Source organism: Sorex fumeus, unplaced genomic scaffold, assembly GCF_029834395.1.
Source record: "Sorex fumeus unplaced genomic scaffold, SorFum_2.1 ptg000098l, whole genome shotgun sequence".
NCBI classification, from domain to species: domain Eukaryota; kingdom Metazoa; phylum Chordata; class Mammalia; order Eulipotyphla; family Soricidae; genus Sorex; species Sorex fumeus.
Window position 1 is genome coordinate 85,349,791 of NW_026606155.1, and position 144,179 is coordinate 85,493,969.

At 42.2% G+C, this 144,179-nt stretch overlaps 1 protein-coding gene across 2 annotated transcripts; it reads right to left on the reverse strand.

Annotated features, from left to right (window-relative positions):
• Window positions 1-1,170: 1,170 nt before the first annotated feature.
• INO80 (INO80 complex ATPase subunit) lies at window positions 1,171-114,542 on the reverse strand. 2 transcript variants are annotated; one of them, XM_056133677.1, is made up of 36 exons: window positions 113,799-114,542; window positions 92,910-93,095; window positions 92,509-92,678; window positions 92,342-92,409; window positions 89,164-89,331; window positions 88,094-88,214; window positions 86,118-86,332; window positions 81,375-81,428; window positions 80,411-80,614; window positions 74,921-75,116; window positions 73,867-73,934; window positions 72,778-72,987; window positions 72,260-72,340; window positions 71,345-71,440; window positions 66,331-66,390; window positions 65,504-65,646; window positions 63,404-63,488; window positions 62,105-62,222; window positions 60,745-60,830; window positions 57,922-58,089; window positions 57,230-57,363; window positions 55,481-55,548; window positions 53,709-53,802; window positions 52,003-52,174; window positions 47,062-47,202; window positions 38,837-39,062; window positions 34,415-34,542; window positions 25,238-25,332; window positions 15,842-15,914; window positions 9,891-10,049; window positions 8,621-8,723; window positions 7,246-7,334; window positions 5,987-6,139; window positions 5,598-5,757; window positions 4,001-4,216; window positions 1,171-2,484 (listed from the first exon to the last, which is right to left on the reverse strand). In XM_056133677.1, the coding sequence occupies exons 2-36, from the start codon at window positions 93,050-93,052 to the stop codon at window positions 2,267-2,269; spliced, it is 4,683 nt and encodes a 1,560-aa protein (XP_055989652.1). In that variant the 5' UTR covers window positions 93,053-93,095; window positions 113,799-114,542; the 3' UTR covers window positions 1,171-2,266. The 2 variants fall into 2 exon arrangements, with proteins under 2 accessions (XP_055989652.1, XP_055989650.1); XM_056133675.1 differs by having other exon boundaries at window positions 5,987-6,142.
• Between the last annotated feature and the right edge of the window lie 29,637 nt (window positions 114,543-144,179).

Consider the following 144,179-nt stretch of genomic DNA (forward strand, 5'->3'; position numbering starts at 1 on the left):
TGGGTTCTCAGAGAGGGGGCCACCTGATTATGGCAGGTCTCCAGCAGAAAAGTGACTGGGGGGCTGTGCTGAGCAGAAAGAACAGAAGGGGATGCATTCCAGGGGGCCTGCTCGCTAGATTTCAGCGGTGACGACAGCAGGAATAGGCCAGCAACTGCTCTGTACAAGTTCACGGTCAAATTTACCAGCAATAAAAACAAGCCTCAGTATCTGATTGTGCTCCTGAGGTCATGAAACGAAGGCTGCCCCTGGGGCTGGGAGCAGCAGCTGCCAGGTACCAGCATGTCACTCAGGCAGTGCACTGCTCAGGAACAGCATGAGCCCGGCTCCAAGCTGAGGCAACAGCGTCTCTGCTGGGAGCTGGAGAGACAGAACACATGCACACGGCCAGCCCAGGTTTGATCTCTGAACCACAGATGGTCCCCCAAGCCCTACCAGGAGTGATCCCTGAGTGCAGAGCCTGGAGTAAGCTCTGAGCACTGCTCGGTGTGGCCCCAAAACTAAACACAAGATGTCTTATGTTTGAGCTGAATCGCAGAAACACCATCAATTGCTGGTGCATGCAGGGAACTTGATCTTTTCACAGCCCACCAAAGAGTTGGAGTTCCCAAGCTGGAAGGTCTGGAAAAGTGCTTCGCTATTTTCTTTCGAGTTAGCAATGCAGTTACTAGCACTGATAACAGAGAACACAGAGACCCTCTCTTGGCACTTTCACAGCTCCCGTGTGCCAGGCTGTGCACTGGAACTGTGCCTGCAGGTTTCTGGAGTTGATGCACTCAGCTTCAGAATTGGGGACCATAAAGTTCCCATTAGTGAAGATAGTTTCTCTACTGCAACTGCCTGAAGGTGATCTCTCAGTTGTGGATTTTGGAGAGTGTCGTATGAACATACCATTACAGAATCAGGGTTGTGCCAAGTACGCACCTAAGCACTAGAATCCAGATGGCACTCCAGGCGCTTAGAATAACCTCCTTGTGACTGGGGGCACAGTCCTAAGTCCCTGAAGACACCTCTGAGGAAATACGCAGCGCACACCCAACCTATGATGCGTCGTCTCCTCTGATCTCAGGGATTGAGCTTGGACTGTCCTAACTTGATCCTGCCCATTCCAAGAGTTCTAATTACCACCCTCCAGGCAATGACAAAGATTACAGACAGTCTGAATTTACATAAAATTATCTCACTCCATTTTATTTAAGATTTTTTTTCTCCAGTTAGTAAAAGAAAGATGTGTCTCTCTTTATACATATGTACAAGTTCAGTTATAAAAATAGACAGCACATTCAAAGAGAAAAAAGGCTTGGCATTTTTCTGATTCCCTCTAAATAGTATCTGTACACAGGAGTCTGGGTTTGGGCAGGGAAATCTTAAATGATTTAAATTAAATGATTCCCCTGATGACCCATACTCAAAAAAAAAAAAAAGGGTTTAAAAAAATCAATCTATCTAAATTCAATTCCGCGATTTTCAGGTGTGCAAATTAGAGGCTGGCCCACCCCAAAGCACCTGCCCTATGGGGCGTCTGGCTGGGGTAGGCTGACCCTCCCATGCAGACTGCCCCCTGCCTCTGGGGGAGCAAGCTCAGGCTGGTGGTGCAGGGGAGTGGGGAGGGGCGCTGAGCTTGTCCTCTTCTCTGTCTTCTCACTCCTGCGGTCCCTTCTGTTCTCAGTGCAATACAGACAGTGCATACAGCCAAGCAGGGGCAGCTGGGTGGGGCGGGGGTGGGGCTGTGCATTCAGGATCAGGAAGGGCAAGGGCACTCCCAGTTGACCGAGGAGACTCCTGGGGCAGAAGGGGCACTGCTGCTACTGCTGCTGGTGGGAGCTGAAGGGAGGAAACGCTGGGAAGACACCAGGGTCCCGGGGTGGCGGCGCCTGACCTGTCACCCTCAGTCTCCTCCACCCCGACACTGCAGACCCCAGGATGCCAGCTCCCTAGGGCCCGCCTGCCCTGTCCAGGGGAGGGGCGCCCAGCCCTGGAAACGTCCATCTCCATCCCCGGCAGCAGGATCTTCACTGCATTTCTGGGCCTGGACCAGAGAGAGAGCCCTGTGCCCCAGCAGCTCCTCCCAGGATGAGGTGTTAAGACTTGGCTATAACGTCGTGTGACAGGCAGGGGCTGCTCTCCATGCAACCCCATTACACACTTCTTGAGAGCCTGGTGGTGCCTGTCCTCGTAGTGCTGCAGCGGTCACGCCAGCCGGAGAAAATCTGCAGGCCACGCCTCTAGCTCTGGTTTGGTTGAAGGAAACCGGAGGGCCCAGGGGTTACCGCCCTCCAGAGGGGTGGGTGCCTTTGCCCTGCTTCCGGGCTAGGGAGTCCGGGGCGAGGCTGCTGGTCAAGAGGAGGGTCTTGGGAGTCCCAGGAACATTATTTCCTTTGCTCAAGGGGGAACTCAAGGGGGAAGAGGCGCTTGACGGTCCAAAGTCAGCAAGGCCAGCGGGCCGAACAATGGATGTCTGCAGAGGACTGCTGGCGGAGATGCCTGTGGGGATGCAGAGACAGAGCAGGTGAGCAGCCTGCCCCCGAGGGGATGTGCGGGGAGCCCCTCCCAGACAGCATCCTCTGAGCACTGCTTGCTCGCCTGTCAACTGTCTACAGGAAAACGAGCCTTAGTATGTGGGGGCAGGAATCCAGCCCAGCCTGCACGAATTCTGGGGGCAGGAATCCAGCCCAGCCTGCACGAAAGCAAGGCAAGCACTCCACTTCCAAGCTGTATCCCTGGTAAGACAGATGCATTCTTAAGAGGAAAATGCTACCACCCCACTCTCTTCCTGTGCCCTTACCCATGCATCAGGACAGAGCACAGCACAAGCCACATACAGAGGTAAGGCTGCAACTCAGCAAGCACTACGGGGCCCTCGAACGTTCTTCCTTCGTTCCCGGCCCCCCACCTGTGATGAGCTGCCTCCTTGTTTTCAGGGGCCCACTGCCACTCCCCAGTCTAGCCAGAGGAAAGGCTTCTTACTACCTTGTCTACACGCACAAAGGCCACGTATTTGATGTGACCATCCGTTCCCTGGGTCAAGGCCCGGACCCTGAACCCCCACCTCTGCCAGCTCTTTCCTCCAGCTAGCTACTGACTTAGCCAGTAACTAAGCCATGAAGGGTAACATGCCTTGTGCTGTGACAAGTTGGTGGTTTCCTGTACACTGCTCCTACTTTCCTAGACAAAGAATTGTCTAGGTAGTGTTGGAGGGCGAGTATGGGAATCAGGGCGCCTGCCTTGCACGCACCCAGCACGCATGGTCCAGAGTTGGCAGTAGCCCTGAGTGCTGCCAGGCACAGTCCCCAAGCCGAAGAATTCTGGGTACTTGGTGGGTGGACACGTGTCTCGCTTCTCATCCAGAGGAACTGCACATCATCTCTGAACCAGACCTGCCCTTGCTTCCCATTTTCAATCCCCATTTACTGGCTTTTCTTGTGACATTCTCCCCCTTGTTGCATCCCTCTTCCCTGTGGTTCCCCTTCGTAGACAGTTACAATGAAACCCTCTTTCTTCTCCCTAATACAGTCTGGTGGGCGCCACTCACTGCTAATGGACTTCAGGAGGCAAGACAGACTCTGTTCCCTCAATAGTGTACATGCACCAGTGTCCATGTTAGTAGGCACATAGCAGGTGCTTAGACGATGTATTAAATGAGTGGTGGGTTGCGGACCTAGATAAATGCTAATGATGCCAGCCTGCATTATGAAAAAGTGGACTCCTAAAGGGGGGGTAAAGCACACCCACTTTTAAAAGCAGGACAAACTTGAACCATTTAAAGTTGCAGTCTGGATATTCAGCTCTTTCTACTGGCCCCTCCACTTCAAAAGAGGCACCAGACTGTGTCACCCGGCTACGGGAAGAGTCAAGGTGCAAGTATCAGGCAGAACCTGACACAGGTTCTGGGTAGAAGATGCCCGGCCAAGGGGAGCCTATACGTGCTCTACCCACAGAACCCTCCATGGTACCCCCGGGGACCTCTGACCAGAGGGGGACATATCTGGGGCCTTTGTACCTTTAGACACGTTATACCCGTATGCAGCATAGGCGGCTGCAGAGGCGGCCGCAGCCCCTGCTTTGGCTCCTGCCATGGCAGCAGCACTGCCCGCAGTGGACTTTCGGCTTCGGCCTTTGCCGGCTCCTTTGGCTGTGCTTCCAGAACCTTTGGGGCGGCCCCGGCTTCGAGCTGAGTGGCCACGTCCTGCAGCTGGCATTTCCTGAATGGAAATTCCTGTGGGAACAAATGGGTCAAGTGGGAAAAAAACTGTCAATCTTCATGCATAATCAGAGTCACCCAAAAGGGCAGGCTGCTTCTCAGGGGCTCCGGGCCGAGCCACCAAATCCCATGGTTATTGAGTGTGCTATTCTCAACAGCTCAATCAGCCACAGCCCTAGCTTCTGTGCATTCTGCAAGGTGATTCTTACCTCTGGATTTCTTTTGTTAGATTCCCTTTTCTTTTGTTGTTTGGAGTACACCCACTGATGCTCAGGGGACCATGTATTGCTGAGGATTAAACCTGGGGCCCCCACACATGCTCCAACCCTCAGAGCAACTTATCTCCCTCTTCTTTAAATAACATCTATTCAGGAAACAGCAGGGAACTGCTACCTAGGATGCATCATTGTGCTCCTGCCTTGGAGTCAACTGTTTCTTCTTTCATACAGGGTGCTTGTTTTACAAGCAGCTGACCTGGGTTTAATCCCCAGCAAGCCCCAGAGCACAACCAGGAGTAACCCCTGAGCACTGCTGGGTAACTACTGCCCTCAAAATACAAACACACACACACACACACACACACACACACACACACACACACGACAGCAGTAACAGAAGGCCTACACAACAAAATGAGAAAAGGTCCAGAAAAGTTAACTCCAAACCAGTTTAAAAAAAAAAATCAACAGGGCTGGAGCAATAGCACAGTGGGTAGGGCATTTGCTTTGCACACGGCTGACCTGGGTTCGATTCCCAGCATCCCATATCGTCCCCCGAGCACCGCCAGGAGTAATTCCTGAGTGTAGAGCCAGGAGGAACCCCTGTGCATCATTGCCGGGTGTGATCCAAAAAAAAAAAAAAAATCAAGGTGGAATATGGAACAGGGACAATTAGAAAACAAAGAAGTTTGTATGAAACTACTAGCCTGGGCCAGAGAGATAGTAGGTGGGTCGGGTGCTTGCCTTGCAAGCAGCCAGCCTGGGTTTGAATCTCCGATACAGTTTATCGTTCCTTGAGCAACACCAGGAGAGATCCCTGAGTGCAGAGCTGGAAATAATCCCTGAACTCTGCTGGACGTGAACCCAAGACAGAAAAACCCAAACAAATGACTAGCTTGCTTTCCCTAGATGTTTTCTTTCTCCCTTTCCCATGACAGGGCTAATGATAGGATGGGCCTAGGTATTCCCCCCTTTTCTCCAGTGTGCTTTGTAACCGAAGAACATGGCTGGAGAGAGCGCTAAATGGGCTGAGTGTATGTTCGACCTCCAGGAAGGAAGGGAGGAGGCAGGAAAATGCCACCCTTGACCCTGGAAGGCACTGGTTCCTCACCCCTGCCTCCCACCCAGCCAATGATTCTCTTGACCTGGGGCGTGGGGTGCTGTGTGAGATCACTCACCATTCACGGTGTCTGAGACGGACCCTGTGACTGAGGCAGGAGAGTTGGTGGCTCGAGACTGAGGTGCTGAGGAGGCTGGATCGTCCACGATGACCAGCATGTCACTGCTGCTCTCGTCTGGGGGGATAGAGCCCGTGTGCAGCTCGCTGCTGATGGAGATCTGGGGGAGGGAGGAGGCCATTACCACCACTGCTGGCGCCTGCCATGGGCCCTCTGCTGTGTGAGCCAAAGGCTGCGATATGCCCTTTTTTCTGCCACTGCTCTCCTCTCCTGATGCATTTGTTGCTGAGGGCCCAAGGCCCTATGCAGGTGCCACGGGAGGAAGCTGCTTGCTCAGGCTTTCCTGCCCCTCAGTAAAGCGGGAGCAGTGGCGCTGCCAGAAGCCTCACCTCACTGAACGGGCTGGGCATAGCCGAGTCCACGCTGATGAAGGAGTCATCCCCGTCAGCGGAGAGGTTGGAGTTATCAGCTGACGGGACAAACGGGATCACCAGGTTCACACCCTCCTTTCTCCTCTTCCCATCCAATTCGTCTTCCCTTTTCTTCTGGGGAGGCACAAGCCAGGACAAAGAATCAGGACAGGCCCAGGAGAAAAGCGAGACGGAGGAAAAAAAATAATTTTAAAACAAACTTCTGGGTTTCATTCTATACCCAGATTGGTAAAGGTTGGCCGTGCGCAAGGTAAATGCCTGATCTGGCAACTTACCTGTGTACTATTACCCTTGGCCCTGCAAGACAGTTTTTATTGCATGAAACTTAGAAAGATGCAAGGGGAGAGAAGGAAAGGAATACATGTTTAAGAGAAAATATGAGCTTGAAAGAGCAAGCAAGCAAGCAAAGAGACAGAGGGATAAACAAGCGAGATATGTGGTCAAGAGAACACGTGGACTAGAAGAACAGGAAGAACTTTTTTATAGCTCTCTGTGCTATTCTACCACAACATGGAGCTGGAAGATAGGCCAGTCACACTGAGCCAAACCAAACCTCAGGGAGGCTAGGTGCACGGATAGCTTCCGGCCATTCTGGCTGTCACTCAGGACAGCAGTTGATGCTCTGTCACCAAGTCCAAGCTGAACAAATGCAGTCCCACCAGAGGGATGCCAATGAAGATCAGGGACACTGCTGTTATACTTTGTGAAAATAAAAATGACATGGAGGAACAGAGGGAAGCCCTCTGTTATAACCCTCACAAAGCTGGCCTTGTAAGTTTAAGCAAGAAATGTTGGAAGGGGAAAGAAAATGCTGACTTTCTAACAGCAACTGGAGAAAAAGATGAAAAGACTGGTTGGTGGTATTCTGCTGCTAGTAGATGACAAAGAAAGGAAAAATGAGCAGAACTATGACTGGAGTAGATCGAATCACCTCTTGGCGATCTCTAAGACTATGAACTCTAACACTGCAAGGATCCCAACCAGTGCTTTCCATAATTATATAGGAGCACAGACAGGGTGGAGCTGTGTGGCGAAAGAGGAGGTCTACCCAGGCCACATTTCTCCCAAATGACCAGCAGCACAGACCAGAACTGTCTCTAATCACAGACTGGAGCTGGGTCCTAACCAGTGGATATGCTGTGCCCCCAAATGTTTTTTCTGTAAGCTTTATGGCTGCCCCTCTCCAGTTCCTGCCACCCCCCCCAAGCTTAAGATACCTTTTCTGCATACTTCTCCCGCTTGCGCTTGCGCTCTTTGACTCGGTTGGTTTCCTCCTGCTGCCGTTTCTCTTCCTGCCGCAGTCTTACTGTGAAGAAAATGAAAAGATGTGATAAAGTAATTGGCAGCTGGAATTCTCATTTTTTGAAACTGCGATATCTGCATCCGTGATCCGTATGACTGCTAGCTAAGGCCAGTAACAGTGGGTTTATAATTGAAGGTGGCACAAAATTTTCAGGTTTGGGACTGAAGCAATAGCACAACAGGCAGGGCGTTTGCCTTGCAATCAGCCAACCCGGGTTCGATTCCCAGCATCCCATATGGTCCCATGAGCACTGCCAGGAGTAATTCCTGAATGCAGAGCCCCTGTGCATTGCCGGGCATGACCCAAAAAGAAAAAAAAAAAATTCAGGTTCAAACCTGAATTTAGTTATCAGGGGCCTTTCCTTGCCTTCATTCTTTTTCTTTCCAGCCTTTCAATGTTATTGCATGACACAGAAAAGTATGATCAGAGAATTCCACGAGGTTCTGAGGAGATGGCAACTGCAAGTCTCTTAGGAATGGGTACAGAAATAAAGGCACTGGGGCTAGAGCGAGAGCACAGTGGGTAGGGTGTTTGCCTTGAAGGCGGCCCACTCGGGTTCGATCCCCAGCATCCCAAATGTTCCCCCGAGCACTGCCAGGAGTGATTCCTGAGTGCATGAGTCAGGAGTAACCCCTGTGCATCGCTGGGTGTGACCCAAAAAAAGCAAAAAAAAAAAAATTAAAAAAAAAAAAATCAAAAAGAAAGGCACTTCATCACATTTTGGACATTAAGCCAGGAACTCAGAAACAGATGGAAAAGGCACTGATATGTCATAACAGTACATGTTTCTGACTTCCTGAGTAAGCCCTAATCACTGCGAAGTGTGGCCCCCCCAAAATCAAAAGAAAAACAAAACCAAAACCACCTCTCTGAACAGACCAATACATTTTTTTCTGGAGGGTGAAGGGCACATCTGGAGGTGCTTAGGGATCTAAGCTCAGGGACCACATGATACTGAGGACTGAACCTGGGCCACTCACCTTTGGGCCCTTTGAGTCATTTTCCTGGCCCCCAGAGTAAACTTATTACTATGAAGGAGTCCACAGATACAGATATTTAGGGCACATTTATTTGAGGTCATATAACTTTAAAATGACCCTTTCTATTTGAATTTGCTTTCTATTCAGTAATAATTTTTATATGTGTTTCACTGTAAGAATATTTCCCTCCAAATACATCCTTTCGCTCTGTCTAGCCTTACACAGAGCCAAGGGCCCCTTCTATATTCAGATGTGTGGGATCAAAAATAATCATCTACAGGGAGGAGAAAAAATGTTTAAGGCACATACGTTTCTTCTCCAACTCTTCATCGTCTAGAAGAAGACTAACTACTTCTTTGGGTTTCAAGGTATCTGGTTTGAAGTTCCCACCAGAAATCACCATTCGCTGAATCTATACAAAAACAGATCAAAACCACCATCAGAAATCCATTTGCCATGATATAAAAAAAACCCAAACATCCTTCTCAACCCACACCTCGAAAGACAGCCCTAGATTCCTCTGAGAGGATGATGCTGATTGTTTACCCAACAGAATGAATAACAAGAACTTCTTTGCCTGGACCTAACGAACAGCAAGAACATAAAGAATTCCAAATACAAACAACCTTAATAATCATTACTTTGGAACCTAAGGGCTGGAGCGATAGCACAGCGGGTAGGGCGTTCGCCTTACAAGCGGCCAACATGGCCGACCCGAGTTCGATTCCTCCGCCCCTCTCGGAGAGCCCGGCAAGCTACCGAGAGTATCTGATATGCCAGACACAGTAACAACAAAGTCTCCAATGGAGACGTTACTGGGCCCGCTCGAGCAAATCGACGATCAACGGGAGGGCCTTTACCTTTACCTTTACCTTACTTTGGAACCTAGCAAATTTGGAATATAACTCACAGGCTGATCAAACTGAAAAATACTCAGGCGTGAGCACAAATGTTATTCCTTCCATCATGGGTGTGAAAGTAGAGGCTGGGGAGATGATTCAAAAGGCCAGAGTGCATGTCTGCCAGACATAGACTCTGGGTTTAAACCTAGTACTGCATGGCTGCCTGAGACTACTGGGTATAGCCCTGATGGTCCCCAGCACCAACGGGAGGACCCTCCCCATACACCAAAAAAAGGGAAACCAAACCAGGAAAGGAAGTGAAACTGAAGGGCCATGACTGCTACTGGTCTCTGTAACAGAAGTCAAATCTAGGCTAGGGGCTCCATTCTGGTAGAAAAGGAGTGAGGAGTGAGGAGGGTGGGGAGCAAGTTCCAAGTATTGGATCTATGCTGGGCATGCACAGGATCCCAGGTTTGATCTCTGGTACTGGGTGGTCTCCCTCACACTGAGGGAGCAGTCCCCAGACACACTGGGGAGGCCCAGAAGAGGAAAAATGAAAAAGGAGCGAGGTTTGGGTAGGGTCATGGAGACTTCTATTCTAGAGGAAGTAACTTTATTTTCTATTTAAGAGAAACTTTGCCCCTTTATAACCAGTGAAAAGCAAGGGTCTTTCGTCTTAGCCAGGCCATGCTTCTCATTTTCTCTACCTGGATGGTGAATCCCTGCCTTGTGCTCACCTCACTTTTCTCCTTGGCCCGCTGCAGGATGCGTTCTTCAATGGTGCCTTTGCAGATAAGCCGGTAGACAGTAACTTGTTTTGTCTGCCCCAAGCGATGGGCCCTGTCCATGGCTTGCTGGTCCACAGTGGGGTTCCAGTCACTGTCATAGAAAATCACCTGCACAGGATGAGACAGCAGCAGACTGAGGGCACAGGCTGAAGTGCGAATTTCTAGGTCAGGTGTGACCACTATTTGCAAGCTTGATGCTGGACTTCTATGATACTAAGTGAACAGGCATACTCATAAAATCTAGTCTTTTATTTATTTGCTCTGGGTTAAGAGACATGCTATGGGCTTTTCCAGGATGTTCAGAGTGAACGGGGGCTAGAATGATACTACAAATGGCAGGGTGCTTGTCTCACACAAGGTCAACCTGGGTTTGATCCCTAGCACCCCATATGATCCGAGCCTGCCAAGAGTGACTCTGAGCCAGGAGTAACACTTAAGCACTGCCAGGAGCAGCCTAAAAATGAAAGACACACACACACACACACACACACGCAATATTAATACTTAACACTTGGTTCTTAACAACTGTCAGTCAGTGTTCTGGGTACTCTGTAAATATTATTCACTGTATCACTGTCATCTGTTGTTCATCGATTTACCTGAGCGAGCACCAGTAACATCTCCATTTGTCCCAGCCCTGAAATTTTAGCAGCTTCTCCTTACTCATCTTTCCCAATGCTGCTGTATTGGAGGCTCTTTCAGGGTCAGGGGAACAAGACCTGTTATTGTTACTGTTTTTGGCATACCGAATATGCCATGGGTAGCTTGCCAGGTGCTGCCGAGGTAAATATTATTAGTGTATTAAAACCCCACAATCAGGGACTGGAGCAATAGCACAGCGGGTAGGGCGTTTGCCTTGCACGCAGCCGACCTAGGTTCGATTCCCAGCATCCCATATGGTCCCCCGAGCACCAACAGAAGTAATTCCTAGGTGCAAGAACCAGGAGTAACTCCTGTGCATCGCCGGGTGTGACCCAAATGAGGAAACTGAGGAGCAGAAAAATCAAAGAATTTATCCAGGATCATCCAACCTAAGTAAGTGGTGGGCTGTTTCACACTAGGCTTAGCTCAGTGAGACACAGCACTGGCTTTCTCCACAGTGCCAGGCAGGATTCCATCAACAGGGCTATTTCTTGTCCCTTGAATTCCAAGGAAGAAATGTTTTCAAGGGTTCCCTGAAAGCTACTTTTACTTTGCTAAACAGCATGCACAAGCAACAAGTCTCCCCTACCCCAAGTATCCTAAAGCTGGCTTACCCCTGGCTTACCCCAGCTCTGAGGCTACTATTATAGAACATGCTGGTTCTTAAATGTCTACCTCCATATTCAACTATGATGCCGATTCAGTCAACGCTGCTTCGGAAACAACCCTCGCCAGTTCACAGTTCACTGGCCCTCTCCTATGCGGGTTCTTACTCCCCAGGTCTGGTGTGCTAATGTTATCTCGTCTCCTTCAGTCTAACTGACCTTGACACCAGGGTAGCTTGCTCCTTCTCTGCCAAGAACACCCAAAAACACATCTAGTTCAAACCCAGAATGATTAGCTCTTGCTCTACTGAGCCCATTAACTTTTCTGCTTTCTCCTAACCAATATGCTCTTCTCTTTTGTCATGAAGTTCTCTGCAATGTTTCTCACTACTGTTCCATTTGTCGATGTCATGTTGTTTCTTCAACAAAGAATTTCTCAACTGTTCTCTACTGGTTTAAGATTCAGTCCAAGTCTTCTCTTTCTGTAATAAAGTCTCCTTTTCCTATCCCTATTCCTCATAAGTCCCTGAGAAACAGTAATGGCGGGACTGGGAGTACAGAGGGCTTGCCTGGTAAGTGGTAGAACCTGGTTCAACCCTAGCACTGCACACAGTCTCATGAATGATCTCTGAGAATCACTGGGCAAGGCCCCCAAACAAATATAAAACTAAAACAAAAATAACAAAAAGGGGCTGGAGCAATAGTATAGTGGGTACAATGATTGCCTTGCATGCCTGGGTTGATCCCCAGCAACCTATATGGTCCCCTGAGCATCACCAGGAATGATTCCCGAGTGCAGAGCCAGGAGTAACTCCTGAGCACCACTAGATGTGACTCAAAAGTAAAAATAAATAAACCCCCCAGAGCTCCCCCCACTAAAAACAAAAACAAAACAAAACAAAAAAACAAATAAAAAACAAAAAAACCACCCCGGTCCCCCAAACAAAACACAACCCAAACAAAAACAAAATAAAACCTAGAAATAGTAACGGCAAAACTTCTGTTGTGCACTCATCATGTGTCTGGCACTAGTATGCATGTTTCACTGTATTTTCATAAAATTCTGTTCCTTTTCATCTTTTAAATTAGGAAGGGACTGGCCTGAATTCAGTCCTAACTCTCCTTAAGCGCCATGCACTGCTGACAATACGGGAAACCAGCAGTCTACATTTCACATGTGGACTTTTGGGGTTTGTTTTTGGGCCATAGCTTGCAATACTCAAGGCTTACTCCTAGTTCAGAGTATGGGGCCCATTCATGGGAGTGCTGGGCGGTGGGCGGGGACCAAAGGATGCTGAGAACAGACCTAGACCTCCTGCACACAAAGCATGCACTCATTTTGTAGTAGTTGAAATAGCATATGCAAAGTTATAAAAAATATGGTTTTAAGGTTCAGGAAAAATAAAGAAGAGACAGAATTCATGAAGGGGAGCCTACCAGTTGGACTGAGGGAATGTTACTTGTCCAAAATGAAAATCTATGCAGAGAATGAGAGTTGAAGTCAAACCCAATAAGTAGGAGCTTCAGCTGAACCTGCGGCAGTGGTTCAGATGGAACTCACAATGGGGAATCCTACAAAATGAATCATTTCAAAGGTGTTTCCTGACATTTACATTTTTTCCTGGAAGTCTCAGCAGCAGCCAGGTCTGATTCAGCTGACACTCTTTTGAAAGAGTTCCTATAGAGTAAGATTAAAGACTGAGGACAACTGCTTGCAATCTAACTTCACTACCTGTTCCCACTCTCCAAATCTAGTGGTTAACAACAACAACAACAAAAGACCAAAAAACAAATTTAGTGGTTAACTATCATATCACTTAAGTGGATTAGAAGAGAAAGGAGATTTGGGAAGCAGAGTAGAGTCCATTAGAAAAGTATCCAGGGCAAAAGAGTATGAAGTATGTATTGCAATTAAGTTAAAGGTAATATAGAGCTATAAGTGAGATGTGAGGCAAATGAGATGTGGGACTATTATCTAACCTAACAGTCAAATGAATGCTGAACTGACAGGAATGCAGGTGGGGTACTGGGGCAGACAATGCTCCCCCACAATGGGACAGTGATGCGGCTTATACTTAGTAATCAGGTTTATGGATGGAGCTCAGTAAGACAATCTAGAGAAAAACAAATAACAATTAAAGGATTAGAAAAACCGACTTGACTAGGAAAGATTAAAGTCAGAAAGCGTGGCCCAGCAGTGACTAAGGGGAAATATATTAATAGTCAGCACCTTCACCAAGTGGTAAACAGCATGCAGGGCAGGCACGGGGGAGGGCAGGGGAGCGCTGAGATGGAGTGGACACGGGTGGCTATATAGGTCAATGAGAGGGAGCTTCAGGGGCTGCCGAGTGAAATGGAAAACAGGAAAATTTTGAGAGGAACAACCGGAAAGAATTGAACCAACACTTGGAGGGTGGGACTCTTTTCCCCAGAAGAATGGGTGGAAGTTCAGTCCCTTGGGAGGTTGAGAGCTGTCTCTTGCTGTCTCAGGGGACACAGAACTTCTCATATCGCTATCAAAGGACAAAAGCTCGTCATTCTCCCTCTACAAGCAAGCATTTGATACAGGTCTGACAGAAGGAAAACAAACAGTACCATTCCTAACGATCCTTCCCAGCCACAGAGCCACTACTCCAGGAAGAAGAGCAGAGAGGACGCAGACAGTGCAGGGCAGCTGTCGTCAATCATGTGGTCAAGTCTTGGCTCCCGGAGGGGCCAGAGTCCCATTATTTACAAATACATGTTTATGGATGCATTCTCAAACCTAAGACATTCTGTTTTTCCCTAACATTTGGGGTTGACTAACCTCTTACTTATTATCCATAAATGGCTCTAGGGATCTTCCAAAGCAAAATCAGTCTTAGGGTAAAGGAAAAATGCCAACAGCTAAGTCCGCTGCATCTCTACTCAGACACAGGCAGAGAATCATTCGAATCCATCCAAAGCATAGCTTAGGGATTCATCTCCACTGCGTTTTCCTCAGTATTCCAGGAAGTTCTAACTTACAAGTGATGCCTCAAAGCCCTTCTCAAAATCAAATGTATAATTTTTGGGAATTGAGAACTCAGAATATTCAGGGCCTCTTCCTAGCTCCCAGGATAAACATGGAATTCCTACTTTTATCCCTCTGTGAAGTTTAGGTGGCTACTTTGGAGTTTGTGGCTGGTAAGTGCTCCTTATCCAGCACACATAAGGTTAAATTATAAAACCCTGGATGTATGATGCAGACCCCCCACCCCCCTTAAATCTCTTTATTTTTTTTTTACCATTTAAATGAATAACTAGGGGAACCATTCCCTAAGAAACCACAGATTGGACCTAAACTGTAATCAAACGAATGTATACTGGATCTCCAGGGTGACCTCAGCTTGTCTCCTGGCCTGAATAGCAGCTCTTATACGAGGACACATTTAAAGCAACAGCTCCCACCTGAGTCCTGTCCATGGGCCACTAAGAATGTTTCTGCAACACTCCTTTCACAACTCTCTCTCTCTCTCTCTCTCATTCTGTTTCACCTACTGCTGACTGCAGTTAGACCAGTTGGTAAGGTGACATCAGAGCCTCAACTAGAAGAAAGTAAGAAAGCCAGCCAAATATGCATCTGGCAGAAAGAAAGCATTCCAGGCAGAGGAGGTAAGTACAAAGCCTTGAGTTGAGAACATGCTTGGCATTCAAGCTATAGCAAATCCCATTGATTTACCTTTTAACTAAAATTGTTTCTACCATTCTCCCTAAATTCTTCCCCCCAACCTGAGCCCATATGAAACATTCACCTTCTGGTCATGTGGAGCTTTTAAGAACAAACAGAAGTTTCTAAGAGAATGATCTATGCAGAGGGAACATTTATGCAACAATGTAATATACCATGGTGTGTTCAGGAAATATAAATTTTGGAAGAGGAAGTAGTCTTGACAAGTAGTCTGAGAAGGCAGATAAAGGTTACAAAATGAAAGACCTGGGCTGGAGTGATAGCATAGCAGAGTAGGGCACCTGCCGTGCACATGGCTAAACCGGGTTTAATCCCCGAAACCTCATATGTCCCCTTAAGCACTGCCAGGAGTGATCCCTGAGTGTAGAGTCAGAAGTAAGCCCTGAGCATTGTAGGTTTGGACCCCCCACCCCTCCCCAACCACTGTGGTGCAGGAATTAGAACCAAAGTCAAGTGCTTACTGAGGAACATACGTGACCTCTAAGCTAGTTTTTTTTCACTCAGACTGTTTATTCATGGATACTCTCCATTGAATTTTTTAATTTTGGTCTAAACCTGGCAACGCTAGGCAGGAGCTATACCCAACTCTGTATTTAGGGGGACTAGGAATTAAACTGGGGTAAGTCACATACAAGCCAAATGTGTTACCACCTTTATTATGTCTCTGGTCCCAACACTCCATTTTTAGACCAGCATCAGATATACAATAGACATTCAATAATATCTGTTGAATGACTGTATAAAAAATGTATTCCAAGAGGAGAGATAAAAATCCGAAAGAAAAAGCTAAAATGTTGCAGTTCTAGTTAAAGTGCATCTATTGTATTTTAACATATTAGGAGGCAAAGAAGTTTAGGGTGTAAGCAAAAAATAGTATCAACCAAACAATGTATTTATAAATAGAAAATATGCATAACTGGTATCCAGCTGTGCTCACTACTTACCGTATCTGCAGCGGTGAGGTTGATACCCAATCCTCCAGCTCGTGTGCTTAGCAGGAACACAAAGATGTCATTCCTGGAAAAGAGGAAGGAATAATGTTAAAAGAAAAAAATGAAAAAGGAACTACGGCATTGTAGAAAGAGACAATGTCTAGGGCTGGTAGAGTCTGCGGGTTTACCAGTCCTGCTAGATGTTTGGCAATATTTTGTGCAAGTGCGTGGTTGCTGAAATCAAACCACTGCAGCCATCCTCCGATTTGCAAATACATTTCTGCTGCTCACTGATACTGACAGGGAATGTGTTTTACAAAAATGTATGAAATGCAGGGGCTGGAGTGATCGTACAGTGGGTTGGACGTTTGCCTTGCACACAGCCGACCCTGGTTCGATTCTGGCATCCCATATGGTTCCCTGAGCAATGCCAGGAGTAACCCCTGAGCATCGGCCGGGTATTTCCCAAAAAGCCAAACAGAAACAAAAACCACCCCTGCCCCAAACATATGAAATGCAACAGAAATGTTATGGAAATAGAGACTATGCAACAGTTACATTTTCTCCAACATCCCCCTTTATTGAACTTGTGCTGTCCAGGGTTTACACTTGAGGTATATGAGGTATTACAAAGGTACCCAGGATTCAGACTTATATTTAAGGCAGGCACTCAAAGAAGTCTGTTATCAGACTTTAAGAGTCATATTTTTAGTACGCCAAACCAATCTTAGTTTATGTAAAGGGAATAAATCATAATTTGCTGGGGTTTTCCCTCGAGTCCCAAACCATGACTTACAATAACTGGAAACTAATAATTGTAATTCTGAAGCATTCACTTTAATAGGAGTTGAAGATAGACCCCAAAAATGACAATGTCAGGACTAAGATCTACATCATGATTTCTATGTACTAAACTTGGGATGAATCCATGAAGACAGTCTATACATAAAGAATTTTTTTGATGAATGCCAACAATCCATACATAGAAATGATCAGATATATTGGGATACAATGGGCAGTGTTTAGGGCTTATTCCTGGAGCTGGGTTCAGGGATCAGACACCCCCCCCAAATTTTATTATCATAAAGTTGTTGACAATAATTGATCACATTCAATCTTTCAACACCAATCTCATCACCTTTATACCTTCCCACCATTAGTATTTCTAAGTTTCCCACCAGCACTCAAGTCTACCCTAGGCAGATGCTAGATGATTTATTCTGAATTGCTAGTTATGAATAGTATAAGATGTCTATAAGGGTCAATCTCACAGTGATTCAACAACAACAACAACAACAAGAGTATGGTATATTGCGTGGCTGTGAAAGCAGCTCTGTGCTCCTTGGGATCATAAAAATTTAAATAATTGGGGCCCAGAGCCATCCCTGACTCAAACTGCTTGGTTCTGAGATTTGTGTGTGAGTCTCTGGATCATGGCTGTTCATGTGCTTAAACAGCAGCTGGACACAGTTCGTGGGTTTGACAGCCAGGAACCCAGAACGGCAAGAATCAGGGGTCAGTCTTGACAGAGCTTGGGGGACCATAATGGTGTTGGGGATCGAACATGATTGGTTGCATGGAAGACAAGTGTCCTGTCTGCTGTATTATCACCCCAGTCCCTTTTATTTACTTTATATTTTCTTGGGGGGAGGGGGCCTGGGGGTTACAGTTGGTGGTGCTTGGGGTCACTTCCAGAAGTGCTTGGGAGCCCATATGGTTCTGGAGATTGAACCTGGGGATCCTGAATGCAAAATGTTTAGCCCAGTAAGCTATTTCTAGTCCAATTCTTCTATTTTACTTTTTATTTTTGTGTCACACCTGGAGGTGCTCACTGATCACACAAGTTGGGAATCATATGGGGTGTCAGCTACTAAACCCAGATTGGCTGCGTGCAAAGCAAGGGCCACAACCACTATACTATCATCCGGCACAATTCTACTATTTTAATTTATTATTATTATTATTGGGCTGGAGCAATAGCACAGTGGGTAGGGCGCTTGCCTTGCACGCAGCTGACCTGAGCCGGGCCGACGCCGGTTTGATTCCTTTGCCCCTCTCGGAGAGCCTGGCAAGCTACCTGTGACATATTCGATATGCCAAAAACAGTAACAAGACTCACAACGGAGAGGTTACTGGGCCTGCTCGAGCAAATAGATGAACAATGGGAGGACAGTGCTATACAGTGCTATTATTATTATTTTTTCATCTCTAGGAGTGCACAGAAGATCAGACCCTTTGATGTGAGTCAGACAGTCTGATGCTTGGGCCCAGAGCTATGGTGTTGCTGATATAGGGGAGAGGGAACTAGGGTCAAAACAGTAGTGCTCAAGAGCAGGGGCAGCAAATATGGTGCTTCAGGCATTGAATCCAGTGTCTCAAGAATGCAAAGCATGCATTCCATCTATCTGACTCTCTCCCCAGCCCCTACATCCTAAACCAGAAAGTGCTATTGTTATTCATGCAGGCAATATTTATTAAATATCTTCTTGAAGTAAAGCCCATGCTAGATGACAAAAAAGCAGGTTTTGATTTAAGACTTATCTATGTACAGTCACAAAACAAGGAGTTTGAACCCAGTTCTTACAGGTAACATAAATGTATTTTAAGATTATCTTGCATTTTCTTAGTCTTGTCACCCACACTTATTTTTCAAAAACATTTCTAAGAAAAAGGAATTACATGGGCTGCAGAGATAGCTTAAAGAGCTGAATACAGGCTTGCATATACAGGGACTTGGTTTAATCCCTGCCACTGAGTAGTCCCCATAGCACCACCAGGAGTGATTCCCCAACAAGCACAAATATTCATGAGCTAAACTTTAAAGTCCTCTGAATCAAGCTAATTTCCTCACGCAGCCAACATGGCCGACCCGAGTTCGATTCCTCCGCCCCTCTCGGAGAGCCCAGCAAGCTACCGAGAGTATTCGATATGCCAGACACAGTAACAACAAAGTCTCCAATGGAGACGTTACTGGGCTCACTCGAGCAAATCGATGATCAACGGGAGGGCCTCTCTATATAAGACTACAGTGCTAAATCCTATTGGAAATTTACTTAGATAAGTGTTAAATTGCCAGTCATTCTTATTGATAATGGAAATAAATTTTTGGGTCTGGATATTGAAGAAATAAATAAAATAAAACAAAACTAGAATATATGATGTATCACAGGTCATGTGACTATTTACTGAAATTCAGATGTGGCACTAATTCCCAACATAAAATGAACATTATTCTGTGAGTTCCAGGAAAAATAAATGGAAAAAGATTGGTACGACGATGTTCTCACCCATGATGCTGTTTTTCCTTGGTAAGCGGGGGGGAACCCACGTGACTGCTAAATATTCTGTTTCCTGTACTATACAATAAGCATGCTCTGAATATAACTGAAGTGACTAACTGATGACATATGAACAGCAAACATGATTATCAGTGAAGGAGCTATTTTGAAATAAGCATCCTGGTTAGTCACTAACCTGGTTAATCACAAATCTATTATTTGCACTGCATTAAACACAACTTTTCTGAAGGTAAGAGAGCACACCTGTAGCCTTCTATAGGGCACAATCCCAAAGGTTCTGTATTCTTAATGTTACTGGGAAAACGAAAGTTAATTGGATTTGATGATATAAATGGAAAACTAAGAAGACAGCTTCCCCCTGAGAGACAGCTCACTCAGGCTTGGTCCAGAGGTTTCTTTCTGAGACTTGTGAGAGAGACCATAGTCTGAGCAAGAGGTGGGACATAGGAAAGGGATGGGGAGATGGAACAGGGAGTTAAGAGAGGATGCAGCCAGATATGTAACATGTAGCTTGGGTGGGAGAACAGTTGGGAAAAAAAAAATCTGGAAAGCCAGGGAGTTAAGTCCAAAGATGGGGCAATGACTTTTAAAGAGGAATTAATATAGAGAAAAAAAAGCACCATGGATTGGAGATAATATAAAGGGTAGGATGCTCGTCTTATACACTGCTGTCCTGGGTTTGATCCATAGCATCCCATATGGTCCCCTGTGCCTACCAGGAGCGATCCCTAAATGTAGAGGCAGGAGTATGCTCGGAGCACCAAGGGTGTAACCCAAAAACCAACCAACCAACAACAACAAAAACAAAACAAAACAAAACAAAATAAATACCAGAGGAAGGAATAATGGCAACACTTAAAATACAAGTGGACAGGGGCTGGAGCGATAGCTTAGAGGGTAGAGCATTTGCCATGCACACGGCTGATCTGGGTTCGATTCCCAGGATCCCGTATGGTCCCTTGCGCACTGGCCAGGAGTAATTCCTGAGTGCAGAGCCAGGACTAACCCCTGAGCATTGCTGGGTGTGACCCAAAAGGCAAAACAAACAAACAAACAAAAAAAAACCAAAAACAAGTGGACAACGGTAGAAAAAGTTTGTTTTAGATATTAACTATGTATTGAAAACTGCCTTTTGATGAAGCAGACGGTAAGCAGCAAGGTTCAGCTGTATTCAAGGTAAGTGAATTAATCGAACCCATTACCATTATGTCATACTATAATGGAAAAATCTGGATCATGGGAAAAGGGTTGTTAATTAGTTTTCTCCTGGGATCATACAGTTGTATTATTCATAAATAAACTCCTCAGGCTGGAGAGATAGTACAGTAGGTAGTACGCTTGCCTTGCATGTGGCTGATTGTGGTGATTCCCAGCACCTTGACTGATCCCAGAGTGCAGAGCAAGTAAAATCTGAATACTGCTGTGTGTGGCCTGAAACACACACACACACACACACACACACACACACCCTGTACCAACATATCACCACACACACATACACACATACACCGCACCAACATATCACCAAAATCAAACTTTTTTTGGTGGTGCCAGGTATTGAACCAAGAGCTTCACAATGCAATGCCAAGTGCTCTGCCACTGAGTTACATCCCCAGTCAGTTTCTCCTTATCAATCTAGAGTTAATAGTATGAATTTACTCTTTGGGGGGGTGGGGGGGAGCCCTGACTGAAAGGAGAATCCCAGAAGGCAACAACATGGTGGTTTGAGTGCCCTCTAGGGGGTGGATTAAGAATCTCAGGCTCTCCAACCAGGCCTCCTTGTGAGTCCAGGGTTCTGGACAGCCAATGAAGGGGGTCTATATTGTAATCGCAGAGCAGATATGCCTAGGCCTCATTCTTCCTTTTTAATGACCCATGGAGACCACTTTGCACTGAAATGAGTGAATGCTGCTCGGCATGCAGCCTACTCTTAAAATCTTGGGGGAACGACCAAGAGAAAGTGAAAGAAAAACCCACAAGGCACTTATCACCCATGTTTTCCAAAGGGTTCCTGATACTAGAAGGATAACAGAAAAGCTCGATCAGGTAAATGTCATGGGGCAGGAGAAAAGAAAGCAAAGGCCAAGGCACAGCAGAGCAGGACCTTGTGAATGGCTCCCAGGAGCACGCACTGGTCACATGTTCTGAATGCTGCCCAGTCAGGACATCCTGGCCAAACAGTCTTTAGTCTCAGTCAGACTCTTTCCTGGAAGGATCCCTCATAAATAAATCTTGTATGAAGGGAATGTAAATGGCTTTTTATAGGCGTTCTTGTTTACTCTGGCTGACCTTAGAGGCACAGGGCTTTCCAGATAAAACTACAATTTTTTCTTTTGATGTATTTTCATTAATAATAATGAAAATATTTGGCAAGGCATGTTTTTTGTTTTCAAAAACACCTGCATTCCTCCCCCTCCCCCCCACTGAGCTACCGAACCACTTAGATTTATAAGTTGAGAACTTTTTACCCATCAGGAATCTTCTTCCTTGATAAGTTTCTGATCAGTAAAGACATAGTTTAGATGTATACATAAAGAAAAGGAGATTATGGCTTAGCTATCATCTCAACTCTGAAGGAGATTTTAGTCTATTTTTCATTATGATCTTAATAGCATGTCTAAATATTAAATGTAGGCTGTTAAAGTGATTGATTTCAAAATGAATGTTGAAGTCTATTCAATGAACAAATACATTGTTCCCTAAGTAATTCTCATTTTGGTATAGACTGTTTTTGTTTTTTGATCAAACCCAGGTTGGCCTCTTACTCTAGCTCCTTGCTATGGTTAGGCTTCTTACGCCTGGCAGGGTCAATCTGTGGTGCTTATCCACTGTGAACTCTCTAGGACCAGCTGCATGCAAGGCCTCCCTACCTACTGTATTATCTCTCCAGCCCTAAGAGCTAAGTTTTTTTTTTTTTAAACTATTGCAACAATGAATTATATGCATCTACTCATTTCCCCCTCTACTGTTACTGTAAAATATACTGAGCTTCGGATTCCATAGTGCAGCTTTCTGGGATTAGGGTCAACTAGAACAGCTGTAGTGCTACAACTCAGAATTCCCAATCATTAGACAGCATCATGCTACAGTGCCTCTAGCTCAGGCTGGGATCTAAATTACCATTTCTTTCTTCTTCCACTGCTGAGTCAGGGTCTCACATATGCAAGCATTCTACTGCTAAGGCACATCCTTGGTCAGCAACAAAAAAGAGAGTTTTAAATGTTTTAGCCTTCCCCCCAGTAACTTCCCTTGCTTGAATCTATATTAAGAAAATTAAGTACTGAAAAAGCTTTATACATATACATTAAAAAAACACAATAGAAAAGTCACACCCCCACACACACATCCCATACTGGGAAGTACGAAAAATGATTACAAAGGCTTTTATTTTGGTTTTTGGGTCATATCCAGTAGTGCTCGGGGTTACGCCTGACACAGTGCTCACAGGACTATGCGGTTCTGGAGATCAAACTGGGGCCTTGTACATGCCAATCATGGGCAACAGGTCTTTGTTTTATATATTTCTTATTTCTGGTTTATTTTGGGCCATCCCACTAATGCTCAGGGATTACTCCTGGTGCTGTACTCACTCTTGGCAGTGCTTGGGAGACTGTATAGGATGCCAGGGATTGAACTGAGGCCGATGGAAGTTTTAAATCTTACCAACTGCTCTATGGCCCCGTGCACTAGCCCTTTGAGCTCTCTCTATAGCCTCTGGATTCTTGAAAGGGTATGTGAAAATACTCATGATACATGGTTAGAGAAATCAGAACAATTTTATCTACAATATGATATAAACATTTAAATACAATACACACTTTAAAAATGTACAGTGCTGTGTTGGAGAGATGGCTCAATGGGTAAAGTACATATTTTGCATGCAGGAAGCTGGATTCAAGTCCTGGCATGACATGGTCCCTGAACACTGAGTCATGAGTAGTCCCTGAGTACCATCAAGTATGGCCCAAAATAAAAAACAAAAAAAACAGGGCAACATGCCAACATATTAACTGCAATGGAAGTTTTTGTTGTTGTTGTTGTTGTTGTTGCTTGTTTGTTCCTCAGTCGTACCCAGTGGTGCTCTGGGGCTACTCCCAACTTGGGGTTGCTCCCTGGTGGTGCCTGGGGAACCATGTGGTCCTGTGGGGGTTGAACCCTGTCCTCCTTCACACAAAACATGCACAACAGCCCTTATGCCACTGCCCAGGCCCTATAGGTGATTTTTATATTTACTAAATATTTCTCAAAATTTTACTAATAGGAATTTTATTATATGCCCACTCAATTATTACTGGAAAAAGTTTCCCTATTAATGAGCTGCCAAATCTATAGTACCAAACATCAGTGGAAAATCAACAATAAGTATTTAAGGTGAAATACATCTCCCCTCTCCCCCCCCGGTTCTTGGGACTGTACTCAGTGGTGCTCAGGGCTTACTCCTTGTGGGGCTCAGAAGGACCATATGAGATGCCGGGGATCAAACTTGGGTCCATGGCATGCAAGGCAAGTGCTCTGTCTGCTATACCATCTCCGGCCATTTTACTTAACGTCTTTTCTTCTAACATAAAACTCATGACACCTCAGTATGTCCCACGGAAGAGGTGCTGGCAACACCGGAAAAAAGAATCTGCAGATTGCTTTTTGGGTCACACCTGGCGATGCACAGTTACTCCTGGCTGTGCTCAGGGGACCATACGGGATGCTGGGAATTGAACCTGGGTCAGCTGTGTGCAAGGCAAACACCCTACCTGCTGTGCTATCTCTCTAGCCCCCAGGAATCTACAGATTTTGTACAAAGATTCTTGTCTGCTGGAGCTCTCAAGATAGTACAATACATTTCATTTGATTTCAGAATCAAAGATGAAGAGCTAGTATACACTTTTTGGGGGAAGGGTGAGGGTAAGTAGCCACTACTATATATACACTATATATAATTTTATTTATTTTTTTAAGTGGGGGTCTCTCTAGTAGTTACTTGGTCACTCCCCAGCTATACTCGGCCCAGCAATGCCAGGTCTGAGGTTAAGGTTCTTGTCTCAGGCCTAACACTGCCAGTGGCTATCAGGATCACTTCTGCAGTGCTGAGTAGAAACCCTACAGTACAGGGATTGAACTTGGGGTCCTGTGAATGCAAAGCATGTATTCCAACACTATGACCTTCTCTCCAGTCCAGGAACCATTATTTTTATACATATCTAAAATAAACCAAGAATCTGCCAGTAGCTTCTCTAAGTGGGAAATTAGGTTACAATCATACAACCTCTCCTAGGTAATAAACTGAAGCAGGTCTAAAGCAGACCTTCCTGGAAGGTCACTCTAATTCTGATGCATCATTTCAGGTTAGGTGTGAATGGCTTAACGGTAAACCAAAACACCAGGACATGCCTCCTTGCCTGTATGTCACTGCAAAGGACTGAGAGCAAAAATTCTGGACCAGAGGACATTTTATATTTATCTATGGATTTGTTTTATGCTAATTTATTTAATACCTGAAGTAAACCATGCCATGCTTTAAAAATAAAAATTTTAACCAAAATAAAAATGCCTTTGTGCTTTCAGTTTTCTTCCCAATAATTAACACTACATATCAACATAATTAGAGACTAGAAAATTTTAAAACTGCTCCAACTTACAGAACATTATGATCTGTTCTACTGTTTAGTTCTCTGGAACTAAGGAAGAAACTGAAGGATGAAGGAGCTCAGCAGACCTATCGCTAGTGGAGTCTGGTTTTCTCCTTGGAGAGAGCAGTAACCGGACTCTGCTTATTATAGTGAGAACATGCACTTAGGATAATTATGGCTCTGTAAGCCATCAACATCCAGCAGGCAGCATTTGAAATTTCATAGGCTCATATCAGGTGGGAGAAGGACTCTACAGAGAGTTGCCAGCTAACTGACTACATAGGACTACAATTTGTCATGATGTCCTATGCTACTACAAATTGTACAGGGAAAGTTGAAAAAAAAAAAAAAGGAAGGTATTTCTCTTTAACATTTACAAAGTAGGAAAACAGAAACTAAAAGTTAACTCCAAGCCAACACCCAGAGATAGCCACTGATACAGCAAAGTCACAATGAGAATTCTTATAACTTCTTTTTTAAATTACCTGTTCTGAAAATCAGCAACCATGTCCCGCCTCTCCGAGATCTTGGATGACCCATCAAGCCTCATGTAGGTATGCTTTCTGTAAACCATATATTCCTGCCAATCAGAGTAAAAACATAGAATAAATCTGATGCAAGTCACTATACTCTAATTCTCACAAGCATCTATTCACCTACCTCATTCATACTGGTGTAAAGTCACATAAAAAATGAGGCGAAAACAATTTCAAAATTAGAGGAACCTTATTTTGCAAATTACATTTTTTCCCAGTTAAAGAAAATTGAGGGCAATCTGCAGATTAGAGTTTATAAAAACAAAACAAAAAAATGAAACCTCCAAAAAGGTGTCTCATAGCTATGGAAAATCCAGTTTTCCTCAGGCAACACTTGCCCTCATATTTCTCCCCTCAAAGTCCTTGCTGATCAAAGTCCCTGAATTTATAGCCTAAGCTTCCTTCTCCTATCAGAAAATGCGTCCCTGGAGGCCAAAGCACCAGCTTGAGACAGAAGACAAGACATCCTATGTCAACAACATAGGATGTTCTTGACATCATTCACAAGGAAGTGTAACTTTTAAGAATAGAGAAACAGGGACCAGGATGTGGCTCAGCAGTAGAGCACTTGTCTTGCATGTTTGAGGCCCCAGGTTCGATTCCCATCAAACAAAAGCAAATAATAAATAATTCAAGAGAGCCAGCAGAGAGGACTTAACTCCACACTTAAAAGTTACAATTCCAGGGCTCAAGAGCCAGTTCAATGGGTTGAACACACACTCAGCATGAAAAAGGCCTGGGTTTGAGCACTGGCATTGCATGATCCCGTGAACACTGCTGGAGCAAACACGGCCAGGAGCAACCCAAGGACCTAGCGCCAATGAGTGTGAACCACAAACAAAATGAGGGTAAAATAAAAAAGGCTACAATTTCTTTGTGCCCCAACTGGGATTATACTTAAAAAATATCCATTTGGCAGGCTTGGGGTATAGTTGGGAAAATGGGGACAATGCTGGAGGGATGGTCACACTGGTGGTAGGATTGGTGTTAGAACACTAAATGCATGTAACAAATGCATCATTAACAAAGATGTTTAAAAGGGGGGGCGGGGAGGAAGTCCATCTTTTGAAATACATAAATCTTAACACAAGTCCAGAGAGATGGCTCAAAGGGTTGGAGTGCAGGACAGAAACCACTAGATTTCTAGAGTCTTGCTACCACATGTCCTGAGCATCGCTGGGAGTAATACATTAGCACTATTGGTTATGTTCCCCATATACAAACGTTCCCTACTGAAAAAGTATATTTCTACACTTAGGAAATGGTATTAATTTTCTGTGGTCATACGTTCTTTTATTGAAAGATTCTCACAGCTAGTTCTCACCTCTAGTTGGATATTTCAGAACCAAGTTTGTTATGGCTGGTGTACTGCATGTGTCAGCTTATTCTTAGAGCAAATGAATGCCAAACCTCCTTTCTTTTCCTTTTGCTTTTTTATTGCTTTTTGGGTCACCCCCAGCAATATTCAGGGGCTACTCTTGGCTCTGCATTCAGGAATTACTCCTGGCGGTGCTCAGGGGACCATATGGGATGCTGGGGATCAAACCCGGATCAGTTGCACGCATGGCAAACACCTTCCCTGCTGTACTATCACTCTGGCTCCAAACCTCCTTTGAAGGGTTGGCAGAGGCCTTGAGCTAGAGTACTAATGAGGTGAAGCTGGCCTAGTTAAGTACATCAAGGCACACATCTTTACAGTATTTTATATACTTAACTGTTTCTGTCTTGGGGTGGTTCTTTAAAGGACTTGATAACCAAAGAGGGGCAAAAAATACACAATTGGAACGAGCTTCACAGTAAGAGGCACAGCTGGGCTAATAGCTGGAGAGTATTTTGGTTAATGAGGAATTCAGGAAAGAAGATGGAAAAGAAAAGTAGATAGAGTTAATGGTCTTTAGAGGCTCTCCATCCCCTACCAGCTAACTCAATCTTGGAACATTTGCCATCCAGGAAAAAAATGACTCGATTATATGGCAACATTCCTCAGATTTGGATCTGAACAGAAAGGAGGGCTCCTGCATAGGTATGCTTTTACTCTTTTTCTTTTTAAAGCAGAATCTCTAACCTCTATGAAAACGTTGATGAATCTTCTTAGGGATCTTGCTATTCATATAATTTAGATACCAAGGTCAGCATGCCACCAGAAATATTAATCCAGGAGACTATTTATTTTTCTTTTTTGGAGGGGGGTGATGCTCAGGGGTTACTCTTGGATCTGCATTCAGGAATTACTCCTGGTGGTGGTACTCAGAGGATCATGTGGGATGCTGGGGATGGAACCCAAGTTGGCCGTGTGCAAGGCAAATGCTCTATACTCACTGCATTATCTTGCTGTCCTCTAGAAGTGAGATCTTTATAAGCTTGATGCCTTCACACTACCATCCAAGGGAGTAATGGGATTTCAGAAGGCCCTGGTGAATTTCCATACTATTTCAGTAAACAGATTCCAAAAAAATCAAACTGACAGGAATGTCTACAACCTTACGCCATACAGAAACACTTAAAGGATACTGCATTAGCTTAATATATAATTCACTAACTTCTTTCATTAACAAATTCTAGTCTTACTGAAGTAATTCTAGATGTCTCCAAAATTCTGGGTTCTTCAGAAAAGAGCACTCAATCTAACATTTATCCGGGGGCTGGAGAGATTATGAGGGTTAAAGTACTTGATTTACAGTCGCCTGCCCCTGTGCCTGACTGTCCTCGCCGGGGCCCCTTGGAGGGGAGCGGGTTGAGCTTTCCTCCCCACTCTGACCAGGGTTCCGGCAGCCAAAGACCTCTAGGACCAGCCACCACCATGCTGAGACCACTCTCCGCACACATGAAGGTACTGGCAGAGGGACCAAGTCACACGGGTTCTGGGGCCGAGATCTCTAAGCCTACTTGGATTTGGGCCGAGCATCCTCTACCCAGATCCTCCAAATTCCAGTAGGCGGGGGTCACACCCACCAACTGGACCCCTGGCGCTGTGTAATCCCATCAACGGCCAAGACTCAGAGACTATAAAATCCAGCTCCCGGAACCGCGCGACATCCTATTATGACATCTTATTATCTCATTCCTACTTTGGACAAACTGGCAGGCTACCGAATGTAGCCTGCCCACACGGCAGAGTCTGGCAAACTCCCCGTGGCGTACCCAATATGCCAAATACCAGTAACAATGCTGGGTCTCATTCTCCTAAAGAGCCTTGAATATAATCTCAGGGCTAGGATGAAGGAGACGTTACTGGGGCCTGCTTGAGGCAATCGACGAATAACAGGATGATTTGTGATTTGTTACATGTAGCTGATCCTATTTAATCCATGATAAAGAATATGGAGCACTGTCAGGAGTAGTGAGCCAGATAAATCCTGTGCATCCCTAGGTGTGACTCTAGAACTCACTCCCCGTCCAAAAGAAACACTGGAGCCAGAGAGATACTTCAGGAATTAAGGTTCTTGTCCTGAGCGTGGTTGGTGCTAGTTTGATCCTCAGTACCATAAATGGTACTACCAGGAGTGATCCCTGAGCATAGAGCCAGGAGTCAGCCCTGAGAACCACTAGGTGTGGCCCCAAAACCAAATCAAACCAATAGAAACTACTGGGTAACTATTAGAAATTTTAAAAGTATGGCACTTTCATTCCTGTCATTCCTCAACTCTCTGTAGCTCCCTCTCCCATAGCCAAGAACACTGCTTTGTAGGACCTGTGTCATACTTAGCAATCCCATGGATGAAAGAGGGTTTAAAGGACAGAAAGACCACTAATGTAATCGTTTATTATAGCAGGCGCTCTAAAAACCAAGGTACTTTTCTCCCAAGTCCATTTTTGACATTTAGAAAAGGCTTAAAAAATGATCTATCAATTAAACTTTCTGAAACTCCATGAAATAAGAATTTCTTCTCTCTTTTTATTTATTTATTTGGCTTTTTGGGTCACACCTGGTGATGCTCAGGGGTTACTCCTGGCTTTGCACTATGGAATTACTCCTGGCAGTGCTCAAGGGATGATATGGTATATTGAGATCGAACCCAAGTCACCCGTGTGCTGGGTAAACACCATACCCCCCTTACTATGGCTCCTTATCCTTTTTTTGCTTTTTGGGTCACACTCAGCGATGCTCAGGGGTTACTCCTGGCTTTGCACTCAGGAATCACTCCTGGCGGTGCTCAGGGGACCATATGGGATGCTGGGAATCGAACCTGGGTCAGCCGCATGCAAGGCAAACGCCCTACCCACTGTGCTATTGCTCCAGCCCCTCCTAATCTTTTTTAGGAGAATCAAATGTAGACCTAATCCAAAAATTCTTAGAATTTATGATCCTTTGAGTAAATAAATTTGAACAGTATTCTCAAGTAGATTCTTGTGGCTCAGAACTATTAACTAAAGTAAACTCTAAAACTGCTTCAACTAATAACATTATGACTTTTAACATTTAGGAAGTCTTGAGACCTTTCACAATTCTAGTACTTAAAAAAAATTACCATATAAGTCAAGGGGTTACTGTCAAGATACATTCTTGGCATCTGAGTAATTTTTTTTTTTTGCTTTTTGGGTCAGACCCGCTGATGCTCAGGGCTTACTCCTGGCTCTGCACTCAGAAATTACTCCTGGCAATGCTTAGGGACCACATGGGGTGCTGGGGATCGAACCTGGGTCAGCTGCACGTGAAGCAAATGCCCTACACGCTGTACTATAGCTCTAGCCCCTGAGTAGTGATTTTCAATCAGGATTAAAAATACATGTGCCTAGACCCACCCCAGAGAGTCTAACACAGTAGGTCAGTCCTGGCCCCATTTATTTTTAAAGAGCTCCATAGACTATTGCAACAGATACCCTCTATCTCCAGGTGTCACTTAGAATCTTGCTATTTCAACATAGTGTTCAGAGCAGCACCAGTAACACCTAAAGATGCCAAAAATGCAGACCTGGTATAATTTTAATTTCTGAGACATGGCCCTTTCCAATCTGGGGGCATATCACCAGCAAAAACAGTGGGTCTTTTTTTAAGTGTCTATTAGAGCCTCTCTGTTGTCCAAACAAACTGCAACTTGTCAGAGAACCATGTCCTCCCACACTTCCCCTCCTGTAGCTGATACAGAACCATTGGGAGCAGGATCTTATTGCATGGCTTTTATAGGTGTACCCTCATTTCACCTACTATTCCCTCTTTTTTTTCCTAGACTGTATGCTCCAGTCACCCCCAAATGTCTTGCATGTTCCCTCTCTTTTTACATCTGGCTTTCTTAGTTGGGAATTCCTTTCCCTGAGGGTTGAAATTCGATTTAGGTTCCGTCAGATGTGACTGTCTATGTGAAGCCTGCTTCAAGTGGCCCAGTTAGAAATAAATGTGGATAGGTTAGTTTTTCTTCGTTATTCTCAGCTTTGTCTATGCTTAATTTTTGAGAAAAGTATCAAGGATATTCATGACTTCAAGGAAAAGGTTCATGCTTATCCTCCATTAGGCGTATTCCTTAAAGTGAAAAACAGTTACACATAGTACATCCTAGAACAATTACTTGCTCTCAGATGGCATGAAAAAGAAATGAACTAAATGAACACATTTTAGCAAATAAAATGTAGTTATAAGCTGATGATTTCCTTCTATCATTTTTTTTTCTTTTTTGGGTCATACCAGGCAATGAACAGGGGTTACTCCTGGCTCTGCACTCAGGCATTACCCCTGGTGGTGCTCAGGATGCTGGGATGCTGGGAATTGAACCCGGGTTGGCCGCGTGCAAGGCAAACGCCCTATCCGCTGTAGGTATCTGCTGTGCTATCGCTCCAGCCCTTTCTATCATTTCTAAGGCATAATGAATATACTAAGTAGGTGACACCATTTATTTGCTTCTCATTCCCTGAGGCAGTTTCAGAGTACTTAAGTTTCCCATGGTGTTCAGAAACACAACTCCCAAAGGTAACTTGGAGTTTGACGCCAAGCAAGCTCATAAATGATGGAAGACTCAGGAGACAAGTTGACTGAAAATTATACAACCCAATGTCTAAAAGGTCATCATTATGGATTATCTGGACTCAGTTCTGTATTCCATTACTTTCATAAATTAGGGCAGTTAAAGATTGTTCTAGGTTTCAGTGCTTAACAATATCACATACAAGCACCAGTGGACAGAACCTTTTAAGCACGTCAGCATTGCACAGGAAAGACTGAGGTTTCCCTCTTTAAACCAGATGACTGTTGCTTGATTCAACAGAAATCTGAAGAGATAAAATATATTATTTACAGTGAATTAAAAGCTCTCTCCAACAACCAGAATATTTGGGGGCTAGAGTGTGGGTGGGAAAAGTGGTACCAAACTAGGATAAAAATGGTGGTGGTTGGGTCAGGAGATAGTACAGGAATTATGGCACATTCCTGGCAAGCGCCGAACCTGGGTTCAATTCCCAGCACTACACAGTCCCCAAGTACCACTGGTTGCAGCTCTGGAGGACAACCCCCCAACACACACACACACACACACACACACACACACACACACTCTCTCCCCACCCCCTACTCAGATTCAACATCTTTGGGCATAGATCGAGGGCTCTCAGCACCATTGGGGTGGTCTGGGTACCCCTGGCACTGCAAGTATCATTGTACTGCATTTCTGGCCCCTTGCAATGAACTGCTGGCCTGCTGGCTAAGAATCTCAGGGAGGTCCCTCCCACCAAGAAAATGAATTTCAAGATATGAGATATATACAATAAATCTAAAGTTAGATTTTTTACCCCAAAAGAAGTCACTTCAGAAAATAATGAGTTAGGGTGAAGACGAGAGCTCAAGAGGATGACATGCAGGTTTTGCAGACAGGAGTGAGAGGATCAATCTCAAAACCGAGTGAGAAGTAACCCCAATCACTGCTGGGTATAGTGTGCACTTTGGCTATGCTCAAGGCTTAATTCTTCCTCTGTTATCTTGGTGTTGTGCTGGAGGGAGCATATGCAGGACTGGGGATCAAACCTGGGTCAGCCAGATACAAGGCAAAAATGCCGTAGCTGCTGTACTCTTTCTGGTCCAATACAAATTTTTAACAAATAAACTTCTATGTTTAGAGAGATAGTACAGCGGATAGGATGCATGCTTTACACGTGGCTGACCTGGTTTGCTTTCTGGTGACCCCATATGATCCCCTGAGTCTGTCAGAATTCATCCCTGAGTGCTGAGCCAGGAGCAAGCCCTGAGCATTGTTGGGTTTAACTCCCCCCCCCCCCCCCCAAAAAAAAAGAACTAGTTTAATATGCTCAGGGGTTTCTCCTCACAGGAATCACTCCTGGAGGTGATTGAGGGACCATCTGAAATGTTGGGGACCAAATCATCAGTTAACCACAGGCAAGGCAAGTACCCAACCCACTGTACTATCTCTCCAGCCCCAAAGCTACTCATACTGTTTTGGTTACTGCTATCACTTGGTTTGAAAAGGACTTGTAAGATAGAGGCAATCCTTTTATTTTCTATTGCACTTAGGGCCTTTAATATAATGGCTCAAGCACTACTTTCACAGTGACTTGCAGTAAGTAGCATTTTTATATCATTTATGACCTACTCATAATACAAACAAGCAAGTTTGGCCTGTTGACAGCATTTTTCACTAAATTAAGCACAAGAGTCAGTGATAAAGTTGACCTCTAATACAATTTGTTATGGTTTTCGTCTAGCAACTAAGTTACAAGATTATTAAAAGGAGTCTGTCACTGAATTCTGATAAAGTTTATATTGTAGCAAGTCATTCCAAGAACTTAAAAAAAAACCCCACAATCCTTTTATTCCCACTGTCCACTCTATCTATACTGATACAATTTTTATCCTCTTATTCCTAAATAGGGAAAACCATGGTCAGTTTACACTTATTTATTACAAACTATTCCATGGAGTAGCAAAACTAGAGTATGTTATCTTCAATATATAAAACCCATGGAAAAACATGAGACTATCTACACTGCTGGCTTTCTAACTTTCTTGTACTAAAAATGTAATTTAAAAAAATGTAGTTGAATAGGTATTTGTTCTCACTTTCACTCCCAAGTTCCTACATCATGATTGCCTCTCATTAAGAGTAATTAGGTATTACTTGGACAGTAAGAAAGCAGAGAGAACAACCATATAGAAATAACTAAAGAAACAAAAGCTGCCATACACTGGACTTGAAATGGTTGGTCTTATACACATACAGAAGTGTTAGGTTAAATCTGTAATTTCCTACAATATTGTAATCGATGATAAATTAAAAAAAAAGAAAAAAGACTACCTTGTACAATAAGATATAGATGAATCTTTCACCATAATCTAGCAGTTTGTCAAATTCGGTTGCATATTAGAATCATCTCAAATATTTAAACATTTTGATGCCTAGGTTTCATTTCAAGTTTAAGGGACCCGAGAGATAGTTCAATGGGCTAAGTGCAAACTTTGTGTGCAAGAGGCTGGAATTTGATCCCTCGTACCATGTGGTCTTCTGAACGACCCCCAAGCACCATAGGGTGTGCCCTGCCAAACACACACCAAAAAATCTCAAACTTATTAAATAAGAATCTCTGGGCACAGACCAGAAATCAGTATTTGTTATTTTTTTGGTGGCTCAGGAGATTGCAAGACCACTACATCAACTCAGATTGAGTAGCAAGCCGCTCTCCAGTTTCTTTTTACATAGCAGACTAGTCCTAAATCTTATTTTTCATACAGAATTTCAAAGGACTATAACAGAAATCTTAGGGGGACTAGAGTGAATGTTTTTCATGTGGGAGCCCTGGGTTTGGTCCTTGGTACCAGGATGTGGGAATGACCCCCTCTCCCCATCTCCCAGCACTGAGCTGGGAGTAGCACCTGGGCACCAGTGGATTTAGCTCACAACCAAAATGAATAAAAACACAAAGAGGGAAAAAAAAGATGAAATTCTTAGGTTCTAATATACTTAATAATCAGGAAATTTTTCCCCTAGAAAAAGAAGAGGTAAGTGGTGCTACATTTCACTGGTATTAGGAGACACAACTGCCAAGAGATCCTCCTGTAAAAAATGTTCTATAAAATCACAAAGACAAGCTGTGCGTTTTCCATTTAGCAGGGCTGACATTAGCTAGAAACATCTGATTTCTGCAAGTTCAGGGTCAAGGTGTCCTAGGTTCCCAATTTCCTTCTCCTACCTCCAGCAGGTCTATCATCCTGGTCATCTGGGAGTAGATGAGGACCCTGTGTCCTTGAGACTTGAGCCGAGTCAGCAAGACATCAAGAGCATACAGCTTTCCACTGTCAGTGATGAGGCTCTCTTTGCCTAGGGAGAAGAAAAGGGAGGGAGAGTGGGGGAAACGGTATTTAATTCAAGTAGCAAAAATCACTCATGGCAAAGCTGTACGCAGCCAGAATTACAACAACCAGGATGCTTGTCATCACAAGAGCAGGAAAGTACTCCGAAGAAGAATGCAAAGCACTAGGACACCATGATGCAACAGTGCTATGGGAAGAGATCTCATGAAAGAAGAGGTACCTTCCTTTTCGACAGACAGCACCCCATTAAGGCATTCGAGAGTTTCCTTGTTCTACTCCTTACTCAGGTGAGAGTGGTATACGCAGACACCGAAGAGTGATATCCATTTATAGCTCTTATAGTAACCAGAGAAATCTATTTTCACTTGGTTCATACTTTATTGATATCTGTTTATGCTAGCTTGTGATTAAGTAGTTTATCTCCTCAAAGCTTGAGAATGTATAAAACCTGGGCTGCTCTTGCCTGGCCCTGTAGACACTTAAAGGCATGGAAATGTAAATAAACAAATATACTCGTGTTGTTTTTGTTTTGAAAGACAAGTTCCTCTCCAGAATGATTTCAAGCTACAATAAAATAAAGACACTAGGGCTTATTCAGTTTTTCAGAGGATTAATTCAGAATTTCTGTGAAATGGAAGCTGCTTTCACTCACTAACTTGTGTTTTCTCCTTTTGCTTACCATTAAGGGGGATGGGGGAGGCCCCTCAGCTAGAGATCTTTAAAGAACACTTAACTCACAAATTTTCATTTTATCCATTCAGTATCATTCAACTCCCATCACATTTCAGGAAGTAGAGTTTCCTGTTTGCAGACCAGTCCATAAACATGTTCCGAACAATTGCTGCTACTTAGAGGGGAAGAGATGAGGCCTAAGGGGCTGGGAGACTAAGCATGAATATGGAACACAAAAAGGGAGAGGGAAAGGAATGGAGACAGTAGACAGACAACAACTGAGAATTAAAAACAACAGAAACAACGAAAAATACACGCTGTCTCTTTTGTTTCTGGGTTTGGACCCACAGCTTTTCCTCAGAACTGCAGAAGCTAGCTGCTGAGAGCAAGCCAAAAGTTCTCAACGGCCATTTCTCTGTTCTCACTGCTATTTGCCAAGTGCACAATTATTGTATAAACTGAACAAGAACGGATGTGCTGACGGCACCATAACAAATCATCAGCCACTCTGTTTTGCTACAAAGACACGGGTCGTGGATGTTTACTCCTCGGCACTGCAGCCTGCCTTTTCCCACCTTCGGAACTCTGCCAGGTCACTCTCTCCCTCCAGTACCCCCTCCCTGATACTGGGGCACACACCTTTGTTCAGTCTCTTTGTTTGGTCCTGTTTAGATTACTGAAATGCTCTTCTTTTTGTTGATCTCCCTACCAACACAATCAAATGACTGCAGCTGGGACAGAACTGACGGCTAAGCCTGCTCCCTGGCACCAGACAAGGAGTCCTGTATAGGTTCCAAGTCTGCTCAGGCAGCATTTTTCACAACAACTTCAAGGTTTTCTTCTTGTCACACTTACCCTTCTCCTTTAACTGAAAATTCTTAGAGATTCCCTCAATTTTGAGAGCTCCTAAACATTCCCCACAGAGCCACGATCAGCTTCGGACAATAAGTTTAATTCCTCATTAAAAGCACATGAGCAGTGGGGGTGGGGGATCTTTCTTTTTATCACTAACTGAGGGACAGCAGGCAAGCTAAGGCCATCAAATTTCTGCAGTATGCCTTTCTTCCCTCACCATTTGTAACTCCTTCAAATGCAAACATTTAAGCACATACAAATTTGCTTTCTGTCTAAATAAGGAGCTTCAATTCATCTTAAACTCATGATTCAATGGTCTTAGCACATTCCTGCTTTCCACATATACTTTCCTTTACCAGTCTTAATGAAGCAATTCTAGGATTAGGAAAGTCAGATGGAGAAGTGCACTGACTCAGAAGGCTGGAACTTGGAAACACCTGTGCAAAGTAAGTGTTACTCCTTATGTTTCTAGCTTGCTAGAAGTTCAGATACTCCTACAGAAAGGTAGGAATATAAGAACTGAGTTTCTTTGGGCTGCTGTGAAGAAAAAGACCTAAGAAGAAATATATTTCAGCAGCAGTCTTAAAACATTCAAAACAATAGCAATATTTTTGCTTTTCAGGAGAAGGTGCTCACTGGAGGAGGCCACCCAATACTCCCTGGCTGGAAAGTTGTTCATCCTTCTCTGCACATCACTAGCCTCTGGGCCCAATTTTTAAGTGCTACTGAAGTACAGGGTGAAGTGCATCACCCATTGCTTAGCTGGTAAGAAGAACACAATCACCTAGAACTGGCTGGCTGATCCCATCATGTCAAACCCATGTCCAGCCCCTTTTCTAAAACAGGAAGTAAGAAAATGTTGAATAGACCTACCCAACTTTCTTAAAGCCTGCAGAACACTAATCTTACAGTAAAATGTTATAGTATTTTTTCTTTTTTAAGGAAACACATTTTTACTGATCACAGACAAAATATTTATTTTATAAATAAAAAGAATGACAAAAACAAAAACACCATATTTCATGGTAGTAAAATTTATTATTATTCAATTTTTTTTTTTAGTTTTTGGGCAAGACCTACTGTGCTTAGGGATCACTAGTGGTAAGCATGGGGGAATCACAGGAGGTTTATGGGGTTCGAACTCAGGTTGGCTGCATGAAAGGCAAGCGCCCTACTGTTGTACTCTTTGGCTCTATAAAATTATAGTTTTTCATTTTCCCAAGGACAGGAGGGGATTTTTGTTTTATTTACTTTACTCTGGTTTTTTGGACCACACTTGGTGGTACTCAGGGGCTATTCCCAGCTTGGTGTTTGGGTGTGGGGGACCATGTCGGGCCAGGAGACTTTTGAAGGGGGTGTGTAATCTTCCTCTGATGACACAGATAGGATGCATTCAAGGTCTGAAATTCAGGGGCTTTTAGTCTTTCAAGGATGCAAAGGAACCAACCCTTTCCAGGGTAAGAGAAAAGATTTAAAAAAAAATGTCTAGAGGAAAGAGATATATAACACAGGTTGCAGTGATCCCCTCCCCCCCAGCTGCCTTGCCCCAGTCAGCCCCCAGAGCACAATGGGGTCAGTGAGGAGCTGGTTGGTTCTCACAGTAAACAGCCAGTGAGGCTGGTGCTTTTTATCGATGTGAAAAGAACTCAGACACTTCCTGCTATTTAAACAAGGTCCATTTTTCTTTCAAAGAACAGGAAAAGCCACAAGAGATTCCCACAGCGCCAGCAATAAGCCTGCTACTCCTGTACTGGGAATTTAGGAGCCAGAAAGGGAGAAAGAATAAGGTGGTGTCCTGCTTCGTTCAATACCTGTGGTCATCTCCTGCCCAGGATTCTGTGGTTTCCACATTTGCTGGATTTATTCCTCTATTCCCACTACTATTCAGGCCTGCTTTAGATTTAGGCTCTCCACCTTGTTTTCCACCAATGCATCTTTTTCTCATATACCCACGAGTTTTTTCTAGTTCAAGTATTCCCCAAATTGCTCTCAGGTGTTGACCCTTGAGAGAGTTAACATAAATGGAAAACTCAGGCATTTAACCCTGGAATCTCTCTTCAATGAGATAAACACAAGCAATGTATCAGATAATTTGGACAAATAAAACACACTGTAGCTTTGTCACCACTCAATTTGTTAGCAGGTGCAAGCAAAGAACACAAGCCTATGAACCCTGTGTTTAGTTTCCTTAAAAGTAGTCTCACTAAAGCAAAGATGAAAACCTTGTTTCCTTTCAACCCTCGACCTTGACCACAGGAGGTCTGGGAATCCGCTAGCACTCTGGCACAAAACACAATGTTTTTCTTCTGGTTATCATTCAGATCTCTAGTGCTTCGTGCAAGACACTGTTTATGAAGCTCAAATGAGGCTTTCTGGGAGTGACGACATTCTCATTCATTCCACTGGCAATGGCAAAGACACCGTACTCCCTCGACCTGGAGCCTTTCCTACGAAGTTTATTTCTTACCACCCCCCACGTCGTTTTAAGAGCAGCATTCCTTTCTTTCTCAGCTGTAAATTTGTATTTAAGCATCTATCTAAAAAACATATCTCTGAATCTGGATACAAGATACCAAAATCTTTTCAGTGTTCCTACCTGTAAGTTAGTAAAGGCAAAAGAGGAAATAGAAACAAACCCCAAGAACTTTGAAATTTAGATACATGACCCCTCTCCTCAACCCAGACACACTCCCCTCCGCCCGGCCCCATGGGGCACCTCCCTCATTCTCCTTGTCAAAGCTGGAAACATGCCAAGAATTATGCATACAACTCACCTGGAATCCTGATGAAAGACCACCCGTTCTCAGGCCTAATGCTCCACAGTCCTCCCGCTGGCTCTGGGAAGAACTGGGACTGTCGATTTAGCCAGTCCGCTGCCAGTTCTGGGGCCCCATTTAACAAACACTGCTTAGCTGCCAGGCTCCCTCCTTCTTTCAACACTCGTCGCTCATATTCTGCACTCCGGTCATTGCAGTAAGAGTCCAATGGCACCGCGGTGACCTGCAGCAAAAAATTGGCGTGAAGTGGTTCATTCACATTTTCCATACTTACTGTCTTTTAGGAACATCGACTTCGAAATCATATTAATATGGGTAATTCTGAGATCAGTGTCTGATCTCTACTGTTCTGACTGAGTTAGGGATCTTTTCTTTTCTTTTATAGTCATTTTACAAGTCATTAACTTGTAACATCCAAACACCGTTGGAGATACCAGGTCAGGAATACTATTTATCATGTGAGTTAAATTGATATACTTATGTTAAATTTTATTAAATTTAAGTATAATTATATACTCAATATATAACATACAAATACATTTAAATAAATTTGTGATCACCTATAATCACATAATTTAAATATTATATGCAATCACATATAAACTGCCACCTCCCTTTATTCCTAAATATTGCTTTTGCTTTATTAGTCATCTCTAAAGATAAAGCTATCTGAAAAGGAGTTGAAGCAAGTTAGTCGTCATTAAAAATTAACAACTATAGGCCTGGCGCATCTTATTGAACTCAGGGTATCAACTGCAAGGCATGTACTCTGCTACTGAGTCACACACCTGGCAATCTTTAATGTTTTGTATTGTTTTGTATTTTTTTTTTAAAGGGCCAGCCCACACCCAGAGTTTCTCAGGGAACCATATGGGATCAATCCCAGGCTGGCCACGTGCAAGGCAAGCGCTCTACTCATTGTACTATCTCTCTGGCCTCTATCTTAAATGTTTTTTGTGGCAAAACTCCCAAGGTTTTCAACGCTCCTTCTATTCTCCCCTGACCAGGCTGCTGACTAACAAATCCAACAGGAGATAAGAGACTCTTTCAGCTAGTGGAGGAGGGGGAAGGAAAGCAATTGCTAGAGCAGACTGAGAAGGCACAGCGATGCACAAATATTTATCACATCACAAGGTGCAATAACAGGCAAATGCTGCTTCTCAATGGAAAGTGGTGCTTGCCAATTTCAAACATAGCCTTTATCCTTCTTCTGGGTCTGTTCCCAAGCTAATCAGCAGCTATGTATTCAGATGTCTGTGAAATCATCTGATAAGGAGCCTGAGGCTACCTTTTGTTAAAATTTGATTATTTGCCAGTCCAGGTTGATAAAAATGCTAAATTCCCATTATAAACAGTAAATTGCTCTGAAAAACCTTGGCACTAGACCAAGAAATGGGGAGGAAGTGGATATAAGGAGAGAGGGTAGATAGATGAGATGAAAACATAAAATACTATTTCTTGAAAGTCAGACATTAAAAAAATTATACTTATTAATATTCTATTTTCACTCTTTTTCTTTCTTTTTTGGTTTTGGACCATAATTAGCTGTGCTCAGGAGGGGACCATAAGCAGTTCTGGGCCTCAAACCAATGTCAGCTGTGAGTAAGGCCAGCGACATACCTGCTGTACTGTCTCTGTAGTCACAAACTTCTTAATTTTTATGCCCATCAATCTTTAGGGCAATGGCTGTCAAGGACTGGCATACATATTCAAGAGTTCATCAAAAGTGCAACTTTTAATTCAGAATTTCTAAGGGAGGAATCAATAGATCTGTTTTATTTTTTTTGGGGGGGGGGGCACACCCAGTGGTGCTCAGAGATCACTGCAGGTGGGGCTTGTGGATCCATATGGGATGCCAGGGAATCCAGGTCGACAGTCGACTTCGTGTAAGGCCCTCCAGATCTGACTTTCTAACTAGCAGCCAATCATCTTAGGAAAGCCTTGAGGAACACTGCCTTGGAGAATAAGTTACTAATCAGCTGCAGGTGTTTCTGCTGGAGTGCACAGGATACCAAAACGAGAGAGAGAGAGAGAGAGAGAGCGAGCGAGAGAGAACGAGAGAGCGAGAGAGTGTGAGCATCATTTACTAATCACCACATCATACACTACTCTGGCAAGCAGATGAAGCTGAACGGAGTTTGCTAGGAAGTGGTGCCACCTATGGTTCAAATGTAAAACTACACAGGCTCACAGGTAAGCTGGGCTGGGGTTCCAAAGCCTGGACAGGCTCACAAAGAAACTGGTTTTTCCAGACCAAAGTAGGCAAGGATTTTGGTAATGCCCTATCATTTCCCCCATCCAAAGGGGTTGTTTTCATGTTATTCATTCTTTTAAGAGAAAGCAGAGCAGAAGCAAGCAGACAAAATAGAAATGGGAATTAAAAACTTGGGTCTTGCGTTTGAATACAGAAATGCAGGTAACGGGATGCAGGGAAGGAATGGAGGAAGCAGAACATTAAGTTAACACCAGGATAGTGCAGTCTTGGGCACTTATGTCAGACAGTAAATTTGCACAACAGGAGCATGAATATAGAAACTACTGAACTGTTGTAACAATGTTACCTTAATACAATAAAAAAGAAAATATTAGGTCTGGAAGGTGAACCAATAGGCTGAACTCATTCTTCGCATGTCCCCAGCCTCCACTCCCCTCCCTGCCCCAGGCTTGATCTTTGCATAAGGTCCTCTGAGTACTGCCTGAAATATCCCCTAAGCACTGGACTGGAAAGAGACAAGAAGAAGTACCAAGTGTGATCCCCAAACAAACATTAAAAAAATTGGGGGGTATTGGCCAGGATGTGCCTCAAGTGCCTTGCATGTGTAAGGCCCGGAAGTCTGATCCTGGAAACCATCTGCCTAACTTGAGCCCTTCCTCCCCACCAACCCAACCATTGGGAGTAGTTCCCATATTGGGGGAATGAGGGGGCAATGTCTCCTTAGAGTTTGTCCAAGCAGATAAAGGACCAGAGCTGGCTTTTTTCATGTATGTATGAGGCTTGAGTACCAGAACCTACAATTAACAGTGGCTATGTTTCAAAGAAAAAATGATGAAGGTTAATAGCAGGAAAGACAGGACAGTGAGTTAAGGTACTTGCTTGGCATGCAGCTGATCCAGGTTTTCCACAGCACACCCTGGAGCATGACCAGGAGTGATCGCTGAGTGTAAATCCAGGAGTAAGCCTTGAGTACTGCTGCATGACAACCCCCACCTCCACCAAAGAAACAAAAACACTAGGGAGAAACCAGGGAGATAACTTAAAATACAAAAGCACATGCTTTGCATGTGGAGGATTGGGTTTTGGAATTGCATCCACCCTGAGCACTACTAGGAATAGGTCAAAAAACCAAATAAACCCCAAAACTGTCATATGACTAAGGACATAGGTTTGAACAACAGACGAATGTTTCTATCTCATGTAGTATTCACTCTTGGATGAGTACTGCATACCTTGTCTTTTCAAGTGACAGACAATTGGCAATTTGTATCCAAAGAGAAGTGTGGTTTTTTTCCCCCTTTATATATATATTGTGGAAAGACAGAACTTATATGTAAGTTCTTATATAGAACTCACGGCTGCTTCTCCTGAAAGGGAGAATAAAATGAGACTCCCATAACCATGCCACTGGGTTCCGCACCACTTTCACTTGAGGCATCCCAGAGGAGGGTGGGTGAGAGCCCTCCCCGCCCCAAGGGACCCGACCCCGGCATCCGACCTCAACTATCCAACTGCCGCCATGCTCCAGGCCACTTTCCAGACCGCATGGCCATATCATAAGATACTTCCTACCTATTTTCCATAACATCAAGCCATGTTTGATGGGGTTCAGGCAGCAGGTAACAAATCATAGAGAGAAATATATATGGCTCTCGAAGAGCTCAGCAAGCAACTGAGAGTATCCCGCCCACACGGGCAGAGCCTGGAAAGTCCCCCGTGGCATATTCGATATGCCAACAGTAACTACTACAGGTCTCATTCCCCTGACCCTGAAAGAGCCTCCAATCATTGGGAAAACAAGTAAGGAGAGGCTGCTAAAATCTCAGGGCTGGGACGAATAGAGACGTTACTGGCACCCGCTTGAGTAAATCGATGAACAATGGGATGACAGTGATACAGTGATATATAAAAACTTGGGCCACGGGGCTGATGAGATAATACAAAGTTAGGGTGATTGCCTTGCACGTGGTTGACTCAGGTTTGATCCCTGGCATCATATATGGTCCCCTGAGCCCCACCAGGAGTGATCCCTGTGTGTGAAGCCAGGAGTAAGCCCTGAGCATTGCCAGATGTAGCCCCAAAACCAAACCCAGAAATCTTTTGGGCCAAAAACACAGGGAAATTTTTTTTTTTTTTTGCTTAGGACTCATCTCTAAGAACACCTACCCCTATTCTTTAACTTTTAGATCACACCCTGGGGTGCTTAAGAACTAATTACTACCAGAAAGGTATTCAGAGGTTATTCCTGAGTGAAAGGCATGCTTCCTGCAAGCAAAGCATGTGCACCGGTCCCTGAGCATTCTGGCCCTACACACTTTTTTAAGACAAAATCACTCCCACCCCGCCTTTTTTTTTTTCTCTTTTGGGTCACACCCAGCGATGCACAGAGGTTACTCCTGGCTCATGCACTCAGGAATTACATCTGGTGGTGCTGGGGGACCATATGGGATGCTGGGAATTGAACCCGGGCTGGCCGCGTGCAAGGCAAACGTCCTACCCACTATGCTATCGCTTCAGTCCCACAAAATCACTTTTCCAATTATGAAATTCAATTTTTCCTCTGCTGATATTCTTCCAAAGCTCAGGCACTGTAAACTGAGAAGTTTATAAGGCACAGTTCTTACTAAAATATTATTATTTTTACTCCTTTGATAAACTTCTTTGACAAGAACCCTGGGTTAAGATACATGGAAAGAAAATCATCGAATGTCATGTTGTGAGTCAAGCGGTACTAGAGGGGGCAAGTTTGTTTCTCCTTAATTCCAGCTTTCCAAGTCAGCTCTATCCTAAACAGCCTCTACCAATTCTAACCCTGAATGGCCTTCCTGATGGCTTCAAGAGGGGTGGGGTGGGGGTGGGGGGGATGAAGCATGACACACCAATCTTCCCTCCGAAAGATGAGGACGCACTCCCTTCGGCTAACCCCTGCTTCTTGCTTCATTAACTTTCTGAACTATGGTGTCTTCTGGGCTGCCTCCTCAAGCATTCAGCGCGTCCTTCCTGAGGACATGCATATTCCTGCTCTAGCTCTAAGAAGCGTGACCGCTCCAAGCACTTCATTTTTTTCTGAGATGAATTCCCAGGGTCTTAGTTTATTAACATGGCAGAATTATTTCCTAGCTAATGAGAAAACAGCTGCTATAATTCCTTCCTTAATGGCACAGTTCTTCCTGAACTGACCCTAAAGTTTTCATAGCATGTGCCAGGGAAATTAATTCGTCTTAACTCAAGGTCAGGGTTAAGATTTCAAAGGAAATCGGTTTCTTCCCACCACACAGGGTGTGATATCAAAGTTAGATAACTGAAGACTCTCTAAAATATTGCTTCCCTTGTACTTCAGGCCCGAAGTGAAAAGTAGAAACCTGTCTATGTATGTATAAAATGTTTAACAGACAGATTTAACATTCTTCTTTGGTCTTCATAACCATGGTGCAAATACTCCCGGAGACTCTTGGCCAGCTAGGCTGGTGGGTCACAGGAGGGCCCAAGGATACAGAGTCGTTCAGGGCCTGTAGTGCTGGGACTTGCTGGACACCCAAAGGAGCTTGGAGGCTTCTAGGATTCCTTCGGTGGTGCTAGAGGTCTCCAGCACTGCACCCTGCAATGCTCAATCCCTGGACTATGTGGTGCTGGGGATCAAACCAGGGTGGGCTGCACGCAAGGCACAAGTCTGAACAGCTGTATTATTTCTCTAGCCCCAAAATAATCTTATGCCCATAATATAGAGACCAAGACAATTCATTTTTTTTGGCTCTATAAAATACTGATAAGAGAAATAAAAATATTTTGGCATCCCTTCCTCAGAAATCTAGGTGGCTTCTTTTTTTTTTCTTCGTACTCTTGTATACACAGCAGATTAGGAAAGTGAGAAGAAAAGAAACAACTATGAAGTTTGAAGGTTGCTTTCTTCTTTTCTTGGTGATTATTATTTTATTTTTGTGGTGCCAGGGATTGATCTCATGCAACACACATGTGATGCAAATGCTCTATACTGTTGAGCTATATCCCTGGCCCTGAAGGCTGTTTTCTATGTGTTTGGTTTTGTTTTTTTTTTTGCTTTTTTTGGGGTCACACCCGGCAATGCACAGGCGTCACTCCTGGTTCTGCACTCAGGAGGCACTCCTGGCGGTGCTCAGGGGAACGTATGGGATGTGGGGAATCGAACCTGGGTCAGCCGCATGCAAGGCAAAGGCCCTACCCACTGTGCTATCTCTCCAGCTCCTCTATGTGTTTGGTTTTAAGATAATTTCTAAAAATAGTTCGTAGAACTTAATAATAATAGTAATAAAAACCCACATACCTTCTACATAGGTAATATAAATCAAAGTTAAGTTGAAAGTAGCAAGGGAATCATGTTTACTTAATATAGCACTAGCAGAAAGAAATCCAGACAGGTAGGAGTCAATGCAACTCAATACTACCACTTCACCTCCATCCATTCATCATCTTGAAACCTTTTGCCAGATTGAGACCTTTGTCTGCTTTATAAAATAAGGACATAAGCTAATATAAGTGCAGAAAAATATCACATAGGGAATGGAGAGGGGGCACAGGAGTTAAGGTGCCTTGCTTAGCACACGGGCAATCCTTCGATTCTTAGCACCACACAGTTCCTTCAGAGCACAGAGTCAAGAATATCAGAGCCTGGTGTGGCCTAATCCCCTTCCTCCCCACCCCCCAAGAAAAATAACAAGAATGATTCAAAAGGCCCCACCTTGTGTCTATACCTCTGTGGCAAAGCACTTGCCTTACATGTGTGAGGGTCAGGAATGCCCAAGCACTGCCCATCCCCTACCCCACAAAAGGGGAGGGAATTCCCCTTAAATACTGAGACTTAGCAGGATAACGGAGAAAACAAAAATCCAGAAGGGTGAAAAATGTTAGCCTCTTAGAATCTCCAGGCTCTTCTATTAGACTAAAAGGAAAAACAAGAAGCTGGGAAATAAAAATCATTCTTTGCACTAACCAGAGCCTGGCCATATTTCTACTTGTTTCTCTCTTCTCATATACTTTATGGTTGTAAGAGTTTTTGTCTGACTCTGAGCAGTAAGGACAGGAAAGGGAGCGGAAGATGTAAGCAAAGCAAACAACTACAGTGTGCCAAAAAGAGCCTTTGTAAAAGCAATGCTGCTGGCAACCACCAGAGAACCCTGTTTTCATAAACAGGGTATTAGGAAGGTTCCAACAGCTGCTCAAAGTTGAAACCACAATAGAAACCCCCAATCTGCAAATAAGACCATGACTGCTGAATGGCAAATATGGTGCAACAGCCTCTTTTCATAGGGAACACACTTGTGAACCATGGACAGGGGAGTTCAAGAAAGCAAGCGCTCACCAGACTAAGAAATGTCTTGATGTTGGAGTGTTATGTTTCCTTTCACTCCGTTAGTCACAGACTGTACTGTGGTGATAAGGCAAGATCAAATCTCCCTCCCAATCTGGTCTCCCCCCCTGAAAACCCCTCCCAAACCCCAATGCAGGTGACAAATGGCTCCCTCTTCTTTTCAAATATTTCCACATTCCTGAGGCTGCTGCGGGTGATAATCTACCTGACAGATGGCATGCTTCCAGGGTAGTCAGGGCCCAATTAGATGAGAAACACAGGAGAGACATAGCCAGGAAAACCAACAATTCTTATCCAAGACCCAACTGTTCTCAAACCAACACAATTCAATGTAAGGAATGCTACTATGGGTAGGACAAAACTATGGATACATTTCCTAAACACTGAGAGCTAAACATAGCTCTCCAGATTTAAATGGCTTGAAGTAGTCCTGTTTATGAAACAGATGCCCTTGAAAATTGGTTTATTTCTTTAAATACCAACGCCCACGCCCACCCCAACCCCAAGAGGCTTCCCAAGCAGTGTGTTGGGGATTCTCAGTGCTGCATCTAGCAATGCTCAGACCACCCAGTGCCTCCCCATATAAAGTCACGCACTCCAGCTTTTTGCACAATCTTTCAGGCCCAACTACCATTTATTTTTCTTCTCTCCTATGATACTTACTCGTGGGCTGGCCACACACAAAAAAGATGGCAGCTCAGTGAGCAGGCAGCAACGAAGCGAGGAGGTAGCTGATCTCCGCTGATGGATGACCTGGTCTGAATAGCCACTCACTGCTTTACAGTGGCTGCTGAAAACAAGAGACTACAAAACAAAAACAGGAATAAGTGCTATTGATAATCCAGTTTAAAGTAAGCCAAGTGGAAATTCCACATATTAAACATTGGACTTAAAGACCTTCTTCCCAGTAAATACTATTACTTCTTTTTCTTTTTGGTGGTACCGAGGGCTGACGCCTGGCTCTGCACTCAGAATAACTCCTGGTAGACTTGGGGATCATATGGAGTGCTGGGTATAGAATCTGGGTTGGTCAAAGGCAAGGCAAGCATTCTACCCACTGTACTATCTCTCCAGCCCAGAATACTACCATTTCTAACAAAAAACACTACTTAGAGCCAAATGTCTCTCTTAAGTGTCCTCAAATGACAAACTAAGTAGAAGTCTGCTTCTTTCTTCTTCTTAGAATATAAAGGTGAAAGATGAAACAATGACCATTTTTAATTATTTTCTCTTTAGCACTATCTTTGTGAATAAAAAAGGAATGTAATATTCATTGTAGAGTCCTTTTAACAAAGTATGTTTTAACACTTTTCTAGAAAAAGCCTGATAATTCTATTCTCTGGGTTAGTCATTTCTAAATTAGAATATATAAACTTTTCTTTATATATTCTAAGGTAAAGTGGCACACTCATTGGAAAAATCACTATATTAAATGACTTATAGAAAAACCCTAACTATATTCCCAACATACTTTGTCTTTTTTGTTTTGTTTCATTTTTGTTTTTGAGCCACATGCGGCTGTGCACCGGGCTTACTCTGGCTTGGCACTCAGGGATTATTCTTGGCAGACTCAGGGGACCATATAGGGTGCTAGAGATTTAACCTGAGTTAGCTATATATAAGGCAAGCACCCTACCCACTGTACCTACCCCTTCCCTATTCCCAACATATTTTTCAACCTATACTTTATTAGATTATTTTCTTTGACACTGATTTATTCCATTAAGTCCTCCTTAGTATTGTCTCCTAGATAACATAGCATTTACATAACAACACGAACTATTAGACAATGCTAGACACAGAAAAATTAAAGGCTTAACACAGAAGAACACAAAGGACATTTCAAATAATACCATGTAAGATGTTGGGGGTGGTTTGAAGTCCAGGAAGAGAGAGAAAAGGAGGATCTTTACTTCTTTAGTAAGTTTGGCTGGAAACAAATTAGGAAAAAAGTAACAGAATGGCACACTCTGGTGGATGTGACTTGGTTTTAATGGGGTCACAGGCTTTGCTATTCTGTTGTTCCATCTTCATGCGCCTGAATGTCTTGTTATCCTGCAGACACTGGCAGCTGTGTGCATCTTGCTGCCAGCACCAGAACATGCACATCGCAATGAAGTTAGGCTTTGGCAAAGAGTCTTTTGGCACCATGAAAGAGTCTCAAGAGAAAATAAGGAGTGGGCCAGGATTACAGGCGCCACAGCTATACATTTTTACCACAGGATAGCAAAGAAATACAGAGACGTTTTTCTTTTAGAGAGATTCAGCCCTTTACCACCGGGTCATACTTTGTACTTCGGGTCTTGTGAAAAATTAAAAGGAAATATTTATGTTAATATTATGTCTTTACTATTTAAAAATCAGTAAGTCAAAATTTTTGCTTTTGTTCTTAGCATATTAAACTTAGATATAGAGAAAAAGTCTCAAAGTATTTATAGGTCAACTGCTAGACTACATAGATTCTATTTCCACAGAGATTTTAAATGATCAAACAAAAAAGGGGAAAATAAAATAGAGAAACACCATGAACACAATGGCTTCCCAGAGTTTTCCACAGTGGGACTGGCAGCTCTCACCAACTCAGGAAATGATGATGGAAATAGATACCATAAGCTGCAAATTAACATGTAGTGGAAGAGTTTTGGGAAACTTCCTGTTTGGGGGATTCTTCATCAATAGCAAGTCAAAGTTCTCTGAGTATTTATTTAATAGATAATCATTTAAAATTTAAAATATACAAGTCTTTTTTTCAAATTACTTATATTATCACAGACTAGAGCAGCAAATCAATGGGAGGGGTTTGGTCATTATTTTTTTTTTTTGCTTTTTGGGTCACACCTAGCAATGCACAGGAGTTACTCCTGGCTTTGCACTCAGGAATCACACCTGGTGGTGCTCAGGGGACTATATGGGATGCTGGGAATCGAACCCGGGTCGGCCGCGTGCAAGGCAAACGCCCTACCTGCTGTGCTATCGCTGCAGCCCCAGGTTTGGTCATTTTTAAGATACAACAAGATATATTTCTGAAAATAAGGTAGCATATCTCGCTCTGTTTGAGACTTATCCTTCTTCCTTTCCCATAGACTTAGTGACCTGCAAGGTGTTGTGGCTCCTATATGTCCTGTGTCTTGAATCACTGTCTCTGGGGGAAGGCAGCTGCTATGCCAGGAGTAACATTTAAACAGTTCCCTGGAAAAGTTCATACAGCAAGAAAAGGAGGCCTCCATCCAACAGCCAGCAAACACTTGCCAGGCATGTAAGTGAATCAGCCTGGAAGCAGATACTGTGGCTTGAGTCAATCTGTCAGATAATTGCAATTCTAGCTGTTAGCTGGACTATGAGTTCATGACATTCTCTGAGCCAGAACCATCTACCTAAATTGTTTCTAAGTTCCTGAACAACAGAATTTAAAAGAGATGCTGTTTATGAAGGTGCTAGGCTGTAGGGTAATTACCTATTGTAGGTGTTGATAACCTACTATAATAAAGGCTAGCACAAAACTGAACTCTTACAATTGAGACTTCTAGACATTAACCTAACTCCACCAGTAAGACTCACTCTCAAGAAATGCTTCTTGCTACCAATTCAAATGCAAACAAAACAAGTAATGATCAAAAATAATCAAACCAGTTACCAGCTGTACCCACATTTCCCAGACTCTAAGGTAAATTTTAGACATCAGATTTGTACCAGTTCGAGGACAGACAAATGAACTATCAGAACAGAACAGTAAGAAAAAGAGCTAAGAGTGTATGGCCATTTGTTCAACATTAGGTAATGCTGTAGCTTCATTAAGGCTGTTCGAGCTCCAATAAATGGAACTGGGTAAATGCATAGGAATATCTGTATGTTAAAAACAGGAGGGTGGGTGAAATGACAGTACAGCAGATAGGGAGTTTGCCCGGCACGTGGCCAACCTGGGTTTGATCCTTAGGATCCCATATGATCCCTCTAGCACTGCCAGGGGTAATTCCTTAGTGAGAGCCAGGAGTAAGCCCTGAGCGTCGCCAGGTGTGACCCAAAAAGAAAAATAAAAGACAAACTCACAACAGAGGGGCTGGAGAGATAGGGCAGTGCTTGTTTGCCTTGTATGAGGCCAACCCAGGTTTGAACCCTGGCATCCCATATAGTTCCCTGAACACCACCAGGAATGATTCTGAGTGCACAGACAGGAATAACACCTAAGCTTCACAGGTGTGGCCCCAAAGGAAATAATAATTAAAAAAAGAGACAAGTCTTAACATATGTACAAACACTCTCCCAATTTTTTGGATACTAGAAAATAAAATATAAACAGAAAAACTTTCTGAGAAAAAAAGATCATCTCCAAAACTTTAATACAGGGAAAGACTTGAACAGAAAGGACACACAAATCAGCAAACTTAAAACACGCACACACATGCACACGTACATAGAGTGAAAAATCAAGTTATGAAGTCAAGATAACTGCAATACACAAACAACTAAAATCTCTAAGAAAAATACAATCAATCTAATAGAAAACTGAAGTCTTGAATCAGCTTTTCATAATGCTAAGGAGATCAGAAGTAATGCTGATACTTCACACCACAGAGACTGGCCCACATCCAAAAGAACAAAAGCAACGGGTGTTGGCACGGATGTGGTGAGAAAGGGACCCTCCCTCACTGCTGGTGGGAATGCCGACTGGTCCAGCCCATTTGGAAAACCGTATGGACAATTCTCAAAAAATTAGAAATTGAGCTCCCATTTGACCCAGCAATACCACTCCTGGGAACATACACTGGAGAGGTAAAAAGTATAGACGAAGTGACATCTGCACTTGTTTGTTCATTGCAGCACTGTTTACAATAGCTAGAATCTGAAAAAAACCTGAGTGCCCGAGAACAGATGACTGGTTAAACAAACTTTGGTACATATACACAATGGAGTACTACGTACGTAGCTGTTAGAAAGGATGAAGTCATGAAATTTACATACAAGTGGTACTACATGGAAAGTATCATGCTAAGTGAAATGAGTCAGAAAGAGAGGGACAGACACAGAAAGACTGTATTCATCTGGGGAACATAAAGTAACAAAATAGGAGACTAACACTCACAAATAGCTGAGATAAATACCAGGAAGTTTACTCCATGGCTTGGAAGCCAGCCGCATACTCTAGGGGTAAAGGCAGCTCAGATACAGAAGGAAGCATCAAATACAGGGTGTTGGGAGGATCCTCCCAGGATGGGAGAAGCATGCTGAAAGTAGACTATAGATCGAACATGATTGCCACTCAATTCCTCTTTTGGAAACCACAGCACCCAAAAGGAGAGAGAGAACAAGAAGGGAGTACCCTGACACAGAGGCAGGGTGGGATGGGGGGGTGGGAGGGATACTGGGATTGGTGGTGGTGGAGAATGGGCACTGGTGGAGGGATGGGTACTCGATCAATGTATAACTGAAACCCAAGCACAAAAATTTGTAAGTCTACAACTATACCTCATGGTGTTTCACTAAAAAAAAAAAAAAAAAGAAACTTTTAGATATCAGGATGCCTTCCATGACTATTATATTTAATAGTTTAAAGAAAAAGAAAAAGAGAGTACTACATGGATAACAGATGCTGAAATAATTGCTTACCTTTAACAAAGGGCAGCTACAAAGATTAGGAAAGGAGAGTGGAAAATTAACCCCAAGGAGGAAATCCTTGTTTCTGAGATATCTCTGGTGGGTATCTCCTTCTGGCTCTCCCCAGGAACGCAGCTGATGGAGCCTGTAGGAGGCTTTCAGAGACAGGAAAAGAGCTAACCATCTGAAACAAACCACAGCAGACATGCTTATTCAGTGCTCCGGGGAGGTTTATGGTTCATTCATAGCAGTGGGGAACCTTACCTCTCAGTTATTATATCTCTTTTATAAATCCTGAACATTTTTTAAAATGGTTTTTTATTTTGGGGAGGGGGTGTGGACAGGACAATACCCAGTGGTGCTCAAGGATTACTCCTGGCCTTGCACTGAGGGATCACTCTCGGAGGGCTTGGGAACCATATGGCCTAGAGATTAAAACTGGCTGGTCAAGTGCAAAGCAAGCACCCTACCCACTGCACTATTGCTCAGGCCCTAAAAATAATTTTTGTTTTTGGGCTGAGCTGGAGCAATAGCACAGCAGGTAGGGCATTTGCCTTGCATGCGGCCAACCTGGGTTCGACTCCTCCACCCCTCTCAGAGAGTCCAGCAAGCTACCAAGAGTATCTCGCCCGCACGGCAAAGCCTGGCAAGCTACCCGTGATGTATTTGATATGCCAAAAACAGTAACAAGAAGTCTCACAAGACGTAACTGGTGCCCACCTGAGCAAACCAATGAACAACAGGAGGACAGTGCTGCTCAGGGCTAACTTCCGATTTTGCACTCAGAGATCTCTTCTGGCAGGCTTGAGGGAGTGTATATGGTACCAGGGATTGAACCCAGGTCCGTCACATGCAAGGCAAAACACTCAACTCGCTGTACTGCGGCTTCAGACCAACCCTAAGTAAGTTATTTCTTTTTGAAAAAGTTGTTTCATACTTGTGTTCCGTATAGTCAAACTTTGTCATGTTTGACTTGCTGTGAAAAGTAAAATCTGGGGTACCAGAGTGATAGTACAACAGGTATGGTGTTTGCCTTGTAAGTGGCCAATGTGGGTTTGATCCCTAGCATCCCATATGGTCTGGTTCCATGTACCTCACCAGGAGTAATTCCTGAGTGCAGAGCCAGTAACCCCTGAGGACTGCAGGGTGCGCCCCCCACTCCCCCACCAATTAAATAAAATAAAGTAAAAAAAAAAAAAACCTCTAAAAAATTAAATTCCTATGTCAAGCTCTTCTATTAACAATCAATCTTATGCTATTCTATCATTAAAAAATCCTGTTAGAAAGACAGCTTTTCTGAATGAGATCATCATTACATAAAGTAACAAAATAAAATCATTCCAAAGAATAAGACCATAGAGCCAGTTTCCCAGAGCATTTACAGTAATATATCTACAATCACTACTCACTAGACAAACCATCAGTCTTTTCATCAGGACAAACGTTTGCCTTGTAGGAGCAAATAGAACAAAGCAAAATAATGAAAAATTGAGAAGACTTGAAGATCTCCTAGAAGCATCAAGAAGGAAATCCTAACAATTTTTGTTTATAGTGTAAAAACATCATTACCAAATGCTTTTAAAAATTATGATTTCCTTTAAATTTTTAACGGAAAGAAAAATGAGGCTAAGATGTAATGCAAATAGTTAATCTCTTAGTACTCAACTACTTCTATCTATTTATGCCCATCTCCTTGATTCAAACAGCAAATTTCTTACCTGGCCAAAAGTCCCTGAAGCATAAGGTTTGCCATTTCTGATGGAGAAACATCAATAAAGCGAAGAAAAGAGAAACAACTTTCTTCATTAACACCTGGGATAAAGGACAAAGTTAAAGCCAATTAATGAGCAAGGAGACAAAAATCTTAACAAAAAACTATTGAAATGCTGAATTTTCACTTAAGAACCAAAAATATATTCAATCAACTTAATAAAAGTTAGGATGTCTTGTTTTCCTTGGGTGGGGGGGCTCCCCAGCAGTGGTTGGGGGACCTGGCAATGGGAATACTTGGCCCAGCTTTGTGGGCTTTATGGTTCAGTGCTCAGGCCTAGTGGCACTAGGGGTGGAGGTGTGGTCATGTGGTATCTGGAAAGAACCCTAGGACATCTGCATATAAAACATGTGTGCTAGCACTCTGAGTTATCTCCCTGGCCCCACAGTCTTAATTCTGTATGAAGAAGAGGCAGATCTATGAGGTACTGCATATATATGAGCCAAAGTGGAGCAGACTAATCAATTACCCTTTTTTGGGGTGGAGACTCTATTCCCTATGATGTTCAGAAGCTATTCCTGGCTTGTGCTCTGGAGTGCCCTCTGGTGGTGCTCAAGGCACCATATGCAGTGCTGGGGCTTGAGGTGTAGAAGGTAAGCATCCTGACCCTGTATTAATTATCTCTTTGGTCCCAGCATTGCTCAGAGATCACTCCAAATAGTGTTCAGGAGAGATCACATGTAGGAAGAGAACCAAGGCTGACCGCAAGTTCCTTAGTCCCAGTACTAATTCTCCAGTCACTTTTCTTTTCTTTTTTTAAAAAAAAAAAAAATTCTTGACTAGATGCCTTCTCTTTCCATTCCAGGGAAGAGAATAAAAAAAAAAAAAAAACCCAAAGAAGCGAAAAATTCTGAATCTCTGACATAATATTTTAGATAATGCTTAAAGTTGAACAGCTTTTTCCTCCAGATTGAGAAAGGAACTCAGTCACAATAATGAGCCTTGTACTAGCTTAGTAAAGTTTTAAGTGTAAAAATATTTTTTTTGATTTTGCACCATGCCCAACAATACTCAGGGCTTACTCCTGGCTCGCTTGAGGGATTACGCCCAGCTAGGCTCATAGAACCATATGGAGTGCCGGGGACTGAACACAGGTCAATCACTTGCAAGGCTAGAACCCCACCCATGATACTATTGCTCTGGCCCAAAATATAAGAAATTTTTGAGAAAGAAATAAAATGTAAGTTCAGTTAAATAAATTCTTTTGCTTCTTTCCAGAATTCATAAATTCATAAATATAGGTAACTCTTTTAGGCCACACAGGGGTTACTCCTAGCTGTGCTATCAGAAATCACTCCTGGCAGTGCTTGGGGGACCATATGGGATGCTGGGGATCGAACACAGGTCAGCTGTGTGCAAGATAAGTGCCCTATTCACTGTACTATCTCTCTGGCCCCTAGATAACATAACTTTTTTTTTCATCTTGCAAACCTTATTTTTTATTTATTTTTATTTATTTTTTAATTTTTATTAGTGAAACACCATGAGGTACAGTTGTAGACTTACAAATTTTTGTGCTTGGGTTTCAATTATACAATGATCGAGTACCCATCCCTCCACCAGTGCCCATTCTCCACCACCACTAATCCCAGTATCCCTCCCACCCCCCATCCCCTAGATAACATAACTCTTAGAGACAAGACTTTTAATCACTTAAGAAAACAAAGAGCATCCTGGCAAATCCATGGTATACTGCCCTCTCAAAAATCAAACACATACCTTTTCTGTGAAACAGAGATTGCTGGATATAATCAGGTGCAAATGGAGAAAGAAGAACCCTTAACCACCTGTTAAATAAAATAAATAAAATTAATTCAAACCCAATTACAAATACTGTAAAAGAGTCTCCAAACTAAAGAGCATTTTTGTTTGTTTGGGTTTAAAAGTGTTTCTAGTGGTAAAGAGTTCATTATTGACAGGCAAAAGTTATGGCACACAAGGTAAAAAGAACTAGTACTTAATAAAGAGTAAGAAGATAATATACCTTTAAAGTAATTTCATTTTATTTTAGAGAATCACTGTCACTGCATCATAAACTATATGGCATTGACATAAAACACCACAGATGGTCTATTTCCTCCTGATCATCATTTAGGTAAGTATTAGCCTGGAGTTATCAAAAAAGAATTCTTAAAATAAAACCCAAGAAGGAGCTGGGAATATAGCTTTGCATGTATGTGATCCTGGGTTCCAGTCCCTGATGTGTATAGATGCACAGAAATATCTCATTTGTTTCATTAGAAAAAATAATGTTGATGACTAGTTTGGTAATACTATTTAAAATTTTTCTACACAGGAGTTTTCTAAACCCACAATTCTCAAATGTGGATGTGCAGTGAATTCTCTGAAGGCTTGCTGAAAAGTCCAGAAGTCTAGGCGGCCACCTCCGTCATAAGTGCAGAAAGGACCTCCACAACTTTCTGAACTGAAATGTCTCTAACATTCAGTGGCGAACACTGCACTACTACCAAGTATGCCATTACAAATGCTGGTAAGAAGGTAAATTCGATTAACTTGGAATTTAATCAGTTCTGCTACAAGTATTATTCCAAGTGTAAAATAGCCCATGATGAAGTAATTTCACTACTGAGGCAGAGATATCTGTTGTTCTCTTTAGATACAAGCATTTATTTGAGCACGGGCACATATCCCTCTTTCAGAAAAGCCTGGAATGTTTGGGGTTTCTAAGATCACCCAGTACACAAATTCCTACAGAGATCATTTGACAAATTATTGTCTACTCTACTTATTTAGCTTTTTGGGTCACACCCAGTGATGCTCAGGGGTTACTCCTGACTCTGTACTCAGGAATTACTATTAGTGGTGCTTGGGGAAGGATATGGGATGTCAGAGATCGAACCTGGGTCAGCCACGAGCAAGGCAAACGCCCTACCTGTTGTATTATCGCTCTGGCCCTGTCTACTCTGTTTAAATATCTCATTGCTAGAGAACTCAGAAATATTCTAGTCTATCAACAAAATCTTTGTTCTTGTTTTGGGATCGCACCTAACAGTACTTAGGACTTACTCCTAACTCTGCACTCAGGGATCATTCCTGATGGTGTTTGAGGGACCAGATCGGGTGATAGGTATAAAGGTGGAGTCTGCTGCATGCCAGACATGTGCACTACCTGCTGTATTATCACTCTGGCTCTTAAACCTTAAACTCTCTCTCTTTTTCTTTTTTTTTTTGGATCACACCCGGAGATGCACAGGGGTTACTCCTGGTTTTGCACTCAGGAATTAATCCTGGCGGTGCTCAGGAGACCATATGGGATGCTGGGAATCGAACCCGGGTCAGCTGCATGCAAGGCAAATGCCCTACCCGCTGTGCTACTGATCCAGCCCCATTAAACCTTAAACTCTTAAATCTACAAACTCTTAAACCTTAAAATCATACTAGACGGTAACTACAAATTCCCAAATAACAAAACTCACTGTCAGCACACAGACAATAATATATGCTCACCTGTCTCGTGAATGGTTGAAAACCCTGATCTGTCCATGACGGTAAATAAACTTTGAAATCTGATATGGCTTTAGGGAAATATGAAATGGAGACCAAGTTTCTTGCCTTTCAAATAACTCTGGGTGATTACACACCTATGAGGAAGAAAAGTAAGACAACATTATCATGTGTATACACGACTCTGAAATGATTGGGGAGGGACTGAAGTAATAGGATAGCTGGGAGAGTGCTTGCCTTGCAGCCTACCCAGGTTTAATCCCCAGCATCCCATATGGTCCCCTGAGCGCTACCAGGAGTGATTCCATGAGTGCAGAGCTGGAGGTACGCTCTGAGTGTCGCCAGATGTAGCCCAAAATCAAAAAGCAAAAAATTTAGTCCTTTATGAACATACTTACCTCTGTAAACAAACTTCCCCAAGTTTAAGTCTCTAATGACTCTTTGTGTTGCTGTTGTTTGTGGGTATACGTGGCAGTGCTCAGAGCATACTCCCGGCTCTGTGCAGAGGGGTCATTCCTGGTAGAGCTCAGGGGACCGGAGAGGGCTGAGGGTTGGTTGTATACACAGCAAGCACCTTGTCTGCTGTACTACTCCCCCAGTCCCTTTAATGGGCCTTTTGTGTGACATAACATTAAGTGCTTTTCTTCAAATGGACCAACTGGGACAGCTCCAAAGCAGCTAACCTAAGCTCTCACCTTCCTAAACTGCATGACCAGATTCATGAGGCTGCTGGTGGTGGTCTGTGCTTGCTGGGTAGAGCCCATAGAAGACTGCAATAAATCCTCAATGGAAATTTTATTCTTCAGTGCCTGATACAGCAGCTTCTGTCGGCTGGTCAGTTGGCAATACATCAGAATCTCAATCTAAAAATCAATAAGAACATTTTTTGGGGGAAAAGTTTGTGAGAAAATTCAGCGTCAACATAAAGTTGAGACACAGGCAAGTCATATTATGATGGAAAAAAAATATATGTATGTCTAGAAACTCAATTATTTCTTTATACCAGTGATGTGACCAATTATTCAAAAGGGCGTTTTCTCCTCGGCCCTCATATCACCTGTTACTCTTTCTACATGCTTTCCCTGGGCAAACTCTTTCACTTGATAGCACTAAGTACCAACTATGGTAGTGACTTCCAATACTATATTCCCAAACATCCCTAGCCTCATATTTTCAACTTAAAAGAGCGACACTACAGCAACTGCCTACGTGACATATGGACGTTGGGGGATTCTTCCCATGATTTACTAATAATAGCATCATCAGTCAATTAGTTGCCCAAAGAGTAACTTCAAAGAAGTTAATATTTTTCTTTCATATCTCATTCCGTGTTATATTATTTCCTAGGTCTCTCAACTCAATCTGAAAATTTACATCTAACCAACTTTTATTCTGCCATTTGATAGTCAAAATATCATTACCTGAGCCACCATTATTTGGAGTTTCCCTGCCTTCAGATTCTCCTGTTCTGAAATATCAATCTTACAAATTCTTCAACAGTGGTAATTTAACTCTTGGAAAGTCTTCAAAGTACATTAATACGTATAGTAAAAATCTCACACAGGGGACAGAGATAGAACAGGAGGTAAGGCACTTGCCTGGTATGTCGCCAAGCATGGTTCAAATCCCTGGCACCATATGTAATTCCCTGAGCATTGCCTAGGGTCACTCCTGAGCACAGAATCAGAACAGCCCCTGACCACCATCAGATGTAGCCCCCAAACAAAACCAACAAAAAATTCTCATAGACTATATTAACCCAATTATCCCTGTTTCTTCACTGTCATACTGTCCTTTATTCCACAGCAAACTAAGATCTAATCTAAATACTTGCCTGGCTAGGTATGTGGCTTATTGATAAAGTGCATGCCTTTACCTGGCTTTGGTTCCTGGTACCACATTAAAAAAAAAAGTTTGGCAAACACGCTGAATATTTGCTGGACTTTAGCTGATACCTAGCAATCCCCTCCCTACCATATTTTTCTAATAATAACCAACTCATCATTTCAAATCTATCTCCTATCATCTCTTGTATGCTTACTGTAACAGACTGACTCCCTCATCAATGTTTCCATTATATTTCACACAAATAACTGTTGTATATCTAATGACATAACATTACAGTTACTTATGTATTCATTTCCCTTACAAATCTAAACGGAACATGGATGGTACAACTTTATATACCAATGGCTGGGAGGCAAGGGCTCAATAAATAGGTTATTCAGAAATAGATAAGAAATATTAAAGAAATCTATACTACATATATATTAGGTTACTAGGTAGGAATCCCACTACTTCCTCTCATTATCTTTATTGACAACTAAATACCCGAAATGAGAATGCTGAAGTTTTTAAGGGTTCATTTTTAATAGAGTCAGGGACTGAACCCATATCATCACATATGCAAAGCATATGCTCTATCACTGAGGTACAATAAACTGTCCTGTTACTGCTTTTTTTAAGCCTATAAGGTCCTGTTTGGGGCTGTTATTAAAAAAGAATTATACAAGTTTTAATTTTAGCTGCTGTTACAGGGTGCACTGCACGTGATGCTCGCCAACAACCAGGGCAGGGTGCCCTGAATTGAACTCAGGGCCTCACCTATTGTAAGGTATGTGCTCTAGCCACCTGAGCCATGGAGCCACATCTGGACATAGACTCATTTTTCCTTCAATAAAGCACTTCCTATTAAGTGAGTATGTGTAACACTGCTCTTTATTTTAAATCAGTCCAGTTTAGTGGCTCAAGTGATAGTACAGTGGTTAGCATACTAGCCTTACGTGCAGCTGACCTGAGTTCAATTCTGGCATCCCATATGGTTCCCCGAGCACTGCCAGGAGGAATTTGTGAATACAGAACTAGGAGTAACCCCTGAGTATATGGTTGTGGCCCCCAAACAAAACAACAATAAATGGGTCTATGATCCTAAAATGGGCTAATGTCATTTTTGGGGGGAAGGTGGGATGATTTTATTTGGGGGCACATCTGGAAGCGCTCAGGGATCACTTCTGGCAATACTTAAAGGACTGTTGGCAGTGCAAGAGATCAACCCTGCATAAGGCAAACTCCTTAAATCCCTGTAGCATTTCTCTTGCATCTAAATGTCTTTTTTTAATTAGGAATGATATTTTAGGGGGGAAAAAATCCCAATTAAAATTACATTGAAAATACTTATAAATGAAAAAAACAGCAGAGATTTGCTTGACAATAATCCAGAAGGATAGGGCATAAGTTGATTAATATTAGAGCTGCAGTGTTCACAAGTGGTTCATTATATTTTTTTCTCCTTTTATAATATTTCAAATTCTCCATAATAAAACAAATAGGTAAAGACAAAAACATTTCCTGCATTGTTTAACTCATTTTAAATCTTCTTTAATCCAATCAAACTTAAAGGCCTTTTATTCAAACTAATACTGTACCAAACATTTATAAAGGAACTTTTTTTCACTCTGGAACCCTGAATTGATGACTCTTTAAGATTCTATGAACTCATGAAGTATTCTCTTCCTTACCTTGTCGGACAATTCATTCTCCACATCTTTCTTGATTCTCCTCAGCATAAAAGGCTTTAAAATCATGTGTAAACGAGAGAGCTGATCTGAAATACCAGGAGACCCCCATAAACAGTACTTTACATGGATTTAATACAAACCAAAGAAATAGCACAATAATCTAATAAAATTTTTAACACCTTTTGTCTAAAAGATTCTGACAGAAAAACACAATCCTTTCCCCCAAAGAGGAAATCAAAGAATCTGAATTCTCTGTAGCATCATCATAACATCAACTGGACATTAACAGAGTTCTCAAATAGGTCCAATGTGAGGAATTTAAAAATCCCAACATTGGGGCCAGAGCAACAGTACAGTGGGCAGGGCGTTTGCCCTGCACACGGCTGACCTGGGTTTGATCCCTGGCATCCCATATGGTCCCAAGGCACTGCCAAGTGTAATTCCTGAGAGCAGAGCCAGGAGTAATCCCTGAGCATCACTGGGTGTGATCCAAAAAGGCCCTCCATACACCAAAAACAAAAATCAGCATTCCTCAAAGTAAGAGGTTTTCAAAGTCTACCAGCAAATTAGCATCATGTAGTGTAGAAAATGATTTAACAACAACAAAAAAACCCTAAAAGATGTTTTGTTTCATAGGACCACACCTGACAGTACTCAGAGATCACTCCTGGTAATGCTTAGGGAGACGACATGTATGCTGATTATTGAATTAGGATCAACTTCATGGAACCCCTGTACTATCTATCTCTCTGGCTCACAGATCTCATAATGTATCTTATGTAATAAATATTGTGTAATTCTCCTAAAATATTCAACAGATAAAAAAAATTGGTAAACAAGTTTAAAAATGTTCACAGAACATAATTCTAAAGGAAAAAACAAAAATGATGCTTCTAATAAGAAGACACTACAAACCAAAATAAGTTCATGAACTCTGCCTCTTTTGTCTTTAATAATAAGACTATCATTACCACATGAATTAGTTTTCTAACTCATTATTTAAATTCAAATTCTAGTCATTTGTCATTGGTTTATGATACTATGTGATTTCAAAATTATGGAATGCTTCACAAATTTCTATTTTATTCTTGTGCAGGGACTAGTGCCAGGGTCAATCCTACACAAGGCAAACCCATAAATCCCTGTATTATAACTCCAATTTTAGTATTTGCTACCAAAGCAACCACATTTTTGACTTCTATATATAAACAAAGAACATGATTATCTGGCAAAAATAAAAACAATCTTTCTTCTTCATGACCCTCCCAGGTATGGCAAAAGAAAAATTCATGTGCAAGAAAAAAATATAATATGAATGATTATCAATATAGATAGAAAGAAAGTTCACAAAAGTACTCACTCTCATCAATGGCGGATTTGTTTTCTGCATGGCTCTCAATGTCCTTGGAAAACCATTCATTAAATTCCTCATGTGAATCAAATAATGTTGGCATAATGAAGTGTAGCAGAGCCCAGAGCTGGAAATAAAGAAAGAGTGAAATGATCAATAGAGCAATAAAATGACAGTATGCAGAGATACAAAGGTTCAAAGAGAGTGAAAGTTAGTGAATGTATGTTGTCTGTCAAGGTGCGTGTCAGTATGTGAAGCAGAATGTGTGCAAACACATGCCTTATCAACCTGTTTGTCAATTAATTTCAAACTAAAAGTTAGAAACTACAGATTAGATTATGCCGTGAGATATATATTTAGATATATTTCCAAACAAATTTATTTCACCACTGAAAACAATTCAAGGCAATATAACTTGTTTCTAATATTTTTATGTCAAGGGTGTGCAACTGACAGTGCATAGGGCCAAGTTAGGTTTGTTATCTTTAGAACAAATAATGAGTTGAACAGAGTCACATCTATTCATTTATGAGTTGATTATGTTTCTTTTCACATTACATTGCTAGAAAGTTGACACAGTGTCTATGGCATGAAGTAAAAACTACTACCTACTTCTATTATATTAAATATTTTATTATTATATATTATTTTCCTCTATTTTTAATATTTTTAGTGAAAGAAAAGATCTATAAGATTTTTAAAAATCAAATCAGTGAGATACACACTTATAAAGTTGTTCGTGATTGACTTTCAATAATATAACGTTTCAACACCTCTCTTCACCAGTGTACAGTGCCCACCACCAATGTCCCCAGTTTCCCTCCTGCCCCTACTCCCCCACCTCCTGCCTCTACTTTATATATTCAATTTTCTTTCCTAAAGAATTTTAGTTCCTCCCATCTCTTCCAAAGATAGATAGCATTTCTAATGCACTACTACAATAAATACAAATAAATACTTTTATATGTGACAGAGAATAAGAAAATAGGAATGATGCCCAACAATAAAAACCATCTGGGGCAAACTACAGCCAAATTCTTCTCACATGTGGGAACTAATATCTGAATACAACAGGAAGATTCCAGGTCGGCATGGGTAAAGTATTCACTTGTGGGCCAAGAGATAGTCCATGGGCTAGGCACTTGCAAATGCCCAAGTTTCATCCCAAGTACCACAAGGAATAAATCCCTAGGTATAGCTGGAAGTAGCCATGATCACTGCTGGATATGCCTCTCCCTTCTCAAATTCTCAGCTGTGCTAAAATCATTGTTTAAAGGTCATAAAAATAATGCTGTGCCTGTTGCCTACCTCTGCCATGGTGTTCTGAATAGGGGTCCCAGTTAGCAAAAGACGATTCCGACATTGGAACTGCAAGAGGATCTTCCAACGAACACTGTATAATAAAATTAATCACACACAGACAGACAGACAGACAGACAGACAGACACATACACAAATTAGCAGTAAATCTTTTCTGGAGGGCTGAACCCAGCAGTGCCCAGGACTTACGCCTGGCTCTGTACTCAGGGGTCAACCTTGGCAGGTCTTGGGGGACCACACTGGGTGCCAGGGATTGAACAGTGTCAACTCCATGTAAGGCAAGTGCCTTATCTTCTTTCCTGTCTCTTTGGTCCCTAAATCTTTACTTTAACCCAAGATACTTATTTGCAAAAAAATACTTTCCCCCAAAAATTGAGGCAGGAAAAAAGAGTACAGGCGCTCACCTTGTACGCAGCTGACCCCAGTTGCTTCCCAAGTACCAGTCTGGTTCCCCAAACAAGTGAGTGACCCTTGAGCACAAAGCCAGGAGTAGACCCTAAGCATTGCTAGGTGTGTGCCCCCCCAAAAGAAAAATCCAAAGATAATACTCATAATCAGTGTACTCTACCTTGTACACAACTGAAATATGTTAACAAAGCAGAGAACAGGAAATTCCAAAGGAAGTGAATCCTTTATACTGAAAAAACATGGTATTAAGGCTTAGAAAAAATAGTTTCAAATAAACAGAGTACGGTTCTTACTGGCTTGATAAGATCCACTATCTTTAGTCAGTTTTATTTAAAAACATTTAATTATAAACTACCTAGCTATAAAAGGATGCTTTAAAATCATTATGTGCGTCCAGTGTTAATTTTAAGGTACCAATGAAGAGGAAGGATCTGATAAGAAGAAAATGCAAAGTGAGTCTAATTTAAAATTCCAGGGCACAGGCATGTCCTATTTCAAGAGTGCAATATGGGATGAGAAAGACAGCTCACTGGACTGCAGCGCATGCCTCATAGCAGGGATACCCAGGTTCAGTCTTTGGGACTGCATGGCTCCCTCAGCACTGCCAGGAATGACTCCAGAGAACCAGGATGGGAGTGGCACACAAGCACTGTGGGATGTGCACCACTACCCTCACACAAAGAAGAGTATAATATGAAATAATGAGATATAATACAGGGGTGAAGGCATTTGATTTACATATGGTTGATCCCAATTTGAATTCCTGGCACCACAACGGTCCCCTGAACACTCAGAGGTCACTTCTGAGCACAGAACTAAGAGACCCCAAGACACACCGGGGGTGGCCTAGGGTTACCCACCCTCCCCACAGCCTAAAAAGCCATTCTGTCAGTGAACATGGGCTCCTACCAAAATCCAAGGTACCCATTTAAGAGCCAATAAAAAGAGTTTAGCACTGAGAAACTTTATAGCTAACCATTCATTACTATTTAGTTTGGGACCTGAAACATATTTGATTTTTTGTGGGGGTGGGATAGGCATTAGAAGGGGTTTGGGCAATTCCCAGCATTGGTCATGTTTCTGTGCTCAGGGTCACTCCTGGTGGTGCTTGGAAAATCATATGTGGCAACAGGGATGGTAACAGAATATTAAAAACAATTAAAAAAATAACTAGTGGGTGGGGGTCTAATAATTATCCAAAGATTAGGACTATCAGCATAAAACAGAAGAGATAACCCATACAAAGCAATGTTGTTGTTTTTTTTTATCTCAGGTGCTCAGGGATCACCACTCAAGGATCATGTGTGAATCAGTTAAGTGCAAGACAAAGGCCTTTCGAATGTACTATTACTCCAGCCCTATAACGCAATGTTCTACCTTCTTACTTAGACCTATGTAAAATAACTCTTAACAAAATAAAATAAAAAGGGCAGGGACCCCTTTCCCCATGGAAATCTTCCCCAAAGAACTTAAACTATCATAAATGCCGAATACAGAAGAATACTGGCTTTGTTTTTTTAAAAATGTCTACTAGTCAGATACTTACTTTATGCAGAAACTACATCATGCCATGTTCTTTCGAAACCCCTCTGATCCAAGCATGCATGTATATCTCATATGTTAATGCACACATATGTATTTACTCAGTCTGTGGAATTTAGTTCCTACTATACATGTTACCTGGAGCTACTCTTGAGTGCCTGAGCCTCATCCAATACCATGTACTGCCACTTGACCCGCTGGAAGTACTTTACATCTTGCACGACCAGCTGATAACTAGTGATGACCACGTGGAAGGGGGCATCCTGAGTGTAGAGGGTTTTCTGGAAATGTAAAAGAGAAAGGTAAAGAGAAATACACAGTAATTAATAGTAAAATAAGAGAAATAGGTTACATTTTTAAGGCTAAGCAGTTTGAGAAAAGACCTAAAGATGTGCTTCTCAAAGCAGAAGAAAATCACGTAAAGGTCTCAAAGTAGTTCCAAAAACACAGCCACAGTAAAAAACCAGTCTTCTGTAGGCAGGGGATGTGGCTCAGTGACAGAGGACTTGCATGTGTGAGGCCCTAGGCTCAATCCATGGCACCATCAAAAAACCAAAATAAAAAACATGAGTCTTTTTACGTTGTTTTTCAGCCACACCTGGTGATGCTAAAAGCTTACTCCTGGTTCTGCATTCAGGAAATAATTCCTGGCAGTGCTTGGGGACCATACGAAGTGCCAAGGATTGAACCCGAGATGGCTAGGTACAAGGCAAGTGACTTACTGCTGTACTATCTCTCCAGCCCCAATATTGAAAAAAAAAGAAACAATCCCTGATTTAAAAAACCTAGGTTATTGCTTGTAACCAAAAAAGCGCTGTAAAAGAAGCAAAATACATTTGCCTAGTGTCCAGAGATAGATAAAAGGCTTATATACACATTATTCAAATAATTCAGATCAGCTGGAGAAATAATGACTGTGTAAGTTTACATTCATGTTTATGTGTGTATGTAAAGCTGAAACTTACCTGACTCCAAAATCTTCTGATTACTTTCCTGTCATGAGGATTTCCCCAATATGGTAGCACCTGGGGAAAAGGATCAGATTATTTCCTACTGATAATTTAAAAAGCATCACCACAAATACAATACTTGATATTAACTTAAAAGAACCTAAGAGAACAGAGAGGAGTTTCTCGGGCACCAGGGCAAGAGCTCAAAGGACTAAGTGAATGCTTTGCATGCGGGAGTCCCAAGTTCAATCCCAAGCAAGCACCGTTTGTTCCTCTGGGCTACACTGGGAGCAAACTCCAAACACTGAGCTAGGAGTATTCTCTAAGCACCAAGAGGTCTTGTCCCCCAAACCGAAACTAATGAAACAACAACAAAAAGGAGTTCTATCATTGTTAAACTGGGTGCTAGACCAGTACTCCTATTGATCAAATTAAAATATATAAAAGGTGGTCTGGAAAGATAGTACGGCAGGCAGAACACTCGCCTTGCACATGGCCACCAAACCCAGGTTCAATCCCTGGTTCCATATGGTCCCCAAGCACCTCCAGGTGTGGCCAAAGAAAAAACAAAATAAAACATCTGTTTGATGGCGTCAGGGAGCTATTAAGGCAGTGAAGAAATATAAAGCTAAGATCCAGAAAAGAAAGTAAGCCAAAGGGTTTGGGGGGATAGTACGGTGGCTTTGAGTATCTGTATTGCAAGCATAAGGGTATAAATTCCATCTCCAGTGAAAGTGAATGCACGCAGTACTAACCTGGCAATTCTGCTGTTTGTGATCCTTGGTGCCGAAGGGATCTCTACTCACACCACACAGTCAGATGTGGGGAGTACCACAATGAAGTAAGTGCAATGCCTAGATTCTACTTAAAGATTCGCAAACATCACACAGAGGACACACAACCCTAGGTGAGCACATGTTTGAGAGCCAGAACCACCTGATGAACACTACAACCAGAATGTGCTCAAGTGCCACAAGGAACGAGTGCAATCTGTGCTGGAGAGATAGCTGAATCAGGAGTGCACACCTCACCAACGCAAGAACTTGGATCAACCCCAAGCACTGGTCCTGTACAATGCTGGGTGCCTGAATGCCCCAGCAACACAAGACCAAGTATTCTACTCAGTTAGACGAGTCACTGCTTAGGAAACCAGGGATGGGTGAGCAAGCTTTGAGAGATCCCATCTCCCACCCAAGAACGAAGAGTGCGATTTCCAGGAACTGTCACTACTAAATTGATTAAATAGTTCTTATATTTAAAAAAAAAAAAACAACTGTGTGTGTGGGGGGGAGGGGGTATGTTTGTTTTGGGGTCACACTGGGCAGTGCTCAGCTCAGGTATTACTCCTGGCTCTACACTCAAGTATCATTCCTGGAGGGGCTCAGGGAAACATACAGGATACTGGGGATTTGAACCCAGGTTGGCTCCTTTGCAAGACAAGTGCCCAATCCATTGTACTATCACTTTGGCCAAATTAAATTAAAAAATTTTTTTCAAGTTAAGGATATATGTTGTCTCTTGGGAGTCTATTAATAAATATATAATTTGCAAGCTAAGAGGGTTTGCTAAGACAAATACAATCAAATCATCCAAAAGGATACAAAAAAAAAAAGAAAAAAACAGAAAATCAAACAGGTAAAAGAACTAGAAATGAAGCAGAAAGTCTGCAGATTTAATCTCAAGAGTTACATTAAAAGCAAGCACAAACATAAAAAAAGCAAAAAAAAAAATCTCAAATTTAAGGATACAGAATGGTCAAAAGGAAGAAGCATGCAAAACTAAGACAGTCCTTTTAATATCAGAGAAAAACGGAGTTTAAAGTCCATTAAGTTTAAGTCTTATGAGAGGAAGTCACAAAGAAGAAAGGTTCAATGCAGCAAGAATAAAATGATAAACCTGTGTTACATTTCGATTTCTGGCTTTTGGGTCATATCTGGTGAGAGTTACTCCTGGCAATGTTTGGGGGACTGTATGGGATGCCTGGGACTGACCCTGAGTGGAATGCATGCAAAGCACGCTCTACCTGCTATACTATGGCTCCAGCCCCTGTACTACAGTATTTCACAGTTTAAAATGTCCTAAGTAAAAATGGACTGAGAAGAAAAGAGAAATGCACAAACTGATAATTGTGTTAAATTTTAACATAACTCTTTCAGTAATAAGAGGCACACACAAAAGTCAGTAAAGATATAAAAGAACTATAAGTTAACACATGTGAATTAATCAACATATATAAACTGGGGAGTAGTTGAGAAACAATTGTAAAACATCTGATGTTATCAAATACACAGGTGACATTTATAAAAACTGATCATAGGCTGGAACACAAATGCAAAATTAACAAAAAAATTTTAAAGTATTTAAGAAAAAGAAAACTACAAAAACAAATATTAGAGAATTGTCAATTTCTGAAAGAAAAAGTGCCTATATGAAAGAAAAAATGTAAATAACATTTCATAAGGAAGAAATCAGATAGATTATTTGAACTACAATGCTACCCAGACACCTACAACTGAAATAAACTTACAGGTATTAACATCAGAGAGCTAAATATCATTTAAAACATACCATAAACATAGTTGAGTCAATAGTTAACTATTCTGTAGGAAAGTGACTATATTTATGGCAACTTAAAAGAGTAATAAAATACAATGAATATGTCCTAGGGATATAAAACCTTTCTGTAAATGGCCAGTTAATACCTATTTTTCAGCTCTGTGGCTAAAGGATACTTCACAACTACTCATATCTATTGCCATAATGAGAATGCAGTTACAAATAAATCCCAAGAGTGTGATGTACTCTACTATGTACTCCATATTTTTCTCAACAATTAAAAAATGTGAAAATCAATCTTGACTTACAGACTGAAGACAAAGTAGGTAGCAGATTCCGCATTAAATGAGTCACACTACCAGATATATACTCCCCAAACTCTTCAAATAAAATATTACATATGAATGCTCGAAACAATACAATATAGAGACAGACTGTCCAATGGTAAAAAATAATCCAACTATTTAGCAGATGAATAGAAAAACGAATGTAGTACATCCAGAAAATGAGATAATTCAGTCATAAAACTAAAGTATGCTGATATATGCCACTATATGAATAACCCACTGAATATACCACACAGAGTCATAGAAGCTAGACTTAAAGGCCAAAGATTGTATGATTCTAGTTATATCACTGTAGACTGCAAATATACTGAGGTCTGCTGAATTATTTACTTTGTATTTTGCTGTGTTATTCTGGGAATTGGGGGAGGCACTGAGCAGTACTCAGAGCTTACTTCTGGCCCTGTGCTCAGGGATCACCACTGGGGATACTCAGAGAAGCCACAATTAAACCAGAGTCACCCACATGCAAGATTAAATGTTGGATTCTCTGTAATATCCCTTTTGCTTTGAACTTATTCACAATAAAATAGCATGTTTTAGGTGCTGAAGAGATGGTAAAGAGGATAAGGTGCTTGTCCAGCATGCATCAGTGGCTGCAACATTTATTAGAATCTTTGGCACCACATATGATCCCTGGTGCACCACTGGGTGTGCTCCCAGACACCCCAACCTGCCAATCAAACTAAATAAAATAGTACATTTTAAGGGCTGGGCAAATGGTTCCGTTGTAGACTATTTGCTTTGCATGTATGAGGCCCTGGGTTCAATACATACAAAATAACTAAAACAAAATAGTACATTATATGTTATAAGTATTTTTGTCAAAATTAAAAAACAGAAACAGGACAGGGCCGGATAGCTCAATGGGTTGAGTACTTGCCAGGGGCCTTGCAAGCAGTGATCCCTGGCAATGGCTACATCTCATGAGCACTGCCAGGAGTAATCCCAGAATAGAGCTGAGTAGCTTCCAGAATACTGCTGGATGCTACCCAAAACATGAAAAATAAATGGCAACTGAAACTGGCTGAAGGGCCATTATTTTTTAAACCATAAAGTTTTCAAAAAAAGAAAAAAAAAGTTCAACATAGAAATTCAAGTACTAGGTAGGGGAGATATATAGTAGCCAAGGCAAGGTTCAATCCTAGCACCACATATGGTCCCTCAGGGCAGTTAGGACTGATCCTTGACTCCAGAGCCAGGAGTAAGCGCTAAGCACAGCAAGGTGTGATCCCCAAATAAAAAGTGAGACAAGCTAAAAATTATATAAAATTAGGTGCCCGTGAGATAGTACGGGGTTAAGGTGCTTGCTTAATATGTAGCTGACTCCTTTTTAATCCCCAGTATTTCATATAGTCCCCAGATCCCCACCAGGAGTGAACCCTAAGTAGAGTCGAGAAAAGTCCCTGAGCCCCTCCAAGTGTGGCCCACTTACCAACCCAAATTTATACACCTCAAGATGCCACTAAGTCAAATATTCCAAACATGGCTCTTTTCCTTACAAAGCACAACCAGAATACCTGCCTATCCTAGCAACGCTAGGGGCAATCCCCAAGCACAGGGTAGAGATGAGCGCCATTGGGTGTGCCCCCCTGTCCCCAAGTAACTATTTTTACTCTATTTGGGGAGTGACAATAATGTTCTAAAATACAGAATATGTTCTCTGATGTGATGATTTAACCAAAGTTCTTATGTTAGACCACCAGTAAGCTCTACTACTACCATGCCAGTTTAAAAAGGAGATTAATGTGATAATCCAAAATCTCTTAAATTGAATTCTGGCTTTCTTACTTACAAAATATAAAGATATAATACACTCTCTTATTAATTCCATCAGCAGGCTGTTTATATTTTGTTTTCTGTATTTTGGGCTACACCCACTGGTGCTCAGGGAATCAAGCGGTGCTGAGGATCAAACTTGGAGTCCCCATATGTGAAACATGTGCTCTGGCCCTCTGATCCATCTCTCTGACCCTCCCCAGCAGTAACTTTAAGAGAGAATCTGTATAAAGTATTTTGGAAACAATTCAAGAAATTGAACACCATAGCGAGTCACTAAATAAAGCATGAAAGAGGAGTGAGAAAGTATTGTAAAGAGCAACATAATTTTTTGTTGGACTGATTTTTACCTTAAATTTTGGAACAAATCTAGTAAACTCCTGATGCCAATTGTTAAGTGTAGAAGCAGGTGAAATTATTAAGAAAGGTCCCCAAATATTCTCTCTCTGAAATGAAAATAAATTAATTTAAAAAAAGGTTAATTAGGAAAATTCAAGATACTTAAAATTGAATTAAAACTAAGAACAGGAAACACAGAATGAGAGAATGATGTCTATTTTCTGTACTCAATAACAATATCTTATAGCTATAACAATTTGTTTCCTGTAACAATAGAGGAAAAAAAGTTACTCTGAGGAAAAAATTCCAAGCTCAGCCTTGTACATTACTTAATTCATATCATTTACAAAGCACTTATGACATATTGACTTATCTGTGCTGTATCCCCAACACTAGATGACAGAACAATGTTATGATTAGTTCAGATTTGCTTTTTTCAAATGCTCTTAGACATATTATCCATGAGTTCTCGCAAATTCTGACATGGTAGATAGTATTTGCAATTTGTTGAAAGAAAATCACACTTAAAAAGTCAAAATTTTAAGTTAGCTAAACAAAGGTGAGGTGAAATGCCCATTTACACTGGTAATAAGCATACAGTTGAGATATGATTTGTATCTGATCTAACTTCTAAGGGATGTCTGTTTGCCACCAGGCTGGTGATTTTCAACAGAAGGAGAAAGGAGAAGGCAGGGGTTCAAACTGCACATGCTGAAAAATATCCCAGTCCTCTTCAAAACCAAAATGTTTTCACCAGACTGTTTTACTTTATAAACAACTTGAAGATAAGGAGCAGATCATTGTCTTGCTACATATGTTAGAGAGCCTAGCACTGTGCTTGGTATGTGGCTGATTATCAATAAACACTGACTTAAGGATCTAGAATCTCAACTCTAGAGAAAGATGAAGAGACTGCTAGTACTCACTTCTGCCAGGTGAGCCAGGAGAGCAATGCTCTGTACTGTTTTGCCAAGGCCCATTTCATCGGCGAGAATTCCATTAATACCCTGAGTGGGGGGAGGGAGGTACAACATGGTCAATATACCTCACAACCTGTAAGAATTACACTAATGCCCAAATGAGTAACAAAAATACCCAGCTTCAGAAATATTACCCACTGCTATAACTAATGATTTCTTTTGCCAAAATCAAAAATCAAGATATAAGAGATGAGCAAAACAAACTTTGCTCTTGAGTTAATCTAACCCAGTCACAAAAGCAAATAACCACATTTAGCAAGACCACCTAAGAAAACTATGTACAGGATACAAATATTCTCTCATAAGTCACCAAATCAGAAATTTAGATATCGATGACTCTTGTTAAAGATATAGATACAAAGGACAACATTTAAAAAATTACTATGTTCCCACTTCATAATATGATTGATAAACCAAGGATTTAAGGGAAAAAAGATCAGATATGACATTGCTTTTAAATTCACCTGTTCATAGAGATTTGCCAACCAATTCATGCCTTTCAGCTGATAACCTTTTAATTTGCCATTAAAAATCGTGGGTTGTGGAATATCCTCGCCAGCGCGAATAGATGGGTTGGCCAGGCTGTAACTCTCCCCAAACCCAGTGCCAGATTTATTTGCTGCCCGGAGAGCAGCTGCTCGACTTTCTTTTGCATCTTCATCAAAAGACCTTGTCTGAAAAATTAGAAATATTTAAAAAGCATGAGGAAAGAAATTAATAAATGCAAATATAATTCATAATGACAATGTTATCTTCTAGTAATTGAAACAAACTTCTGAGTTAGTTTGCTACAGTACACTGTACAAAGCATAAAACATTATGTATGTTAATTTCAATTTAAAATTACATTAAGAATACATTTCTGATTGCTATCCAACAGGCCACGTTATAGGATACTCACTTAAGGATTTTGTGAAAGATTTATTTGGTGGTTGGCTGGATGTATCCATATCTACCATTGACCTGGATGCTGTCAGTTGTATAACTACCTCTAGACTGCATATTAAAGAGCATATTTGCTGTATTCTCAATCTAACACAATCTTCTTTATGATTTTTTAAAACACCACCCTATCATGACGAGCAAGTTATTACTAATATGAAAGAGGGCATAAGCTGAGCAGCTTTCTTAAGCTGTGATCTAGCTCTTTTTTAGTAAGTGAAAGGTGTGGTCTTTTTCATTGAACAACCATTACAGATTCCACACTGTATTGCACATGACTACTCAAAGACAAAACAAAGAAAGGAAAATGTCCTAGTTTTAGTAAATAAGTTCAAAGTACAGACAGACAGGTGAATGATCACTTTCCAAGTATTCCTACTACTCGACAACAAATAGAAGCACAGACATCACCAAATGCACTCACATATATATTTATTCCCCAATGTCATGTTTTCTGTACAAAGACTCTAGGGAGTCAAACACTGATGATATGTGCTCTACTCACATCCCCAATTATCTGTAAATGCATCCAACTAAAAAACTGCCTAAATAAAAAGTTGGGATGCTTTCAGAGTCTATTCTAGTTTACCTCGTTCATTTTTAAGACTCACCCGAGCTTGATGAATATGGTAAGCATTTTCAGCATTCTTCAGAGCCTGGGTTTTGAAATGGTTGCTATCTGAAAGGAAAAATTTACAGATTATCACACTGCATTGATATTCTTCAAAGATGTAATTCACACTAAAACATGAGGTTCCCTGAATCCTGCAATAGCCTAGGCTCATGGACAGTAAGAAACAGGAAGGCACAAATTCTCTGAGAGAAAAAATAACTTAGAAACAATTAACGGAGGCAAAAGATTGCCATGGTCATAGGTCAAAGTAAGCTCACAAAAACTACAAAAGATTGAACTCAGTTTCTAAATCCTGAGTTTCTTATTTGGGGGCTGTGGCGGATCACATCCAGCAATGCTCAGAACTTATTCCTGACTATATGCTCAGGGAGCACTCCTAGCAGGGATCAGGGGACCATTTGGGGTACTGGGCATGAACCTGGGTTAGGCAAATGTCCTACACACTGTACTCACTCCAGCCCCAATCCTGGGTTTTTCACACGAAGAAATGCCAAACCCAGGAAAAGCAAAACAAAGAGGATTCATTTTTTTAAAAATAAATTTATGCTTAATGAAAATATTTCAAGAAGAAATACAAATACATATAACCTCCACAAAATTATGAAGCATTATGTCTTTGTATTTCAACATAAATTAACTACTCTATAAAATTCTTCTCAAACTTTACCCCAGCTTATTCCTCTGTTCTTCTAGAGAGGAAAAGAAGAAAAGTGCCTGCCATTAAGAAAGGCTTGGGTTGGGGATGGGGAGTGCGGGAGGGAAACTGAGGAATTGGTGGTGGGAAATGTACATTGTTGAAGGTACATATGTTGGAGCATTGTATGAATGAAAACAAATCATAAACAACTTTTTAACTGTGTATCTCACAGGGATTCAGTAAAACTAAATAAATGACTAGTCTCTTGTACACCACAAAGAATCTAGTTACATAAGAAATGATTTCCTCTGCTGAAACATGTTCACTGACTCCTGATTTAGTACCTTCTACTTCTACTAATAAAACTTCAAACATTCAAACTTTCAGGCCTTACCATAATCTTCCTGTGTGATGTTAACTACCACCCCTCCGCCAATGTCAATTTGTCTCTGAGTAGAACTGTCTTCCAATTTCCTTAAGATTTCTTCTTGGATTCCATCATGACCCATGTCTCGCTTGCGACTCATGAAATGAGCATACAACTCTGTCTGGGTGATTAAAAAGTTGAGTTTTCTCTGTTGCCTCTTGGCCTAAGGAGGAAAAAAAGAGTTGTTGAGTACAGAATTCACATGATTTGACATATAATTTGCACATAATTCCTTCATAAATTTCCTTATTTTAGAATGGTGAAAATGGCTAATAGAAAGTTTTTTTTTTTTTTTTTTTGCTTTTTTGGTCACACCGGCGATGCTCAGGGGTTACTCCTGGCTCTGCACTCAGGAATTACTCCTGGCGTTGCTCCGGGGGACTATATGGGATGCTGGGAATCGAACCCAGGTCGGCTGCATGCAAGGCAAACGCCCTACCCACTGTGCTATCGCTCCAGCCCCTGGAAAGTTATTTTTACTAGAACCAAGTCAATAGAACTAAAAGCAAAGTATTGCTTAATATACATTTATTGCTTACTGCTTTATGATAACCTATATTTTGCATTTTTACAATAAGAAATCTGCTGGTGCCGCCAGCAGGTCAATCTGTACCTACGAGGCGAGTGTATCAACAGTCTGATGGCACCTTCAGACTTTCAGATACCCCAAAATTTCTCTGTGCCTTTGGACAGACCCCAAAAACTTAGGGCAAAGTATACCAAGAAAGTAAACGGCCAAAAGTTAGGTATGTGGGAGACACACGCACAAACCACCTCCAGCTCAGCTATATAATTGGAGGCATGTCCTCTCTGGTTCCTGATCGAACTGCTTAACAGCCATGATCCCAGAGACTCAGAAACGAATATCGGAACCCAACAGCTTTTGGCAGAAATGCGTCTGGACCCCACAGTAGGTTACTGTCGCCAGGCCACCCCAAGGGGAGAAACGGCGATGTCCCTCCACCTGCTCCCCCTAGGCAGCTCAGTGGCCGCCATCCTCCAGAGGCCATTGGACAGTCAGGTTTGGGCCTGCAGTGACAAGACATGCAGGGCCTCACGGGATGGGGTGGAGCCAGCCCTTTCCTCACCATCCCAACAAGACTCTGAGTCACCACTCATGAATGGCCTCTCCGGCTCCTGATCAAGCTACTTAACAGCCATGATCCCAGAGACTCAGGAACAAATCTCGGAACCCAGCAGGTTTTGGCAGATATCCCTCCAGATTTAACTGTTAAAACTTCAGTATTTCAAAATCGCGTGGCTAGAGCGATAGCACAGCGGTAGGGCATTTGCCTTGCACGCAGCCAACATGGCCGACCCGAGTTCGATTCCTCCGCCCCTCTCGGAGAGCCCAGCAAGCTACCGAGAGTATCTTGCCCGCACGGCAGAGCCTGGCAAGCTCCCCGTGACGTATTCGATATGCCAGACACAGTAACAACAAAGTCTCCAATGGAGATGTTACTGGGCCCCCTCGAGCAAATCATTGAACAACGGGAGGGTCTTTACCTCGAGCATGTCCTCTCTGGTTCCTGATCGAACTGCTTAACAGCCATGATCCCAGAGACTCAGAAACAAATCTCGAAACCCAACAGCTTTTGGCAGAAATGCGTCTGGACCCCACAGTAGGTTACTGTCGCCAGGCCACCCCAAGGGGAGAAACGGCGATGTCCCTCCACCTGCTCCCCCTAGGCGGCTCAGTGGCCGCCATCCTCCAGAGGCTCGAGCATAACCAGTAATAGAAAACAAATTGTCTACTGTTGCCTTTTCAGCAGATCTGAGTGTTGGGGTAAAATCCCAAATAATAATGGTGGGCCTGCTGTCAAAATATTGAATGTAATCTAAGTAGAGAGAGAGTAATGTAGAAATCATCTGCCCCAGAGGTAGGGAGAGGGTGTGGGATGGGGTATACTGGGGTTTTAGGTGGTAGAGAATGGGCACTGGTGAAAGTACGGGTGTTTCATTGTATGACCGAGACTTAAACTGGAAAGCTTTGTAACTGCTCTCACGGTGATTCAATAAATAAAATTATAACAACAAAAAAAAAGAAAGTAAAAAAGAAATCTTGCCTCAATTAGGCTTCTGTTTAAAGTGTTAATTGCTTTACTGTATTATTTTACTTGAAGCAACACTGAGATACCAACCAAATTCAAATATTTTTATTTGGGCAGTAGATAATGTATTATATATATTATAATCACATTATAATAATAATAGTTATTATTTTGGTTTGGGGCTACAGTTAGCGGAGCTTGAGAGTCACTCCCAGTAGTGCTGAGGTGATCGTATATGTTCCCACAGACTGAGTGTGGTCCTCCTATCTACAAAGCAGTAATTCAACAGCCCATGGCAACTCTCCAAGGCCTAGGTTTATTGTTTAAAAAATATAAACATACAGGGGGTCTGAGAGATAGTACTGCGGGTAGGGAACTTTCTTCGCATATGGCTGAACTAGGTTGTATTCCTAGCATTCCAAAGGGCCCCATGAACCAACCAGGAGTGATTCATGAGTATAGAGCAATAATCCCTGAGCACCGCCATGCATGGCCCCAAAACAACAGCAAAAATTAAAAAAAAAAAATCACATATTTAAAAAAAGGTCTTAAAAAATACAGACGTATTTTTGAAACATTTAAACATATAGTACAATGGGCAGGGGATTTAACCTTGCATGTGGCCAACCCTGATTCAATACCTAGCACTCTGTATGGTCTCCCATTCCCTGAGCAGAGTTAGAAGTAAGCCCTGAGCACTGTCAGGTGTAGACACCCAAAAAAATTCTCACCAAAAAAAAAGGTCAAAATTTCAAAAAGTAAAAAATAAAAAGTCAAAACATATGCTACATGATAAATTATTTCAAAAGTTTATATACAACATATCAGCAACTAAGAGGTCATCCAAAAAAGATGCTCTCCCACCCTCAAATTCATATGTAATCACAGCTATAAAATATAAATATTAAGAATATATACCCCAACATCCACATTTTTAAAAATTGAAATGTTGCAAAAGCTAAATTCAAAGTGTCCCTGAAAAACCTGGTAAGGAAAATAACCACTGTGTCAATCAAATCATTCTTCAAGATAAATAATGAAATGAGTAGATAAATTCAGAAGACTGAATTAAATGACATATAGTACATAGTATTAATACTAAATTGGGGCAGGATAGATAGTATATAGATTAAGTTGCTTGCCTTGCATGTGGCCAACCTGAGTTGAACACCAACACATATGGTCTCTAGAGCACCACTAGGAGTAAATCCAGAGCATAGCCACATGTGGTTCAAACCCCGCTCCCCTCTCCCCAAAAAAAACAGGAGGAAAAGGAAGAGAAGGAGGAGGAGGTAGAAATGGCAACAGCTGCCAAATAAGGACAACAAAGTATGCAACAATGTTACTGTTTTATGCTTTTAGAGAAATAAGCTACAATTCTAAATACAAAATCTGAGAACATCTGGGAGAAAATTAAGATATATTTCATAATGATACAAATGTTCAATGTTTCAAGCTATCAAGTACTGTCAATAAAACCTTTCTAAACTAAAACATAAAAGATGAATATCTTAGCCTGGAGAGAACAGAAGCCTTCTTAAGGGATGCCCTGGTTCCAATCACTGGCACATGTCCCCTTCCCAGTCCCAGTCAGGTGTGGACCCCACAACAACAATAAAAAAAATCCATCACTCCTTTCAACTTAGAGAAGTTGAACAGTATATATTTAAATGACACTAAAAAAACTTAGTAGTAGAGAGGATGACTAGAATGGATGATGTCGTGGGGCTGATCCCACCAACCCACCCTATTCTCCACCCCAAATTGGTAGAAAATGATATAGAACATAACCATTGGTGATATATCTAGACTTCTCTTCTGTATATAAAAGTAGAAAGCTCCTATTTGGTATGATTTGGGGGTATGCAACTGCACCACATTTTTCTCATATAAATTCAAAGTTAACAGCAAACATAGTTTGTAATGTACTGAATCATAGCAAACAGGAACATTTTACTTTCAGATAGAGGGAAAACTTGTTCTCAGGAGAATGGCTCAGAAACATGAATCGTAAGCTCAAGTTGCTTGCTAAACTCCATGATCTATGACTAATTCATAAATGTCGCTAACCTTACTAGACATTCCTGAGATCAACAAATGTTTATTAACTCAATGATGTATTTTAACTTTGTACAAAGAAACAAGTTACCCAGGGGACATAAGAAATCTGGGGGACTAGAGTGATAGCACAGTGGGTAGGGCATTTGCCTTGCACGCAGCCCAGCCGGTTCAACTCCCAGCATCCCATATGGTCCCCCAGCACTGCCAGGAGTAATTCCTGAGTGCAGAGCCAGGAGTAACCCCTGTGCATTGCTGGGTGTGACCCAAAAAGAAAAAAAAAGACATCTGGATAAAACCCGTAATCACCTTCTAGAGAATGATAAAAGAGGAAAAATTAAAAGCTCAGAAGAGCTCAAAGAATCACTAGGACAGACCAGCTACCTACACCTGAAAGAATATATTCAATCTTTGATTTCCTTTCTTTGTCCCATTCAATTTGCCTTTTAATCACCCCAATCTATTTACCAATGGCAACAGGATTTTGTCTTCGGAATTTTTTTTTTTTTTGGCTTCCTACAATATTCACTGTTTGCATCAGCTGACCACAGGTTTAGCAAGAGTACCGCTGACTGCAAACTAAAACAACAAAGCAGGTGGAAATTAGGTCTCAGAAAACTGACTAGTTGTTCATTGTCCCTGTATGGTCATATAACTGTCACTAAATGCAGCTCTTTAAAAAAAAAAAAAAATCAAAACTGCTGCCAGTACCTGCAACCTAGCCAAGATTAGCTATAGGCTATTTTCTTTTTCTTTCTTTCATTATTCATTTTATTTTAGTTTTCCAGAAATATACAGAGTTAGAATAAGGATAAAAAGAACAAAAGAAATTTGCATAAAAGGAAAGGTTTATGAGCAGGGGAAAAAAAAACCTAATTGAAAAATAAAAACAGAACTGGGTTACTGAAATAAAATCATTTCCACAAAGTTAATAAAACATTTTTTTTGGTTGGACCATTTCATTGGTCAAACTTAGGGCAAAAATTTTTTTTGAACCATACTCGGTTTTGCTCAAGACTTACTACTGGAGAGTTTGGGCGAGCATATGTGGCGCCAGGGTCCACTACATGCAAAGCAAGCAAGCACCTTAACCACTGTTCCATCTAATGGGGTGTGGCCATATCTCCGGTGCTCGGGGCTACTCCTAGATCAAGTGCTTACTCCCAATGGTGTTCGGGAGATCAGAAGCTGAACCCAGGCCATCTTAAGGCAAAGCATGCACTCCAGTCCACTTACCTCTCCGGACTGGCCCTCGCTGGTTAGACTTTTAAATTACAAAGTAATACCCCCCATCACTTAGTGTAGTTGTAGCAATTAGGGTTTTCAAATATTTATGCTTTTACATTACCTCCCGCATTTCTTCATCCAACTTCCGCTGCTCCAATGCTTCTTTTTCTGCACGCTTTCGGTGTTCCTTTTCTACCTTTTCGTATTTCTTCCAATATAGGAGCATCTCCTTTGTAAGGCGGCGGGCACGAGGCAAAGTCTCCTTACAGTTCTTTTGGGCCTGCAAGGCAGCTCGACGTACCTCCTTCATGCACTGATGGGCAAGCTGTAGGAGACAACACCGTCATTATAAGAGGATGCCAAGAGCTGGGCCAATGCTCCACAGGCTCCTATGTTCAGGCACACAAGCCTCACGGGGCCTCCTTTCTTCCCCCACCCTAAGCTGACGAATATCTCTGCATATTACTGGGACCCAAAGAGCACGAGGTATTATTAGGGAAGAGAAATCTACAGATATATGAAAACCTGTATGTGCTTCCAGGAAATTACATGTTCCCAGATGTGCTGAGAAATTATTACACACACACATGATAATAAGTTAGAAATATGTACATGCTAGCACCATATGTTTAATATGGATTAAGCAAATTTACTCTTCACAAAATTTCTATGAAGTTGGTGTTATCAATCTCATTATATAGATGAGAAAACCAAGGTCATCTGACTGACTAACCCATGACAAACCATTATCACTGGCATGAGCTCATTCCACTCTCATAGCTTCCCAAAGTAGCCGAGCTACTTCTATTTTAGAAAGATATTAGCATCATTTCTTAATTGAAGGCACTGAGCAGGGCAAAATTCTGACTTCTACCCAAAGAATCAGTGTGATGTGTTTTATCCAAAAAAGCTAAAACACCAAAAGCATGAGGAAGAATAAATCTACTTATTTTTTCAAAAGAGAACGTTAAGAAACTCTCTTAAATACTCTGATTCACTACCATGCAAGAAGAATAGCAAGAATAAATTAAAAAAAAAACATTCTAGTGAAGCATAAAATGGAAAGTATAAAGTTATAATTTTACCTTTCGGCTATTGGTGAGAAACAGGTTACGAGCTGAAGCTTTCTGCTTGTTGGCCTAAAATATTCAAAAAGAGTATTTCATTAAGAATTCCTTAGAAATAATATTGTGTATTGATATGTCTCTTATTCAATTCTTCAAAAGTTAGAAGATAAAATTTCAAACCAAGTATATTCAAGATGTATTACTAACTTCCTTGTATGAAAGCGGGGCCAGGGAACAAGTCTCGGCCTCAATCGTATAAGGCATACTCTTCCATTTAACCACATTCCTGACCCTTAAATACATTATTACTTCTAAAAATACTTCTAAAATTCCAATCCACATACTGTTTAAGCTTCTCAAGCAGCATTAAGAACACAATGGCACTGGAAAGGTGGCCTAGACTGGTGTTGGAAACATATTCTCTGCCAAGGGTCATTTAAAATACCACTCATGAACCATATAATACAGATAGGCATGAGCAGCTGATAAAAAGCATTAAGTATCTGTTCCTGTCATGTACCACAAGATTTCATGGACCTGCGGGCCAGAGGTCCCCCACCTCTGGTCTAGAATGTGTGAGGCTACAAGTTTGATCCCTGGTACCATAAGACACCCTGACAACCACCACCCCACACTCCCACCTGCATGGCTGAGTCATAAAAATCAGTCCTTGATTCTTTTATTTTTAAATAGGTTGAGACAAGAATATGGTAGAGCAGTAAGAAAACACGTGACTAGCAAGTAAGGCCCAAGGTTTGATTCCTAACAACACACACACACACACACACACACACACAGTTTTTTTTTTAAAGGCTTTTAAAAAGGTTTTTGGTTGTCTTAAAGTCATCTGTAACTTTTGGAGATATTTTAATACATTGCAGTCATGGGCTAGAGTGATAGCACAGCGGGTAGGGCGTTTGTCTTGCACTTGGCCAACCCGAGTTCGATTCCTCCGTCCCTCTCAGAGAGCCTGGCAAGCTACCAAGAGTATCCCGCCCACACGGGAGAGCCTGGCAATCTCCCCGTGGTGTATTTGACATGCCCAAAACAGTTACAAGTCTCACGATAGAGACATTACTAGTGCCCGCTCGAGCAAATTGATGAACAATAGGAGGACAGTGCTACAGTGCAGTGCCATTGCAGTAACTGCATACTCAAACCCAAGCACCACCCTGACTAAAGCTGATCTACAAAGAGCCAAAGCAGAATGCCCATATTCAGGAACTGTTTGAGAAAAGGTAAATTGGCTTTGTGACTAATTAGAACCCTCCTCCAATTATTGCAAATCTGCTGCCAATATTATTCAATTTCTGCTATGACAGTCTCATCTTTAACAAAAAGTCTGAAACAGTCCGAAAATGTAAGATGACAACATCTAAAACTGCTCATCATTCCTTCCATTTCTACTCAAAACAAAAAAAAAACCCGCACAACCTCAACAGAGACTAGATTTTCCATGATGATTCGACCTGAGAGCAGATGAAAGAGCTAAGTGGCTCTCTGACCATAAAAAGGTTTAGTGTGTCCCCCACCCTGCCCCCCACGCAAAGGGGCTCAATCCTTGATTCTGAAGAAATATAACTTCAAAGTTACACAGAGGGCCTAAAAGTCATCTTTGTCATATTACCAACCCAAATTCCTTTAATTTTAGGCCCTCTATAAAAATTTTTGTCTGTTTAAAGAATCTCAAATATCCCTACTAAATTTATTACTACCAGATAGGTATCACCTGAAGCCTTAGCCCCAAAGCACCAAGCAGATTTTCCAGTTTTTCCATCAAGAATGCTCAGGAGGGGCTGCAGAGATAGTACAGAGGCATGGGGGGGGGGGGGGGTGGAGGTGGTTAAGGCTCATGGGGCTTCAGGCCTTCTGAGCACTGCTTGGAAACAAGCAATGCAATCCTGTCATCTTTACTTTTGTTTGGTACTGTGCTTTCTGTTATCACCAGCACCACAAACAGTATCTAGCGATACCCCACAACACCCCAGATATGCACCCAGACCACATACTGTAGTCATATTCCCAGCACCCCCGGTCCCTGTAAGCACATGTGAGCACAGCAATAAGTCATTGCAACATCAACAGAGATAAGAGGGTAATAGAAAAAAAAGAGAGCTCACATACAAATTTCCTTTCCAAAAATGCTTATTAATAGTAATCATACAGTAGAGAAACACCACCATACCAAGAATTCAAAGGTAGTATCACCAATATCAAGAACAAGAAACTGTAGGTCTCTTGATACAATACCAAGTAATACCCATTTCTTCCCTGGTGACTGTGACAAAATTACATAACCCAAACCTAATTGTAAGGAACTATCACACAAAGTCCAAAGTCAAAACCACCCTACCAACTAACTGGCTGTACTACTTTTGTTGTATTTTTTTTTTTTTTGGTGGCACTCAGTAAGAGTTGGACTCCTCTTTATGGTACTTGCACCCATCTCACGGTGGATAAGCAAACTGCATCACTAGGGATTACAACAGAGCTGTAAGGCCCCAACAGTAGTGCCAGCAGGGCTGTTTTCAGTGCATGTGGGATACCAAGTACCAGAAGCCATGATCCTATGATAGCAAGGCAGGAAATCAAGTTCCTGTGCTATTTCTCCAGTCCTAAGGCCAATATTATTAAACAAACAAATAAGAAGTCATCAAAACTAGGAACTGTTGCAGATTTAAGGAGATTAAGGAAATTTGGTAACTAAATATATGTAGCCCCAGACTGGATCTCAGATTAAATCATGAAAGGGGAGTGCAGGGGGGGAGAGAAATGGCTCATAACGGACATCGAATCAACTGAATAAAGTTGAATATGGCCTGCTGATCAGATAATAATTTTTCTTGGTGGGGAAAAGGTACATCCCATGCAGTGCTCAGGAGATCCCAGGGCCCCACCTATGATTCTTGGCCAACTGAGCCAGTGGTTCGCATGTGGGCCAGAGGATGCTCAGGTCACTGTGGTGTTAGGACCAGCTCAATTGTGCCGGGGGCCTCCAGGGCTGAAACCAGCAAGGCCAGAAATCAGACCCAGGTGAGGCAAATGCTACACATGAACATCCTAATCAATGTACCATTTATTCATGGCCCCCAGATAATAATCATTATGGCTTCTTTGCAATTACGAGAAAATGTCTTTTTTATTAAGAAATACTCATTAAGTTATTAGGAATCTGAAACTAACAAAATTTCAATCTAACCCTGGAGGAGAAAATCTAAAATGGATGGGGAAAAAATGTATGCATTTGTAAAACAAAAGCAAAGAAAACAACTGCCAACTATAAGCAAAGGATACATGGCTGTTCCTTGCATTATTCTTGCCATATATTTTTTAAAACATTGTTTTGAACTAATTTTAGACTTATAGAAAAGTTGCAAAAAATAGTGCAGAGTTCCCTTACGTCCCTCCCCCCGATTTCCCTAATTTTAGCCTCTTATATAACCATAGTACAATCATTAAAAAGGAAATTAAACTGGCAAAATATTAACTAGAGGTTTCATTTGAATGTTAAGAATTTCCCATCAGTATCCGGCTGCTTTTCTAGGATTCTATAGGATAACATTTAGTTGCTTTTCTCATTAATCTCTTAAGACGAAATAAGCAAGTGTAACATCTCAATCATTCTTGAAGCTTTCTGTAATATTTCCTCAATCTTTGTTACTTAACACATTTTGGCAAGAATACCACAAAATTATGTCAAAATTTAATAGTGCTATTTACTCTAAAAATTTGGTAAGATGCACTCATCAGTTTTTTTTTACTATAGTAATCTTTCCCTATGCGTTAATACATATAATGGGGTAGATGATTTGAGTCTATGTAAATTGTTTCTCTTCTATCTTTTACCCTTTAATTTTAGCATTCCTCATTAGGTTCAGTCAACAACAATTACTGAGAAGGCTGCATAATAATGCTTCTCACAGGGCCAGAGCAATAGCACAGCTGGTAAGACATTTATCTTGCAAGTGGCTGACCCAGCATCCTATATGGTACTCCAAGCACCACTGGAGCAACTGCTGAGTGCAGAGCCAGAAGTAACCCTTGAGCATCACTGGGTGTGACTCACTGTCACTGTCCTCCCGTTGTTCATCGATTTTCTCCAGCGGGCCCAATAACGTCTCCATCGTGAGACTTTGTTATTACTGTGTTTGGCATATCGAATACATCACGGGTAGCTTGCAAAGCCCAAAGAGGAAAAAAAAGAACCTTCCCACAACCCTTTTTTCCTTGTACACTCAATAAATAGAAATCTTATACAAGACCTCTGTCTACCCTACCTATTAATATACTCAACCATTTATTGACAACAGTGTAGACTCACAAATACTTCTTTTATGCTATGGGTTAAATTCATTACTATCATTTATTTTGTTCTTCAAATAATTGTAACTTTGACCATGAAAAGTGCCTTCACCTTGTCACCTTTGTTTTGACAAATTCCAACTATTGTCCACCCCCAATCCCGCCCATCTTTATTCAATAATGCTTAAACATGTTTCTCTGGCTCCTTCGCCATCTTTTCTAGTGACTGCTATATTCAAAAGTTTACATATTTGCTTAACAACTTTCCTCGTCCTTTTAAATTTCCCTTAGTTTCTATCCATTTGTCATCAAATCTCTATTGATATGCACAACACAATGTTCCTTCCTTAAAGAGACCTCCCAAGATTTTTGGCCTAGAACTATTTTCCTATCTGGAATATGTGAATACATCCAAGTCTCACAGAAAACAAAAAATCCTGCCATCGCCAACTCACTTACTTTTGGTAGTTCCTTTTTCACAATGCTGAGCCATACTTTCCTGCGACGAGCATTAAGCTGCTCAATGGATAAGTGCTTCTTCTTGGTGCCAGGAGGAGGTGCATCATGAGAAAACTTGGCAAAGACTTTGGTTTGGTGGTGATGGCGACGAGGGGACTCTTCTGAGGAAAGTTCTTCATCCCTTCGTCTTTTTTTCTTCACTTTTTTCAACTTGGCTGCAAAAGAAATAAACACTCAGCATACTGCAATTTCCTTCCAAAGCAGACTATTATAAAACAACATCATGATTATCAACAATATCATTGATGTTTTTTCCTTATCTTACAAAGCCCAGCAATGTGTATTTCTTCATCCGTTTGGGTACATGAATATTTCAAGAGGAAGATTTTTTTACTATATTAGAAGAGAACACTGGATAATTATTCTGCTTGCACTGAACATAAATACAGAATTAAATCATAAAACAATTTCTCTTGAGCCTAGCAATAGGAAAAGAGACTTATGAAGTTAAAATAAGCTCAAATAATGATTTTTAAGGGGAAACATCTCAGCCTGTGCAACATCACTGTCACTGTGTTATTCCCCGATTTGCTCGAGCAGGCCCAGTAACATTGTGAGACTTGTTACTTTGTTTGGCATATCTAATACATCACGGGGAGCTAGCCAGGCTTTGCTGTGCAGGCAAGATACTCTCGGTAGCTTGCCGGGCTCTCCGAAAAGGGCGGAGGAATCGAACTCAGGTCGGCCATGTTGGCTGTGTGCAAGGCAAACGCCCTACCCGCTGTGCTATCGCTCCAGTCCCCTTGTGCAACCTAAGAAGACTAAAGAGAAAGAGAAAGAAATGTGCATTAACTAATAGGACATTAAGACCTCTGAAGCAAATCCATATGTATGGAACAAAAACATAATTGGAGAGAAAAGACGTGGAGCAGAAGAAATAAACAAAAAAACATGCGAAGACTGGGAAGATGACTCAATATGTTGGAGCACAGGCTTTGCACTTTTAGTCCCAGGTTCAATTCCTGGCACATGATGTCCTGAGCACCATTGAAAATGACTCTGAACACTGATGGAGAAGCCTCTGAGCATCGCTAGGTAAGGGAAGAAGGGCAAAGAGTCTTTTTGAGTAGAGTTCAGACCTTGATAGAAATAAAATCTGCCTAGAACTGATAATTAAAACTTTCCCTTCCTAGTTCCTTCCTGATTTCCTGCAGCTGAGAGTTCCCTTTAAGAGAGGAAAGGACACTTCCTGGCAAACATGTAAACAAACACTACAGAAGATCATCAAGAGGTGATCTATTTAAATCACCACATTTAGCAACAATTACTACTCCCAAACACTTCAGGTTACTCTTTCCACTTCCCTGTGCAAAACCAACTTCTTCATCTCCCAGAACATTTCCAATACTTTCAAAGTATGTAAAAATGAACTAATTAAGTTTAAACCACTATTATCAAAGCTATAGAGCACTACAGCTTTTTCTTTTCTGCGTTTTTTTTTTGGGGGGGGGATGGGAGGGAGGGAGCCTCCTGTGGTGAAAGGGATCAAACCTAGTTTTCCTGCATGTGCTCCAGCCCTTTGAGTTATCTCCCTGGCAGAAAACCAGATCTTTTGTTTGTGTTGTTTTGCACCTGGCAATGCTCAGAGGTTATTCCTGGCTCTGCACTCAGGAATTGCTGGTCATTGCTTGGGGAACCATATGCGATGCTGGGATGAAACCCGGGTCAGCCGTGTACAAGGCAAGCACCCTACTAGATGTACTATCGCTCCAGTCCCCTAATCTGAGCTCTTATGTCCAATTCTAGAAAACATCACTCAAATAAGGAGCTAAGGTTAATAGGACTAGTATTTCTATTTAGAAAAGGGAAACTAGTGTTGTTTGGATAAACCAAATTCCCACTACATGGATTCAGGTCCAAATGCCCCAGAGTAGGCAACACACAATCCTGAAACTAGAAATGAGTAAATAGTGCACCTTTAAGTTTCTTCTCTTCCTTGAATTTCTTTTTTTTGGGTCCAAGGAGATGCCGTTGTTGTTCATAAAAAGGATCATATGTGGAGAGCAGGCCTGCACTGTAGTACTGGTATTGCTGCAACTGAAGCAGGGCAAACAGTGATGATTAGAAGGGTCCATCTGTGTTCTCTAGCACAACTTCAAATTTTCCTTGAAGCCAACGAAAACCATAGCTCAGAAATACAGTAATCTTCCCATGAAAGACCAATGCAGATTTAGTTAATAGAAAATTAAAATGAAAATTGAAAATTTCTTCATTTCAACACCAAAATGGGTTCATCAGCTATGCGAATAAAAGCTATTAGAAATAAAAATATAAAACACTTTATGCTTCTAAATCTCAGAGCTACCCACGCATGAGATTGGATCCACTGAAAAACCCACATATGCAGGACTTGTGACTGAAATCTCCAGGCTCATCCAATCTCCCTTTGTTCCTCCCATCTCCGTATGCTTCTGGCTTCCAGGTAGTCACATCCACAAACCGCCTCTGGGCGCCATTGAGGTGCATTAACAGCCATGATCGAGAGACTCATAAATGAATCTCAGAAGAGAGCAACACGCTGCAGAGATGCCGCTGGACCCCAAAATCACCATCTGACATATTAGTGATCCCTAATACAGGGGTTAATGACTCCACGAAGAGATACAATTTTCACATACTTTCCTCTAAGGAAACCTTTTTGAATCATTTTTAGTCAATTGTTCATAACAAGCAATACCATATGGTATTTAGCATAAATTATTTAGCATCTGCCTTTGGAGTAGGCTTAGGTTGTGGTGGGAAACTTCAAAATAATGGTGATGGGAAGGTGTAATGGTGGTGAGAATGGTGCTGAAATACTGAATGTAATCAATCACTGTAAACGACTCTATGAAAATAAAACTAAAAAAAAATTCAATACCATACACCTAAATGCACTGTAGCACTGACCTTCCGACACCTAAATATGAAGTTAAAATAATTAACCTAGAATGACTATAGATCAGAGTACTCAGCATGAAGGTCTGCATTTCCCTCAAACTCTCACCTCCTTGTCTTTGCTATACTTAGTCTGATGAAGTTTCTTGTACTTGTGCAGCCGTAGCATATTATGAAGATCTTCTCTACTGAGATTGAGTTCTTCCTCCTCTTCTTCTTCTTCACTATCTTCACTCTGAGAATCTGCCTCACTGGACTCATCACTTAGCAGAATATTCTGGAAAAAGGAGGAAACGTAAATGGGACTTCTACTATAAAGCAGATTCTCTTTCAATTAAAGCATCTTTTCCTAAAAGTAAAAAATACCTGAAGGACAGTCATTCCAATTTCCTATCTACTGTACCATTCTTCACCAATTCAATAAAACACAAAAGCAAAGAGTGCCATTACACTTAGTGGGTATGAATTAAGCAAATACTAAAACATAGAAATGCTATAAATGGCAACAAGACCAGATTTTACTACTTCCACATAAAGCCAAACACCAAGGCAAAAAAAAATTAAAACCAAAACCAAGTGGTATAAAGGAATATAAAAAAGCAAGCTATGATGGCAAGTAATGGAATCCATTTATTGATAATTGGATAAACAAAATACATTCATGGTATTATTTATACACTAAATAGTAATTAATATATATTAGAAGGAATGAACTATAGAGTGCTACAATATGAATAAGCCTTGAAAACATTATGCACTAATTGAAAGAAATCAGATGTTTTATTCTATTTCTAAGAGTCGCACGCAGGCTGGAGCAATAGTACAGTGAGTAGGGTGCTTGCCTTGCACATGGCCAAGCAGGGTTCAATCTCCAGCACCCCATATGGTCTCCAGAGCTCCACCAAGAGTGGTTCCTGAGCGCAGACCAAGGAGTAAGCCCTGAGCACTGCTGGTATAGCCCCAAAACAAAAACAAAAAAGCAAGTTGCATGCTATGTGATTCCATTTATATGAAATGTCCGGAAAAAAATCCATAAAGACAGAAAAAAGACTGGTGGTTGGAAAGGACTGAGGAAACAGAAATAGAAATAAAAAAAGATTGCTAATGCAGTGTTTCGTTCTGGAGTAATTAAAGGTAAAAGTTGTACAAACAATATGAATGTACTATATCAACAACTGTAAGGTACCATGGTAGAGAGATAGTACAGTTGGTAGGGTATTTGCCTTGCATGCAGCTAAACTGGGTTTCAATCCCTGGCAATCCACATGGTCCTCCCTGTGCACCACCAGGGGTGATTCCTGAGTTCAGAGCCAGGAATAACCCTGAGCACTGCTGAGCGTGGCCCCCAAAAAAGGGGGAAAAAAGGAAAAAAAACATGAAACGAAAGAAACACCAAAAAGTCTGTAAGGCACCAAAGTAGTACAGGGCTTTAGAAATTTGTTTTGCATACAGCTGACCCTGGTTCAATCTTCTGGTACCACATGTCCTGAGTATTGCCAAGAGTGACCCCCGAGCACAGAGCAAAGAGTAGCCTGCAAGCATCTCTGGGTGTGATATAAACTTCCCATTTCAAATAAATTTCAAATAAATTTAAAAACTTTAAAATAGCAGATCTGGGCCAGAGCGATAATAGAGTTGAGAAGAGCACTTATCTTACGCAGAGCTGACCCAGGTTTGATCTAGGTATGATTCCCCAAATCCCACCAGAAGTGATCCCTGAGTGCAGATCCAGGAATAAGCCCTAAGCACCACTGAGTATGGCCCAAAATAATGGGGAAAAACAAAAGTATCTCTTATTGGTATTTAATTATATCTCATTTTGCACTAGGTAGGGAGTTCAGGAATTGCATGCTACTGAGGATCAAACCCAGGGGCCTCACATTTTCAAGGCAAGTGCTCTACCACTTGAATCACATCCCCGGTCCCAATATTACATTTCTTAAAATTTTTTTTAAATTTTGGGGCCACGCCAAGTGATGCTAAGAGTCTGGTTCTGCACTCAGAAATCACTTCTGGAAGTACTCGGGGGATCATTTGGGGTCAAACCCAGATTAGCCAGTTTGGCAAGGCAAGCACCCTACCCACTGTACTATGTCTCGGGCCCTCTTTTTTTTTTTTTTAAATGTGACGGTCAAAAATTTTTTGCATTCTTTATAACTCCAATTCTCACCGATATGAAGAAAACCAAACTTTTTGTACACAATTCTTTTACAGGTGCCTAATAATGATAATAAAGAAAATGAAAGTTATCTGAACAAGAAAAATAAGAAACAGAGAAATAACTAGAATAAATGCCAGCCTTAACTGAATGTGTCAAATGACAGTAATCTTAGAAAACTCTAAATGAGATTATACCACTTCTTTAACATGGTGTACAAAGCCCTAAGTGACCAGGCCTCCTAAACTTATCTACCATCCCCTTACTCACTATGCTCTAGATGTTATCAGCTTTCTTTTTCATACAAACAAGATAATTCTTTTCTCAGAACATGTAATTGTCCCTTCTGATTAAAATTAGCTTATACCTTCACGTGATCTCACTTATCATTCAGAAATTGACTGAAATGCTGTACCTTTTAAAAAGCAATTAAATTTATTCTTGGGCTGGAGCGACAGCACAGAGGGTAGGGCGTTTGCCTTACTCGTGGCCTACCTGGCCAAACTGAGTTCGATTCCTCCGCCCCTCTCAGGGAGCCCAGCAAGCTACCGAGAGTATCTCGCCTGGCAAGCTACCCGTGACGTATTCGATATGCCAAACACAGTAACAACAAGTCTCACAATGGAGACTGGGCCCGCTCAAGCAAATCAACGAACAACGGGAGGACAGTGCTTTGTCTACAGACTTAATTCTAACTACCCTTTATTAGAATATAGGTTCCCCAGGGCAGGAACCCTGTCATTCTACAACAGTATTTGGCACGTAGAATATGCTCAGTCAGGATTTGTTGAGTGAACTCAGGGACTGATGAGAACTAGATTAATTACTCCACCAATCATGTGAGCGATCAAGGGCAAGCATCTTACTGATATATTTTTTAAAATCTAGACAAATTTCTACCAATGTTCAAGAAGGTGTCAGTAACTTTCCCTTGCATTTGCAATTTTAGTATGTTATTTAAATTATAAGAATTATAAGAATTCTCAGAGCCTGGCAAACTACCATGATGTATTCGAAATGCCAAAAACAGCAACAAGTCTCACAATGGAGGTGTTACTGATGGCTGCTTGAGCAAATGAACAACGGGAGGATAGTGATACCGTGATAAGAATTTTGCCTTATCTCTTACCTTTAGCCACTTTCTGCTTTTCTTCAACTTAGAGAAGTTATATAAATTCCCTTTGTCAGATTTCGATTCTGAGTAAAAAAGAAACAAACATAAAGAATAAAAAAATGAAAAGGATGACTGCCCCAAGAGAATCATTAGTATAAAGAGGGGTTTCACATCACACTGACCTGATTGTAGAACTCCATTCAGTGAGTATGTGTTTAACATTCCAGAATTGCCTGATCCAGAAGGTTCACCAAGCAATGAATTGGAAGGCTCTTCCTTAACTTGTATTAAGGGATCCCCAGACTGGGGCAATAATGGGTTACTGTCATCCAGTCCATCTTCACTTTCATCACTATAAATTGAAGAAAGGTGAATTCAGTTACAGTCTTGCCAGCAAAATAGATAATAGAATAGTAATTCTAAGTTATGGTTAAAAAAACATTACAGAAAGAGGCTGATAATCTGAATAAGTTGTTTTTTTGAAAGGAAAGAGAAAAAGAATATATCAAAAACTATAAAAGATATACAGAAATAATGGGAATCAAATATATACTCAAATACTTGGGAGGATGGAATGGGATACCTAGAAATATTCCTGTTGAAGATGGCTGATGTTTGTCGCAGGAAATGGTCCAACCGGAGGGCCCTCTCCAGGTACTGAAGATAGAGGGGCTTTGCCAGCTCAGTACAGCCGCCATCGTCCCCGGCACCCAACTCCGAGGCCATAGAACAAATCTGTCTTCATGCACAAGGGTCTCTGGATGCACAGCTGAAGAATGGAGATAAGTAGTGAAAGATGAAATACTATTCAATCTCCCTTTATTACGTCTGCTTGCTTTCAATGTGAGGAGAAATGAGAAATGAGACACAAGACAAAAAAGGAGGAAAAAAAGCAGTCTCTAGAATAATCATGATCAAGCTCTCATCAGACACTAATGCAAAGGCAGAAATAAAAAGGAGAACAAGATGAGATCAAAGTATAGAAAGGTGTTATATATTACAGTAAAAAAATTTGGAAACAGTATAGTTAAAATTATACTCACTTCCCATGCTACAATTATTCATAACTATGAATGAACAACTACCAAAACCTGAATCACAAGGTCCTGTTATACACTTCAGAGGAACCCTTGTTCTCATAGTACCACTTTCAAAACAGTTGGACTCGTTCTTTTCCTTCAGTTTTTATGGACACACCATGATACACAATACTATTACTGGTAAGGTTTCATGCATACAGTGCTCTAAAAACACACCCTCCCTCCACCAGTGTTGACTCCCCTCTACCAATGACCCACGAACCTCTCCATCCATTCCACACTACACAGCTGATTTCTATTTGACTTTGTATTTGGGGATGAAGGTACATATTCCCTTATACTTATTACAAGGGAATAGATATATTCTCAGGTTATTTACAGTCCCCTATAAAAATTCCAGAGTATAAGACTTAGAAAATGTTTTTAAAAACTGGAGCAAGACAGTATATTTCATATAAAAAACTTCTGCCTTGTCAAAACTTAAGAGGGTAAGCGAAAAATAAATACTGACATAGCGTAGAGCAATGATCGACTATCTGACATACAGATGAGTACTCAATAAATGGTAAATTATTTTTAGAAATTCACAATTAAACCTAGTAAGCTTTAAAGGAAACCATAACATCTTTATCTTGTGCTCCTTTCATTATAAAGTTTCAAAATAATTTTTTTCTCTTAATGTTAAAAAGCCTCCTCCCCACCCAAACTGGTCCTTATTGAAAACCTCAACAGAAATTTCCTTCATGTGGGGAATGGTAGGAGGGGAGAGGCTCTCCCAAGAAGTGCCAATATTCCAAGGGCTGAGGAATATTCCAAGCAGTACTCTGCCCAATGCTGCTCAGGTTCAAACAGTGCTGGGTATCAAATACAGGGTCTCCCTTGCCTGCCCCCTTTTGGTATCTTTTTATTAGTTTTTGAGTCACTGGTGGTGGTACTCAGGACTTATTCCTGGCTCTGCATTCAAGAATCACTTCTGGCAGTCTCAAGGAACCATATGGGGTTGAACCCAGGTTGGCCTCATGCAAGGCAAGAGCCCTACCTGCTGTACTATTGCTCTTTCCCTTTTTTGGTTTGGTTTCTTCCCCTCCACCACCACCCCCAACTGATGTGCTTATTCCTTTTGTTTGGGGGGGGGGGGGGTGGAAGGGAACACCCACCTGTGCTTAGGACTTACTCCTGGATCTGTACTCAGAAATCACTCCAGGCAGGGTTGCAGGACCATACGCATGCCAGAGATCAAACCCAGATCAGCTCAGTGCAAGGCAAATGCTCTACCCATTATGCTATTGTTGCAGAGCCTGGCAAGCTGATTCTTAATAAAGCTTCAATAATCTGGGCAGTGTGGTACTGATATTAAGATATCCACATAGCCCAATGGTATAAAACTGAAAATCTTTTATAAATAATTTTTTTTCAATTTATTTTTTTTACTGAGGTAACAATTTTACAATTAATTTTCAATGAAGTGTCAGGAAACGAAGGTCTTTTCAACAAGTTTTGCTGGGACGATTTAACATCCACACACAAAGAGATAAATTTAAACCTTTACCTCATACTGTTAACAAAAACTAGCTCACAATGGTTCAAAGACCTAAAAGTTAAATTCAAAACTATAAATTTCTCTAAGAAAGCAGAAGAAAAACTTTTATCACTTTTGGTTGGGGAAAAAGTTCTTGGGTATTATTCTTGGACTGTTACAAGGACCAAGGAGCATATAATTGCATATGAAAACTACAGTGAAAGTTACTCTATCAAAAAACAGTAACTGGGTTGAGGAGAGAGAGTTAAGAGAGTAGACATAGGGACTGGAGCAATAGCACAGCAAGTAGGGCATTTGCCTTGCACGCGGCCAACCTGGGTTTGATTCCCAGCATCCCATATGGTCCCCTGAGCACTGCCAGGGGTAATTCCTGAGTGCAGAGCCAGGAGGAAGCCCTGAGCATTGCCGGGTGTAACCCCCAAATAAAAAAGCAAAAAAAAAAAAAAGAGTAGACATAAAGGAGTTGGAAATGCATAAACCCACACAGTGATAATGGCCACACAATTTTGTAAATGTGCTGAAGATCACTGAGCCACCAGGCTGAGTATCACAGGAGTGGCCCCTGTTAGAAGAAACTGAAGATGGTGGCCATAGTGACCTAACCTGTGAATATTTTTTTTCCCCTTTCTGTTCCTGTCCAGCCCAATTACTGAAGAGTTACTTTTAAAAATAGTTCTTTTTCAACCGCCCGGTGTTACTTTGTAGTCACCCAGTCACTAATCCTTCAAGAGCACATCAATTTGCAGATTACTTTCACCCAAAGTTTTTGTTGGTTGGCTAGTTGCTGGGATCAAACACAGGATCTTCATCATGCACCATGCACAGGTTCTACCACTGAACTACTCAGCCTGCTAAGATTTTGTTATAAAACAACTAATCACATGCTCTGCTGTGGCTGATGGTGAAAATGGTCTTAAGGCTATAAAGTATGACTACAAAGTAACACCGGGCGGTTGAAAAAGAACTATTTTTAAAAGTAACTCTTCAGTAATTGGGCTGGACAGGAACAGAAAGGGGAAAAAAATATTCACAGGTTAGGTCACTATGGCCACCATCTTCAGTTTCTTCTAACAGGGGCCACTCCTGTGATACTCAGCCTGGTGGCTCAGTACTCAGGTCGGAGAGCTGAGGGCAGCCTGAGTCTCAGCAGGAGGTAGTAAGAAGTCATCAAGAATACAACTGGAAGAAGTTGAGGACCATGTGGAGATGGCAATTGAACGCAGGTCCTTGTACATGTCAAGCATGTGTTTCATCCCTTTAAAGCCACAGGCTTGGCCTTTCTTGTTTTGGGGTCACACAGAGGTGCTCATGGCTTACTCCTGGCTCTACACTCAGAAATCTCTCCTAACAGGGCACAGGGGTCATATATGAGACCAAACCATAAACCTAGGCAGCTGTGTGCAAGGCAAAAGCCTTACCTGACATATATACATATATGCTATCTCTCTGGACCCTTGACCATTTTTGATGCCCATCATCCTCTCATCAGACTCCAACCCCAACTTTGCAAATCTTGCAGTCCCGACAATCAAACTGTGACTGTAGCACTGTAGCACTGTCCTCTTGTTGTTCATCAATTTGCTTGAGCAGGCACCAGTAACATCTCCATTGTGAGACTTATTACTGTTTTTGGCATATCAAGTATGACATGGGTAGCTTGTCAGGTGTTGCCATGCAGATGGAATACTCTCGGTAGCTTGCCAGGCTCTCCGAGAGGGGCAGAAGAATCAAACCCAGGTTGGCTGCGCACAAGGCAAACATCCTACCCGCTATGCTATCGCTCCAGCCCCAAACTTTAACTACAGTCTGTATTTTACAGAAGCCCCAGGCTTCAATATCTTTTAATCACCTTTTTAAGGTTAGTATGTTGTCTATGTAACCCAGATACTTTGGTCAGTCTTTCAAAGATACTATTTCAATAACTTACATTTTCATATCGTATCTTTGTCTTTCTCTTCTTCCCAACGAGAAAACTACAGTTATGTTAACCTAATCAAGCAGCAATTATCCAAGTTCAGCAAAGCACTTGAAGTTTCTCAACAACTCCACTTATTTCTTATCAATTGTTTACACACTCTACAAAATACATTTCAAACATTTCCCCTCTTTCTCAAAATTCTGAACTCTTTCCCTCTATTCTCAGGAGAGCCTGAGGAACATTTCTACCTTTTTTCATTCTACTGTAACTCACTTTCCTCTTCTCTATGGTACCTAAGTCACACAAAAAAGTAGACTTTGTCAGTTCACATTTGTAATACTTCAAGGTGATTCTGCATACTGGTGCATAGATAATGTCATGTGTTATGAGGCATGCCCAACCATTCAGATATTTTAAGAATTATGTATCCAGGGACTGAAGCAATAGTACAGCGGGGTAGGGCATTTGCCTTGCACTCAGTCATCCTGAGGTCGATCTTCTGCATCTGATATGGTCCCTCGAGCACCAACAGCAGTTAATTCCTGAGTAGTCAGTAGTAACCGCTCAGGGCTGCTGAATGTGGCCCCAAAACAAACAAGCAAACCAAAGAAAGATAATACATATACAAAACATTCCAAACAATGGGCTGAAGCAATAGTATAGAGGGTAGGGTGCCTGCCTTGCATACAGCTGCCTGGCCACCAGGGTTCAATCCACCGCGACCCCTCCTTCCCCCCCCCCAACAGCATCTCATATAGTCCCCCCAATCCCCACCAGGAGTGATCCTATGCACAAAACCTGTAAGTGCCTTACTCCTGGAAGCCCTGAGCACCACTGGGTGTAGCCCAAAATCATAAACAAAAAGTTAAAAAATAAAAAAGGAAAATTTAACATGTTATTTAATATATTCTAATTTTTACAATTAAGACATCATGGGCTGGAGCGATAGCAAGGCGGTAGGGCGTTTGCCTTGCACGCAGCCAACATGGCCGACCCGAGTTCGATTCCTCCGCCCCTCTCGGAGAGTCCGACAAGCTACCGAGAGTATCTCGCCCGCACGGCAGAGCCTGGCAAGCTCCCCGTGACGTATTCGATATGCCAGACACAGTAACAACAAAGTCTCCAATGGAGACGTTACTGGGCCCGCTCGAGCAAATCGATGATCAACGGGAGAGCCTTTACTTACTTACTTTACTAAGACATCATATTTCTATTAAAGATTATTTAAAAGAAATATTACATAACGAAAGTTAGACATATAGCTTAGCTAAAGAATACTTGCCTTGCATGAATGAGGCCCTGAGTTTGATCCTCAGCAAAAGAGAGAGAGAGAGAGAGAGAGAGAGAGAAACACACACTAATGATATATTAAATGTTACCTATTCAATTCAGGGGGAAATGGGGGGGTATTATGAAACGTATTAATTAGCATAAAGGAAGAGTAGGGTTGGAAAGAGTTGTCAGAAATATTCTCTCTCTCTAATCACTGTTTATCAGAAAGGATGGATGTAAGGTAAACAGTATTGCTGACCAATTCCTGCTTCTGAACACCTTATATCCTTGAAAATACCTTCTTTACCTCCCTAATTGAAACCTTTTAATTCAGAAGAACAGAAATACCAAAATTCTGTCATTCTTCCTTACTCCTTAGAACCTGAGTTAAGGGGCTGTAGCAATAGCACAGCGGGTAGGGCTTTTGCCTTATATGTGGCCAACCCAGGTTGGATTCCCAGCATCCCATATGGTCCCCTGAGCACCGCCAGGGGTAATTCCTGAGCAAAGAGCCAGGAGTAACCCCTGTGCATCGCTGGGTGTGACCCAAAAGCAAAAAAAAAAAAAAAAAAAAGAACCTGAGTTAATACTGTCACGGGGCTAACTCTCTAGTCTCAACTTTACAAAATACCCATTCTGCATTGCAAGAAGTTTGCTGGATATCCCACCATGACTATTCCCCCAAAAAACTTAAACTTCTTATCTATCCCAATAACAGAATTTATTAATAGGAAAATCAGCAAATAGTCTTGGAATCTTTTTTATAGTTTCCGCTATTCTCTTCTATACTCTATTAGTTCCTACATTTAATTAATCCTATTTTTTACAAAACGTAAAAAATAGGGTACTCAGGGCTTACTCCTGGCTGGCTTTATATACAGGATTTACTCCTAGCTGGCTTGGGGATCATATTGGGTGCTGAGAAATTAAACCCAGGTCAGCCACATACAAGGCAAACACCCTACTTGCTGTATTCTTGCTCTGGCCATTAATTCTTTTGGATGATGTCCAGAATTTGTCCTTCCTCCCCATTACTAATGCTCTCATTTGGGTTCTTATCATTTTACACCTAGACCGCTTTCTAATTTATTTGTCTTTCCACCTCCAAATTCTTATTCTAATTCACCCTCACAATTAATGCCAGATCAGTAGTCTCAAAATCCAATAAAGTATATAAATTCCTCAGCCTGGAATTCAAAGATTTTTATCATCTAGCTTCAAGCTATCCTTCTCGTGTAATCTTTCACTATTTCCCAACATTCCAAATTAAGAATACCCAGAAAATGTCTCCTAATTTGTTAGGCCTACTCCTATCTTCAAGAGCTCTTTTAAAAAGTAAACTGATTACAGATTCATACTACCATTTCAAATGACCTAAGAACTATTAATCAATGTTTCAGATCAATTCACCACTATTTAGCCTATTCTATACTCTGAACTGACAACTACTTAATTCTGTTTATCCCCAAGTGGATTCTGAACATTATTCACTTCCTGTGAATAGATTCATATTCATAGTAATATGTCTGCTTTCAAATCATAATCACTTCTATCAGTCCACCCTACATGTGTTCATGTGTAATCCTGAACCAGTGACTATGCTCTGAAAATAATACTATTATCTCTGTGGATGCCATCTAACCCCTGTCCTATGTAAGATATTACCTTATAATATAGGTCTTACCAGGTTAATATATTACTATTATTATGGCATTATATAAAGGTCTTGTCAGGTTAAATAAAACCCCACAAAAACAAAACTAAGTATTCTATTCCAGAAATCACTTTTTTTTTCTAGTATAGGTATCTTCTTTCTACTCTGACTCCTAAGCAGTTGTTTATGGAACTGTATACATATATGCCTTTTCTCCCATACTTAACTATAAACAGTTTGGAGAAAGAGTCCCTATTTCATGGTGGGGTGAAGTACTCTGTACATAAATATCATAAACGCTAACATGTTTCTAACTACATTACCTAAGCAATCTTTTTAGAAGTTCCAGTTTCATGTAATCTGATTGGTTCTGATAATTCAAATGATCACATTACTTTGGCTTTTGAAGACATAGTCATTTTAAGTGTCAAGACCATGAAGTTCTATTTCTAATGTTACATTTTACTTCAAGATAATCTGTAATTAATGACTCCTGAAAGTTTAAATAAAACAGACCAAAATATATAAAAAAATCAGGTAACAAACAAGCAGAATGGGTGCAATTACTCATTAACCAATTGTGCTGGACAGGGGAATGCATGAATTATCACTTCTAGACAGGAAACTAAAAGACATCTGCACCAATTATCAACTCTTTCTGAAAAGATTTTCATCTTGCTCCAAAAAATAAAGGCACCTATTCGGAAAGAAAGTCACCTTGTATCTGGATAGAAATGAGAAGTACTATTGAAATGAGAGCCTAGTTTAATAAAAAAAATTTTGTTTGGTTTCATTTAAATAATATTTTTGCATTTGGTTTCATGTTGGAGGGGACCACACCACTCTGGTGCTTGGGGATCACTCCTAGCAATACTACGAAAGATCACATGGTGCCAGGGATTGAACGCAGGCTCCTATATGCAAAGCATGAGCTCTAGCCCTTTGAACCCTAGTTCCTAAACAATTTTATCTTTAAAAAGGGAGGTTGAAGGGTGGAGCAATAGTACAGCAGGTAGGGCGCCTGCTGTGCAAATGGCCAATCCATACGTGAGCACAGAATCAGGAGTAAAGCCTGAATACTGTCAAGTGTAGCCCAAAAACAAAATAACAAAACAATCTGGGGCCTGAGTGATAGTACCGCGGGTAAGGCTTGTGCCTTGCACATCAATCTTTGGCATCCCAAATAGTTCCTGAGAGCACCACTAAGAATGACTCCTAAGCACTGACAAATATGGCCCCAAAACAAAAGTACACAGAAAGAAAAATTTAAGTAAAATTACAAAAAATAAAAAGGAAAGCTGATGACTGATTAAGTGCATGATATATAATAACCACCACATAAAGTACTACAATTGCAATAAAAGGTAAAAGGTAAAGGCCCTCCCGTTGATCGTCGATTTGCTCGAGCGGGCCCAGTAACGTCTCCATTGGAGACTTTGTTGTTACTGTGTCTGGCATATCGAATACTCTCGGTAGCTTGCCGGGCTCTCCGAGAGGGGCGGAGAAATCGAACTCGGGTTGGCCATGTTGGCCGCTTGTAAGGCGAACGCCCTACCCGCTGTGCTATAGCTCCACACAATTGCAATAATGGCTAGTAAGTCTTTGTCCTTAGAGCTACAGATTTAGACTTACGATACACAACTACTTTCACCTCTAATTTTTCTTTACATAGGTGGCTGTCTAAAATTGGTTCCATACCAGTTATCTACAGAAGCATTTTTTCAAGGTCTGATTCTCTGATACTAGCTCAAGATATTAGCAGATGTCCAACATGTGTTTATTTAGATTTGGGGGGGGCTATACCTGATGGTGCTCATGATCTACTCCTGGCTGTGCATTCAGGGATCACTTCTGGTAGGACTTGGGGAACCATATGCAATTCTGGGGACTGAACCCAGGCTGGCTGTGTGCTAGACAAGCATCTTATCCATTACACTACACTTTCTGATCCCCGAAATGCCCAACATTTAACATTTAACATATAAAAGAAATTAAACCTAAGGGGTTTTTTTTCAGTTTTTAATTTGCTAATATGATATTGGTCTCTCTCCAAAAGGAATTCCAAAGTTATATTATCATTCTTTGGCCAAATAACTATCAAAATATCTCAGAGAAGATCAGAATGGAAGTTACTGATTTAGACAGTTATCTAAAAAAATTCATAGTTGTCTATAAATAATTTCAAAATTTACTAAAACTAGTACAGAAAAATGTTTAATAAATACATAGCCTTTTTTGTAGTGAAGTAAAAACAGATTTTATTTGGAGACTTTTAGGAAGGGGAGGGAGGAAGAGAAAGTGGAGAGCGAGAGTAATGATTTCAAGAGAAAACATGGGCTTCTCCAAAGATGGAGAAAACCCCTGTACACATCTTAAGAGGGGAGATGCAGGTTACATGTGTTCAGTCATGTGGGCACAAGCAGCACATGGGCTCAGGCAGCATATGCACCCAATATATAGCTTTTATTAAAGTGTACAAAGGACTAAATATAGTCTGTACCAAATTATGGATGAAGATTATACAAAAGGTTAAGCATTGGAGCCAGAGAAATAGGATAGCAAGCAAGAAGCTTGCCTTGCAAGCAGCAAACCCAGGTTAGATCCCTGACACCCCACAGAGCACAGCCAAGTGTAGGTTAAAACAACAATGAAAAAAGTCAAGCATTAAGTAACAAAGTTTCCCATCTTTGTGCTACTGTTACACATTCTGTAGCAAACCCATGATGACTAAATGTGATCTGGGGAAGTAGACCTACACTTTACAAGGATAATTTGCAGGGCTATGTGACAAACAGAACAAAAAAATAAAACAAAGTGAAATAAAGAAAATGGAATCTATACCATTTTAACAAATGGAAATTAGACCAATAAAAAAGTGAGATGTTGACCAAAGAGGTAATTGAAAGGCCACAGTTCTCATTTTGTACAGCAGTAGGGTAGTTTCCTTGCATGGAACCAGCCCCGGTTTGATCCCCATATTGTGCCCCAAGCCTTGGGCACCAGGAATGATCCCTGAACAGATTCAAAATACACCTACTGGTTGCAGCCCAAACCCCTCATCCCAATTCAGATTTAAGAACTAGACACACATCCTAGAGAATCTTGAATAAATGAAATAACTTTAGCTTATTTGAGGGCCACAGATATAGTTCAACAAGCTAAGCACATGCTTTGTACGCAGGAGGCCCACTTTTAATTTTAATTGCTGGTAATGTATGGGTTGCCTAGGCACTGTGGGAGCAACTCCAGAGTGCTTCCAGGTATAGTCCAAAATAAATAAATAAATAAATAAATAAATTGGCTTGCTTGGAAATTACTTGTGAAAAATAAAAAAACTCCATACAAAGTGCTAGAAAATGAAAGATCTCAATGTGCTAGGAAAATTTATCAGTCCTGTTTCATTAACTGAAACTTTGAGAATGAGTAACAAGAGAGACAAGGAGAGAATGCAAAGTTCTGGAGCAGGTACTTTACATGCAGGCAGCATGGGTTTGATCCTTGATACCATATAGTCCCCAATAACTGCAGATTGCAGTCCCAGAGCACTAGTCAGGAGTAGCTGCTGAGAAGTGCAAGTGTGGCTTAAAAAACAACAATCAAAAAGATAATAAAAAGCAAGGGTGATTCAAAACAACCAATATTAAAAAAATTAACTTTATGAAAGTTTTCTTTTACTAAAAGACTTTTACTTTTTCTTTTACTAAAAACTTTTTCTTTTACTAAAAGCCAGTTTTCATTTTGGGAGTGAACACACTAGCCAGTGTGGATAGTCACAGAATTGTGTAGAAACAATGTGTTCTCCAAATGAATCTAAGTTTGGGTATTTTCACCTAGGAAAAATGCATCTGTGAAAAACCATATCTTGAGGGTTCTAGGATGTAGCTTAGTCTTAGAGCATTTGCTTTGCATGTGTGAGGTCCTGGGTTCTATCTGAGAACCATAAAAAAAAAAAAACAGAAAGCATACAGCTGTACACTAACTGGGTATGATTCATTAGGTATTTGAGCCATTTAAGTGTGTTGATTTTATTACCATTAAACATAATTTTTCTCATCACTATACAACCCACAGTTTGAACAAGGTGTGTTCTTATAAAAGTAGATGATCAAAAACCACCTGTTAGACTTTCTCCTCTATTCAAAAAGAATTGGGGTGGGCCTCATTACAGAGAATTCCAAATGGGAATTGAAATTATTTGATTCTATTTTATCAAATGTTATTGTAATAAGGAGGCTATACATACAAATTCCATTTAGAAACATGCCCAAACATTTCACGCATATCTATTTTATAAATGCTTTTGTGACATACATAATTTTGATGACAAAATATCATACCTCCATTCTATAAACAAAGTGAGTTTAAAGAAGCCACAACACCAGAAGTAGCTGAAATAGAAAGAGAATTCAGGAAAGTGCTACTGGAGTATTCCAAGCAGTATATATATTTAATCTATCAATGTTATTTATCTATCAATGTAGACTTACACTGATTTTACATTAAGGGTTCTAATCCAGTGCAGTTTTATTTTGCTGCTCAAATTTTCCATTTTAGCCACTGGGTACTTGTTTTCAGTTGGCTCCTGTGATCTATTGACATACCTTTGTCATGTGGTTCTTCTTGGATGGTGGTTGTGGGAGCACTTCCTTACTTTCTGGCTAAGATGCTCCAGGCTCATCTTGTACATTTCCTGCTTAATACTAGAATTAGTCATTTCTCCAAGAAACTCCAGTTGCTTTTACTAGATAACGGTTATTAGAAACCAAGACCTTTGCCCTAGGAATGCTCCTGGGTTTCTTTTAACCTCCTCAGAAGATAGAACACAGAAACATACGTATGTATTTAAAACCAAATATGTACTCACATTGTAAATATTTCAACAAATAATTATTTGCCTCTGTATAAAGCTAAACACAATTTATATTGGTATCTCTAATCCACTATCATATAGATTATTGCAGTCTCCTTACCCTTTTTTTGGGGGTGGGGGGGGGTCACACCAGGCTCATGCACTCAGGACTTACTCCTGGCGGTGCTTGAGGGACCATAGGGGTGTGGAAATCTAATCTGATTCCGCTGTGTGTAAGTCCTACCTGCTGTGCTATTGCTCCAGCCCCTCCTCATCCTTCTTGTCTGTAAATTCCTACTCTGATGGTGAGAAATTTCCCATCATCCATTTACTTAATGTTCAATTGCAGTGTATATGCTAGCATCAGAATTAACATGTACTCCAGGGCCATAACTTTATCAATGAGAACACTTGTGTGCTAATGAGCAGTCCCTTGTGTCTTAGCACTTTCCAAGGTTATGTACACTCCTCACCAGTCTTTTAGTAGGTTCTTTCATATTCTCTACTCACAGTACGCATTTCTACCTGAGATCCTATAACAGCTTTGCACAGTCAGGTTTACACTCTGTGCTAGAAAATTCTATGGATTCTGGTTTGTTTTTCCGTTTTGTATTGTTTTGGGGGCACACCCAGTAGTGCTCAGGACTCACTCCGGGCTCTGCACTCAGGGAACCATATGGAATGCTGGGGATCACTCAAAGTCAGCCATGTGCAAGGCACGGTACCCTTCTTCACTGTACTTTATCTACCATTCTGGCCCCAGGTATTTTTTTTTAACTGTGTGTTTGGGACCACCACACCTGGCAATGCTGGGGTGCTAGGGATCAAACCTAGATTCACGAAATGCAACGCAAGTGTCCTACCCACTGCAATATCACTCTGGACTCCAGATTTAAAAAATTTTGTGTATGGGTTATATTTGGGGGCCACACAATTGTGCTCAGGGCAAACTTCTGGCTCTGTGCTCAGGGCTCATTCCTGCCACTGCTGGGGGTGTTGGGGAGTCAAACGCAGGTTGGTCACATGCACAGCAAGTGCTATATCCCCAGTACTATATCCCCAGCCCCCCAAAACTATTGATTTTGACAAATATATGTTATAGGTCCACCATATAGTAGCCAACAGAATAGTCTTATCAAGCAATGTTTTACCTGAATTAAGGTAAACACAGTCTCCACTCTCCAGCGTGGTTGAATAGAAAAAGTCTGAAGTCAAAAGCTGAGTTCAGGGGCCGGAGTATAGCATAGTGGGTAGGGCGTTTGCCTTGCACACGGCCGACCCGGGTTCGATTCCCAGCATCCCATATGGTCCCCCCGGGCACCGCCAGGGATAATTCCTGAGTGCATGAGCCAGGTATGACCCAAAAAGAAAAAAAAAAAAAGGCTGAGTTCAATGCTTTTGACAAGCATTATAAGCATTATTTCTTAAGACTACCAGCTATCGTTGGGGGGGGGGTTGTTTTTGTATATTTTTCCAGTACCAGAAATAAAATCAGAGCCTTACATATAGAAAGCAAGCATTCTACCACTGAGTTATACCCTGACCTTATTAGCTATCTTTTTTTGTTTGGTTTTGGGACCACAACTAGGGACGTTCAGGGGCTACACACAGCTCTTTGCCTGGAGATCACTGTTGACAGTATTCAGGAGATCATGTAGTACCAGGCATAGAACCGGGCTTCAGCACACAAAGCATGTGTTCAGTCCGCGGGGTTCTCTCTAGGGCCCTTAAGTATCATTTTGCTTTCATTTTTGAGTCACATCTGGCAATGCTCAGGAGACCATATGTGGTATGGAGGATCAGCCCACTGTACTCTTTTCAGCCCTTCAGCAATTAAGAGCCCAACAGCATTCTGTAACTTGAGGAGTTCATTTAAATGACAATACAGAACAGGTATGAAATCCTTACCAGGGGGTCAAAGTAATGCAGAGAGAGGGGGAGAGGGCAGTAAGGGAGAGAGGGGGAAAGAGGGAGAGAGAGAGAAAGAGAGAGAGACAGAGAGAAAATTACTTGCCACAGAGGCAGGCAGAGGATGCAGGTGATGGGAAGGAACCTGGGGACTCTGGTGCTGGGAAATATATACTGGTGGAGGGATGAATGTTGGAATACTGTATGAATGAAATCCAGTCAACAGCTTTGTAAGCGTCTATCTCACAGTGATTCAATAAAGTTTTAAAAAATTAGATAACCTCAAAGATTTTTTTAAAAAAAAAGTAATGCTGAGCACTTGAGCACTTCACATTGATTTTTTTAAATTTATGTCTAACAATTTTCAGTTTTTCTATATGTACCATTATTTCCTTTTTTTTTTCCTTTTTGGTTTTTGGACCATACCAGTAATGCTCAGGCATTACTCCTGGCTCTACACTTAGGAACTGTACCTGGCGAAGTGAGGTACAATCAGTTTGGGAGTGATAGCACAGCGGTAGGGCACTTGCCTTGCACACAGCCAACATGGCCGACCCGAGTTCGATTTCTCCGCCCCTCTCGGAGAGCTACCGAGAGTATCTCGCCCTCATGGCAGAGCAGAGCCTGGCAAGCTACCCGTGATGTATTTGATATGCCAAACACAGTAACAACAAAGTCTCCAATGGAGACGTTACTGGGCCCACTCGAGCAAATCATGATGAACAACGGGAGGGCAGTGACAGTGACAGACCATATGGGATGCCAGGGATTGAACTAGAGTCAGTCCTGTACAAGGCAAGCACCCTACCTGCAGTGCTCTCTCTCAGCCCTGTTATTTCCATTTTAAAAATTGGATTGCTTTTAGATATATATATATATATATAAATATATATACATATATGTGTGTTTGGGCTTTTTGTGTCATACCCAGTGATGCTCAGGGTTACTCCTGAAAGTGCTCAGGGGACCATACAGGATGCTGGAGATCAAACCCAGGTTGGCTGCATGCAACGCAAACATCATACCCACTGTATTGCTCCAGCCCCTAAATTAGGTTTAATATTTGGAGACAGAGGGGAATCACACTTGACAGTGCTTGGAGGCTAAATTCAGGTTCTGTGTTCAGGGAACCTGGGTGCCAGGGATCAAATCCAGGCGTATAGCATGCATGCAAAGTATACATTCCAGTCCATGGAGCTACCTGACTTAGGCTAAACACTATTAGACAATTATCAAATAGTCAGGATGTTGCTGAGTCAAGACTTTTACGGAGGATGAAGAACACTGTACTGCCTGCGTGTCATATCCAGTCTGCTTCCCATTATATAAATCCTGACAGGTAGAATGGCGTTTATATTTTTTAAATAAGTGGGAGAGCATGTTATTTCATGACACATGAAAACTGTACGAAATTAGTATTTCAGCGAGCATCAAGTTTTACTGTACTCTCTTAGATATTGACTCTGGCTGCCTCTGACTCTACAAAAGTAAAGTTGAGCAGCTGCAACAAAGATACGAGTAGCAAAGACTGAATATTATTTGAATAGAAAACTTTTCAGAGTTTAGCCTAATACAGTCTTATAATGATTATGAAAAGGCTATTAAGACTCAAACTATTATTAATATCTAAACTAAGTACTCAGAGCCTAAAATAAGAAGTTCAATGTTGTAAAAGAAAGCATCATTTGAGTTATAATCTTAAATAGAAAAGTATTTGTTAATACCAATTGGCATCCAATGAACACAAATGTTAATGCAGTTAATATTCTCTTTGTTGATTTATTTCTTCCATGCCCTACATTAGATCTGAGATATTTTCTAATCATAATAAAAAAGTTCTCACTTCAATACTTCATAAACTAAAACTCTAATTGCTCTATCAAAACAAAATCTTACAATTATAGTTAATACTTGTTCAGAGTGCCACGTGCCAGGTGCCGTTCTAAGTATTTCTATGTATTTATTTCTCACAACTATCTCTATAAATTAGTTACAACTAATAACAGATGAAGAAACTGGGGCTTAAATTGTTGCCAATTTAAGAATTTTGGGCGCTAAAATTTGAGCCCCGGCCATCTGGCTCTAGGATTGAAGAGGTTGGGCCATAGTAGATAACTACTTAAAAACACAGGTAATATGGCAGATTGAACTATTTATCTTTAATACACAAAAAACAAACCAAACTTATATTTTCTGGGGAAGAGGGGAGCCAGGGAGCATGACCAAGGCCTCATATACACAAAGTATATGCTCTACAACTGAGCTTATATCCACTGACCCTCTTTTAAGCAAACTAAAAGAACATCAATATATTTTTTATAAGCACTTCAAGAGAAATATTTAGGTTCATACTTCTCTGTGTTATTTAAAGAGTTTGTATAACTGGGGTCAAGGAGTTAGCTGAACGGGTTGTCATGCATGCCTTGCATGGGGGAGCCTTGGGTTCAAACCCTCCGCTCACAGCATGACTCCCCTAGACACTGATCTAGGATCAGTCCCTAAACAATACCAAGTGTGGACTGGAAACAAAGTTTATATAACTGGGTATGATGTTAGAGGTGATCTTAGCAGAGCACCTCTGTACTCTTCATACATACACAAACAACTGATTCATGTGTATACACCCTACAGTTTATCACAGTCTGAGTATGGTAAATAATTGCTCAGAAAATTAAAAAAAACATTCAAAGGTATTCAATAAATATTTATTGATATAATAAGTTAATGAAATAAAGAGTTCTTCCATAAACCATCAGGTAAAATAACAGTAAAAGGTTTGTAGACCATTTAATCAGGACTGGATCATAAAAGTTTCTGTCTATAACCCATCAATTGTGTCTGGTCTATTTTTGAGTCTGAACTACCTTTTGTGCCAATAAATTCTACAAATAAGCTACTCATAATTTATGCTAGCAAATAATATTCATCTTTCAAGTTAATTTTACTTTTTCAAGATTACTTTTTGTGCTCCCTAATTCAATACATAGTCCATCCCAGTCTTCATCATTCCATTGCAGAGTCAAATTTCTTTGATCTTCATATAAAGAGCTCACCATTACCTTCAAGATCTATACTGCCATTTTCTGGAAACTTCCCTCTTGCTTTAGTGGTTCTTCCTTGATGTGCAATGTAACGGAAATCCATTCAGTAAAAATAGATATATTGTTGTTTGATACCTCAATATGCAGTCCATTTTTAAATCTTATTTTTAGTATCTCTCAAGAATAACTTAATAATTTGTTGGCCTGTCAACATTCAAACATTTCTTAGGAAGAAAGTAACCATTTAGACTGGAATTCTTTTCACTATTCTGATGTTCACTAATCATCCTTCTATTCATACACTAAGATATGAAAGATTTACCCAGTTTATCTTACTTAGGCACTAACTTCTTACCCAAAAAGCAAGCTGACAGACACATAGCCAGAGATCCCTAATTTTTAATTATAAGAAATATTTTTTAGTTCTTGAATATCCTGAGAAAACTCTATAAGCCATGCACATGATCACTTACTATGAATAATTTTCCCTTTTCAAAATCAAAATTAAATGTGTCATGGTCCTTAGCATGTTCATTTCAAAGATGAAAATAAACACTGAGCAATACGCGGTTTTACTTTATCACTAAGAAAGTGAAAACTAAAAAAAGTTCAAGAACACACCCAGTAGTAAGAAGAACTCAATATTAAATCTTATAAGGCTCCAAACCAGTGTCTTTCTACTAGATCTCTCCTTAGTTTAACCATTACATGCTTTTTTCATAGAAGTTTATATTGTGAACAAGATTTTAAGTCAATAATCCTATTCCTTGTTATAAAAGCTACCAGTTTGCCTCATAAAAATTTACAATGTGCCTGGGATTCTCTAGAGCAGGACTTATGTTATAGTTCATGAATTTGTATAGAAAAAAATATGTATTGGACTGCCAGGGCAGGGATTACTAGGGGGAGTAGGAAAAAAATGTTTATTTTTACTGATCTGCAATTGAAAATGACATTTCCTTTAATTCTGAATGTAGGCAGTATCCAACAAGAGTAATCAGGACAACTATCACCAGTTGTTATTTAGTTTAACAGTTAAAAATTCTTATAAGTTATATTTTAATAAGTGAACTCTATTTCATACACTAAAAAGTAACATTCTGAGAAAGGATTCACAGGTTTCCTTATCCACAAAGGAGCTCAGAACAAAGAAAATAAGAACCTTACAAAGATTATCCCTTGAGTAATGGGCAAGTCATGAAGTTCACATTTTTGAAAATGTTTTAAAATAAGTTTATGATTTATGATCAGTAATGTTTCACTTTTTGAAAATGTTTTAAAATAAGTTTATGATTTATGATCAGTAAATGTTTGACTGGTATAGCTATTTTTATATACCTATATACCCAGAGTTGTGTAAAAATTTCTTGGATAAAAAGAGTACCAAGTGGAAAAAGAACTTCTGTAGTCTGTTTAATATGAATAAAATATGAATTTTATATGAAATTTATAAATTCATATGAAATTTAACATGAATAGTGCTTAGTTCTAGTCTTTTTTTTCTCATTTTTTAGATTTGCCAATTGTATTTACTGTAACAGATCTCCCACAACTGACTTAATACATATGGAAAGCTCTCTTACATACTTGTTAAACCCAGGCATTGAGTTTCTTTGTAGCCAACTTTTCAACCCAAAGAAAACCTAGGGTTTGATGATTAGCAAGTGAATCAAAGGCTTCAATAATTGAAATTCTGAACTCAAACCAATTGTATCATGATTAGCAAGTGAATCAAATGCTTCTTAACTGAACTTCAGACAAAGTACTTCTGTGGTCTGAATGTTTGTGCTTCTCCCAAATCCAAGCGGAAATTCTAAACCTCCAAGGTAAAGGTGGAACTGGAGGTCTCATTACCATCACTGGACACCCCAATGTGTTTAAGAAGCATTAGGGACTATACTGTTCTTTTTTGCATGCTATCATACAAAAATTCTTACACTTAAAAATTATTTTGTTTTATGGTTTGGAGGGCCACACTCAGCAGGGGCTACTTCTGGCTCTCAAAGATAGAACCTGGCAATGCACAGAGCACAGAACCTGGAACTCCTGCATACAAAGCATGTGTGCTGAGCTGAACTCTGAATCCCCAAATCCATCTTTAAAACTAGTCACCGAGCAGGAGAGTATAAGGGTTCAGGTGCTTGTCTTGCAAACTGCCAACCCACATTCGATCCCTGGTACCAAATATGGTCCCCTGAACACCTCCTGGAGTGACCCCTGAACAGACCATTATGTGTGTTCACATCCCCCCCCACCAAAGAACCTCGTGATCAACTTCACTTATTTTTCTATACGAATTCTAAATTTCCTGTTAATCCCATTCCACCTGAAAATGTACTGCAAAACCACATTTATATTTTGCGTAAAACTGCATTAGTGTCATGTTAACTCCCTGTGCTAGTGGTTTGCTGGGTTGATTTTGGGAGGTGGGGATGGGGAATGCTGTAAAGATATAAACTAAAGGTCTCACACTTCATACTCCATGACTCTGGACTACTCCCTAAATCAGCTTTAATCTTCTCTAGTCCTGCATCAACATAAGAAGTGTAAAGCTATTACTTTCCCTAAAAACTTTCACTAAGTGAAACTGTAACACTGGAGTTTATGGTCTGTTGCTTGTACCTAATCAGGTTTCCACACTGATAAACTCAAATGGCTTTATTAGTCATAAATTTTTCTAAGCAGATTTGGACTCTTCAGCTATTCCCTACCAAAAGGACCAAACTAAACAAAAAGAATAAACTAAAAGAATACAGTTTAATCCTTCGAAGCACAATTCATTTCGGAATCAAATAGGTATTCAAGTTTTACCATAAAGCATAACTTCAAATTATCATTTTACAGAAGGGGTTGATAAAGTCAAGCATAAAATGCAATAAGACTGATGCCAGGATGTACTTTGTGTAAAGGGTAGGAGCGTTGTGAACATGAGGCTGGGCACCAAAATACCAGAAAGGCAACTAGAATGGAGTATTAGGAGATAAGTAAGAATGAAGTCTCCTGAGACATGTTACCACATGGAAGAAAACCTCAAATACTTCCGATACAAGAAACCACTCACAAAAAAGGCACATATCCATTTATGCAAAGTGCCTCCAAAGGAAAATCGAACAAAGAAAACTGATTAGTGATTTTAAAGAGGTGGAGGGAATAAGGAAGTGCCTGCTAAGGCTTCCTCAGGGCAATGAATGAGAGAATTGGTGAGAACTGGGCAATTCTATGAATGTACTTTAAAAAAAAAATCACTGACTTGTACGCCTTAAAAGGATGAGATTATTGGACTGATGAAATTTCAGTAAAGCTTTGACTTCATTTTTTTTAAAGGTTGCCAGTAAGGAGCCCCAAGGAGTATTACCCCGGGGGAAGACAAACCCTGAAGGCATAGACTGGAAAAGAAGTGAGGTTCGTGGGGTCAACCTCCCAAAACTGTCTCGTCCATGCCTACCAACAAAACACACGGGCTCGAAACTGGGCAGTGAATTAAGAGAAACCGGGGCGCAGTTGGCTGTTAACTAAAACAGCGAGCGCTTTCTTCGGCTCTATCACTCCCAAACTGTAGGGGGCTTCCACCCTCGTGATCACGGAAGTAGTAGTTTTCACCGGCAAGCTCAGGAAGGCATGTCAAAATACGGTGACAATTGCCTGGACGGCCACACGAACGCCTCAAAGTCCAAAAGGGGTGTCACCCACACGGCCAGGGGCCCGCGCACGTGTTCCGCGGCGCCCACCCAACACCCACGGGCGGCGTGCGCCCTTCACCCACATCCCAACTTGCGCCCCGGACACTGACAAGCCCGCCAGCCCGGGAGTCTCGTCAGTTTCCAAGCTCCGCAGCAGCCTCCCCAGTTTCCCCGCGCCGAGCCGCGCCGAGCCCCGCCAGCCCCCGCCCTGCCCCACCCCACCCCCAAACCCACACACGTGTTAGCCCGACGCCGCCCCACCGGGTCCCACGTGCACCTGATCTAACACACACCCCACGTGTGGGCGCCCCACGGGCTTCCGCGGCTGGCCGAGGTCACCGCGTGACCCCGGGTCTCCAGAGGTAAGAGAGGCAGAGGACGAGGCCCAGGTCCCCGAGGTCCCTACCCCGCCGGGAGCGTCCACACCCACGCTCCCTACTAACCCAACAAATCCCAGGGCCGGGGGCGACGGCCCCTTTAAGACGCGGCCCAGCCGTCGCCCGCAGAGAGGGGCGCAACGGGGCCTACACGACCCCCCTCCGTCCACCCGCCCACGTCTAGTCGCCTCACCTCGGGCCGCCGGGCCCCGCCGCCGCAGCGGCGGCGGAGGGGGGGGCGGGGTGCGGGCGGGGTCCGGAGGGGGGGGTCGCCCCGCCGACGGTGGAGCCGCGCTTCGCTCTCCGAGGCCGTGGGACGGTGACTGCGTTGGGCGTGGACGCTCCTCGCTCGCTCCCTCAGCGGCTCCTGGGACCCCAAGATGGCGGCGGCGCTGAGGCGGCTGCGGGCGCTGGGCCGGCGGCGGCGGCGGCCACTTTCACTCACTGAGAGGAGCGGAGCAGGGACACGGGGAGCCATGGCGGGGGGGAGGAGAGGCGCCATAGCCAGGCCAGAACAATCGAGCCGCTACTCTGCTGGCTAACCCCCGCCCCGCCCACGCTCGCTGCTCGCCGCCGGCCCGTGGCCGCCTGCTGTGCCGCTGCCGCCGGCCTCGTGCAACTCGCACCCCGCCGCTGCCGCCGGACGCCCCGCGCGGACCGGGGTTCGCGGGGGAGACCCTGATCCATGCCATCTGAGTGCAGATTGGTCGGGGCTGGGGCTGGCGAAGATTGCCGAAAGGCGGCGGGGAGGAGGAGGAGGATGTCGTCGCTAGAGTGAGCAAGCAGATCTCGCGCGAGCAAACGTCGCGAGTCCTTTCCAGGCCTGCAACCGCCGGAGAAAGGTTACTTTTCCCGGAAGTAACGTCAATCGAAACGGCCCGGGAGCCTGGGAGTAGTCGCTCCCTCTGGCAAGAGGTGAAAGGGTGTTCGTGCTTTCGTCTGCTGGGAGCCACGCACGCTTAGTGGGACCGCTTGAGAGGAAAGAGTCTCGGGTCTGATACTGTATCCTGTTTCTGGCCCCTCTGGGCCAGGTTGTACAACGTTGACGAGATACCTGCTATGTAGAGCGCCGCTTGAAACTGTAACTCGCTTTGTGTCCGTCGCGCTGTAGACTCGCGGACTGAGACTCAGTCGTGGCTTCCGTGGAAGCTTTGGGATGCAGGAACTTGGCGATCTAGACCTGTCATTTCCGAGCGACTCCCCGTCCTCACACGCACGTAGTGAACCTCAGGAAAGGGAATAGTTCCTAGGTGATAACAACGCCGCCGTCCGAGCCACTTGCTGCCCACGTTTACTCAAGTGAATGCGCCTCTAAGGGATCTGTAGTGTGAAGTCCATCCTAACTCCTGATAAGAATTAGAATTTGCAGATTACTGTGCTCTTTCGTCCACCTCCCGCCCCATGCTTTGATCCCTTTCACGTTGGCTCTCAGCGTTTCAGTGAAACTGCCTCATGCCTAAAATTCACTGGACTTTTAAAAAGTTGACTTTGTGCGCTGATTGCGTTCTTTATAAGTGCGAGACCCAGGTTAGATCTCTGGCACCACGTGCCCCCCCACCCCCCCATCACAGAGCTAAGAGTAGCATCTACCACCACTTCTGTGTTGGGAGGAGGGAAAAAAACACAAAAAGGCAACACGAAGTTGATTTTGCATAAAAGCTGAAGTATGCTATATAATCCTTTGTGTCAGAAGGGGTTATATAAAAAAAAAATAATCGACTCCCTTTGGGTGGTAGAGGTGGAATAGAAGGATAAACCTGAAATTAAAGTGATTGACTTCCTGTATGGGAAGAGCTAGGAATGGAGACTAGGTTTGACAGGAGAGAGAGTCTTTTTGTGTAGGATTGACTCTCAGAATCAGAGTAATGTTTCCCACACCTCCCCAAAATAAACACAGACAACCTGCTGATATTTGAATAAACCTACCCGGGCAAGGTAGACCAAAAGAGCAAGAGAAAGGGTAAAGAGGGGATTGAGTGTGGAGTTTTTTCTTTGTGTTTTGGAGCCACACCCAGTGGCCCTTAGGGCTTGTTCCTGGCTGGGCTCAAGGATCACTCCTGGCAAAGTTAAGGATACCATCTAGAGTGTCAGGGATCTAACCCAGGTTGCCTGGGTGTCTGGTAAGTTTTCTACTGACTGTACACTCTCTGGCCCCTGTAGAATCCTTTCAATATGGGTTCTGTTAATTTCCTCTTAACAGATCTGTAGACCTGAAGGGTAGCACTGGTCCAAAATGAAGACGTTAGTAGGACTGTCTTACTGTGGGGTCTCTAAGAAGAATCTGTTTCCTATTTCCTCAGGCTTTCTGAGGTGCTTCCACTGCTCCCGGCTCCCCTACCTTCAAAGCCAGTAATAGCAGGTTGAGTCCTGTATCCTTTCAGTCATCCTTGTGATTACTTCAGGCCATTCAGAACAAACTCCCTGTTCTAAAAAGTCAGCTGCCTCAAAAAAAAAAAAATTAAGTAAAATCAAGTGATGAGCTAAGTTGATTCTCCTTTGGAGCATAAACTGACTAAATGCTCCTTTGGAACATAAACTGTTTAGAAGTTCTGATGCCAGGTTGGGGGGTGGGATGAAGTCATTAGTCACCTGACCTTCCCCACCCCCATCTATCCTATCATCCTAAAACTTTTGATGTACAATCCTCTCTATCTCTCACTATGACTCTCACAATAAAGCCCAGTTTTCCCCAATCTCTAATATAGTCTTGGATTTTTGAGTCTTTATATATTCCTTGCCTCACATTTGGTGCTGCTTCTAAGATGTAATCCAAAATGCATTTGTTAACGAGGTATTGAGCTACCATAGGACCCAGCAGTACCACTCCTGGGGATATAACCCAAGGACTCAAAAACAATGCAGAAAAGACATCTGTACTCCTAGGTTCATTGCCGCATTATTTACATTAGCTAAAATCTGGAAACAATCAAATGCCCAAGAACAGATGACTGGATATAGAAGCTATGGAACGTGTACATAATGGAATATTACTTAGCCATAAGAAAATATGAAGTCATGCAATTTGCTAAGTGGATGGAGCTGGAGAATATCGTGCTGAGTGAAGTAAGAGGAAAATGGACAGAAAGAATGAGCTTATAATATGCAGAATATAAAGAAACATAAAGGTAAAGGTAAAGGCCCTCCCGTTGATCGTCGATTTGCTCGAGCGGGCCCAGTAATGTCTCCATTGGAGACTTTGTTGTTACTGTGTTTGGCATATCGAATACGTCACGGGGAGCTTGCCAGGCTCTGCCGTGCGGGTGAGATACTCTCGGTAGCTTGCCGGGCTCTCCGAGAGGGGCGGAGGAATCGAACTCGGGTCGGCCATGTTGGCTGCGTGCAAGGCAGACGCCCTACCGCTGTGCAGGGGAAATAACTAACACTCAAAGGCAATAGAACCAAAGAACAGAACTGGTCCTTAGGAGAAAGCTTGCCTCTTGGGTGGGGTTGGAATAGGTCAGGGAAGGGACCACTACAACAATGGTAGAGGTTCACTCTGGAGGAGGACTGACTGCTGAAAGGTGGTAAAGTGACATGCATGACACTATGTAAGTCATAGTATTGTGAACCTTCATAGAGAAAGAGGAAAAAAAAAAGGGACCTGCCATAAAGGCAGGCTTGGGGGCAGGAGGGGAATGGGATATTGGTGAAGGCAAGTGGACATTGGTGAAAGGATTGGTATTAGATCATTGTACACCTGAAACCCAATCATGAGTAACTTTGTAACTTTGTAATTAGTGGTGAATCAATTAAAAAAGAAACAGACTTTGTAATTTGGGTTTATATAAAAAGTCTTTTTGACTTTAATATTCAGAGGTGCTGGAGAGTGCCCCCAAGCACTACACCAGGCCAAAATCTGCTGGAGAGTGACCGTGGAATGAGGAGAACTTGGAGAAATAATTGATTCCTATGCATAAACCAGGAAAATACAAGAAAAAAAAACTCAAGGATGTCAAACTCCCCTGCAAAAAAAAAAAAAAGGTGTTCCAAAACAAGAATCAACCTGAAAGAGCTCTTAGTGGCCAAAGCAATAATATATAGACCTTTTAATAATACTTACTTTAATATTCGGGGCTGGAGCGATAGCACAGCGGGTAGGGCGTCTGCCTTGCACGCAGCCAACATGGCCGACCCGAGTTCGATTCCTCCGCCCCTCTCGGAGAGCCCGGCAAGCTACCGAGAGTATTCGATATGCCAGACACAGTAACAACAAAGTCTCCAATGGAGACGTTACTGGGCCCGCTCGAGCAAATCGATGATCAACGGGAGGGCCTTTACTTTTACTTTTTATTTTAATATTCATCCAGAAACATAAATAACTGGTTATTTAAAGGAACGGAGGACAAGGAACATGAATTACTTAGAATAAGAGCAAAAAATAAATATAGTCAGAGACTATAAAAGCCAGCTCCTGCAAGAGAACAGTGCAGTCTCCTGCCCCCGCGCCTGGCTGTCCTCGCTGGAGCCCCTTGGAGGGGAGCGGGTTGAGCTTTCCTCCCTGTCACGACCAGGGCTCCGGCAGCCGAAGACCTCCAGGACCAGCCACCACCATGCTGAGACCACTCTCCGCACACCTGAAGGTACCGGCAGAGGAACCAAGGCAAGCGGGCCCCGGGGGGGCTGAGATCTCCAAGCCTACTTAGATCGGGGCTGATCCTCCACCCAGATCCTCCGAATGCCAGTAGGCAGGGGTCACACCCACCAACTGGCCCCCTGGCGCCGTGTAATCCCATCAGCTGCCAAGACTCAGAGACTATTAAAAACCAGCTCCCGGAACCGCGCAGCTGCATTTGCGGCCGCGACATCTTATTATGACATCTTATTATTTCATTCCTACTTTAGACAAACTGGCAGGCTACCGAATGTAACCTGCCCACATGGCAGAGTCTAGCAAACTCCCCGTGGTGTACCCAATATGCCAAATACCAGTAACAATGATGGGTCTCATTCTCCTAAAGAGCCTTGAATATAGCACTAATCTCAGGGCTAGGATGAAGGAGACGTTACTGGGGCCTGCTCGAGGCAATCGACGAATAACAGGATGGTCGTGATTCGTGAAGAAGACATATTGATAACATGAACCCCTTAAGATTTCACATTAAGAATACATCAAGGGCCAGGGTGATAACAGAGGGGTCAGTGTGTGTCCCTAGCATGCACCGGACTCAGGTTCAGTTCCCGGCACCACATAGTCCCCAGATACTGCCATGGAGTCCCCTGTATTCCTCTGGGATAATTTGGATAATCCCAGCACTGCAGCTCCAAGCAGCATTACATCTTTGACCCTTGCACTGAACTGTCAGCCCAGTTGGCCGAGAATCAGAAGGCACCACTTGGGAGGGTCCCCCTCAAACAGAAAACAACAGGCACTAGGGCTGTTTCTGTAGTACATCACAGTCTCACCTGTGTGAAGACCTGTATTTGATCCTGTTTTCACAAAAAGGTTTACAAAAAAAATAACATTACATGACATTCCTACCAAAAAGGAAGAAAGAGTACCTCATTTCAATTCTTGAAGAAAAAAAAAAAGACTAATAATAGAAGGAAAACTGTCAGGGTTGTGAAAGACAAGGCTAAGACTTGGGAATGTATTTGCAAGAGTGTGAAATAACAAATAGAACATAAAATAAGTAAGGTGGAGAACTGGAAAGGATTCTAGAAAAGAAATATTAGTTTGAAAACTGGTGACATTTATATAAGGTCTTTCAATGGTAATAGTGTTTCAGTGTTAAACTTCCTTGTTTTGAAAACTGCATTAACATTAACAGTGGGGAAGCTGGGTAAAGAATATACAGAATCCAGATAGCAAGTCCTTTTCTCCCCGAAGGGAGAATAACATAACGCTTGCCATAACCATGCCACCATACCCTGCACCAGGCTGTTTCACTCAGAGCGCCCCAGAGGGGGGCGGGTAAGACCCTCTCCCACCCCAAGGGACCCAGCCCTGGCAGCCAGAAGCCTCTAGATCCCAGCTGCCACCGTGCTCACAGTCACTCTCCACACGCTTGGGCCAAGCATCACCCATGAGTGAATCTATTCCTGGATCACACGGCTGCATTCACGCCTGCACGCTAATTTAAACCACACACCCTACCCATACTCCAAGGTTACCGCACCACATTCGATAGGGTTCAAAGTAGGAGTCAACCAATCTTACAAGGAAATATGCATTTGTTTTTACAGATATTTATATAAAAAGCACACAAGGCTCAACCTTTAAGAACATGTTAGTGATCTCTTACAGAAGGACTTAATGGCACCTGGGTGAAATACAACAATCTGCACACTCTTTCCTCTAAGGATACTTTTTTGTAGCATTTTCAGCGGTTTTTCATAACAAACAATACAAAATATATTATTTCGCTTAGGCTTTGGGGCAGGGATTTAGATTTGCGATGGAAACATCCTACATACGGTGGTGGGAAGGTGTAATGGTGGTGGGATTGGTGTTTGAATATTAAAAGTAATGAAATATTGTGAACTACTTTATAAAATTTTTTAAAAAGAATATACAGAAAATTGGGACTGGAGTGATAGTACAGTGAGTAGTGGCCTTGCCTTGCGCGAAAACAACCTGGGTTCAATCCCTGGCACCTCACAAGGTCCTCCCCATCCCCACTAGTAGTGATTCCTGAGTGCATAGTCTGGAGTAAGCCCCAAACACTGCCATATTGTGGCCCCCAATTTTTTTTTATGGACCAGAGGAATAGTACAAGGGTTAATGCTCTCTGGGTTTGATCCCTGGCACCACATACATTACACTGAGTACTGCCAGGGATGACCTTGGGCACGGAGCCAGGAGTAATCTCTCAGCATCATGTGGACCGAAAAGCAAAAGAAAAAATAATTTATTTTCATTCCATCTGAAATGTCAACATTTTATTTCATTCTTCAAATGTTTCCTTCCCTTTGACTTTGGAATCATCATGTCCTCCTATTTTTCTTCTTTGAATACTATTTTTCATAACTATTTTTCATACTTTTTTTTTACTTTTTGGGTTACACCCAGCAATGCTCAGGGATTTCTCCTGACTCTGCACTCAGGAATTACTCCTGGAGGTGCTCAGGGGACCATAAGGATGCCGGGGATTGAACTCAGGTCAGCCGTGTGCAAGGCAAACACCCTACCCGCTGTACTATTGCTCTGGCCCCATACATTCTGTTCTTGACTAAATTAAGGATATGGAGAAACTACCTAAGAGTAGGAAAACATTTAAGACATATTTTCCTTTTTCCTAAGTACCTTACCTGACAGAATTGGGGGTGGGGTGGGGCAGAAGGGATGGTTTAGGGGCATTAAAGGATACTAGAGATATAAATTAAATATAAATATAAAGCTTTTATCACTGTACGAGAAATGTATCAGTGGTACCATAGATGCCAACAACACAAGCAATGATAGTCGTATAGCTGCGACCAATAGCCACTAATTCTATCCAGAGAGGCAATGCCCCATCCTCACTGTTCAGGGGAAACAGAGAGGTAAAGAACACATAACGTTTGTCTGGGACCGACAGCATACACTTGTTTGTCATTGATTCGTTTGTTTGTTTGTTTTTATTTGATTTTAGGCCACAGCCAGATATGCTTAGGGCTTATTCTTGCTTCTGTGCTCACGGATCAGTCCTGGTGGGGCTCTGATGGGGAATGGGAGACGTATGTGGTACTGGGGATGAAACTGGGGTTGGTCATGTGCAATGCCACTTCACCTTACCCACTGTACTCTCTCTCTTGTCACTGTAATTCCTACCATTGTATTTAAGTTTGTCACTTTCATTGAGATAATTTTTGTACAATTAATAGGTAGCAAGCTGTTCTGAGGCATACTCTTCAAGCCCGTGTTCTCCTTTGAGTATGTGGTAGCAAGCTGTTTTGAGGCATACTCTTCAAGCCCATGTTCTCCTTTGAGTATGTGACACTTGCTTGTCTATATGTATCTTTGTTTGCTAACTTTTCCACTCTGGAGAAGCCTGTGTTCTCTCTTGAACTTGTGTTTCTCTTTCTCACATCTTTTGTTTAAATAAAAACTACCTCGGTTCATACACACATTCACAACAAAAAGCTGGTTTGAAAGCACGTAAACCTAATAATAGCCAGCATTTTGGTAGTACCTGCTATGTGCTGAATAGCTAAAAGCAATAAGCCTTTAAGCTTCAAAAAAGCCCCCTACAGGGCCAGAGTTGATAGTATAGACTGTACGGTATACTACTTGCCCTGTGATTGAGTAATCCCCAACCCTTCATATGGTCTTCTTAGCCCACCAGGAGAAATCTCTGAGGGCAGAGCCAGGAGTAAGTCCTGAGCATCATCAGGTATGGTCACGTAAGAGCCAGAGAGATAGTTCAGTGGGTAAGGTGCTTTCCTTGGAACAGCTGATCTAGTTTTAATTCCCAGCACCACATGTGATCCCCAAGCACCACAAGGAGTGATTCCCTAAGCAGAGCCAAGAGTAAGCCATAAGCACCACAAGGAGTGATTCCCTAAGCAGAGCCAAAAGTAAGCCCTAAGCACAGCAGGATTTGACCGAGAATAATAAACAAATAAAAACCAAATTCTGTTGTATGAAGAGGGAACAAAGGCTTAAGCTGATTAATAATTGATTAGCACTCACACTAGTAATGACAGAACTGGGATCAAGGCACCTAGTTCAATCCCTGACCCTCCCCACTCCTGCCCCAAACAAACTGGCAGTCCTTGCCATTGCCAGGCTAAGCACCCAAGCACCCAATTATTAGTTCCTGCACAGCCGGGTCCAAAATCTCTGGGAGAGCCTCTGTGGGAGTCCAGGGAATAAATAAATAAAACGAAGTGCTTTATTCAGTCTATGACCATAGCACCTTGAATGCTCCAAACTCCTATGATCTCAGAAGTTAAGCAGGGTCAAGCCTGGTTAGTACTTGGATGGGAGACTGCCAGGGAATACCACGTGCTATTGAAATACCAGACTTTTGTTAAATTAATTAACAAATTAAAAATAAATAAATAAAGAAATGCTTTATTCAAAATACCATAGAGACTGCTACCAGCAAAGCCATTTCCAAAACAAATATCTGCACGTGTCTGTGTGTCTGGAGCCAAGCTAAGTGTAAAATCATTTTCTGTGGGAACTATACCCTTCATGGTGGGATTATTGCCCTTCTCAGGAAGCCCAGGAGGACCCAGGATTCCCCCATCCCTGTCGTCCTGCAGACCCTGCCCAACAGCCTCTACCAAAACCCACATAAGGAGCTAAGTCTTTAAGGTATGATGATAGAAATGTCCTCTGGGCAAAATTAAAATGGGAAGTTTTGTTTTGTTTTTTAGCTAAAGATAGAGCTACAATACAATCCAGCACAACACTACTAGGTATACAGACTAAAGAAAACACATGTCCACTCAAAAGTCTGGACACTGAAGTTCACAGCAGCATTGCTCATTCTAACTAAAGGGGTACCTAAATGGCCTCCTATTGATCCATGGGTAAGCCAGATATGCCATATCCCCACTGTGGAATATTATTCAGTCCTATAAAGGAATAAAGTATTGAACCATGCTGAACACACATCGACCATACAAACAGCATGTTAAGTAAAAGGATCAGTCATCGAGTTCATGACCAAGTCATGCATTTGAACTGTCCAAACACCAAAAGCATAGAAATGGAGAGTGGCTGGGGACTTGCTGGAACTGGGGAGGAGGTTGCAGGTGAAACTGATAGTTAAGGGACATTGAGGATGAAAAATTTCAAAAATTAATTACAGTGACAGTTGTATAATCTGAAAATGCTAAAACTGGAAAATATATACTTTATTTTTTTTATCTCAAAACATTTTTCAGGAACCGGAGAAATAGAAGAGTAGGTAAGGCTCATGCCTTGCACATGGCCAATCCAGGTTTGATCCCCAGCACTGCGTATGGTCACCCGAGCCTGCCAGGGGTGACTCCTGAGCACAGAGCCAGGAGTAATCTCTGAGTACTGCCAAGCGTAATGCCAAAACAAAAACCAAACAAACAAAAAACCATTTTTCTATTTCATTCTTCATTGCTCTTCCCAGCATAGAAAGAATTAGAATTCATTTTGAGAATTTTCAGTGTATATCAAAACAAAAATGAGCATGGGGAATATCGAAAATGGTTAAACATAAACAAATTGTTTTCTTATAATTTACCATTTGTTGAAAAAATGTTTTGCTGTTTTCATCCTATTAACCCTTTTAGGAGAATATAATTTGGGGGGTTATTTGGGGAGGTGGGAGTCACATCTAGATGTGCTAAGGGCTTACTCATTGGTTCTGTGCTCAGGGATCACTCCTGGTGGGGCTCTGGGGTGCCCGGAATTGAACCTGGGTCAGCTGTATGCAAGGCAAGCACTCTACCCATTATACCATTGCTCTGTCCCTAGGATTATACAATTAATCAGAGCACAAAGCATAAGGGTTTTTTTTTCTTTTTGGGTCACACTAGGCGATGTACAGAGGTTATTACTGGCTCATGCACTCAGAAATCACTCCAGATGGTGCTCGGGGAACCATATGGGATGCTGGGAATCGAACCTGGGTCAGCTGTATGCAAGGCAAATGCCCTACCCGCTGTGCTATCGCTCCAGCCCCACAAAGCGTAAACTTCTTAAACTAGCTATGTTTGCACAATGCTATAGTAGGAATTGAGCTCAGTCCCTGACACATGTATGTCATTGGTTAAACCCCTCTGAGTTAATTCCCTGATGCCAAAGTGAAAATTTCTCTCTTAGGGGTACTTGGAGATAACTCAGAGGACTGCCACAAGTGCTTTGGATCCAGGACCTAGAATTCAATTCCCAGCATTACATGATCCCTGAGTACTTCTGGGAATGGCCCAGGACCACTGCAGCAGTAGTAACCCCCAAGCACTTCTGAATGTGGCCATCACTTGATCACTTGACATCCTGTTACTCATCAATTTGCTCGAGCGGGTGCCAGTAACGTCTCCATTCATCCCAGTCGCGTGCTAGTGTAGCCCAATGGTGTCTGCTCGCTCCAGGAACACGAAGAGCCTCAAACCAGCGTCTTGACAAAGAAGTCTGACCATCCCATAGGTGGGTGGCCATGCAATCTTTTGATGTCCTGTGGAATCCAGTCGGTAACGGCTCTAGTCCAGCGGTCATCTCCAAATCTCATTACATGTCCAGCCCATCTGATTTTCGATGCCTTGGTAAACAAGACAGCGTCCCTGATACTTGATCATTGATGGAGATTGGAACTTCGGATTCATTCTCTCACTTAAGTGAAGCATGACTTAAGTGAAGCATGACATAGCTCTTTCAATTCCTCTTTGGGAGACCTGAATAGTGTTCTCATCCTGTTTTTGTAGGGCCCAGGTCTCTGAGGCATATGTTAATGCAGGAAGAACGGTGGAGTCGAAGAGATGTGCCCAGAGCCGGAGGTTCTTTGTCCTCTTGGCTATTTCTTTGGTGCTCTTGAAGGCATTACAAGCCACTCTCTTCCTCCTGTGCAACTCAGGTGCCAGGCCATTCATCATGTTGAGCTCTTGACCTAGGTACACCTAACTGTTGCATTCAGAGATGTTCATTCCATTGAGAGCAAATGGAATGTTAGAAACGAGACCGTTTCTCATAAACATTGTCTTCATGAGATTCAGCTGTAGTACGACCTTTCCACACTCACGGTCGAAGTTGGCCAGCGTTTGTGCCGCTTGGCTAATGTTTGGTGTTATTAGAACGATGTCATCAGTGAAGCAGAGGTGGTGTAGTTGCCAACCGTCTATCTTCACTCCCATTCCTTCCCATTCCAGTTGTCGCATGATGTTCTCGAGGGTGGCACTGAAGAGTTTCGGTGAAATAGTATCACCCTGCCGAACCCCTCTCTTGACATGGATGATCACTTCCTTGTAGAATGGTGAGATCCTGGTAGTGAATCCATAATACAGCTCACAGAGGATCCTGATGTATTGAGTTTGAACTCCCTGTTTGACTAGGACTTCGATGACCGCTTCTGTCTCAATGTGGCCATAAAAAACAAAAACATCTTATGATGTAACAGATACAGCTATCAATAATGGCTTTACAAATTATATACTATCTTTTGTTTGTTTGGGGGCTATAGCAGAAGTGCTCAAGGGAATATGTGTTACTGCGAATGAAATGCAAGGATCCCACGTGCAAAATATGTATAATGCCAGCCTTTTGAGATTTTTTTTTTTTTGCTTTTTTGGGTCACACTCGGCAATGCACAGAGGTTACTCCTGGCTCATGCACTCAGGAGTCACTCCTGGCACGTCTTGGGGGACCATTTGGGATGCTGGGAATCAACCCCGGGTTGGCCGCGTGCAAGGCGCTATGATATTGCTCCAGTCCCTTGAACTATGTCTTTGGCCCTACATTTTATGCTTTGAATGAATGAGTTGTGTGTGTGAATTATATCCTAATAACCATAAAAAGGAAAGCAAAGAGGAACACAAGATTATGAAATAAGTTTTAAATCGCAGGTGCCGAGAGAGGTGGCCCAGAGAACTGAATGCAGGTTGGGGAGCAGGAGAGAAGTTGGGGATATCGGTGGAGGGAAGGTCACACTGATGGTGGGATTTGGTGTGGGAACATTGCATGCCTGAAACAACTGTATTATGAACAACTTTGTAAATCATAGTGTTTTAATAAAAATTAAAATGGGGGGGGTGCACACCCAGTGATGTTCCGGGGTCACTTCTGGTTCCGCACTCAGGAATCACTTTTAGCAGTGCTCAGGGATCATCTGGGATGCCAGGGATCAAACCTGGGCCAGTTGCGTGCAAAGTGCCTTACCTACTGTACTATCTCTGTAGCCCAAATCAAAATCAAAATACATTTTTTTAAAAAAGCTAAGTGCATTCTTCTTATGTGAAAGACCCAGGTTTGAGCCCTTGTAACACATGATTCCCTGAGTACCACTGGGAGCAACTTCCCAGTGGTGCTGAGCCAGGAGTAGACTCAAAACCCTCTGGGTGTCACCCAAAAACTACAAGGAAAAAGAAAAATAACAGCATGAAGAACATGGAAACCATATCTCCTCAGAAGCACCCTTTCCCCCACTGCCCCCTCTCCAGACCACGCTAAAAGAAAGTAAAATTAAAGTTTTCCTTAATCAGTTAATGGAGATATCCACATTTTAGCCATCCAGGATTGTCCCAGTAAGGTTATCACTGAAATCCAATACAGAGCCAAGAGAAGAAAGCCCAGAGGCTCCTCAAGTGTAAAGAGCCCTGCCAGACTAGAAAAGAGTCTGCAGTTTTGCCTAGAATCTCCCACACACCTGGGCCTGGGTCTGTCCTGGCTAGAACTCATACCCCCTCATCTGGACTGTACCTGGACAGATGGGGACACAGGGGTAATAATTCTGTCGATGCGGTATGCCTAGGAGGGTTATGTCATGGGAAACAAGAGAAACCAGTCTGTCTTCATGCCAGTGCCAGAAGTGGTGTAACTAGACGCCTAAAGCTGAACAATGGACACATGGGGACCAAAGAGTGTGGAAGAGTGGTCTTTGTCTCTGTTCCAAATAAGAGTCAAACTCCAATGGCTAGTTCTAGATCATTCCTGCCACTAGTTCATTTTTCCCTCTGGTAGCAGATAAGAGCAGATTTGCTCATTCTAGGAAAAGCGTGAAACAATACAATTGTTTGCTAAACAAACACTTACCCAGGCAGGTCCTAAAAGTTCTCTCTGATTTCCAGCATCTTCCCAAATCCAGAGAGAGGGCAGTGCCAGGCTCCGCCCTCCCCTTGGAGACACACTTTGTTCCCTTTCAGTCAATAACGCTTTCCACAATACCCTTTGCCCTACCTAACTCCATCTCGGGACTCATAAAAAACACACTGGACAGTGGGGGAGATGTCTCAGAGGACTGGAGAGCATGTCTGGCATGCGGGAGGATTGGGTTCGGTCCCTGGCACCTCAGGCACAGACAATTGTGGTCCAACATCCTCCCTCCCTAAAACACCAATTGTAAAAAACAACAGGGTATAGGCCTAGCCTGCAGGCATCTGGATTTTGATCCCTGGCATTACCAGTTCCCTGGAGCATGCCCGGGCACCCTAGAAGCCCCTTGAGCACCACGGCGGCAAAGCACTTAGGATTCTCAGGTCTTTGCACTGAACCGCAGGTCAGTTGACCCGGATTTGCTAGGAACATCATTCTTCAAAAGTGCAGGGGTGGAAGAGAGAGGACAGCAGGTAGGGCACTTGCCTTGCTTGCAAATGAGCCAGGAGTAAGCCTTGGGTACAACTGGGCATAACCCCTAAATAAAAACAAACACATAAAATATAAAATCATAAAATGTACTTTTATGGGATTTTTTGGGGGGTGAGGAATCATACTCAGAATACTCAGGCGTTACTGCTCCTGACTCTGCACTCAGGAATTACCCCTGGCAGTGCTTAAAGGACATTGTGGGATGCCGGGATTGAACCCCAGTTTTGCGCATACAAGTCAAGCACTCTACTAGCTCTCTCTCCAGCCCCATAAAAAAAAACACACGGCATTTGACGAGTTGGTTGCACTACTCCCTCCCCTTTTTTTTGTATGTGTGGGATGCTCTGAAGTAATTCTGAGGGGCCCAGAGCCCATTCCCAGAGATATTCAGCAAAACGACAGTTCAGAACTTGGGCCCTGCAGTGCCAGGGACCATCAAGAACATAGCCAGTGATGTAGGAGGCCTTCAAGGTTTCACATGATAGTGCTAGACACATGGGGCTGGGGTTTGAACTCGGTCCTGGCACATCCAAGGAATGTGTGTATTGGGACCTCTGAGTTACCTCCCCAGTCCTTACATTTATTTGTTTGTTAGTTTTTATTGAGTCACTGTGAGATACAGTTACAAAGTAGTTTATGATTGGGTTTCAGTCATACAATGTTCCAACACCCGTCTCTTCATGAGTGTACATTTCTCACCACCAGTGTCCTCAGTTTCCTTCCGGTCACTCTCCCCAGCCTGTCCTGCCTGCCTCAATGACAGACACTTTCCTTCTCTCTCTCTCTCTCTCTCTCTATATATATATATATATATATACATATATATATAGATAGATAGATAGATCTTTCTCTCTCTATCTATCTATCTATCTATCTATCTATCTATCTATTTGTCTATCTATCTATCTATCTTGGAGATTTCGGAGATCTCCAAGCCTACTCGGATTTGGGCCAAGCATCCTCCACCCAGATCCTCCAAATTCCAGTAGGCGGGGGTCACACCCACCACCTGGCCCCCTGGCGCCGTGTAATCCCATCAGTGGCCAAGACTCAGAGACTATAAAATCCAGATCCCGGACGAGAGCAGTGCAGTCTCTGCCCCCGCGCCTCGGTGTTCCTTCCCGGAGTCCCTTGGAGGGGAGCGGGTTGAGCTTTCCTCCCTGCCCCGACCAGGGCTCCGGCAGCCGAAGACCTCCAGGACCAGCCACCACCATGCTGAGACCACTCTCCGCACACATGAAGGTACTGGCAGAGGGACAAAGCCACGCGGGTTCCGGGGCCGAGACCTCCAAGCCTACTCGAATTGGAGTCGAGCATCCTCCACCCAGATCCTCCAAATTCCAGTAGGCGGGGGTCACACCCACCAACTGGCCCCCTGGTGCCATGTAATCCCATCAGCGGCCAAGACTCAGAGACTATAAAACCCAGATCCCGTAACCGCGCGGCCATCAGTGTGGCTGCGCGACATCTTATTATGACATCTTATTATCTCATTCCTACTTCGGACAAACTGGCAGGTTACCGAATGTAACCTGCCCACAGGGCAGAGTCTGGCAAACTCCCCGTGGTATACCCAATATGCCAAATACCAGTAACAATGATGGGTCTCATTCTCCTAAAGAGCCTTGAATATAATCTCAGGGCTAGGATGAAGGAGACGTTACTGGGGCCTGCTCGAGGCAATCGACGAATAACAGGATGATTTGTGATTTGTGATTGTGATTGATCTATCTATCTATCTATCTCCTCTTTTGGACATTATGGTTTGCAATACAGGTACTGAATTGCACAGGTACTGAAAGGTTATCGTGTATATCCCTTTACCTCCTTTCAGTACTCAGTTCTTGTCTAGAGTGGGGTCATTTAGCCTACTTTTTAATGGCTACTTTTCTTCTTCTCTCCCCTTTGCCACTGTTGCAATAATGGGAAGCTGCACACCTGGCTGTGGCACTGGGGATCCCCATGGCAGTCCACATGGGTTGCAGGAGATGGGGGTGAAACGGGGCGGCGGGGGGGGGGAAGCTATCTGCATTTACCTCTCCACTTCACACTTCCCCTCAGCCTCAGCAAACCTTTTAAAGGGTCTTTGAATTTTTCTCATTTCTATATATATATCAAGTTACAGGAAAATATTTTGCTTTTCTATGGGAGTACATTTTTCTCGACTTAAGTCTTCAAGATGAACTCTCGCTTTGTTCAGGAGAGGGGGCTAGCACTGCCAGTGATGCTTAGGGGCCACACCTGGTGTCACTCAGGGGATCATACAAGGTGCCAGGATTTGATCTGTTGTCAAAGTCACAGCTGCATGAGCTGCATGAAGGCAAGTACCATGTCCACACTCAGCTGTTCTCAGGGCTTCCTCCTGGCTCTGTGCTCAGAGATCATGCCTGGTGGTGCAGGGGGAACATATGGGAACCTGAGGCTCGAACAGGGTTGACAGCATGCAAAACAAGTACCTTCCCCACTCTACTATCTCTATAGCCCTTTAGCTTTGAATTTTTTTTTTCTCCTTGGATCACACCCGGCAATGCACAGGGTTATTCCTGGCTCTGCACTCAGGGATCACCCCTGGCGGTGCTCAGGGGACCATGTGGGATGCTGGGAACTGAGTGCAAGGCAAACACCCTACCTGCTGTGCTATTACTCCAGCACCCTAGCTTTCTATATTTTCTAGTCACTCTTTCATCCAACAAATATTTACTGAGCTAAATGCTTGATGCCAAACAATGTGAGAATCAGTGGCCATTTGGTCTGATAAGACATGCAATTACATCATCACAGTATAGCACTGTAGCACTGTCCTCCCATTGTTCATCCATTTGCCCGAGCGGGCACCAGTAACGTCTCCATTGTGAGACTTGTTACTGTTTTTGGCATATTGAATATGCCATGGGGAGCTTGCCAGGCTCTGCCGTGCGGGCAGGATACTCTTGGTAGTCTGCCGGGCTCTCTGAGAGGCGGAAGAATCAAACCTAGGTCAGCCTAGGTGTGCAAGGCAAACGCCCTACCCTCTGTGCTATTGCTTCAGTCCATTATCCCACACACACAGTAGAACCTGGCAAGCTCCCTGTGGCGTATTCGATATGCCAAAAACAGTAACAACAAGTCTCACAATCATCACAGTATTGCATTAAAAAAGCAGGATAATGTGACCTGGTCAACAAAAGAAGTAAATACCAGGTACTTAGAAAGCTGAGAGGAAATGTCACTAACCCTCAACAGAATTCAGAGAAGACTTTAGAGATGAAATTTGAGCCAGTTCCTGGGAGGAAAAGAATTTGTTTTGTCATGTGTTAGTACCCATGGAAAAAAAAACAGGAAATGAAAAAAAAACATAACAGCAATGAAATCATTGGAGAAATAGACTTTTATTTGTTTGTGATAGCAGGAATCAAACCCAGGGCTCCATAAAGGCAAGGATGTGCTCTACCACTGAGCAGTGTTCATGATCCTTTGAGTAGTGTGTTTGCACATTAAACATCTGGAATAAAAAGAAAGAGCCATCAAGAACTGGAGAAAGAGGCTGCAGACACAGCAGACACCTATGCCTGAAAATTGAAGACTGGACCAGAGATAGTATAGTGCATAAGACACTGCATGCAGCCAACCTATTTTCAATCACCAGCACCCCCACATTGCCCCCTGAGCACCACCAACAGTGATTAATCCCTGAGCACAAAGCCAGGAGTTAGCTTTGAATACAACCAGATAGTTTCTCCTACTCCCAGAAAATTGAAGACTGAATAGAACTAAAAATTGAAGTTCGAACATGTACATAATATCATTACCAATGTTCCCCCTGGTGAAATTTGAGGTCTTTAAAGTCTCCCAGATCACAGGAACCTTGCAGAAAATCTGATTATATGAATCTTTGAGGCTGCCACTGTTGTTTTGATTATTGCTGCTGATCGTGTAAAGGTCAAGGAGGTATTTAAAGGAATGGGCAAACTGGTGGGCTTGAAATATCAGTCTGAATTTTTCCTTCCATTTATTGTCCTTTTCAGATTTTTTATATCAGAGTAGTATTAGTTTTACAAAATAATTTTCTTTTCTCTTCTTTTTATTTTAAAACTTTATTAAGTCATCCTTCCATTGAGAGCGTTGAGTTCAACGCGAACATCTTCGAATGCAGCAGTTATGTGTACCTAGGTCAAGAACTCAACATGATGAACGACCTGGCACCTGAGCTGTGCAGGAGGAAATGAGCGGTTTGGAACATCTTCAAGAGCATTGAAGAAATAGCTAAGAGGACGAAGAACCTCCGGCTCTGGGCAGCACATCTCTTCAACTCCCCCGTTCTTCCTGCATTAACATACACCTCAGAGACCTGGGCCCTACGAAAACAGGATGAGAACGCTACTCGGGTCTCCCAAAAAGGAATCGAAAGAGCTATACTTGGAGTATCACGCTTCACTCAAGTGAGAGAAAGAATCTGGAGTTCCGACCTCCGTCAACAATCGAGAATCAGGGACGCTGTCTCATTTGACAGGCGTCAAAAATCAGATGGGCTGGACACATAATGCGATTTGGAGACAACCACTGGACTAGAGCTGTTACCGACTGGATTCCACAGGACGTCAAAAGATTGCGTGGCCACCCACCTATGAGATGGTCAGACTTCTTCATCAAGACCCTGAACGATCGGTTTGAGGCTCTTCGTGTTCCTGGAGCAAGCAGACACCACTGAGCTACACTAGCATGCGACAGAGACGAATGGAGACATTACTGGCACCCACTCGGAGCAAATCAATGAGTAACAGGATGTCAAGTGATCAAGTGAATAAATCATCAGTTTAGTTACAGACTTTCAATATTCTAACACCAATCCCACCACCATTGCATCTACCCACCATCATTATTTCCAATTTTCCCAACCACCTCTTAAGACTGCACCCAAAGCAGGCTCTCAATAATTTATCTTATATTATTGGTAGGGCGTTTGCCTTGTGTGATGCCGGCCTGGCTGAGCTGGGTTCGATTCCTCCACCCCTCTTGGAGAGCCTGGCAAGCTACCGAGAGTATCTCGCCCGCATGACAAAGCCTGGCAAGCTACTCGTGACATATTCAATATGCCAAACACAGTAACAATAAGTCTCAAAATGGAGATGTTACTGGGCCCGCTTGAGCAAATCGATGAACAATGGGAGGACAGTATTTGTTATAAATAATTTGCTAAAAGGATGATCAAAATCTGTTTCCTTAGATGAAAGTTAGTGAATCTTGTTGCATCTCACCATGGAGTCATTGAGCCCTTGTATAAGAGATTCCTAAAATGTTGCAGGTTAATCCTTCTGTGTTCATATTTTATTTATTGAGATTGATTGCTTTCTACGTTACATCCCATCCAATCTGGTGTGCTACTCCTTGTTTTTCAGTGGTGTAGCACTTTAGCACTGTCCTCCTGATGTTCATCAATTTGCTCGAACGGGCCCAGTAAGGCTCCATTGTGAGACTTGTTGTTACTTGTTGTTACTGTTTTTGGCATAAGGAATACATCAAGGGTAGCTAGCCAGGCTCTGCCATGCGGGTGAAATACTCTCAGTTGCTTACCGAGCTCTCCGAGGGGAGGAGGAATCGAACCCAGGTCAGCTGCATGCAAGGCGAATGCCCTACCCGCTGTGTTTCCAGGGTGTCCAAATTTCACAAAATAATTTTCAAGTGTCTCCTTTGTTCTATGAAAGATTTAGTGTGATTATTTTATTTATTTATTTATTTATTTATTTTTGCTTTTTGAGTCACACTTGGCGATGCACAGGGGTTACTCTTGGCTCTGCACTCAGGAGTTACTTCTGGCGGTGCTCAGGGGACCATATGGGATGCTGGGAATCGAACCTGGGTCGGCCGCATGCAAGGTAAATGCCCTGCCTGCTGTGCTATCGCTCCAGCCCCTAGTGTGATTATTTTAAGGGTCCTTATTTGTTAGAAATACATCCTGAAATTTTTATGGAAAAATTAAATGATTTCTAAGATTTGTTTGATTCTGTGTTATTTGGGGGGGCCACAACCAGCAGTATTTGAGGCTTACTCCTGATTCTGTGCTCAAGGATCACACCTGGCAGGGCTCAGGGGACCATAATGGGGTGCTGGAAATCAAACCTGGGTCGACTGTGTGCAAGAAAGCTTCCTACCCTCTCTATCTTCTGTCTCCTAGGACTTTCTTTTTCTTTTGTCTTTGTTTTCTTCCTGGGTCACACCCAGCAATGCACAGGGGTTACTTCTGGCTCATGCACTCAGAAATTATTCCTGGCGGTGCTCAGGGGACCATATGGAATGCTGGGAATCGAACCTGGGTCGGCTGCATGCAAGGCAAACACCCTACCCACTGTGTTATTGCTCCAGCTCCACCAAAGATTTGTTTTAAAATAGCTCAAAGGAAGGTGAGAGACCTAAACACTATGAAACCGAGCTCCCAGAAGCGCGTGACTGCATTCGAGGCTGTGCGACACCTTATTATCTCATTCTTACTTTGGACAACCTGGCAGGCTACCGAATGTAACCTGCCCACATGGCAGAGTCTGGCAAACTCCCCGTGGAGTACCCAATATGCCAAATACCAGTAACAATGATGGGTCTCATTCTCCTAACCCTGAAAGAGCCTTGCATATGGCACTTTTTAAAATCTCAGGGCTAGGACGAAGGAGACATTACTGGTGCGTGCTCGAGGCAATCGACGAACAACAGGATGATTGTAATTGTGATCGTGATGTTGAGAGATTGCTAAAGTGACTAAAGTGCCTGCCTTGCAGTTGTGTTTGATCCCCAGAGTTTCTGTTTGCCCCAAGTCCAATGCTGGAAAATCTATCTGTGATCCCCAGATACACATGATTTCCCTCTGCCACTGAAAGGGTGTGACCCCAAATGGGCATCACCACTATAAAGATGTATGAGCTTCATGTTCAGGAGTGAGAGTCATTACAAGCCTGTGTGTGAAGACAACTTGAATCTATTCCTTGTGAACACTGCAGGTGGGGCCCAAAAATAAAAACAAGAACAAAACAAAAACAGCTGGAGTGATAGCTCAAAATGGGCTAAGTGCATGCTTTGGAAACCCCAGTTGGATCTCAAGCACTGTGTGGTCTTTTGAGCATTGCTTGGAATGATTTCCCACCTTAAAAAAAAAGAAAAGAATTAAAAAATTTAAGAATAAAATAAAATGGTTCAGAAAATATAAAATAAAACATAGGAATGGTAGGCCGCAAATAATTCTCTAAGTGTGGTTATGGGCACCAAGGGTTCAATATACTATTTTCTTTTCTCTTTTCATTTTAATTAACTGGAAGAGGGCGTTTCTCCCAAATGGTGCTCAGGAGGTACGGGAACCACACAATGCTCTGGGTTGAACCTGGATCAGTCACAAGCGAGATATGTACCTTAATGCCATACTAGCTCTCTCACCCCAATTTTCTGTATTGTTACATAAGAAATTTTCTGTAACAAAGGGAGCTTTTTTTTTCCTTTTTGATTCACACCTGGTGATGTATAGGGTTTACTCCTGGCTCATGCACTCAGGAATTACTCCTGGCGGTGCTGGGGGACCATATGGGATTCTGGGAATCGAACCCGGTTGACCACGTGCAAGGCAAACGCCCTACCCGCTGTGCTATCGCTCCAGCCCCAAGGTGCTTTTTTGGGGATGGGAGGCTCTTCAGTAGTGCTGGGAGCTGGAGGACCCTCCCAGCACTGCTAGCTTAGTGGTGTGGCCTGGCTGCCTGTAGTATAACAGAGTTGCCAGGCCTCACCCTGCAGTGTCCGGGAACCATGCAGAGTCAGGCTACTGTGGGGCCTGCACTCCCCCTCCTTAGAGCTCTCTTCCTGACCCCAGGGGTTTTTTAAGGGAGGAAAAGACTGTTTAGTATATTTCAACACTCTGCTATAAAATGCACTGACCTTAGAACCTTAGTCTTCATTTAATTCACAGAAGTAACATCAGCCTACCCTTCCCCTGGAGGAAAAGACACAGGCATATCCACTTGATCGGTTGGTCTGGAAGCAAGCCAAGGCACTTCGCAGTGCTATGTCAGTGGAAAGTCCTTAGATTTAACTTTTTACGCCTTCAACGAGGCATATGAGACTTTGACTCTGGCCACTTGTCCCCATTCCAACCAGAAATGCTGAGTCTGGGTTTTAGCCAATTTTCTAACTATTGGCGTGAAAAATTTCCTATTTTCTCTTCTTTGTGAGACTCCATGGGATCCATTTGCTAATGCCATTCATCAATTATTTCACAACTGGATTAAGTCAGAAGAGCAAGCCAGCACACATTGAAGGTGTGTCCAAACACACACACACACACACACACAGACACACACACACACACACACACACCCCACCCAGCCCTTTGGAAAAGTCATTGAAAATTTTCTTTTTCAGGCTGGAGCAATAGCAAAGTGGGTAGGGCGTTTGCCTTGCACACAACTGACCTGGGTTCGATTCCCGGCATCCCATATGATACCCTGAGCACCGCCACGAGTGATTCCTGAGTGCAAAGCCAGGAGTAGCCCCTGATCATTGCCGGGTGTGACACAAAAAGCAAGAAGAGAAAAAAAAAAAAGAAAATTTTCTTTTTCTAATCCTAAATTCACGATTAAGTTGGTTGAGAAAAAAGTAGGGTGATAGGGTGAGCACTTAGGTTGTGTCCACACTTGACTATTTTTAACTAATACTGTAGTGAACATGGGGGGCAGCATGTCATTGGGATTCAATTTCCATTTCCCTCGTATAAATACCAGCAATGAGATTACTGATTTTATTGTTGATTTTGGGGGAGATTGGGTTTTTTTTGGGGAGGGGGGGTCACACCTTAGTACTGGCTCTGTGCTCAGGGATCACTCCAGGTGTTCAGGGGACTATATGGGGTGCCAGGGATTAAATTTGGGTCAGCAACATGCAAGGTAAATGCCCAACCCATTGTATCATCCAAGTAGCCTACTTGGATCTGGGCTGAGCATCCTCCACCCAGATCCTCCAAATTCCAGTAGGCGAGGTCACACCCACCAACTGGCCCCCTGGTGCAGTGTAATCCCATCAACGGCCAAGACTCAGAGACTATAAAACCCAGCTCCTGGAAGAGAACAGCGCAGTCTCCTGCCCCCACGCCTGGCTGTCCTCGCCAGGGCCCCTTGGAGGGGAGCGCTGCGCAACATCTTATCATCTCATTCCTACTTTGAACAAACTGCGAATGAAACCTGCCTACACGGCAGAGTCTGGCAAACTCCCCATGGCGTACCCAATATGCCAAATACTAGTAACAATGAAGGGTCTCATTCTCCTAACTCTGAAAGAGCCTTGAATATGGCACTTTTTTAAAAATCTCAGGGCTAGGACGAAAGAGACATTACTGGGGCCTGCTCGAGGCAATCGACGAATAACAGGATGGTTGTGATTTGTGATTGTGATTATATCATCACTGCGGTCCCTTGTTTAGTTTCTTTTTAGATCGCCCAAACCATTCTCTACTGTGGCAGTACCAGTCACATTCCTACCAGCAGTGAACAAGGCTGCCCATTTCTCTGCACCCTCCGCAACATTTGTTATCTCTCTTTTTGAACAGAGCCATCCTAATGGGTATAATATGATACTCCACAGAAGTTTTGGCTTACATTCCAAATTATTAGTAACGTTGAGCTCTAATGCTATTTCAGGTATTACTACCATTTTCAGGTACCATTGGTCATTTGGATGTCCTCTTTAGAAAAGATGTCTATTCAGTTGCCCTACCCAATTTTTAATCAGATTGATTTGAGGGGTTGTTTGCTTTTTGTTTTGGGACCACACCCAGCAGTCTCAAGAGGTTGTTCTTGGTTCAGTGCTTAGGGTGTATCCTGGCAGTGCTCCGAGGATAATGTGGTGCCAGGGATCAAACCCAGGACTTCCACTTTGAAAGCATGTGCTCCAGCCCATTGAGCTGTCTCCCTGGCCCTAAAACTGGTTTTAGGTTTTGTTTTTTGCTACTAAATTGTATTTTTTGGGCTCTCTTTCTGGTATCTTTTCCTGACTCAAGGCCACAAAGAGTCTTCTAGAAGTTATATTTTTTAAGTTTTAGGGATTTATGTCTATGTAACTTTTAAAAGTAACTTTTGACAATCCATTGCAGGGCAAGGGACTGAAAGTAACTTGAAAATCTGTTGCAAGGCAAGGTGTCAAGATTCATTTTTTACATCTGTCTTATTGTTCCCATAACTATTTTTGAGGAGATTATCCCTTCTCTGTTGAATGACTTTGAAACCTTTGTTAACTATAAATCAACCACATATCTGTGAATCTTTCTGACTCTACTTGTTTCACTGATATAGTTGCCAATCTTTATAACAAAGAATATAACACATTCTTGACTATTTGGCCTTTAGTACAAGTCTTCTAATAAAATAGTATGAATCCTCCCACCACGTTCATTTTCAAAGTTGTTTTGGCTATTCTAGGTCCACTGTTTTATCATATAAGTTTTATAATTAGTCTACTAATTCTTTTTTCTTTTTTTGCAGAGTGGTTGGGGGTGAGGGCACACTAAGAAATGCTCAGGGTTGACTGCTGGCCTTGCTCTCAGGAATTATTCCTGGTAGGCTCGGTATCCATATGGGATGCTGGGGATCAAACCTGCATGCAAGACAAGTACCCTCTCAGCTATATCATCACTTCAGCCCCTAGTCAACTAATTCTATCCAAAAAGGTTTCTATAATTTTGAGTAGTTTTGTGTTGAATCTATAGATACATTTGAAATAATTAATAGCTTAATAATATTGAGTCTTACAATACATAAGCAACATATATCTATTTTTTCAGTCATCTTGAATTTCTCATGTCAACCATAGCTTCAACTTATAAATCTTCCACACACTTTGCTAGATTGATTCTTAAGTTTTTCATGTTGTTTTTTTACTTTTATAAATGACATCATTTTGACAGTTTCATTTCCAATTATTTATTGCTATCACATAGAAATATTATTTATTTTCATATATAAATATTGTGTCCTGTAGGATAACACTCCTTTGTCTTTCCTCAGGTAGCTTAGGTTTATCAGGTCACACCCATCTAAGGACACTGAAACTTGTAAGCAATGTTCTTTCTGTATGGACACAGGAAGACAGTTAATATTATGCTTTGTAACTTGGGAGTTGATTGACTCCGAATAATATTTACTCCTGGGCATCTGATTTCTTGGCTCAGTTGCCCTTAGTTCCTAGCACCCCAAAAGCAGGGTCCCGACGAGGGACTGAATGGACCCAGGGCAAGCAGTGAGCTACCCTGGCATCGAAATGGGACAGGCCAAAGAGCCACGATACTCAACTATAAGTTGAGGGCATGATCATGGACAAATGCTGTCATGATCCAAAAGTAAGTAACGACGAGACTAGGACCCTGCTGGAGCTAGGAAGATTAACCTGGCCTGAGGACTGCGGAATGTATAGTGAGATATTCTCAGGAAGAACCAAACTAAGTTTATATCTCTTACTGTGCTCATACAGAATGACATTGCTAGAAATATTAGAAGTAGATTTATTACAACCATTTAAGTAGATTACTAACTGAGGGAAGAACACACCCTTGTTGGAATCCCACCCTTGAGCGGATCTCCTAGTAATCTGGAGTAATCTCTGTAGATGAGATTTTATCCTTGAGTTAATCTCCTGGAGGAGTGGTTTTACCTCTCTTTGTTGATTCGTCAATATTCAACCCACCTTTATGTCACCGCCTTATGTGACTGCTATATAAACTAAGACGGTAGGTAGGCTCGGGGGAAGAGAGTCACAGCGAGAGGGCTCAAGCTTGAGAGAAAGAACAGCCGTCCTGATCCAGGCCACACACAGGAGTCAAGAGCACCGAACGCAGGTGGTGAGAAAGAGCCATCCAGTGAGCCCGTGAACACACAACCTTTGGTGTGATAAGATTTTACAGTGTCCTATAACATTTTACTACTCACTAATCATTCTAACAGCTTCTTCTTGGGGGGGGGGTACACCTGGCAATGCTCAGGGCTTACCCCTGACTCTGCATTCAGAAATAACCCATGGCAGTGCTCAGGGGACCATATGGGATGCCTGGGATCAAACTTGGGTTGGCCTCATTCAAGGCAAATGTCCTACCCAATGTAAAATTGTTCCAGCCCCTCTAATAGCTTCTTTGAAGATTCTGGGGGGATTTTCTACACTAGTGAGCATGTTATCTTTGAATAAAGATATGTCACAGAGATGGGAGGGGGGCAACTAATGGTGGAATCCCACTGAGCAAATTCAAGAAAATTTGAGCATAAAAACGAGTAATAATCTTAAAGGACTATTATTTGTATTAATTGACATAGATAGATAGATAGCTAGATAGATAGATAGATAGAAATGAGTCAATGGTGGTGAGGGAAAGCTCTTCTTTCGGTTTAATGTAGGTTGATAAATGAAGAATAAATGATAGAATTGGAAACTGTCATTTGGAAAGTGTCATTATAATATCTGATTTAGAAAAATGCCATCAATGTCTGATGTTAAAACCAGAGGGTGAAAATGAAAAAGTAAAGGGATAACTATAGTCTCAAAGTCTCTTTCTACAGATACTTATTAACCACAACAGGTAAAATAGTAACTTCACACTGGCCAGCATCACCTTAACCAAGTGATCCAAACTAACCCAATGAATTTGTTAATTTGATGCCTCCAGAGTTCTATGTGGTGACACTATTATAGTGTATGTTCTGTCCTCTTGTGGACTAAAAGAACTCAACATTATTTCTGTGGAACTGTAGTTGACTTGCCATGACCCAAACCTAAACAGGAGGAAGTATCAGACAAACTCAAATGAAAAAACAGTAATTCACTGAGGAACTGGGTTCTCAGGAAGAAGTATCAGACAAACCTTTCCCTGTTCCTCCTATTAATTGCAATGAAACCCCTAAACATTCTCAAATATAGCCGTAAAGCTCTGAAAGGTAAAGAGAGTACAACTAACCTGCAATGGCCAGGGAATGGCATGGTGGCAAGTCTCCTGTGGGTTTTGTTATTGCTGCTGCTGTTTGGGTTGGGGGTCATATCCAGGCGTGCTGGGGTCTTATTCCTGGCTCTGTGCTCAGGGCTCACTCCTGAAGTTGTAGGGCGGGGGAGTCGCATATATAATACCAGGGATAGAACTGGGGTTAGCCACATGCAAGTCAGGAAAAAGCTCTGATCCTCTGAGCTATCACGTTAGCCCCAATGTTTTGTTTCATTATTTTTAAATTTAGGATTAGTAAAGTTTTGTACCCTTTATACTATCTCTCCAACCCATTTTTTCCCCCTCATTTTTCAGACTTGGTGCTGGAGAACCTGAAGCTGATGGGTACAGAAGGAAAAAAAAAGTCTCAAACAAAAGTTTATTTCATTAAACATAAGTAACGGGGTAGCATAGTCAGATTACATTTTATTCTTCATTAGTTTCTTATGTCAATTATCAGAGAAAAAAACTGTAGCCAGCTATCCCCTCCAGGAAAGGCGTAGTAGGTGGCTGAGACTCCTTTCCGGGCAACCTGAAATGAGGTGTTTCAATGATATGGCCTAAAAAAAATTTTTGGAATAGAGGAAGAATTTTCCTTACTTTCTTTTTTCTTGGTTTTGGGGCCTCAACTAGTGATGTTCTTCAGTTACTCCTAGTGTAGTGACTGGGGGCATTCCTGGAGATACTCAGAAAACCATGTGGTCCCAGGGCTCAAACCCAGGCTTCATATGCAGTCATGTGCTCTAGCCTTCAGAGCTATTTCCCTGGCCAGGAGCTAGGACTGCTGTCCTGACTGAGGAAAACAGACCCTCTACTTCAGAGTATTGATGGAGACTATGAAGGGACCTGGAACTCCATCAGGAACCAACCGTTAAGGAGGGTCGCCCACCCCCATACCCATTCAACGATCAATGAAAGCAAGTGGGAGAGAATGAATTTCTAGCTCTACCTGACTGTGACACCCCTGGAACACTGGCAGGGGGAACTTAACACTGGTGGTGGGATTGGTGCTGGGACATACAGTCTAAAACCCAACTATAAATAACTTTGTAAATCATGGTGCCTTAATTTAAAAAAGTTTTTTTAAATAAAAATTGAACAATTTAAAAATCAATTGCATTGTTATATACTAAAAGGGAATCTACAGACACCAAAATAAGAATGCAACTTCATTTAAATCACTCAAAATGGGGGGAATGTAAGGCAAAAATACCTGCCCTGCAAAGCTGAGACTGTGAGGTTGACCTTCCATGCTGCCCAAGCACTTGGGGCCTCTGGCACTCTGGTATTACAAAGTATGTGAGAGAAAGATAGGGAGACCTGACTCAAAATTCATCATGGACCTATACATAAATTATGAAACTATCAAATGTGTAGAAAAAAATACAGCAGAAAAATCTTTGGCCTATAATATAAGCAGAAATTTTTTTTTTAGAAATTTTTTATTAGTACATTTGTTTGTTTGATTGGTTGGTCTTTTGCTTTTTTTTTTTTTATTTGTCACACCCGGTGATGCTCAGGGGTTACTCCTGGCTCTGCACTCAGGAATTACTCCTGGCGGTGCTTGGGGGACCATATGGGATGCTGGGAATCGAACCCGGGTCGACCGCATGTAAGGCAAATGCCCTACTTGCTGTGTTATCGTTCCAGCCCCTGTTCTTTTGCTTTTTTGTTTTTTGTTTTTGGTCGCTCCCAGTAGTGCTTGGAGGACCATGCAGTACTGGGATATTTTATACTCCATAAACATTTCAAAGATTCTTCTTTGTGAAAGACCCTATGATGAGGATGAAAAGCTGCTATGTGGAAGAAAACATTTGCAAGTCACATATCTGAAAAAAAAAAAACAGGTATTTAAAATTCCTTCCCTCCTTCCTCTTTCCTTCCTTTCCTGTCCTTTCTTCCTTTTTTCTACCAGGCAGTATGGTAGCCAGAAACATTTAGCCACATAGGCAATTTATTACTAAGATCTAAAGATGTGGTGCTGCTGGGTACCTCCATAGCTACATCCGTGATACTCCGGACAGCATAAGTGACAGGGATGGAATTGAGTTGGATGCATGCGAGGCATGAGCCTTGACCCCTGTAGTATTTTCCTGCCCCCTTTAAATAAAGTTTTAGATTTCAAGGTTTAATAGTAACCTTTTGCTTTGTCCCACCCACAAAAGTAAGATGGGGCACCAATAGTTTCACCAAAGCCACTCTTGAAAATTCAGCTAGGATTCTCACTTTTGCCAGCTCTGCTCAAATAGGCCCAATATAATCTAGAAATACAATAAGTGCCCAGCAGTGCTTCCATCTTTGATCACAGCATAGAGGTTTCGTTAAGGTGGACTAAGTGATTTTTCTGAAATAGGTCATCTAAGGTAACTACTGGCCAAAAGAAACAATGCTAAGTCTTTGTATCACAAACATCAACAAACTCAACATTAAAAAAGAAAAAAGGGAAACAAAACCATGAATAAAAGATGAGACATTGCAGTGAAAAAGATAAACCAATGGCAATAAACACATAAAAAGATATTCAGCATCTTAGCCATTAGGGAAACGTGAAGTAAAATCACATTGAGATACCACCTCACTCTGCTCACACTAAAATACAAAAGAGACAGCAAGGGTTAGTGAGGATTTGAAGACATTGAATTTACTCATACCATGCTATTGGAGGGCTAGAGCGATAGCACAGCGGTAGGGCGTTTGCCTTGCACGCAGCCAGCATGGCCGACCCGAGTTCAATTCCTCTGCCCCTCTCGGAGAGCCCGGCAAGCTACTGAGAGTATCTCGCCCGCATGGCAGAGCCTGGCAAGCTCCCCGTGACGTATTCGATATGCCAGACACAGTAACAACAAAGTCTCCAATGGAGACGTTACTGGTCCTGCTCGAGCAAATTGATGATCAACGGGAGGGCCTTTACCTTTTACCTTTTATGCTATTGGAATGCGGAATAGTATAAGTATCATGGCAAGCAATTTGGCTGTTTCTTAAAAGCAAAACAAACAAAAAAATTCTAATAACCATATGACTCCAAGAAATGCTTATATTCACACAAACAGCTGTCCTCAATGTTTATAGATTTATTCATAAAAGTAAAAACTCAGAAACAACTCAGACCATTTTTTTAAAAATACATTTAAAAATTTTATTGAATCATCATGATATACACAATGACTATTTATGGTTGGGTTGCAATCATACAATATTTCAACACCCATCCTTCCGCAAATGTACATTTCCCTCTCTTTCTCTCTCTCCTTTTGGGCATTATGTTTTGCAATACAGGTACTGACAGGTTATTGTGTTTGTTCCTTTACCTACTTTCAGCACACAGTTCTTATCCAGAGTGATCATTTCCAACTATCATTGTCACATTGTCATAATGGTCCCTTCTCTATCCCAACTGTCTTCTCTCCCATCACTTG

Bases quoted from the DNA above. Each gene is read 5' to 3' on its own strand.
- INO80 (XM_056133675.1), bottom strand. From the start codon at position 93,052: ATGGCCTCGGAGTTGGGTGCCGGGGACGATGGCGGCTGTACTGAGCTG. The intron at 72,988-73,866 runs GTGAGTCTTAAA...CTAATTTTTCAG, and splicing joins ACCATATTCATCAAGCTCGG to ACAAGGTCTTTTGATGAAGA. The intron at 66,391-71,344 runs GTAAAAATCAGT...CCTTTTCCCCAG, and splicing joins GATTTGTTCCAAAATTTAAG to GTGCTACCATATTGGGGAAA.